This window comes from Eptatretus burgeri, chromosome 4 (genome assembly GCF_056783735.1).
Source record: "Eptatretus burgeri isolate ZD-2024b chromosome 4, Ebu_testis_v1, whole genome shotgun sequence".
In the NCBI taxonomy this organism is placed as follows: Eukaryota; Metazoa; Chordata; class Myxini; order Myxiniformes; family Myxinidae; genus Eptatretus; species Eptatretus burgeri.
The window spans coordinates 58,965,878-59,069,785 of record NC_140964.1 but is presented as its reverse complement, the minus strand read 5'-3'; the positions used below and the strand labels follow the sequence as shown (position 1 = coordinate 59,069,785).

Here is a 103,908-nt window from a genome sequence, read left to right as displayed (position 1 = left end):
AATTGTGACATCAATAGTGATGTCATAGCACCGTGTCCTGTCATTGGTTGGCAAATAAATGGCCGTAACTTGGGAACCACTTGTCCGATTAATATCAAACTTTGAAAAGGCACATCCTCAGGTCCCCAGAAATATTCCTGGTAAGTTTCAATTAGATCGGACCAGGGGTTGTCGAGAAACAGCGGTCGCAGACACGCAGAGATTACTGGAATTATCGATAGCTAACAATTATACAGGCAGCGGCACACACCCAGTAAAATTTCATATCAATCGGACCAACGGTTGCCGAGAAAATGAATTTTTATAATGCAGACTCGCTTACGCCACACATACGCACATGCCTAACCCTACTTTTCGCTTTGTGAGTACAGGGAAATTTTCGGATCCAGATTCGGATCTTCACCAAAATTGAATCGATTCTTCCTTGTCACACACCCAATGTTTCCACCAAGTTTCATCCGAATTTGTCCACCACTTTTTGATATATCGTGCTATATATCATTTTCGGCCCTATCTCTCAATGGTGAAGAATCACTTAAATAATTATAGTCGCAGGATCTGTATCCGGATCTTCACCAAAATCTAAACAGTTTGTTCGTCCTTGTCACACACCCAACCTACCCACCAAATTTCATCCGGATCCATCCATAACTTTTTGAGACGGCACACATACAAACAGACAGAGGGGTGAAAACATAACCCCCTTCACCTTTGATGGTGGAGATAAAAAGTCTCATTTCTCTGATAAATCATGTCAGGAGGAAGTTAGTGTGCACTGTGCAAGAAGCTTATCATGAGGATGCTTTTGAGTTGTATAAGTTACTTGGTTCCATGGTGATGGTTTTACCATCAAGTTTCTCAGAAAGCAATGAGGATCAAACACTTTTGTCATTAGTAATGAGGAAGAATCTTTTGTTGTAGAACAACAAATTGTGGACAGTAGATTATCTAACGATGGACAGCTGGGAATGATTATTCTACTTGAAGGATGATGTAATGACCGAATAAAAATAACACATTGTCATGTCCATGATATTGAAACACTGAAAGAAAATGAACACAAAGTGTTTCGCACGAGTCAAATGCTAATGGACACGAGTGGTATGGTTAACTATAAACACCGTTAAACTTATTTGTTGAGGAGAATTTTTAATTTAAATGTAAGTGGACAAAAGTCATATCTGTGACAATACCTTTGAGGTTATTAATAAAGCATGAATGACTTATTTAGGTGACTAATAGTTATCACTATTTAGGTGATTATTTCATGGCTCATTTGATACAGTAATTGGATACCGTATGTTTCGGCCTACAAGTCGATACTTTTCCCCCCAAAAGTCTATCCTCAATTTATACTCAGAATCGACTTATCTGTTTTATGAAATTGAACTGCATGAATTAATTTTTTTAATTTTTTTTTTCAAAGTGTGATATTTTCTGAAATAATTTGTGTAATTGTTAATTTAAAATACATTACAGCAAGTTTCCACTTAATGCCTTTGATGCGTTCCTGGAAAGTGTGACGTTAAGCAGTCACCCTAACATAACTGGCGAGGTGTGGGTGTGGAGTGTAGGGGTTACAGGGAGGGAGAGGCAGACCTTTGTGTTTTGCTCGAATAATTTGTGGGCTGGGAAGGCAAAGGGGAGGTAAACCTGGAGTGATATGGCATTTCCCCCGCCCTGATCGGGATTTCAGGTGAGTCAAGCGGAAAATCCGAAATCGAGAAATCTGCCATTGAGCTATGAAACGGGCCTTGCATCGAATCCAAATCGGAGAAGTCGTCACCGAGATCCAGCGAGATGGTGCGATCAGGACACCAGGGAAATACGAATACAGTATTTGTACTAAGACAAATCTTGTGTTCAGAAAGCCAAGAGGGCTAATTGCAGCTGCAAAGCGAGGTGGAAAACATTGAGTGCTTGTATTGCAGCGTGTCAGGTGTTCATGTTTATTCAGGAGTAGTGAACTGTGACAAAATGTAATGTACCATGAGCCAGTGCTGATAATGATTCTGTAGTTTGTTTTAAATACTGTGCCTCCATATGATTAACAAACATATTGAAAAACTATTTACATTCCTAATTTATCCAAAATTTATCTGACATTTCACAAAGTAATTCAAATAATATGCACAAAACCACACATTAATATTCATGACCCTGGTTGTACCATAGGCAGCGAGCCTTGTGTCAGGGAGAAATTGACACCTGTTGTTCTAAATGATAGTTTTGCAAATGACCGTCGTTGATCCAGCTTTGCCTTGTACTAAAATATACACTGATTTTTCAATGAAGTTAAGAAAAAAGGAAAAATTTAGCCAATTTGACTTGTAGGCCAAAAAATGTGGACTTTGCCCTGCAAAAACTGTTTTAACCATGTTCATGTGCAGGCAAAAAGTGATTTCCATTTCATATCATGTCCATGATAGTGACGAACATTCCATTTTATCAGCAACAAATGAGTCAAATATTGTCAAACTTATTTTTTATTCTTGTCAATGTCTTCAATTAAAACAATGTAAAGGATAGTTTGGATGTTACTTCCCACATATTTTCCACCCAATCATGTAACTTTGTTAAAAAATTATTCATGGATAGGTGCCCCAATGTTGAAAGTAGCATGTCAATCGCTCAAGTGGTTGTAGAGAAAACAAATTTAAAAGTGAATAAATGTGAAAAGGTGAGGACAAAATAACAAAACAAAAAAATTAAGTGTGGGCCTCAGCTGACATTTCACAACGTGGTCAAGGGTATTTGTGGATGCCCATTATAAATGATTTTGCTGTGCCATTCTGAGGTAAATGTCAACAATGTATGGGATGGATTTACTACCGCCTTCAAGGCCATCAATTTATTACATAATAGTGGCAACATTTTGACTTCAATCTCCTGGGTGCTTCATATATGCCCCTACCCCTCCCAATGTACCTTTCTCTTCAATCCACAAACTTATTTTCTAATATATATATATATATATATATATATACATATATATATATATATATATATATATATATATATATATATATATATACATATATATATATATATATATATATATATATATACATATATATATATATATATACATGTTGTTGTTGTTCGTCTTTCGGTTGCTCCCGTTAGGGGTCGCCACAGCGGATCATCCGTTATGATCCGCATACTGATTTGGCATAGGTTTTACGCCGGATGCCCTTCCTGACGCAACCCTGGTCGCCTCTTACGACACAGGGATAAGGATTGGGTTTCGCCATGATTCCGGGCTGCCCTACACCCTCTCATAGCGCGGCCCAGTGCAGAGCTCCCGTCTTCAAGCGATCCTCCAACCCAAGCCTCCAAGTAGCCGGATTACAGGCGCACGCCACTACGCCCGGTACATACATATATATATATATATATATATATATATATATATATATATATATATATATATATATATATATATATATATACATACATACATACATACATACATACATACATACATACATACATACATACACACACACACACACACACACACACACACACACACACACACACACACACACACACACACACACACGGGAGAACAAGTATTTGATACATTGCCGATTTTGCAGGTTTTCCCACTTACAAAGCACATAGAGGACTGTAATTTTTATCATAGGTACACTTCAACTGTGAAAGACGAAATCTAAAACAAAAATCCTGAAAATCACATTGTATGATTTTTAAATAATTAATTTGCATTTTATTGCATGAAATAAGTATTTGATCACCTACCAACCAGTAAGAATTCTGGCTCTCACAGATCTGTTAATTTTGTCGTTAAGAAGCCCTCCCATTCTCCACTCATTACCTGTATTAACTGCACCTGTTTGAAGTCGTTATCTGCATAAAAGACAGCTGTCCACACTCAATCAATCAGACTCCAACCTCTCCACAATGGGCAAGACCAGAGAGCTGTCTAAGGAGATCAGAGACAAAATTGTAGACTTGCACAAGGCTGGGATGGGCTACAGGACAATAGGCAAGCAGCTTGGTGAGAAGGCAACAACTGTTGGCACAGTTATTAGAAAATGGAAGAAGTTCAAGATAACAGTCAATCTCCCTCGGTCTGGGGCTCCATGCAAGATCTCACCTCGTGGAGCCTCAATGATCATGAGAAAGGTGAGGGATCAGCCCAGAACGACACGGCAGGACCTGGTCACCGACATGAAGCGAGCTGGGACCACAGTATCAAAGAAAACCATAAGTAACACACTACGCTGTCATGGATTAAAATCCTGCAGCGCACGCAAGGTCCCTCTGCTCAAGCCAGCGCATCTCCAGGCCCGTCTGAAGTTTGCCAATGACCATCTGGATGATCCAGAGGAGGAATGGGAGAAGGTCATGTGGTCTGATGAGACCAAAATAGAGCTTTTTGGTTTAAACTCCACTCGCCGTGTTTGGAGGAAGAAGGATGAGTACAACCCCAAGAACACCATCCCAACCGTGAAGAATGGAGGTGGAAACATCATTCTTTGGGGATGCTTTTCTGCAAAGGGGACAGGACGACTGCACCGTATTGAGGGGAGGATGGATGGGGCCATGTATCGCGAGATGTTGGCCAACAACCTCCTTCGCTCAACAAGAGCATTGAAGATGGGGCGTGGCTGGGTCTTCCAGCATGACAACAACCCGAAACACACAGCCAGGGCAACTAAGGAGTGGCTCCGTAAGACGCATCTCAAGGTCATGGAGTGGCCTCGCCAGTCTCCAGACCTGAACCCAATAGAAAATCTTTGGAGGGAGCTAAAAGTCTGTGTTGCCCAGCGACAGCCCCGAAACCTGAAGGATCTGGAGAAGATCTGTGTGGAGGAGTGGGCCAAAATCCCTGCTGCAGTCTGTGCAAACCTGGTTAAGAAATATAGGAAACGTCTGATCTCTGTAATTGCAAACAAAGGTTTCTGTACCAAATATTAAGTTCTGTTTTTCTGATGTATCAAATACTTATTTCATGCAATAAAATGCAAGTTAATTATTTAAAAATCATACAATGTGATTTTCAGGATTTTTGTTTTAGATTCCGTCTTTCACAGTTGATGTGTACCTTTGATAAAAATTACAGACCTCTACGTGCTTTGTAAGTGGGAAAACCTGCAAAATTGGCAGTGTATCAAATACTTGTTCTCCCCACTGTATCTATATATACATATATATATATATATATATGTATACATATATATATGTATATATGTATACATATATATATATATATGTATATATGTATACATATATATATATGTATATATGTATACATATATATATATATATGTATATATGTATACATATATATATATATATATATATATGTATACATATATATATATATATATATATATGTATACATATATATATATATATATGTATATATATGTATACATATATATATGTTTTTTATGTATATATATATATATATATATATATATATATATATATATATATATATATATATATATATATATATGTATATATATGTATATATGTATACATATGTATATATATGTATATATGTATACATATGTATATATATGTATATATGTATACATATGTATATATGTATACATATATATATATATATATATATGTATATATGTATACATATATATATATATATATATATATATATATATATATATATATATATATATATATATATATATGTATATATATATTGTTGCGGGCCGGGTGAGAAGACCACCGGGGGGGGGGGGGGAGAGAGCAGCTATCTCGCGTTCCCACCAGACTCCCAGGAATTGCAGGCCATCACACACGGATAATTCCGCGACGCGCCGATTCACTAAGGCCTATAGGCACAGCAATGAACGGATCATGATCCATAGAGGTTGGACAAAAATGTTATCAAAGCTTTTTTCACCTGAAATGTCTTCATTGGTGGTATGTCTCATCAGAAAAAAACCCCACCCGAATCCGCCCATGAAAAACCTCGTTTTGATCTCAAATCCAAGATGGCCAACATTGTACAGGTGCAAAACTTAAAATGGACCTAATTTTGGAAAGAAACAACATAGAAACACTTTTAAGGTGTCATCTATATATAATTCCAGCTGTGTGTGTGTGTGTGTGTGTGTGTGTGTGTGTGTGTGTGTGTGTGTGTGTGTGTGTGTGTGTGTGTGTGTGTGTGTGTGTGTGTGTGTGTGTCTGTGACCGCTGTTTCTCGACAACCGCTCGTCCGATCTAATTGAAACTTGCCAGGTATATTGCTGGGGACCTGAGGATGTGCCTTTTCAAGGTTTGATATTAATCGGACAAGTGCTTCCCAAGTTATGGCCATTTCTTTACCAACCAATGACAGGAACCGTTGCTGCCGCCATTTTTTATCAACCATGGCAGGAAGCGTTGCTGCGTAGCCGTGGTCGATGGGGAAGAGAAACTCAGCCACGTTCGCCATTACGGGTTTTTTCTCTTCTCTTCTCTTCGTGTTTTTCCTTGCGAAAAGGCAAAATACGTTGGCGCTAATTGAATAATTGGCCATTAAAAGCCTCCGTATTCTTGCCCTGGACGAGGAAACAAAGAAGAAGCACCATTTCCTCAGCGATGTTGTTTATGAAGAGGTGCTAACGAGATAAAGGTGTGTACAATGTACATGGAGACGATTTAAATTATTATTTATTTATTGAAGAAAAATTGTTCCAAAAATAATTTATCAAAAAAAGTGCACAACTTTTTTTTGTTTCCAATTGCCAAAACGCTGTGGCCTTTGGAAGTGTTAAGGAATTCAGCTCTACTCAACATGCTTGCCAACGAAATACATCTCAATTTGGTGGTAAAAACGATTCACAACGATGGGTTTCCTTACTCATTGCTCTGCAGTCTGCATTCATCCCCTTAATTTGTCATCTCATTGACCTCATTTCATCTATCTATAATTCCAGCAGTGTGTGTGTGTGTGTGTGTGTGTGTGTGTGTGTGTGTGTGTGTGTGTGTGTGTGTGTGTGTGTGTGTGTGTGTGTTTCTGTGTGTGTGACCGCTGTTTCCCGACAACCACTGGTCCAATCTAATTGAAACTTGCCAGGTATATTTCTGGGGACCTGAGTATGTGCCTTTTCAAGATTTGATATTAATCGGACAAGTGATTCCCAAGTTATGGCCATTTATTTACCAACCAATGACAGGACACGTGCTGCGTAGGCGTGGCTGATGCGCCATTTAGTTACCAATCACAGGACACGTTGCTGCGTGGGCGTGGCTGCGTAGGCCGGTGCATGGCCGGCCGACGATGACGTCACGTGCCGTGCTGGTTACGATGGGGATCGATCGGTGCCTTAGTTACCGTGAGGTAGGAGTGCCATTGGTAAATGGCTGCGAATGTCATGGCAAGCAAAGACAGGGAGGTAAACTTGATTTTAATTAACTCTGTGTGTAAGTATCACAGCAGTTGTTACTTCAATGCAAGCGATAATTCGTGGAATGATGTGAACATTCCGTACGGGCACGCACTACTTTTGGATAGTGATGACTAACTGTATTGTAATAATTTCTCGACTTCTTATCCGCATTTATAGATAAACACAATGCCCCAATCCAGTCGTCATTTATGAGAGTGAAGGAATGGCCTGTGTGGTTGTTTGAAAGATTTTTTTTTTTTTGCATGTACGGCCACGCATATATGGGTACGCGAGAGCGAAGGAACGGCCTGTGTGGTTGTTGTTTCTGGCACACGGTTTGAAATTTTTTTATTTTATTTTTTTTTTGTATGTATGGGCACGCACGTACAGCCATGCACGTACAGACACGCACGTACGGCCACGCACGTACGGCCACGCGAGAGTGAAGGAACGGCCTGTGTGGTTGTTTCTGGCAAGCAGTTTTAAAGTATATATATATATATATATAATTTTTTTTTTGCACGTACAGCCACGCACGTACGGGCACGTGAAAGCGAAGGAACGGCTTGTGTGGTTGTTGTTTCTGGCACGCGGTTTGAGTTTTTTTGTGGGGGGGGGGGAGGGTTTGCACTTACGGCCACGCATCTACGGGCATGCACTAGTTTTTAACTAATTTGAGGACTCCCGTTCATTTAGTGAAATTTTCGGAACCATTAGAGGTCACAATTATCAACAACATCACCGTTGAGCATGCAGAAGGGGATGCTGACTACAAGATCTGTCTGCTAGCATGTTTGTCTGCGAAGATCAGTCAAACAGCCATTGTCGCAGAAGATTCTGATGTATTTCAGTTGATGATGCATCATGCTGATGCTACAGATAACAGTGACAACCTGTACATGGTGACCTCAAAACAGACGGTGTGCATCACAACGTTGAAGAAGAAACTGGATCCTGCCCTCTCGGAAAGTCTACTCTTCCTGCACGCTTTCAGTGGGTGTGATACCACATCAAGGCCATATGAAATCGGCAAAGTGACTGTTTTTACGAAGTATGCAGCACTGAGCAAGCAAGTCAGCCACCGTTTTTATGTCTCCGTCTTCATCGAAACAGGACATCGAACAGGCAGGAGAAGATGCCATGCTGGAGATATATGGGTGCACTACATCAGTAAGCCTCAATGCAGCAAGGGTGACGAAGTTCCTATTGAAGGTAGCTACTTCTACACAATGTGTATCTCCAGAAAAGCTTCCGCCGACGAGTGACGCAGCCACCTTTCATAGTCATCGGACTATTCACCAAGTGCAGGGATGGCGTGGCAATGATATCGCCTCTGCAGTTTGGGGTTGGAAAGCCACACCCGGTGGTCTTGTGCCTATCAGGATGACTCAGCCAGCAGCACCAGAGCGACTCCTCAAGATAATTCGGTGCAATTGTGGTGGCCAGTGTGACAAAAAAACATGCACCTGCCGCAAGAATGGACTACAGTGCACACCAGCTTGTGGCCAATGCAGGGGAATAACATGCATGAATGTGCCGCATGTGGACAATCAGGATGATGATGACCAGGATGTAGATCTCAATAATAATACAATGGATTGACATTGCAATTTGACTTAAAAAAATTATCACTCATCCAATATCATTTAAGTGATCAGGCATAGTAAACTTTGTTATTAGACACCTTAACACGGGTTTCAAAATAATGTCACTGCAAGGTCACAAAATCTGTTTGGATTCTTACTTATTTGGTTAAATTTGACTATGATTATGATCTCGATGCCAATCTCATAAATAGGTGAATGGACATCTTGAACGAGTCCATTGAAAATGATACATCCAATGTACTTTATTTTGAGTCTATTTGCATTATTTTGATCAAATTCAGGGTCAAATTAGGATCAAATTTGACCTTGATCTTGAATTTATCACATGATCGAGATATCAAATAACCTCAAAGCTATTACTAAATGAATGAGCATCTTAATGGTATATGTGGCAATAACAACCAATATATTTTATCAATAACTATCATTTAGGCATAACTCTTGATACAATTTCGGTCAAATTTAACGTTGCTTCGGTCAAGTTTAACATTGACCTTGACCTTGACATATGACCTTGATATCTAACGATCTTATAAGTATCACTAAACGAATGGGGGTCCTCAAATTAGTTAAAAATGACACCTTAAAAGTGTTTCTTTGTTGTTTCTTTCCAAAATTATGTCCATTTTAAGTTTTGCACCTGTACAATGTCGGCCATCTTGGATTTGAGGTCAGAACGACGTTTCCCATGGGAGGGTTCGGGTGGGGGTTTTTTTCTGATGAGATATCGCCAATGAAGTCATTTCAGGTGAGAAAGTTTTGATAACATTTTTGTCCAACCTAAATCGTTCATTGCTTCGACCACTAAGTCACATTTGCTCTATGGTGAGGATACGGCAGCCGTACGTCCTCTGAATTGACAAACGTGCGGCGGCCGCAGAGTTTCTGAGGTGGCCTCAGGGTGGCCCTACGCCGTATGGCTATATTTTACAGGCCGTAGGGTCGCCGTGGAATTATAACGCGGAGTTGTAACTTTTTTCATTTCTACGTTCGCCGTAGCAATTCGACAAGCCGAAACAAAAGAACTGGTAAAAAGAAAAAAAAGAACCCACTTGTTTACCATCCGTCTGGCCGCACGTTCGCCTTAGGGTCCCCCTGAGGTCGCCTTGCGGGCACCTTGCGTCTGCCTTGAAAATTCTATGGCCGCCGCAGGAACGCCCTAAGGTCACCGTGCGACATCAAATCAAAGACCGTACGGCACCCCCACGTTTTTGGTCTCCACAATTTGTAAATACGCCGTGCGGCTCCCCGAAAAATAAAAACATATGTGATTGCGACATTGTGTGACCGTGGAAATACTGCGGCCGCCGTATAATTGCTAGTGGCCGTAGATTTTGGAGACCACACGGCCGCCATGGCAAATGTGACTTCGGCCTAACCGGCTGTGAATGCCAATAACTCAACCACGTGACCTAGTCCATGAGTTAATCGGGTGACCCAATTAATCACGTGACCTAATTACTGGGGGACACGCCCTCGGTATGCTTTGTCCGAACCGTATCAGATGCAGCCGAACGACACTGCCAAGGACGTACCGGCTAAAAGGAACGGATCGTTGGGAAGACAGTCTTGGCTAGGTTAGGATACGGACCATGCTGAATCAATGAAAGAAAAGACGAAACCGAGCTGGGAACATTTCCACAAAGGATTTATTACAGGTAGGTGAGGAAAGGTATGTGGCACAGTGAATATAGCTTTTATTGTGGTGTGTAAGCAGAGATAGCAAAAAATGTGAAAGGTGCAGCAATATACAAGCAACTTACAAAATCAGACACAGAGCAGTTATCGCCTACCGGCTTGTATGTGTTTGTAATGAGCAGCTCTGGAAGCCAGAGGAATCAACCGATTTTGATGAAACTTGACAGGTAGGTTCATACCAGGATCTAGTTCTATGCTTTTGAGCACCGTTGCTATGGACACCACCATTGCCTAGCAACGGGACTTTGAATTTTTTTTTAAAATCCTAAAAAAATAATTTTTTCGAAAATCAAAAATCGGCTTCCAGGCTTTTATGCGCACTATAATCAACCTCTTTGTCAAAAAAATTTCAGCCCGATCCGTCAAAAACTGTATGACTAGTATGCAATTATGTCGCGACCACCCATGTCGCCTACCGGCTTGTTGGGTGGTTGCGAGTGTACGAGTACAGGCATTATATGACATGACCTCACACAAATTGCAACAGAAACTCTTTCAACTGGTTTATTCTCATAAATATGTCCTGTATAACATATCAAAAGTCCTAAGGAATCCAAGTGGTGGAAACTATTGAAAAGTACTGAAATCGGTGATGGCATTTTTCCCCCTTGCTGCCCATCTTAAAATAATGGATTTGTGCATGTCTGCTTGTCTTATATCCACACAAAGGGTTCAGTACTATCCCCAATCTACCAGAAACTTTGTTTTACATGAGACATGATATTGGGTGCAGTACAGTACATGTTCAAAAGGAAATTCACAACAAATTGAAGAGATTTGCATTGTAAAAACAGTCAAGTTGAAAGTTGCAAAATGTGCAATCGGTGAAATTCATGTGTGGTTATTTTGCACAGTTACTGTACTTTAAAAATGAATGTGCAAGCTCCAGGAGGAACATCCAGATGTCTAGCAAAGATTTGAAGAGGGATTCATGTGGTCAGAAGAAGTGATCGCCTATGGGCTGGCCTGTCTGTAGATCTCATCATTGAACAAGTGCTAATGAGAAGCATGAAGACCAGTGGTGGCTTCACAAAAGGGCGAGGAATGACAGAACAGCAGCGTGTAGCATTGCTCCTCGCCATGCCAGCTTGCACTGAAGTCAACAATGACATGCAAGAGCTAACAGGAGTCAATTACAACACTGGTGAGCAAAAACAAGGACAAAACAGATGCAAGGCAAGCACGTAACCTGAAGGACACATGCAGTTCTGAACTATCTCCATGAAAGAAACCCCTTCTGCCCTGATCCAAGCTTGCACAGTGTCTCGACTAGGGTCCATGCACACACTACTGTGAATGTTGACAAGGCAAAGACTATCGGGAACACCATCTTGGCCAGCATGGATGGACACACCACTGCTGAGTACACATTCATGAAAAGGGATCAGGCAATCACCTTGAGCATGCAATTATCAGTGAAGATTGGTGGTGAAGCAGTGCATGTGGCTCCTCAACTACTTTTCCAGCGACTCACAGTTGCTGCAAAAGCATCACGAGATCTGGCGTCGGTATTCAAGTATGAGCTGTGCAGTCATCCACCAGCACTGTTTGACACCTCCTTAATGCTTCAACAGCCACATAAGCCAGTGCTAGTAGATGCCATCTGGGCCCTACTCACACCTGACCTTCCAGGGATCACAGGCCAGGTTCAGTATGTGCTGGATGGTGGAGCACTTGTTCAGCGCATCCCATGGACATGTGGATCCACATACAATAACATCTGCAGGTTGTACACCAAGTATGTCACAAGAAAGTATGGGGAGGCAATTGTCGTTTTCGATGGTTATGAGGGTACATCCACCAAGGACATGACACACCAGAGACGAGCAGGTAGGAGGACTGGAGCAACCGTGACTTTTGATGAGGGCATGCTTGTTACAATGAAGAAAGACGAGTTCCTCGCAAACAACACAACCAAGCAACAGTTCATCAACATGCTCAGTGGCCAACTGTAGAAGAAGAACTGTCAGACGTATCATGCTTCAGGTGATGCTGATCTCCTCATAGTGCAGAAAGCAGTGGAGTCTTCAACCACAACAAAGACTGTGCTCATCGGTGATGATGCAGATCTGCTCATGCTCCTTATCTACCAGTAGGGTGAATATACTGATTGTGGCTCACTTTTCCCCATGTAAATGAATGGGGGATTTTCAGCGATTCATATTTTTTTCCCTAACAAATAAACCCCCTTTTTATCCCAAGGTATATTTATTTGTCTCCCCCTTTAACCTGGGGATACTTTTTTTTCAAATAACCCATGCAATAAGATAAAGATTTGTTCAAGTAGCAAAGTAGTAAGGTGATTCTAAAGAAATATCTGAAACGTCTAAGCCTCGGGACACTCTTTATCAAATAACCAATGCATATTGTTTAGCTCACTCATTGAACCTATAAAGATTTGTTCATTCTCAAATTCCTTCAATAGTTTAATTTTCTTTGCACAATAATCCCCATCTAAAATATTGAAAAACAAAACATTTGAATCTTTATATTTTTTAAGATACCCCTTTTGTGCCATTACGTGATAAACTTCTCTTAATGCTCTTGTTTGACCACCTCCTGAGCCACATATCATTTTGAGATTATAGTAAATTGTTTTTTCATTGTTCAATTGATAACCATCAAAGTTTTCAGTCCATTCAAGGATATTCATTTTTTTCTTTACATCCTCTAACTTACTAGTTTTTAAATTGATTCGCTTATTTGTTTTATTTGCCTTTGTTTTAGTTATTTTTTCAATAAGACTTATTTGATATTTTTCACATTCATTATGTTTTCCATTTATATACCAAGACAGATTTTCTCCACTCTTTAGTTTGATTAATACTTGGTTTGACCATTTATATATTGCGAAAAAACGCGGCGGTAGCCCTTAAAAAAACCCTAACCCATCTTCCCATCGTTAAAACACAATCTATTTTATATATTCTATCATACAATATCCATATGGAACACAATCTATTCCATTATCTAAAATAAATCTCTTATCATCAAAGGCTCCGAATGCCTTTTTATTTACTTCTTCACTATATATGTTATGTTTATAACTTCTTATTGTATTCATTTTCCTATATTCTTCTTTCTTATTCATCAAACAATTATAATAATTTCTAAAAGTTATTGATTTCTTTATTACATATTTCTTTATTCCCTTTAACCTCTTATCAATCTGATCACCATACTTATAAGCATATGCCTTTGCTCTCAATCCAATAAACTCACTCATTACTTTTCCACCCAACTCATCCTTAAACTTACCAATAACCTTTTCATTCTTTTTGGAAAATAACTCGCTCTTCTTGCTGAAATTACTTGTATCATATACTCCAATATTTTTCTTCATATCTTTATAAACATCATCAGTTTTTATATCTAGGATAAAACTATCAGTGTCCATATACAACAATGAAACATTTTCACCATACTCTTTCTTTAAGTCATTATACAAATAATCATACATCAATATCTTTGATAAATCAAGAACTGCTGTTCCAATATAAATTGGTTTATCCATTACAATACTTTCCTTTTTCATATGAATTGCAGAAAAGTTCTCTGAAAAAACCTCTTCTCTCTCAAAACTTGGTTTATTTATCAATCTCGAAGCTTCTTTCCAAGATGTTGCGAATCTAATGTTTTGCCTGTTTCTAACATTTTCCATAGTCTTTCCAAATACAGCATTATTCATTAATTTATAAAAGTCCCCTTCAAATTTTACTTTTGTATTTGCTCTCATATCTGTATTGAATTGAATATACTTTTTCACCCAAGGACTTTGTTTAAATTTTAAAACTATGAATTTTAGCTACTCTCAATCCTTCTCTAAAAAACTGTTTTAAGCTTCTCTGATGCAAAACATATCCCTCTTTATCATAGAATGTTGTTAATAACTTTTCTGTTGATTTGCCTTTAATATTAAAACTTTTATGATAATCACTGAACCATTCTTTCTTTGGGGTTTCTTTCTCACATGCAAAAGGAAGGTCTTTATGCTTATTATGAAGATCACTCGGGTACCTCAAATCAACTTCAAAATAATAACCTTCTTCTTCGTCATTCAATTCCTCTTGAGAAGAAATAACAATATTCATAAAAGCCTTTTCATAATCCTTTTCTTCCACCCACTCTAATTTACCATAAGGCAGAGATTGAGACATTGCCCATCCATACAAATTATTAGCATCAAAATACATCAAATAATTACTATCTTTTTCACTATCATAATTTGGAAGATATTTATTATTTGCTTTAGCATATCTTTTTGAACATACTTGTGATATTCCACCTCTCTTGGACTTCTCAATCATCAAAAGCATATCAACATCACTGATTAAATCTATATCTTGTTTTGTCATTTTCAACATTGCACTCCAAGCTAAACCAGGAGCTGTGAAATAGTGGGCATGATCTAATCCATAACAATTTTTATTATGACAGAGTGATCTAAAAGCTTCAAACACATCAGCTAACAATAAAACATGTTTTTAGATATAAATCATGATATTCTACAAGGTTCTTTATCTTAAATATTTTCCATATTTCTTGTGCGTGTTTATATTCCTTATCACTTATCTCTTCTTCATAAAGGTTATTATAGAAACTTTCTTTTGAAGGAAGTTGTGTTTCTTTGAATCTCATAAATGAATCCATATAATCATAAGGATAAATTCCCTTACTTGTAAGAATTTTCTCTTTACTTTGAATTTCATTCCTTGTTTGAATTTCCTCTCTCGTGAGAATTCCTTCTTTAATCAGAATTTCATCTTTAATCAGAATTTCCTCTTTAGTTAGAATTTCATTCATTGTTCGAATTTTCTTTATAATTAGAATTTCATCTTCAGTTAGAATTTCCTCATTAATTAGAATTTCCTCTTTACTTTGAATTCTCTCTTTAATCTGAATTTCCTCTTTAGTGAGAATTTCCTCTTTTGGAAAGAATGAATTAAGATTTGGAAAAGAGTCCGTGGTGCTTAGATTTGATGCGAGGTAGGCAAGTCAGGTCAGGTCAGGTATGGGAGCATGTGCCAGAACAGCACGTCACTGCGTCCACTTTCCGCCGGTACTCCAGGGGCCTCCGTCTGGCCATCCCCCAGGCAGATGCCAGGCCCATCCCCATCTCCTTGAGATGATGGTCAACCTGTTGCAACCATGAGGCACGTGGTCGACCCACTGGCCTCCTCCACTCATGAGACTCCCTTGCTGAGAGAATCTGGTGAGCAGGATCAGAGTCAGGAAAACGAGCCACATGTCCATACAGCCGCAACTGACGCTCACGGACTATGCAGGTAACAAATCTCATCCGAGTCTCTCTCAGCAACCGCTCGTTGGACACAAAATCCGACCAGCGATAGCCAAGGATTCTCCGAAGAGACCTGGTACCAAAGGAATTAAGTCTCCGTCTCAGATCCTTGGTCAGAGTCCAAGTCTCGCACCCATAGAGCAAGACTGGAAGTACCAAGGACCTGAAGACTCGGACTTTCGTCCTCCCGCACGGGTACCGGCAGCGCCACACCCCATGATCCAGTGAATCCATGACTCCCCAGGCCCGACCCAGACGTCTATTGACCTCTGACTCGCAGCCAGCAGAGACATGAATATCACTGCCAAGGTAAGTGAATCTCTCCACGACCTCAACATCCTCACCACAAACAGACACAGACAGGACAGCAGCATCCAAGATGTCACCGAAAGCCTGGATCTTAGTTTTGACCCAAGAAACCCGTAATCCCAACGGCTCCGACTCCTCATTCAGCACCTGGAGGGCCCCCAAGAGGATGTCTAAAGTCTCCGCAAAGATGACTGCATCATCTGCAAAGTCAAGGTCCGAGATCTTGACATTCCCAAATGACGCACCGCAACTTGATCTCTCCGACATCCTCCCTAGAATCCAGTCCATACAAGCGCTGAAAAGTGTGGGGGCAAGTACACATCCCTGTCGAACTCCAGTAACAACTGGAAATAAGTCAGAGATGGTACCACCACACTTCACAGCACTTTCAGTACCAGAGTAGAGTTCAGATATCAGATCGATCAGTTTTGGTGGCACCCCACGAAGACCAAGAATCCTCCAGAGGACATCCCGATTCACTGAATCGAACGCTTTACAGAGATCAACATAGGCTGCAAGCAGCCCCTGCCGAAACTCTCGTCTGCGTTCGGTGAGGACACGAAGTGCAAGGATACGGTCAATCGTTGACCTCTTTGGTGTAAAGCCTGACTGCTCTGGACGCTGGTGCTCAAGCAGATGGTGGCGAACCCTATCGAGAATTATCCGAGCAAAGACCTTGCCCGGCACTGAGAGCAGCGTCACCCCTCGGAAATTGTTGCAGTCTTGGCGATCACCCTTCCCTTTCCAGAGAGGGACAACAAGGCCCCTCTTCCAGTCAGTTGGGATGATGCCTGTGTTCCAGGCAGAGCACAAAACTGCATGCAACGACACGAGTGCAGCATTTCCACCAGCCTTGAGAAGTTCAGCATGGATGCCACAGATCCCTGGAGCTTTGCCCCGTTTCAACTGGTTCACTGCAGCCCGTGTTTCCACAAGCGTAGGTGGACCACAGTTGATTCGAGGGTGAGCAACAGGGATTGTAACACCCTTGACGTCCAACTCGACAGTTGGGGGATCAGCCTGGTACAACCGCTCAAAGTAACCGGCCCAGCGGGCCTTCACTTCAGACTCCTCTGTCAAGAGCCTACCACTCTCTGCTCGAACTGTAGTGCTCCGAGGGATGGGCTTGGATGAACGTAATGCGCGAATTCCCCTGTAAGCGGGACGAGAATCACCTGTCCACAGGTGATGCTCTACCCCTCACAGATTCCTCGCACATAGGCCTCCTTGTCCACCCTCAGTGCACGTACAGTTTTACGCCTCAGCTCCCTGAACAGCTCAGCTCTGCCATTCAGCCTGGCCCTGCGACTCTGGTCAATGGTATCCAGTGTCCCTTGAGAGACAAAATTCTTCTTTGCCCTGCGGTGAGCTCCAAGGCATCCACCGGCAACATCAAGGACGGTGGTCTTGAAGGCGCTCCACAACTCTTCAGGACCCCCAAAGCACCCAGACCCCCCAAGTGTCCACTCAGCCTGTTCGCAAACTCCTCAGCTACTCTCTCATCCCTGAGCTTGGCAACATCCAGCCTCGGCTGGGATGGTACCATTCTCCAGGATTTAAGGTGCAGCTTTAGAGTTGCTACAACAAGCCTGTGGTCAGTATTGAGGAACTGAGCACTCCGGTAGACCCTGCAGTTCTGGATCATCCTCCAACGACCGTCAATGAGGACATGGTCAATCTCCTTTGCCACACCGCCAGCGTTGGAATTCCAAGTCCAGCGATGAGCTTGTGGGCGCTGAAACCATGAACCAGCCACCCTAAGTCCATGACTTCTTGCAAAGTCAAGGAACTTAGTGCTATTCTGGTTCATAGTTCCTGACCCATGGGGACCAACACACACCTCATAACCGTCCCTATCAGTTCCAGTCGATGCATTGAAATCCCCCAAGACTAGAAGTGTATCTCGTCTGGGGCACTGATCAACCACAGACTCGAGTGTGGCGTAGAATGCATCCTTCACGGTGAGATCACCCGCCTCAGTCGGAGCATAAACAGAGACCAGGGAAATGACACCTAAGGAGTGACGAATCCTTAATCTCATAATACACTCGTTGACCGGTGTTACCTCAATTATCATTGGGGTCAGCTTATTGGACACAGCTACAGCAACTCCTTGGGTATGGTAACCATCAGAGCGACCAGACCAATAGTAGGTGTAACCACCCACCATTATCTCGCCGCAATCCGGTCTCCGAACCTCAGAGAGAGCTGCAATCCCGATGTCCAAACGCTTGAGCTCAGATGATAACAGAGACAGGTGATCATCCTCTCTTAGGGATAGGACATTCCAGGCACCCACCCGAAGGGACCGCCTCAGGTTAACCCAAGGAGACCGCCGTCTGGTGGACGACACCTCAGCACCACTCCGACACACTCTCCCGCAATCTGACCCAGGGATGTTACCCCGTGGTTTCCCTCCTATCAAAGATTGGGGGTCCCGAAGGCTTTGCCCCAATCCCGTCATCCGGTGAGCTGCCCTGCGAAGGGAAGCTGCACAGGAGGTACTCCCACGGAGTGGGTTTTCAGATTTTTTTGCGTTTTTGCGTTTTGCGGAATGAAGGGTTTTACGGTGGCCGGAGTGCAAATCCTGCCACCAACCTCCTAATAAGAAGTGACCCAACTGCAGGAGGACGTCCGCAGACACAGTTGGGCACTAGATATGGATGGCCGTTGGCTCACAAGGAGCTCCTCCGCCCTTTGTTCCCACAAACTTGTCAGAATCTAGAAACCTAATACGAGTTAAAGGTTTTGTGAATATCATTTTTGTAAATGAAATATACTTTTGACTTGTGTTTGTTATGGCAGAAATATTCCCTGGTGTTTTTGAAAGTTCATTTATAAATAGATGTGTATTATAGTTGGCGCTGTTGTGAAGAAAGACTGGAATAAAAGAAGGTAATTTATAATTAAGATTACAACAGGAATGAGCGGGACCTCTACATTTACCAGTAAGATGACAATGATCCCTAACTTTAGACTCCTTAATTTCCCCCTCACAAATATGACAGATATTGTTCTTTCTAAATTCTAATTTTTCTTCTTTGGTTAATTTCATCGGTTCATTTGTTTCTTTCATTAATTTAGTGAGTCTTATACAATCCTTTTCCAATCGTTTTACAAACTCTTGTGAAGCTTTTTTTTCCACTATAATGTTCAAGTTTGTTATACTTTTCTCCAACAGATGATTTGATATAATAACAGAACCCACAAGGAATATGTTTTTGATATTTATTTGTATATGATTCTTTTGGATTCGGAGAAGCAGTATTTTTCTTTTTAAGGATACACTCAAAATCAGCGTATATCACAAATGGGTGCATGATAGATTTATTATAATCTTCAAAAGAAATCTTTTCACCAGGTTTAGGCATTGTAATTACAGCTGATTTATGATTACTACAATATTTTGAATGTTGTTCTAATCGTTCTTTTGTATGAAATGAATTAAGACATCGCTTACAAGGATATATTTTGTTTGCTGTTCTGAATACCTGAGAAGAGATTAATCTTGATAAATTATTGATGTATGTGTAATGTGAATTATTTCCAACACTAAAATATAAAAGATCAATGTGTGTTTCTTCATTTTTATAGTTGTTTGAAATTTTTAATATTTGAACTTTGTTTGTATCCGTTAATCCATATACATTAACAGAAAGATTATTCTTTTTCTCAAATTTAGGAATATCTGTTAGTGGCATTGGGAATTTAAAATCTTTAATGTCCAAGGTATTCTCATATTTCATATATTGTTTTACTCTTTCTGAATTACATTTTGGCGGAAGAAAGTGAGCAAGAACAGACCAGAGAAAACATTTATTATCATTGTTCTTAATATTAACAACTGCCTTCTTTAGTTTTATTTCTTTTGGTAATTCAGTATAAGAAGAAGCTTTAAGAGGGTTTGATTTTAGAATGCGTATATCTAAAAAGATGATTTTTAAAAATATTGTTGTGGTTACCAAATTCGCAAACCACCATTCAGGTCCCTTCGGTGAGGTATCTCGGTAAGTACATGTGTAGTTAGGTCCAAACCCGTTGTCTAGTGGGAATACATGTCATTTATGCGAGCTGCGACTCTTCAGGATAGCCGTTTTTCTTTTACTATCTTTATTTTGGACCAACCGCCATGATTACCACCACAACCACAACATCAACCACCAACCACAACGCCGCTTCACCACAACCGCCACGACCTTCACGTCACACCTCGCAACCGTAGCATCGCCACCGTTCTTGCCCCGCTGTGGGTACCGGTGTTGGACTCGTGCAGGGGGCGCGTCGAACAGCGTGTACAAAATCACGGATTTTGTGCTTCAAAAACGGATCAAAAACGACACACGCCCACTTTTTGCCGTCCAATCGGTGAGCGAGGGGCGATTTGGCCCCGCCTCCAGAACAATCGATATATGCAAATTTGTGGATCAAAAAGCCTTCACGCCCACTTTTTCTCGGGCCAATGGGGAGCGAGGTGAAAGGTCAAAGGGAGGGGGTCAAAGGCGAAGCTACGGGGGGATAAAAGGACCGTGTTCGTCAGTCAGAGCAGTGTGGAAGTCTGGAGCCCGAAGCCTGCAGTAGCTGGAGAAGCTGAAGAGAGTCGAACGAGGAGAGCCCAAAGAAGAGTCCAGGGTGGAGAGTCCAGAGGCGGCAGCGGCGAAGGCAGACGAGGGGGTGCTCGCGACGGTGCCGGGAGCTGCACGCCCGAGGAAGGCCGGCAGCGCGACCTGGCCGAGGTGGAGACGCACACCAGGGATAATAAAGATCCTCTATACCCCGAGCATCAGCAACCCCCTCCTGTTTCCCCCGCGCTGAGATAGTGCGACCAAGGGGGCCCCTTTCCCACCCCCTGCCAGGCACTGTCCGCGAGGCCCGCGGAGTGAGGCGCCATCGCCGCTCCGCGTCTCATCACCAGACGGGTAGGCGCGACCCGGTCTCGGCCTCAGGCCCGCCTCATTCTTGAGGGTATTCTTTCCTTGGTTTTGGGTATGTGTTGTCGGCGCCGTCTGTGAAGTAGAATTGTATAAGTGTTGCCGTGTGCTCGGTAGTCGGTATTAGCTCTGCACTGTGTTTTCACTTTTATATTTGCTTTTTGTGTAAATGGAATTGTGTTTTCTTTTTTTTGTGTGCTTTTGGTGGAATTGTATTTGTGTGCTTCCCGTGTGCCGCAAATAAATGTGCTTTATTGTTGAACTGTTCTCCCGCTTCGCTTCGTCTTTTTCTCCCATTGAATCCTCATCTTGCTTCACGTAAAGGGTTGGTAGTGGGCTGAATACGCCCGATAATTAATCGAACCGTCGAGGTCGACGATAACACCGCTCGGTTATTCTGATAGTACGGAACGGGTCGCTTAAGTGGCCCGTGTCCGAAGTCAACCTGCGGCGAGGTGCGATCGCCCGGTCTACCCTCCGCGTGGGTACTTAGGTAGGTCGAATTTGGCGAGCAACCCTATCCCACGCGGGGGCTGATTGGCTCGATCGCGGTGAGACCGAAAGGTCCACCCGTGACTGGTTCCCGGCGTTAGTCCGAGAGGGTCACGACTGGATTGTCCGTCCGGTGGGCGACGTGCCGCGATTCGAGTTACGTGGCCGTCAGCACGCCGGCGGGCGCGAATCCGCAACAATATTGAATCCACTTCCTACCACTGTATTATCAACATCCTCCTCTTGTTTTGATAGTTCTTCATAAACCCCACTATTCAAAAAATCTTGAAATGATGTTATAAAATGAAGATCTGTTCTCATATAAGGAGTTTGTTCTTCATCTTGTCTTTTCATATTCATTTTCACTCCCATATAAAACTTTAAAGTTTTCATTTCTTTTAATATCTTTTTAATAACCTTTTCAACATCAGGTTTCACTATTTCAATTGATTCAGCTATTGATGATGGACCAGGTTCTCCAAATTGAAAAATCCTTATTTTTATATGCCCTTTAAATGCCCCATCAGTGTTTTCAATATAATAGTCTCCCTTTACTTTAAACTCATTTTTCTTGTGTTTTTGTGATTGAAGATGTCTATTATAACTTCTCTTCAAAACATCCTTTGAACAGATATCACAATGTTTTCTTTCCAACTCAAGAGGAGGTATTTTATGAAATAGATTAAATGTGTGTTTGTTGGTTCGGAGGTGTTTTCTATAATGTTTATATTTGTGATTACAAACATCGCAGTATGTTGTATTCACCATATTTATATAATAAATCTTTGCTTAAACTAAAATTTTCTTGATGAAAATTTCGTTTATTTTACAGGTGAATCTGTGCTTAAAACCATTTTATCCTCCAACTTTTTCACTTAATAAATACAATGTTTCAAGACACAAAAGACAAGTTTCAATCAATCTCTTCATTTGTTAAAGATACTGAGAAATATGTCAAGGATATAAAATTGAACAAAGATAAATATAACAACTATTGGATAAAAACAATTATGGTGGATATGATGAGTTCGTCAATTTCCTTCAGTGGAAGGGCTTTTAGTATACCTGGTAGAACATCAATTAAAGTATCTCTAACAAAAAAAAAATTTTGGACAGATAATTGTTCTACATTATGTAGTAAAAAGAAATTTGGGGATTACATGAAGCACACGACTGAAAAATATAAATATATTGTTGTGAAACAAGATGAGATATTAAGGGATATATGTTTTGTTTTTTAAACAATTACATATATAAATGACAACTATTATTAAAATCTTGTGGGTAAATCTGCTTCTGGAAAAAAAACTTTCATAAATCAAGGTTCTTGTGTAGTACAAATGAGAATATTGTAAATTTACTTAAAAAACACCCCGTGATACGCATTGTATCAACAACAACTAGAGCAATAAGACCTGGAGAAGTAAAAGGTGAAGATTATCACTATATTTAAGTGGAGGAACATATGCGATTGATGAATGAAGGTCAAATATTTGAGGAGGTTTCTCTTGGTACAACAAAATATTCACATTGTAAGAGTGAGTTAAGGAAACTAAAATCTGGTGGTCTTGGGATATTAGAAACTAATCCAGAAGGAACGAGAAAAAATTATTAAACATCTGAGTGGAGTGAAGATTTTATCATTCGGTTTTGATGTTGATGAAGAAACTCAACGCAAACGTATGAAAAGCAGAGATGCAAGTATTAGTGAAGAAGAAATTACAACTCGCATTAATGTTAATAAAGAATTTGATGAAATATTTAAAGAAAATGATTTATTTGAACACATCTACTTGAATGATGAAGAAAAGGAAAATTTCCCTGTTGATCTTTACAATTCATTAAATGATATTTTCCAATAAATAAATGGATGCAAAAGAAAGAGCAAGAAGATTTAAGGAACATCAAGAGTTGGTTTCAAAAGTTGTAAAACAACAGGAAGACATAAAGAAGAAACGCAGACAGAAACTAACCGGCGAAGAAGCATTTGAAAGAAAACAAGAGAAATTTTTTAAACCACTTTTAAAAACTTCCCAAGAAAAAATGAAAGATGTTTCCACAGTTCCCACAGTAGAATATACTCCTAAAAAACTTCAAATGTTAAAAGATTTTGATCAAATGACGGAGGAAGAATTAGAGCATTTAGGAGAATTAGAATATGAAGATGAAGGTTTATTTCAACAACTGAAAGAGATTAATCGACCCCCTGATTATATTGTGAATGCTCTTCAAAACAATGAATATTCAGCGGATTCAAAAACCAAAGCAGGACTCATTCCAACAGAACAACCAGCAATATTTCATCTTGTTCAAGAAAAGGTATTGATATTTAATGATGAATTAAGGTTCTTGGGTTCTGCTCAACCCCCTGTTAAACTAACTCCGAGATTAATGTTTCTTCTCACAAAAGATGGAAGACAAGGTTCAACTGTGAGGGATGAATCAAAGTATATTGATAAACCATTGGATATGAAAAATAATGATGATAGAGTATATATTGATCTGCTGAACACTCTAAATTATAGGGTTAGTATTTCTAGTAAAAGTAGGAAAAATGAGAAGGAGAAACACATTATTCAGGCTTTAAGTATCCTTGGTTCAGGTATTAGTTTTCTTCCAAATGACCCATCGCAATTAGTTAATAGACTGTTATTGTTGTTAGGTAGTAAGAAGGCTGGAAATAACAATTGTTTTAATGAAGCATCAGCCATTTTAGACCAGTTGATGAACATGAAAATAATTAATAAATCTCAATATAAAGACATTTATCTCATATTAAATAAGATGAGAAGCACAATCCTGAGTTTTAATTTCACAACAAGCGACCACACATCTTCATTCCCATACCCACTACAACTTGACCCAAAAAAAGAATATCAGGCATCTTTATTGTCCATGGAAACTTATAATACCTTATTTAATATAACTGATAAAAATGACAAGTTTAGTTATAATCCCGGAAGTGGATACAAAACGATAAGTCTCACCCGGAGCATATGAGATTTCTCAAATATCTTCCGAAATTGCTCGTCTTATGAAAGAACAGGGTGATGAACCAAAAAATATTGTTATAGACATTCAAAAACATACTTCAAAATCAACGATTAAAGTTAAAAATAACTACAAGGTTGATTTCACAATTGATAATTCATTTAGAGAGTTATTGGGTTTCTCCTCAAAAAAGATTGAAACTAATGGAACGTTTTACAGTGACAATGTCATTCAAATATCCTCAGGAATAAATTCGGTGTTAATTCACTCTGATTTGATTGATGGTGCTTATAATGTTGGAATAAAAACAAATACAATATTTTCATTCAGCGCATACTCAACCCCAATTGGTTATAAATTCAATATGGAACCCAAAAATTTGGTTTATCTCCCTGTGTCAGGAAAAACCATACACAGAGTAAATTTTAGGATAACCGACCAAGATAATCGTATGATTTATTTTAATGGAGAAGTTATATCCATCAGAATTCACCTACGTGAAGTTTTCCAATAAATAAATATGATGGTTATTTTGAGGAAACACGAGTTGGGAAAATATAAAATAATTACAGGGGATGGGATGTTCCTTTCCCCATACTACAAGGGTGAAGGTATGTATCTTGGTAGAGGATACTATAAACCTAAGAGACAAAGGGGTGTTGGACATCAATTTAGAGGAGATGGGATAATTGATACTCTAATGGATATTGGTTAAACTATTCTTAAACATAAAGATCTAATTGGTTCAACTGCTTCTGCTGTGGGAAATGTAGCAGGTGCTGTAAAGAGCATAAAAGATGCCCAGAAGGAATCTCATAAATTACAAGCAATAAAAGAAATTAAGAAAGGCAAAACTCAGTTGTCCCCCCAAGAACGACAGAAAATAATTCGAATACTTGGATCAGGGTTTCAAAAGTTTTAACATCTTTTTTCCTAAATAAATACAAGTATGGAAGCAATTGATAGTATCTATGATTTGGATGATACTATTATTATCTCAAACTCCACTAAAAAAGAAGATTACTTCAAGGTAAATGCAATAACTGGAACAGACTGGAATACGAATGGTACAAAAAGTTTTGAAATAAATAATCAACAAACCTATCTGAATCTATCCGAAAGTTTCTTGTTGTGTAAATTTAAATTCACTAAGGCTGGGAATAACACAAACGCTACACTTGTAAATGATTTCTTCTGGAAAATGTTTAATAGTGTGCGTTTGTATATTGGAACACAAGAAGTTGAAGCGGTTGATTATGTCTCTGCTGTATCTGAAATGATGAAATTTACACTCTATACATTCAGTGATAGAATGGGAAAGGGGTCTGTCGAAGGTTTTATTCCTGATATGTCAACGGGAACAAACACAGACCCTGGATATACTCAAAGGAAAGGAGCGTATAATGATGATACAAAAGCAGTAAATAGTTTTACTGTGGCAGTTCCTATTAAAGGTATATTTGGATTTTGTGATCATGATAAAGTTCTGTATGGTCTTAAAATTAGATTTCAACTACAAAGGAATGATAATGAAAATAGATTGCTTTTTGGTGTTGGTAATGCTTTTGGTGATCAGAATAAATTTGTAATTGAGGAAATGAGTTGGTATATCAGTGAATATACTCCTAATCTTAAAACAGAAGAGATGTTGAATCGAAGACTTAACTCAAAGAAACCACTCAGTGTATCATACCTCAAAAGAAGATGTCAACACGTTAAACTCAACCAAACTACTTACACGTGGAATTTGGGTGTTCTGGAAGGAAAGCCACGATATCTGTGGATCATTTTTAAAAGGCCAGATGGTGATACTGCGACTGATAAGAATAATGCATTGAGTGATAATGCTAAGGTGAAACAACTTCGCGTTTCTCTAGATGGAACATTTTATCCACGAGATAGATTGGAAATTAATTGGGAAAAAATGATTTTGCTGAAGCATACAAGTCTTTCCAAAAGGTGTGTGAAAGTAATGGAAATAAAGAACCTATTTTGGATATGACAGCATTTAAAAGTTTGTATACAATCTATGCGTTTGACCTGAGCGCTCAAAAGGAAACTATAAAGTCTAATCGAGTGGATACTTCCCTATACATTGAAAGAGGAGAGAGTGAAGAAGTTGTTACATATTGTTTGCTTTTGGAAGAAACAGAATTGCAGATTAATACAGATAATGGTGTGATGATTAGTCTCACATAATTTTTTGTTAAATAAATGAGTGGCAAAGTACCAAGTGGGGTATATGTTAATCAAATCAATCTTCATAAACTATCATCTTGTGTTCAAAATCAAAAGCCTTGTACGATTAACGTTAATACAATTCAGAGAAAAGGAGCAGTAAGAATTGATGTTTTGCTCACAAGAGAACAGGTTAAAATCTTGAATGACACTGGCTCACTTAAAATTAAAATGACAAAACCAATGTTGAAAAAATATTCAATAAGAGAGACGAGTGGAGGATTTCTCCCATTTCTAATTCCTTTATTTGCTGGTTTAATTGCGGTTGGAGCATTGACGGGTGGTATTTCAACAGCGGTGAAAACTGCCAACGAAAGGAAGGCTCAACTCCAGGCTCAAAAAGAATTGGAAAGACATCACAAAGAGTTGGAGAAACAAATTAGTGGAAGTGGTGTAATTGTAGATTTTGCTGAAAAACTTGAAGGTCTGCCTGATAAAGCGAGATTGTTAGTTGGAGATATGCTTTCTTCTATAGCACAAGCAGGTGTAAAATTAACGAAAAGAGGTAATGGATTATATCTTTCTAATAAATAAATGAGCATTGATGAGTGGTTTAAAGAATTTGGAAAGAATACAACATCAAATTTACAACTTGTCAAATATTGTAAGAAATTAAAAATTCATAATGTGGTTATTTGTATGAGAGATGAATTAACAAATGTGCTGAAACATACAAAGAATATTATTATGAACTTAGAAGAGAATAATGGGAACGGTTCTCATTGGGTTTGTATTTTTAATAGTCAAGACAAATATTATTTTGATAGTTTTGGTCTTCCACCACCTGTTGAAGTCATAAAATTCTTACAGAATGGTGTTTATCAAACATTTCAAGTCCAAGAATTAAATTCCAAGTGTTGTGGTCAATTATGTCTATATGTGTTATTTCAACTCAACAAAAATAAAATTTTTTATGATATTATTTTTTATCTAATATAAATGACTTATGTTGGTAAAGATGGTTCTATCTTTGGTGTATCCCAAGAACTGAATATTGATTTATCAAATTATTACACAAAGGCACAGGTTGAACGACATAAATATAATATAACCAAAAATATTTACATGAAAAATGCTTATAAATTAAAAAATTATCCAAGCCCGACTGACGCGAATGACTTGGTGAGATTAAGCGATTTATCACAATATATATCCTTAAATAAAACGGCCGTGTATTCCAAAGATACAGAAGTGTTGATATTATCTCCAGGTCATACAGAATTCACAGTTCGAATAAAAATAAATTTTTATAAAGAAGGGCGTATCGTTTGTATGAGAATAGAACAATGAGGGTATGATATGAATGATTTAGGGTATAATTGGTTATTTAAAATTGACCTCGAAGACCTGGAACAATTAAATCAGTCTCGTAAGGAAGAATATTATCCACTTGGTATCGAGAATGAGTTTTGTGGGGCCACGATTAGTAAACAACAAATAAAATAATTTAATAAGGGTAAATATAATAATGGTTTTGCCCTTGTTTATATCATGAAAACAGAAAAAACAGGATTATATATAATAAGTAAGGAAATACAAAATGATTTAACTATGGGAAGATGGGGAGGTGTTTCGTGCCATAATATTATTCTAACATATATTTCTAATACATAAATGACAGCAAGAAGGCTTCAAGAAAATTATCATTTCTGTGTCCAAGCATACCTTCAAGAAAAGGGTATTCGGTATTTTAATAAATATGTTCTACAACATAAGAATGAGGCTGAAATGAAGACGAGAGAAGAACCTTCAGAGTGTAGGCTTTATTCCATTTGATTGGAGCCGCTTCTACGGGCACACCAGGAAATACAGACGCAGCAAGGAGTACATAAGCAGTAAGGTATACACGCGCAACTAATCACCGCAAAATAAATCAGTATTATATATTAATCAGTATTCTCACCATTCAATGAGCACCAAGTGAATCGCCGACATAAAACGACAATGCCCCTGGGACAATCCCCCCGACCGAGCCGAACCTCAGCTTTATCTCTTCTGTGCTCGAGCCGGGCAACATGAGATCACACGTCACGACCTTCAATTCACCACATTCTCCCCATCTTTAAAATGTAACTAGAGGCCCAGCTAACGTACCATGATTACTTCAGCGCTACAGGAGTATACATTTCAAGCAACGCGAACTATCTAAACTACAGAAGCATACATGCCAAGCAGTGAGGATTATTTTGAGTTGTAGGAGCATGGTAATGAGCATCGATATATTATGTAACGAGCATATAGGAGCATGAGCATCGAGGATGCCGATAATCCCCTTTACAGATTGAGTCGGCGAGGGGGTATTATTCGTCGACCTCTCCGGGAGTAGATGGCGGTTTCACTTGAGGAAGGCTTCCGATCCTCTTGGTGAGCCTCGACTCGTGCCGGAGATGACTCCCCGATCGCTCTCGGGTGGAACGCGGTAGCTCCGTCGTCACCCTTCTCGGGTGGAGTCCCTGGGGGGGGACACCTGGGGAGGGGATGTCAGAGGGAGGTGTGCCAGATGGTGGTGTACCTGCGGGAGGAGTACCTGAGGGAGCCAAATGGCGAACCGACACAGTGGTCTCCCTGCCATCCGGGAGCCTGACATGAGCATACTCTGGATTAGTATCGATGAGTTCGACCTCTTCCACCATGGGTTCATACTTGCTTTGTCGTACCGGGCGTTTCATGAACACTGTTCCGGGATGGGTTAGCCAGTTGGGCACCGATTGGCCGTCAACATAACGTCGTTGGTGAGTAAACATTCGTTCGTGAGGAGTTGCATTGGTGGACGTGCAGAGCAAAGAGCGTATGGAATTCAGAGCGTCGGGAAGGGTAACCTCCCACCGCTCGGGGCCCAGTCCTCTCAATTTCAACGCCAGAGTTACAGCTTTCCAAATAACTCCATTATATCGTTCCACCTGCCCGTTACCCTGTGGGTTGTAACCCGTCATTCGACTAGTTGCTATGCCGTGCTCTAATAAGAATTGTTTTAGCCCGGCCGACATGAAACACGGCCCTCTGTCTGAATGTAATGTACGAAGGTTTCCCAAACATAGCGAAGAGGTCAGACAGACATTTCACGACAGTGCCCGAGGTCATATCCGAGCACGGAAATGCGAAAGGGAACCTTGAATACTCATTAACAACAGTGAATATGTATCTGTTGTCTGTCTCGGTCGGCAGGGGCCCTTTGAAGTCAATGTTTAGTCTCTCGAAGGGAGAAGTGGCCTTGATCAATCTGCCAGAAGCCGCACCATAGAATCTGGGTTTTAGTTCAGCACAAACAGGGCATGAAGCATTCATTTGTTTAATATCTTCAATAGAATAGGGAAAGTTCTGTCTGCGCACGAAATGTGCCATTCTGGTTACCCCCGGGTGGCACAGAGACACATGGAGGTCTTGCAAAGCCCGACTGATTGTCGCCGAGCAGTAGACCCGAGAGAAGGTGTCTGCAGCAGGGTTTTCCCTCCCGGGCCGGTAGACTATGTCGTAACTATAGCAAGCTAGGTCTATCCGCCATCTCATAATTTTTTCATTCTTAATTTTCCCGTTATTTTTCCCATCAAACATGAATGCCACGGATCGTTGGTCCGTAACGAGCGTGAAGTGGTTTCCCAGTAAATAATGTCTCCATTTACGCAGCGCTTCGACGATGGCGTACGCCTCCTTCTCTATTGCCGAGTGTCTCTGCTCGCTTCCAGAAAGAGTTCTTGAGAAGAACGCGACGGGTCGCCCAGACTGATTAAGCGTAGCAGCTATCGCGTGATCTGAAGCATCTGTTTCCACCACGAAGGGCACCGAGCTATCGATCGATAATACCACGGAATTACTGATATCGTCTTTGAGGTTGTGGAAAGCTGTTACAACAGCGGCATCTGGTGGAAAGTTTTTGCAATGCACTAGGGGATGTATTTTCTCGGAGTATTGCGAAATCCATCTTGCATAGTAAGCGAACATGCCGATCACCCGGCGCATTGTCTGCAGGTCCTGAGGTGGGGGTAGCTCACGAAGTGGGCGCAATCGTTCAGGATCAGGCTTAATCGTGCCGTCGGCTATTGTGTAGCCGAGAAGATTAACTGACCTTGCCGAGAATACGCATTTCTCGTAGTTGAGAGTCAGATTATATTTTATAGCAATGCTAAAGAATCTGTCCAGATTCATGTCATGTTCCCCCTGATCCCTACCGCACACTGTGACATTGTCCACGTAAACAAAAGTGTCTTTGAGGTTTTCATCTGAGATGATGTCGTCCATAACCCGTTGGAAGCAAGCTGCTCCATTCGTGACGCCGAATGGAATCCTCCTGAATTGGAAGAGGCGCCTACCTGCCTGGAATGCGGTGTAAGGTTTGTCTTCCTCTCGGATGGGAATTTGATGATAGGCGCTTCGCAAATCGATGGTGCTGAATATCTTATAATTGGCCACGCGTTCGACCATCTCGTCTATGCGCGGCAGGGGGTAGGCGTCGAGTTGGGTGAAGCGATTGACCGTTTGGGAATAATCGACAACCATTCGTTTCTTATGGTTCTGGCTGCTGGTCACCAACACCTGTGCGCGCCATGGCGAATCGCTCGGTTCTATAATTCCTTCTTCCAGTAATCGCTTGGTTTCTGAAGTGATGAAATTCATGTCAGCAGTGGTATATCGCCGCGATTTGATCGCGATCGGTTTGCAGACCGGCGACAAGTTAGCGAACAGCTGGGGGGACGTTACCTCCGCGGTGGTCAAAGCATTTAAAATTAGACGAGGTTTGCTTCCTCCAAAGGGTATTTCGACGCTCGTGTGCTGCTGGAGGACATTATGACCCAGAATTACGTCTGCGCATAAATCACGAAGCACCAGTACCCTTACATCCCGATGCGTGTACCCTTTTACGTCCAATTCAACATTGCAGTACCCTCGTACGCGGGACTGTAGTGATGTGGCGGCCATGCATACCGTATTGTCTGTCGGGTGGATTTTCCATTTCCTGCCCTTCACTAGCGAGCTGTTGACGAAACTTTCAGAGCTACCGGTATCAATCAGTGCCTCAGCCATATGCCCGTTAATTCGTACGTTGATGATAGCCTTGGATAGATTCCCCGGGGAGGCTGCAGTTAGTTTCTTTTGCGAGTAAAGAGCCGCAGAAGTGGGTTTATTTCTCCTTAGAGTAGATTTACATACCCTGGCATAATGCCCTTTCTTGTCACAATTCATGCATGTGGCATCTCTGGCGGGGCATTTGTGGCGGGGTGTCTTTTGTACCCACAAAAGAAGCATTTACCAACCGGAGCAGTTGCTGAGGAGTTTGACGTGGTCTGGGTATCCGGCTCCTCGGGTTTTTCTCCATCCCCTGTGTCAGGCTGTGTCTGTGTCTGTGGGGTTCCTTGAGTTTCCAGCGTAGCGGCGTTCATTAGCAGCATCGGTGTCCCAAATGACTCAGATTGCTGCTGAGCCGTATCCATCGCTCGAGCCTGATCGACTACCTTTTCAAGAGTGGGTTGCGCTTTCTCTAGTAAGCGTTGCCGTATGTGGGCTGATCTAAGTCCTTGGATAAATGCCTCCCGGGTCGCTTCATTTCGGTGTTCCTCGGCGTTTACGGCCCGGAAGCTGCCGTCTTTTCCCAGCTGTTTCAGAGCTTGCAGGAACTGATCGATTGTCTCCCCGGCTGCTTGCTTGCGTGTGTTGAGAAGATGTCGTATGTATACCTCGTTCTTGCGCTTCACGTAGAGCGCCTGCAGCACGTCGATCGCTGCTTCGTAGGTGTTACACTCCGAGAAGAGCCTGTATACGCTGGGCGAGACATGATTCACGAGGGCGGCCAATTTGTCAGCTCCCTCTTCGATGATGGTCAGATAGTGTGAGAAGGAACTGAACCAATGCGACCATTTCATTTCTGAGTCAGTCGCGTTTGGGTCTGCGTCGAACCTCTCTGGTTTGTAGATCTTGTCCATCGTTGGTTGAGAGAGCCGAGAAAACCAAATGGAATAAATTGAAATGAAGACGAGAGAAAAACCTTCAGAGTGTAGGCTTTATTCCATTTGATTGGAGCCGCTTCTACGGGCACACCAGGAAATACAGACGCAGCAAGGAGTACCTAAGCAGTAAGGTATACACGCGCAACTAATCACCGCAAAATAAATCAGTATTATATATTAATCAGTATTCTCACCATTCAATGAGCACCAAGTGAATCGCCGACATAAAACGACAATGCCCCTGGGACAATCCCCCCGACCGAGCCGAACCTCAGCTTTATCTCTTCTGTGCTCGAGCCGGGCAACATGAGATCACACGTCACGACCTTCAATTCACCACAGAGGTATTTTCAATAAAAGATTGGCATTATGCTGATGTTGATAAACCGACAACTTTAGATTTAATTAGAATGTTAAATAATGAAAAAATTATAAAGTTAAGAAAAGGTAAGGCTCTTTTAGAAATTCAAAAGAAATTTTATTGGTTTCCTGTTGTAAAAAAAATTATTTTGGATACAGGAATAACAAGAAATCCTGATGAATATATGTATGATATTCTATGGGGTGTAAGCGATTCAAGGATAATAAGGGATGAGGAAGGAGTTGAAGAAGAGAGGGAAGAGGAGGAAAAGGAGAAGAGAGAGAAGGAGGAGAGGGAGAAGAGAGAGAAGGAGGAGAGGGAGAAGAGAGAGAAGGAGAGGGAGGAAAGAGCGAGACTAAATAAATATGAAAATATGAAAACCGATGAGATTAAAAAAAGATTGGGGGTATTACAGAAAATAACTCAACCCACCGAGGAGGAAAACAAAGAATTGACAAGTCTATTTGAAATATTTTCTACAAGACTATTGTCATATTCATTTTATTTCAAGTTTTTCATTTTTTTTCTTAAATAAATGGAGGAGAGAGTGAAGGCATTTCTAAGGATTCTTTATGTTTTAAAAATTAAGATTCAAATGTGCATGTTGGAAACTAAAAAGGTTTTTGCACTCTGCAGGAATTTTTCTCATAAATAAATGAGTTATTGTCTCAAATGTAAAAAGAAAACTAATACTAAAAATATTTCATATATTAAAAGTAAAAATAACAGGGTTATACAAAAAGGTATATGTTCGGTGTGTGGTTCAAAAAAAAATCAATTTATCTCCAAACACAAACTAGGAGGAGATATACAAAAGTTTTTTTTTTATCAGGAAGTAAATTTACAACTACTGGAATACCAAGGGAATTACATCTTCCAGGGTATTCTTTCTGTGGTCCAGTCACAAACTTGGATAAAAGATTAGATGAGGCAGACAATCCTAAATCATGGAGTAAACCCATCAATGGAGTTGATGAAGTGTGCATGAGACACGATATTGATTATGGGAATACCACAACGTTGGAAGAAAAGCATGAAGCCGATAGAGAAATGTTGTATAATTTGTCTCTGATACAAAATCCAACCTTGAGAGAAAAAGTTGATCGGTTCATTGTGAAGAAGATGATCAGTGCTAAATTGAAACTTGGACTTGGAAATTCAAAAAACTTATAGGCTCTAATGATGTCATTAAGACTGAAGAGCAATTAGCTGATGAATTACATAAACCAATATTCACAAAGTTTCGTAGAAGGAAAGTTTATTCCAAGGAAGTTGATTATATCTGGTCCGCTGATTTGATTGAACTCAATAATGATAAGGGGTACAAGTATGCTTTAACCATTATTGATTTGAGGAGTAGATACGCATGGGTTGTCCCTTTAAAAAACAAAACAGGAAATACTCTTATGTTCGCCTTTCAACAGATATTTAATAAAAGTAAGAGAAAACCTAAAAAATTGTGGACTGATGAGGGTAGAGAGTTTTATAACAAGACATTTATGAATTTTCTAAAAAATAACAGTATTACATTATACAGTACCTTTTATGAAGGGAAGGCAGTTGTTGTTGAACGTTTTAATCATACTTTAAAAGAGAGACTATATAAAAAATTCACACAACTCGGTTCACAACAATGGTCATCTTTTATTCAGGATATTGTGGATAAGTATAATGACATTCACACGTCAACAAATATGAAACCATCAGAAACATTTACAAAATTAAAATATGAAAAAGAGATTAATGTCAGAAAACCTAAGTTCAAAGTTGGTGATATCGTAAGAATATATAGGTGGAAATCTCATTTTGAAAAGGGTTATACTAAACGATGGACAAACGAACTTTTTAAAATTGTTGATGTAATAGATACGGTTCCTTGGACTTATAAGATATATGATTTGGAAGGGGAAGAGATTTTAGGTTCATTTTATTCACAGGAATTACAAAAGACAAAACTAAGCAGATAATACCCATGGGAGCAATGGGTTGTCCCTTCACTCCCTCCTACTATACACCATTGTGGACACTCGAGGGCCAAGTCCGAGGTGTATAACAGTATATAATGTGTCAAGGGGTGGATGTTCTTAGATCTGTGAACCCCAAACACAGAATCCTCAACTGAATAGTCAAGGCTTAACTTTGTTTGTTGATGTGTGTGTGTGTGTGTGTGTGTGTGTGTGTGTGTGTGTGTGTGTGTGTGTGTGTGTGTGTGTGTGTGTGTGTGTGTGTGTGTGTGTGTGTGTGTGTGTGTGTGTGTCCCAACCCTCACATTCAAAATCTCAACCCCAACCCTCACATTCAAAATCTCAACCCCAACTCAATCCTCGCCCAACACAATGTCTTTTTCAAAATGAGATTTCCATATATATATATTTTTTACGGTTTTTTTTTTTCTCTTCTTCCAATTCTGTCTTTTAAGGCTTTCAGGTTTGATGACGTAGAAAGGGGGAGTAAGCCTGCACTTTCTTCCCAGAACGAACAATGTATATTTTTTATGTTTTTTTTCTCTTCTTCCAATTCTGTCTTTTAAGGCTTTCAGGTTTGATGACGTAGAAAGAGGGAGTAAGAACTTTCTTGATAGGTTTAGATCCCAAAGAGTGGTAGCATTTCAAGTCTCCAAAATAAACCCAACTTTCCAAGTCTCCAAGGTATAACCACATTCCTGTTGAGTTTCCAAGATATGTATCACATTGTGAGTTATCAAGCCAGAACCCACATTTCAAGTCTCCAAAAATATTACCATCTATCCAAGACTCCAAGGTAGAATCACAATTTCCAGAAATATAGTGGGTTTCAGTGATAGATCTCACATAGTATAACTGTGGATCATCAAGGAAATCTCCATTTTTCCAATTTTTATGGGTTTCGGTGATAGATCTCACATAGTATAACTGTGGATCATCAAGGAAATCTCCATTTTTCCAATTTTTATGGGTTTCAGTGATAGATCTCACATAGTATAACTGTGGATCATCAAGGAAATCTCCATTTTTCCAATTTTGATGGGTTTCGGTGATAGATCTCACATAGTATAACTGTGGATCATCAAGGAAATCTCCATTTTTCCAATTTTTATGGGTTTCAGTGATAGATCTCACATAGTATGACTGTGGATCATCAAGGAAATCTCCATTTTTCCAATTTTGATGGGTTTCAGTGATAGATCTCACATAGTATAACTGTGGATCATCAAGGAAAACTCCATTTTTCAAAATGACTGAAAATTGTGAGTCTCCAAGGTAAAACTTGTATTCTGGCTCATCAAGGTATAACTTGTTCAGGGGGTATTGTCTTGATAACTCACAATGAGTACTATTGTTGCAAAACTTTTTCAGGACTTTGCTGGTCTCCAAGGTATAACTCTTTGGTTGGATGATCAAGGACGAACTCGTTCTGTGGGTCTTGGTCGCTCATAAGGTCTTCAACCAAGCCAACAATTTCGCCCCAAGTTGTAGCAAAAGCAGTATTTTCATTTCGTATTTCAGATACAATTTCCTGTGAGAGAAAATAATAATGTATTAATTAAGTTATTTAATTATTAAACGAGTATGCTTCAATTAAAGTTTGAAAATAGGAAAAGAAAAATCTTACCTCAACAGATAAGAGGTTTGAATCCAGTTCATCAACTTGAAGGTTTAGTTCCATACAAGTCGGAGAGTTCCAGGCAAGCACACAGCACACCATCACCAGCAAAAAAAATGTTTAAAATGGAGCCTGGGCTTGAGGCTTTTATCGGGAAAGACTGGTGGGTGTGGTTTCCTTTGGAAATTCCCTGGGCAAGCCCAGGCAAGCCTTCCTTGGGAAATTTTTCAAAACCATAACATGCTGTAATTTTCTAGTGATTTCTTTGTGAGTCAGAGATGAACTGGAAATGATGTAAGAGTTGGTGGGGCTGAGCAAAGGTGGGCGGGGCTTAGGAAAAGTGGGCGTGGCTTATAAAAACACCTCATAAAAAGTGGGTGGGGCTTAGCAAAAGTGGGCGGGGCTTAAAGAGAAGTGGGTGGGGCTTATAAAAATTCCATTGAAAAGTGGGCGGGGATTTAGAGGAAAGTGGGCGTGGCTTATGAATACCTCGTGAAAAGTGGGCGGGGCTTAAAGAAAAGTGGGCAGGTCTTTAAAAAATTCCATTTGAAAGTGGGCGGGGCTTATGAGAAGTGGGCGGGGCTTAACAAAAAATAACCTGTGGCTCAGGAGGTGGTCAAACAAGAGCATTAAGAGAAGTTTATCATTTTGTAATGGCACAAAAGGGGTATCTTAAAAAATATAAAGATTCAAATGTTTTGTTTTTCAATATTTTAGATGGGGATTATTGTGCAAAGAAAATTAAACTATTGAAGGAATTTGAGAATGAACAAATCTTTATAGGTTCAATGAGTGGGCTAAACAATATGTATTGGTTATTTGATAAAGAGTGTCCCGAGGCTTAGACGTTTCAGATATTTCTTTAGAATCACCATTAACAAATCACATTACCACTTTACTACTTGAACAAATCTTTATCTTATTGCATGGGTTATTTGAAAAAAAAAGTATCCCCAGGTTAAAAGGGGAGACAAATAAATATACCTTGGGATAAAAAGGGGGTTTATTTGTTGGGGAAAAAAATATGAATCGCTGAAAATCCCCCATTCATTTACATGGGGAAAAGTGAGCCAGAATCAGTATATTCACCCCACTTCTACCATACCAAACTCGAGTCACATGACCTCTTCTTCCAACCTGAGCCAAAGAAGAGCACAAAGAACCCACGTGTCTGGAACATCAAGGCTCTCAAGCAGCAACTGGGTCCCAGTGTGTGCACTCACATTCTCTTCATCCACGCGATCCTTGGGTGTGATACTACATCCCGCCTGTATGGCATTGGTAAAGGAGCCGCCCTCAAGAAATTCACAACCAGTGATGACTTCCATGAGCAGGCTACAGTGTTTGACACACCGTCAGCTTCCACAGCAGATGTTGTGGCAGCAGGAGAGAATGCTTTGGTCTGCCTGTACAATGGTAAGCCTGGGGAGGGACTCAACTCACTACGACACAAGCACTTTTGTGAGAAAGTAGCTACTAGAACTTCTTATATACAGCCACAGAGCCTACCACCTACCTCTGCAGCAGCAAAGTACCACAGTCTCCACGTGTACTACCAGGTGCAGCAGTGGAAGGGAACCGTGGATGAACTCCTGCTGCCAGACTGGGGATGGAAAGAAAGTGATGGGGGGCTCATCCCTGTCCAAACTGACTTACCACCAGCTCCCAAGGAACATCAGATGCAGGTCATCAGATGCAGCTGCAAGACAGATTGCAGCAGCCTAAGGTGCACATGCAAGAAGCACGACATTGAGTGCTCTGTTGCATGTAGCAACTGCAAAGGATCAGGGTGTGCAAATTCATTTCAGACTGAATGTGATGATGATGACTATGATGATGATGAAACCAGTGGTTGAGTAACCAACCAGACAACCTAAAATATTATGTTGCCTTATATAGTATAATATTAGTGTTGTTACTTTAAAATAATGTCTTCAGAAGCACATGACTTTTTATCGTTACATATTATTAGTTGTGTTGAACATCAGTGCATGCACTATTAAAGTATACATGCCAGGCCAAAATAAATGGATTTAAATCATTTAGAGGTCTTATCTGAAGGCACGGGTCATCTCAATCTTAAAACCAGACCATCTTCGTATGGAAATATGTGTTTAGTATTACATATATAGTTAGAGCGTTGCTAAATATCCCATTATAAAGTAGCAAAAAGTGGTACCAGAGTACGGGTAATAAACATGTTGGGAAAAATAAATAAATAAAATAAAATTAAAAATAATTTTAATTTATAAAAATACGTTTTCCACCACTTGGATTCATTAGGACTTTTTATATGTTATAGAGGACACATTTATGAGTGATGAACAGTTATCAGATTTTCTGTTGCAATTTGTGTGAGGTTCAGTCCTTATTTGTCATATAATGCCTGGACTATACTCTTATTTTCACTTTTTCCGTCTGTCTGTATGTTTGTATGTCTGTAAGTAATGGACAGCTCTGGATGCCAGTGCAGTCAACCGATTTTGATGAAACTTGACAGGTAGGTTCATACCAGGATCTAGTTCTATGCTTTTGAGCACCGTTGCTATGGACACCACCATTGCCTAGCAACGGGACTTTGAAATTTTAAAAAAATCCTAAAAAATTAATTTTTTCAAAAATCAAAAATCGGCTTCCAGGCTTTTATGCGCACTATAATCAACCTCTTTGTCAAAAATGTTCAGCCCGATCCATCAAAAACTGTATGACTAGTATGCAATTATGTAGCGACCACTCATGTCGCCTCCCGGCTTGTATGTTTGTATGTAATGGACAGCTCTGGAGGCCAGAGGAGTCAACCGATTTTGATGAAACTTGACAGGTAGTTTCATACCAGGATCTAGTATGCTTTTGAACACCATCGCTATGGACACGACCGTTGCCTGGCAACGGGACTTTGAAACTTTTGAAAAATCCCCCAAAAATTATTTTTTCGAAAATCAAAAATCTGCTTCCAGGCTTTTATGCGCACTATAATAAACTTCTTTGTCAAAAAATTTCCGCCCGATCCGATACAAACTGTATGACTAGTATGCAATTATGTAGCGACCACCCATGTCGCCTACCAGCTTGTTGGGTGGTCACTAGAGTTCCCTTATTTTCAGTTTTTCCATCTGTCTGTATGTATGTTTGCGTGTTTGTATGTAATGGACTGCTCTGGAGGCCAGAGGAATCAACCGATTTTGATGAAACTTGACAGGTAGGTTCATACCAGGATCTAGTTCTATGCTTTTGAGCACCGTTGCTATGGACACCACCGTTGCCTAGCAACGGGACTTTAAAATTAAAAAAAAAATCCTAAAAAATTTTTTTTTTCAAAAATCGGCTTCCAGGCTTTTATGCGCACTATAATCAACCTCTTTGTCAAAAATGTTCAGCCCGATCCATCAAAAACTGTATGACTAGTATGCAATTATGTAGCGACCACCCATGTCGCCTACCAGCTTGTATGTTTGTTTGTATGTAATGGACAGCTCTGGAGGCCAGAGGAGTCAACCGATTTTGCTGAAACTTGACAAGTAGGTTCATACCAGGATCTAGTTCTATGCTTTTAAGCACCATTGCCTAGCAACGGAATTTTGAAATGTTTGAAAAAATCCTAAAAAATTAAATTTTTCGAAAATCAAAAATCGGCTTCCAGGCTTTTATGCGTAATATAATCAACCTCTTTGTCAAGCATTTTTAGCCCGATCCGTCAAAAACTGTATGACAAGTATGCAATTGTGTCGCGACCACCCATGTCGCCTCCCGGCTTGTTGGGTGGTCGCGAGAGTACCCTTATTTTCACTTTTTTCCGTCTGTCTGTATGTTTGTTACTTGGAGAAATCTTCGATTTTGTCAAGTATGTTGGTCTGTTCCGTTTGTTGGTTTGTTTGTTTGTCCGGTCGTCTACAACCCAAACGGCTGGACCAGTCGTTCTTAATTTTTTACACCTGATAGGCAATCCACCTGAGACGGCCCGCGTCCAAACCCCGTCTTAATCGGACTAAACGTCACGACGTGATGTCACACAACGTGAAAACACATTTTTGGACATAACTCAGTGACCGGAAGTCATAGCGACTTCCGGTTGACGTCGAATTGAACTTCATTCAAATATCTAAATGATTACTAAATGCATCTTATTACAAATTACGCATAGTTTTCGCAAGCGTATGACGTCAAAGTTTTGCCTATTGACGTCATTTAAAAAAAAATATTTACGCTCGTGTTGCAGCCTAAACTACTGAAGCAATCGTTCTCAAATTTTAACACATGATAGCCAATCTTGCTGAAATAGTCTGGGATCAAATCACTTCATAATCGCACTTAACGTCATGACGTTACATCAAAAAAGGTGAAAATAAGCTTTTGAACATAACTCAGTAACCATAATTCGTAGCGACTTCCTGTTGATGCCAAAACAAACTTCCATGGAATATCTAAATGTTTTAAAATGCATGTTAGTGCAAATTATGCACAGTTTTCGCAAGCGTATGACGTTAAAGTTTTTAGCAATTGGCGTAATTAAAAAAAAATTCTATTCATGCTACAGGTCACAATTGTTAACCGATTTGGATGAAATTTTAACAGCTGATAGAAATCCACAGTGCTAAAAGATATGTTACTTTTGGTGATGTTCAAGATCAGGATCTGGATTCTGCATCACTTTATATTATCGCCCATTATAAACCAATGGGTAATTTTGTGAATTACACATATAGCTATTTCTCAAACAGTTTTGCACTTATTATATTGAAACTTATACTGTCTATTTATGCATGTAATATTAACATGTGTACAAAGTTTGATCGAAATTGGCCCAAGGTCAAGGTCAGGGTCACCCAAAACATGAAAAACACACATATAAAATACATATTTTTGTTTTACAACATATTTCAAACCTGATAACGGGATCATAAAGCTGGTTGAAAAGCAATGCTCCTAGGTATTTTATAGGATCAGAATGAAGGCAACAAGCACCGATGATAAGTTGTTGAATATCACATGGTGGCTTTAAATGAGTTGTGAAAATTTTCAATCTGCTGCCGTTACCATGACAACGTGCGCCTGATAATTGTTATTTGTGACGTCACCTCATTTTATTAATGTACAAACAAATAAACACCACACATTCCATGACATTACAGCTTGGACCACCACACGGAAAGGTCAACTAATTCGCCAAGTGTCGTGCTAAGCACGATTTTTCATTTGTTTGTTTGTTTGTTTGTATGTCTGTATGTAATCGACAGCTCTGGAGGCCAGAGGAGTAAACCGATTTTGATGAAACTTGACAGGTAGGTTCATACCAGGATCTAGTTCTATGCTTGTGAGCACCGTTGCTATGGACACCACCGTTGCTTAGCAACGGGACTTTGAAATTTTTGAAAAATGCTAAAAAAATGTTTTTTTTCGAAAATCAAAAATCGGCTTCCATGCTTTTATGCGCACTATAATCAACCTCTTTGTCAAAAATTTTCAGCCCGATCCGTCAAAAACTGTATGACTAGTATGCAATTATGTAGCGACCACCCATGTCGCCGACCGGCTTGCATGTTTGTTTGTATGTAATGGACAGCTCTGGAGGCCAGAGGAGTCAACCGATTTCGATGAAACTTGACAGGTAGTTTCATACCAGGATCTAGTATGCTTTTGAGCACCGTCGCTATGGACACCACCGTTGCCTAGCAACGGGACCTTTAAATTTTTGAAAAAACCCCCCAAAATTTTTTTTTCGAAAATCAAAAATCTGCTTCAAGGCTTTTATGCGCACTATAATTGGATTCGCTATATATGAGATATCCCTTATTGTCGGGTTTTCCGGCTGTGTGTGTGTGTGTGTGTGTGTGTGTGTGTGTGTGTGTGTGTGTGTGTGTGTGTGTCTGTCTGCAACGCGAGGCTCCACAGCATGAACCAGCGAACCGATTTCGATGAAACTTTGCCAAAAGGTGGAATATATACTGGGAATGTGCGCGTTTGAATTTTGTTGCCGAGCAACCACCCGTTGCTGTACAGCGGCCGAAAAACCGCGTACAGTATTTTCAATACTTGTCCTTCAGTTTTGAATGTAGAGAAACGGACTTTGGAATTAAACACTTTGAGATATTGAGAAAATTTTACTCGAGCCGATTTTTGATTGAGATTTTATTTTTCAAATGGTAGTCCTTCAAAAATCGGGTGTCTATTTACCGTCATTTAAGGTGTGTATACAGTGTTTGTAAGGAACTACACCGTCGTTCCACCTTCGATCTCTCCTCGATCCAAACGTTATTGACCAAAGTGAAAAGGATCCAAAATAAATGGAATCACCGCATTTCTGTCTTTGTGGATTTCTAATAATATGTTTATTTATTTACCGAAAACGATTCCCCACCCACACACCACCTCCAATTATTTATTTACCGAAAACGATTCCACGACCCACACTCCGCCTCCAATTATTTATTTATTTTCCTTAAACGATTCCACGATCCACACACCACCTCCAATTATTTATTTATTTACCGAAAAGGATTCCACGACCCACACACCACCTCCAATTATTTTTTATTTAAAGTGGGAATGGCGGAGGAAAGTGGGCGTGGCTTATGAAAAATATTGTGTGGCTCAGGAGGTGTGGCCAAACAAGAGCATTGAGAGAAGTTTATCGGTGTGTGTGTGTGTGTGTGTGTGTGTGTGTGTGTGTGTGTGTGTGTGTGTGTGTGTGTGTGTGTGTGTGTGTGCGCGCGCAACGCGAGGCTCCACAGCACAAACCAGCAAACCGATTATTTTTCAAATGGTAGTCCTTCAAAAATAGGTTGTCTATTTACCGTCATTTTTTATGAGTGCCAGTTGGCAAAATACGCAATAGGAAAAATCTTGCCAGGCAGAGGAACAATTGTATGTGAACCAATTCGTCTTGGCAATGAATCTTCGTCGGTGGATCGGTGAGAATGAAAAGCATCGTATCCAGCGCTTCGATCCTAGCGAATCCCTCGTCGCCTACCGGCTTGTAAACCTCTTTGTCAAAAAATTTCAGCCCGATCCCTCAAAAACTGTATGACTCGTATGCAATTATGTAGCGACCACGCATGTCGCCTACCGGCTTGTTGGCTGGTCGCTAGAGTACCCTTATTTTCACTTTTTCCATCTGTATGTATGTTGGGTGGTCGCTAGAGTACCCTTATTGGGTGGTCGCGAGAGTACCATTATTTTCACTTTTTCCGTCTGTCTGTCTGCATGTATGTATGTTTGTACGTTTGTATGTAATGGACAGCTCTGGAGGTCAGAGGAGTCAATCGATTTTGATGAAACTTGACAGGGAGTTCATACCATGATCGAGTTCTATTCTTTTGAGCACCGTTGCTGAGGACACCACCGTTGCCGAGAAACGGGACTTTGAATTTTTTGAAAAATCCTAAAAAATTAATTTTTTCAAAAATCAGCTTCCAGGCTTTTATGCGCACGATAATCAACCTCTTTGTCAAAAAATTTCAGCCCGATTCGTCAAAAACTGAATGACTAGTATGCAATTTTGTAGCGACCACCCATGTCGCCTACCAGCTTTTTTGCGTGTTTGTTTGTAATGGACAGCTCTGGAGGCCAGAGGAGTCAACCGATTTTGATGAAACTTGACAGGTAGGTTCATACCAGGATCTAGTTCTATGATTTTGAGCACCGTTGCTATGGACACCACTGTTACCGAGCAACGGAACTTTGAAATTTTTGAAAAATCAAAAAAAAAAATTTTTCCGAAAATCAAAATTCGGCTTCCAAGCTTTTACGCGCACTATAATCAACCTCTTTGTCAAAAAATTTCAGCCCGATCCGTCAAAAACTGTATGACTAGTATGCAATTACGTAGCGACCACCCATGTCGCCTACCGGCTTGTTGGGTGGTCGCAAGAGTACCCTTATTTTCACTTTTTCAGGTCAGGTATGGGAGCATGTGCCGGAACAGCGCGTCACTGCGTCCACTTTCCGCCGGTACTCCAGGGGCCTCCGTCTGGCCTTCCCCCAGGCAGATGCCAGGCCCATCCCCATCTCCTTGAGATGCTGGTCAACCTGCTGCAACCACGAGGCACGTGTTCGGCCCATTGGCCTCCTCCACTCACGAGACTCCCTCGCTGAGAGAATCTGGTGAGCAGGATCAGCATCAGGAAAACGAGCTACATGTCCATACAGCGCAACTGATGCTCACGGACCATGCAGGTAACAAATCTCATCCGAGTCTCTCTCAGCAACCGCTTGTTGGACACAATATCTGACCAGCGATAGCCAAGGATTCTCCGAAGAGACTTGGTACCAAAGGAATTAAGTCTCCGTCTCAGATCCTTGGTCAGAGTCCAAGTCTCGAATCCATAGAGCAAGACTGGAAGCACCAAGGACCTGAAGACTCGGACTTTCGTCCTCCCGCACAGGTACCGGCAGCGCCACACCCCATGATCCAGTGAATCCATGACTCCCCAGGCCCGACCCAGACGTCTATTGACCTCTGACTCACAGCCAGCAGAGACATGAATATCACTGCCAAGGGAAGTGAATCTCTCCACGACCTCAACATCCTCACCACAAACAGACACAGACAGGACAGCAGCATCCAAGATGTCATTGAAAGCCTGGATCTTAGTTTTGGCCCAAGAAACCCCTGATCCCATTGGCTCCGACTCCTCATTCAGCACTTCAATGGCCCCCAAAAGGATATCTAAAGTCTCCGCAAAGATGACTGCATCATCTGCGAAATCAAGGTCCGAGATCTTGACATTCCCAAACGATGCACCGCAGCTTGATCTTTCCGACATCCTCCCCAAAATCCAGTCCATACAAGTGCTGAAAAGTGTGAGGGCCAGTACACACCCCTGACGAACTCCAGTAACAACTGGAAATAAGTCAGAGATGGTACCACCACACTTCACAGCACTCTCAGTACCAGAGTAGAGTTCAGACATCAGATCGATCAGTTTTGGTGGCACCCCACGAAGACCAAGAATCCTCCAGAGGGCATCCCGATTCACTGAATCAAACGCTTTACAGAGATCAACATAGGCTGCAAGACCCTGCCGAAACTCTCGACTGCGTTCGGTGAGGACACGAAGAGCAAGGATACGGTCAATCGTTGACCTCTTTGGTGTAAACCCTGACTGCTCTGGACGCTGGTGCTCAAGCAAATGGTGGGGAACCCTATCAAGAATTATCCGAGCAAAGACCTTCCCGGCACTGAGAGCAGCGTCACCCCTCAGTAGTTGTTGCAGTCTTGGCGATCACCCTTCCTTTTCCAGAGAGGAACAACAAGGCCCCTCTTCCAATCAGTTGGGATGATGCCTGTTTTCCAGGCAGAGCACAAAACTGCATGCAACGACACGAGTGCAGCATTTCCACCAGCCTTGAGAAGTTCAGCATGGATGCCACAGATCCCTGGAGCTTTACCCCGTTTCAACCGGCTCACCGTAGCCCGTGTTTCCACAAGCGAAGGTGGGCGACAGTTGATTGGAGGGTCAGCAACAGGGATTGTAACACCCTTGACGTCCAACTCGACAGCTGGGGGATCAGCCTGGTACAACCGCTCAAAGTAACCGGCCCAGTGGGCCTTCACTTCAGACTCCTCTGTCAAGAGCCTACCACTGTCTGCTCTAACTACAGTGCTCTGAGGGATGGGCTTGGAGGAACGCAATGCGCGAATTCCCCTGTAAGCGGGACGAGAATCACCTGTCCACAGGTGATGCTCTACCCCCTCACAGATTCCTCGCACATAGGCCTCCTTGTCCACCCTTAGTGTACGTACAGTTTTATGCCTCAGCTCCCTGAACAGCTCAGCTCTGCCATTCAGCCTGGCCCTGCGACTCTGGTCAATGGTATCCAGTGTCCCTTGAGAGACAAAATTCTTCTTTGCCCTGCGGTGAGTTCCAAGACATCCACCGGCAACATCAAGGACGGTGGTCTTGAAGGCACTCCACAACTCTTCAGGACCCCCAAAGCACCCAGACACTCCAAATGTCCACTCAGCCTGTTCGCAAACTCCTCAGCTACTTTCTCATCCTTGAGCTTGCCAACATCCAGCCTTGGCTGGGATGGTACCATTCTCCAGGATTTAAGGTGCAGCTTTCGGGTTGCTACAACAAGCCGGTGGTCAGCATTGAGGAACTGAGCACTCCGGTAGACCCTGCTGTTCTGGATCATCCTCCAGCGACCGTCAACGAGGACATGGTCAATCTCCTTTGCCACACCACCAGCGTTGGAATACCAAGTCCAGCGATGAGCTTGTGGGCGCTGAAACCATGAACCAGCCACCCTAAGTCCATGACTTCTTGCAAAGTCAAGGAACAATTCTGGTTCATAGTTCCTGACCCATGGGGACCAACACATGTCTCATAACCATCCCTATCAGTTCCAGTTGATGCATTGAAATCCCCCAAGACTAGAAGTGTATCTCTTCTGGGGCAATGATAAACCACAGACTCTAGCGTGGCGTAGAATGCATCCTTCACGGTGAGGTCACTCGCCTCAGTCGGAGCATAGACAGAGACCAGGGAAATGACACTTAAGGAGTGACGAATCCTTAGTCTCATACGCTCGTTGACCGGTGTTACCTCAATGATCATTGGGGTCAGCTTATTGGACACAGCTACAGCAACTCCTTGAAGATGGTAACCATCAGAGCGACCAGACCAATAGTAGGTGTAACCACCCACCATTATCTCTCCGCAATCCGGTCTCCGAACCTCAGAGAGTGCTGCAATACCGATGTCCATACGCTTGAGCTCAGATGATAACAGAGACAGGTGATCATCCTCCCTTAGGGAAAGGACATTCCAGGCACCCACCCGAAGGGACCGCCTCAGGTTAACCCAAGGATACCGCCGTCTGGTGGACGACACCTCAGCACCACTCCAACACACTCTCCCGCAATCTGACCCAGGGATGTTACCCCGTGGTTTCCCTCCTTTCATCAAAGATTGGGGGTCCCGAAGGCTTTGCCCCAATCCCGTCATCCGTTGAGCTGCCCTGCGAAGGGAAGCTGCACAGGAGGTACTCCCACAGAGTGGGTTTTCAGATTTTTTTGCGGTTTTGTGGAATGAAGGGTTTTACGGTGGCGGGAGTGCAAATCCTGCCACCAACCTCCTTATAAAAAGTAACCCAACTGCAGGAGGACGTCCGCAGACACAGTTGGGCATTAGATACGGATGGCCGTTGGCTCACAAGGAGCTCCTCCGCCCTTTGACTTTTTTCGTCTGTCTGTATGTATGTTTGTATGTTTGTTTGTTTGGTTGTATGTGATGGACAGCTCTGGAGGCCAGAGGAGTCAACAAATTTTGATGAAACTTGACAGGTAGGTTCATACCAGGATCTAGTTCTATGCTTTTGAGCAGCGTTGCTATGGACACCACCGTTGCCTAGCAACGGGACTTTGAATTTTTTGAAAAATCCCCAAAAAATTATTTTTCCGAAAATCAAAAATCAGCTTCCAGGCTTTTATGCGCACTGTAATCAACCTCTCTGTCAAACATTTTCAGCCCGATCCATCAATAACTGTATGACTAGTATGCAATTATGTAGCGACCACCCATGTCGCCTCCCGGCTTGTTGGGTGGTCGCTAGAGTACCCTTATTTTCACTTTTTCCGTCTGTCTGTATGTTTGTCTGTATGTAATTGACAGCTCTGGAGGCCAGAGGAGTCAACCGATTTTGATGAAACTTGACTGGTAGGTTCATACCAGGATCTAGTTCTATGCTTTTGAGCACCGTTGCTATGGACACCACTGTTGCCTAGCAACTAGACTTTGAAATTTTTGAAAAGTCCTAAAAAAATGATTTTTTTTGAAAATTAAAAATCGGCTTCCAGGCTTTTATGTGCACTATAATCAACCTCTGTCAAACATTTTCAGCCCGATCCGTCAAAAACTGTATGACTATTATGCAATTATGTCGCCTACGTGTGTGTGTGTGTGTGTGTGTGTGTGTGTGTGTGTGTGTGTGTGTGTGTGTGTGTGTGTGTGTGTGTGTGTGTGTGTGTGTATATGTATATGTATATGTATATATATATGTGTGTATATATATATATATATATATATATATATATATATATATATATATATATATATATATATATACACACACATATCTGCTCTTCACCCATTGGTTGGACCGTTGACCTGCTGTCGCCCACAGTTGTAACCTGACATACTTAACCTAGAACACCCAAAAGACCCCAAACATCCGAAAGACACCAAAAGACCCAGAATACCCTGAGGACCCAAATGACCCAAAAGACCCCCCTAAAAAACCAACGGGACTATCTGGGACCCATGGAAATTCTCCACAATGTAAAATGTAACTTAAGGTCCTCAAACCCCTCCCAACTCTGTCCTCTCTCTGCCCCCCCCCTTAACACCACACCCAAACTCTGTGTTCCCCTCCCCATTTCTTAAAATCTTCAAACTCACTCCCAACCCAATGTCTTCAACTCCCCCTCCCCCTTTAAAAAGCCTCAAACCCCTCAATCTCAACTCCGTTCCCTCTCTGCCCTCCCCCCCCAAATCCAACTGTCATCCCCTCCCCCTTTCTTCTTTAAGTCCTCAACTGCACCAACCCCCAAGTACTGAACCCCCTTTCTAACCTCAAATCCTCAATCTTCCCCTTGCCTATGTTTGTCTCCCTCTTCCAACTCTATGCACCCCCACTCCCAACCGTCTGTCCTCCCTCCCCATTTCTTCCCGTCTTTAAAATGTTACACAAATATACCCAGGGAACTTCGGCGCATGAGAACGTCATTCGGCCTCTCATGCCTGCATTTATTAAGAACAATGTTAAAAGTAAATAAAGATGGAATGTTAAATTCACAATCACTTCCCCCTTTCTTCTCTTATCCTTCCTATAATTCACGGACCAGTGTGTATGTGTTTGTTGCGCTACTCCTCCTACAATTGTGGGTTTATTACATGCAGACTTGCTACAGAGGATCAGTATGATCCCAATTAGTGTAAAGGGGTGTTTTTATCTTTGCCGGTGGTCTTGGGGTGAGGAGGAGGGGCAGGGAGAGGGGACACGAATTCTCCATGTAAATGTGTATCGTGTTGCGCCACCTTCATGTGGGAGAGGGTATTGCAAGTCTCCTCTATTTCCAATGCAGTATTCCTGTCCCCACGTTTTCCAGTGCAGTGAGGTGTTTTCAATTATAAGCAGAAGGTATGTTTTTGCTTCATGTACGGAACCCAGGTAATTTTTTTCTTGCCTGTACAGACTTGTCAGTTGCATATATACCGCCCAAATAAAGGGTGGTGTATATGCAACTGACAGCTCTGTACAGGCAAAAAAACCCCAAAAACGTCAGAAGAACGTTGCATGTTTGAAACAAGATCGCCCAACGGGCGATCTTGTTGCTTGTTTCTATAATCCTTCCTTCACTTTTGCAATTTTGTTTTTCCTTTTGCTCATTTCCACTGTGTACATAATTAATTGATCCCCCCCCCCCATCCTCCTTAAGGCTTTGCAAAGCTTTTTATGCGAGGATGTAGTTTCATGGGAGAGCTGAATGACAAAGGGCAGCAGGTTCATAAACCTCCAAAGGCTATAGAGGGAGTGGGGTGGTGGGGATAGCTGATGGGTATACAGTACATAAGGAGGAAAGGAAGAATAACACAAAAACGAGTAACAATGGCATGGAGAGGAGCAGAATGGGAAATAATCAGCCCGTGTAGAAGGGATGGTGTATATGCTGTACTGGGGTAGGGTAGAGTGAGGAGAGGGCATTAAGAACAAGGCCATATGTAAGCTTGTGTCAAGTCGAGCACCCACCAACTTTTGTTGATGGCATTGACAGTCCCTGCAATTTTGCACTGACAGTGGGAGAGTGAAAGTTTCGTATTGCGATCCATTGCAGAGAAGAAAAAAAACTTCAATGTTTTGAAAAAAAGAAATCTGCTTTTAATTGAATGTAAATAATAAACTGTCAATTAAGTACCGTTTGGTTTTCACCGTATGTGAAAGGTCATCCTTGCTGATGACCATTTCCGGTAGGAAGCTCCACGATGTCTGATTTCATTAAAGCTCTTACTTTTGCTCTTACACTAATTCACCGTAAATGGTTTCGTAATACTTCACAAAATGTATACCTATCAATTTTTTTTTTAAACCAAACTAAAAAAACATGTCAGATGCACTTTTAAAGAATCGAGGCTTCAAAATAATGTTCAGCTCCTTCAGCTCCTTTTATGGAAACGTTCTTTTCGGGCGTCTCATCAAAATGGAACACCAATGAGAAATCTATCGCCCGAATCCACGACAAATGTTTGCTCTGTCACAGATTTCCATGGCAGGTGATGGTCAACGATTGCTTGCAATACGGATCATTTACAACCTAAAGAAATAAATAAGGAAGCTTCTGGCAAACAAAGACATGAGCACTTCGAATGTACGTCAGCACGATTGCAAGTCCAGCTTATTAATATTAATGAATAAAATGAATATTCAGTGAGCGCAGCGGCACTGTTAACCAATGGGTATTGGTGAAAAGGTCATGGGCTCTGCATACCAGCCAATCCTGAGCATGACGCGGTTATTGCTGTATCCCCCTCCCCACCCCCCAGTGCTGCGGCCCTGCCCAGCGGAGTGGTAGCCATCTTGGTAGAGCAAAGCGAAGGGGGCAGCAGCAGAACAGAGGCGAGACGGCCGGCCGATCAACCGCCAGCCCAGACCACCGGGGGATAACACCATGAGTGAGGCCGAGGCACCACCAGAGAAGCCCAAGGCTCAGGCGGACAAGAAAGTCATCGGTACGTGGCCGTACGTGAGGTGCTTCCATGGTTCTTGACACCTTGGGTCTAAGGCAGCGCACATGGAAGCGGTTAAAAAACTAAAAGCTAAAACGATTCGTTAAATCAAATATTATGATGTTATAGAAACACCTGTATCCTGCCCCTTCTTCTGCCGTGTGATGGATGGATGGATGGATGGATTATATGGATTACCTCGTGTTTGAGGCCTAGACCGCAGTCGACAACGGGACACAGCATGCATAGAGTTTTAATTCTTTGTTTTGACTGCGACATCTCAGTTTATAATTCTCTGCCATGCTCCCAGTCCTTACGTGCCTGCTGTCCCGCTAAACAAAGGCCCCGCTATCACAATGGTCAATGCGCCAACAGCAAACACGTGGTACATGACCGCTTCGAGTCAAGCAGTTCCTGATTTCAATTGCTGTAAATAGGAAATATCTGTACTTTTTTATGTGCAAATGTGTCATATTTTGTCTGTGGGTAGGGACGTTGGGGTGGGAGGTGGGTTGTTTGGGAGTATTTATTGTGTCAAAGGAAATTTGAAAAAATACAAGGTTGATAACATTGTCTCACATGTTGAGATGGTTGCCGACTTTCAAACCTTGTCGGAAAGTTTTGAAATGCCGATATTGGGCGTTGGGGCTGATTTCCCCCACCCCTCACGATCCATTTCATTTTCGTTGTGGCAAAAATACATGTGAGCAGCTGGGCAGTGTGTTCACTGCCAACTATTGTGGCTTTAAGTAATATGGCAATTTGTTGAATCTGCCCTCAAGTTACAGGTTGGATTCTGCCAGGTTTGTTTTGTTCAGTTGTTTGTTGAGGCCGAGTTGATTTCTCCCATTTTAAACATACCTTTCTCTTTGTGGTGCATCTTTCCCACAGCTACAAAAGTACTGGGTACAGTGAAGTGGTTCAACGTAAAGAATGGTTATGGATTCATCAACCGGTATGCAGATGCATGTTGTTTGAGAGAGTGTCAAATCTCTTCTGAGATATCTTTTTGTTGTTGTTGAACAAATTTGCAAAATGATTGAATTCTCTGAATTTTACTTGAAAGTAATTTCATTGATCTTTTTGATGTCATTTGATTGTCATGATTGGTTTGTCTTGAACTCTGAAATGAAATGTTGTTCATCTCTGTCTGAAGGAATGATACGAAGGAAGATGTGTTTGTACATCAGGTGAGAGGAATGAAGTCACCTTTTATCAGTAATCACATTTAACCTATCATTTTTTTGGTTCATACCATTATTATTTTTTGTTGTTGCTTTTCAGATTTGGTGCAAGAATGAAAAAGTTATTTTTTGACCTCGGATTGAATGAATGTTTGGGGGTTTCACTTGTGTATTCATCAATCGTTGATAACTATGAAATATCTAAGAATGACGTGTCTTTACTGCAACGGATTCAAGTCACTATAATGCAAATTTGAAACCGTTTTTTTTTTTCTTTTCTAAAATCGGAAAATATCAAACAAAACTAAAGGTACTGCTCTCCCCTCTGAGCTTGTGCTCCCGCCTCTCACCTTTCTCAGCTTCACGCTGTGGAAACCAAGGCATTTAGGAACATTGGTATCTCCTGCCACGAGGGTGAGTCTTTGGGTCTCTCATTCGCTCACCGCAGGCAGGTCGGTGGTCTTTCTGTCTTCTACCGTCTCCTCTCCGGCCTCGCTCCCCTGCTCTGTCTGAGATATGCCCCCCCCCCATATTTCCCCAGGGTGCTCAAGGTCCGCCAGCCACCCCCTTCTGCTAAAACTACCACTCACCTTCACTCTTTCATTCCTCTTTTTTTTGTGTCTTTGGAACAAACTCCTACACTCTCGTCAATCCCATTCTTCCCTCCACGTCTTCAAAACAGCTGTTCACCACCAACTCTAATCTTCCCCCATCCAAAACTACGATCTTTTCTACCCTCGTTAATCCACCCCAAACCCACCTCCTTCAAATTCCCTGCTTTCCTTCCTGAAAGTCCCTGAAGTGTCCATCTTGTTTACCTTGTGAAACCCACCCCATCTTTCTGTGATTGAAGAACAAGTGGGATATGGAGCTTAATGCAGCGGTTCCAACTGTCACACTTTTACTTGCAACATCTCGCAGGTCTACAAGAGCTTTGTATTGCTGTTGCTTTGTTACAGCAGGGAGGGTGGAAGAGGAGAAGAGGAAAACACACACACACACACACACACACACACACACACACACACACACACACACACACACACACACACACACACACACACACACACACACACACACACCAGATAAAAAGGTAAAGCTCCTGTTCAGAATCTCTGAATATTATCTGTGAAATCTTATTAATTAACATGGCACATGGTTAGTGAGACATTAGAGAATGGTTCATGATTTCAGTGGCCACAGGCTCATCGCTGGACTTAGAAATTAGAGAATGAAATCTGAGTTGTGGGAAATGATTTTGTTTTTATTCTCAGACACAGCTTTCAGCACATAGTCATGTGGGACATGAGCAAGGATGAAGGAGTTGAGTTTACAGAGGAGGCAAAAAAATATATATTTTGTGTCAGTGACCACAGTGCGGTCATTCTTGTTTTAATCCTACCACAGCAGGAACTAGATACGGAGAGGTCGTACTTTTCGAAGCATTAAAAATATATATAAATGTTCACGGAAGGCAGCGATATGCTTAATGGTAAGGGTGGTAGGCTTGGAATCTGAGGATCCTGAGTTCAAATCCCCCTTGACTGTTGAATTAATACCAGGTGGGGTTGACTCTGCCTGTCATCCTTTTGAGGTCGGCAAAATGAGTGCCAGCTTGCTGGTATCCTGTGTCGGAGTGGCGACCTGTCCAGAATTGTGCCCAATAGCCAAGGAGACTGTTTAGGCAGCGCCAACGCTCCACACAGAGTATGGTCCCAATGGATGGAAGGCAGCGATGTCAATACGTCACTTGAGCAAAGTCTCAAGTCTTTGAGGGTAAGTCTCAAGTCGCCATGTGTAGAAGGGATGGTGTATATGCTGTACTGGGGTAGGGTAGAGTGAGGAGAGGGCATTAAGTGAGGAGAGGTATAACTTCAACTTGTGTCAATGAAAAGAGTCACATTTATTTATAAATATTGGAGTACAATCTATCAAATAATAATTAAGGCACAGGGCTTCATTTATTGCAATGTATGTTCTAAAAATCTGTTTAACTCGTTTTTTTGGGGCAACTTCATACAGTGGACATTTTTGGCTTTGTTCCCAGCAAAAATATATTTATGTTAAATTTTCTTCTCATATCGAGCGTACCTACTCAGAGATATTTTATCCAGTGCACGCAAAGTGAAAAGCAGGGTTAAGCAATTGGTTCACATCCGTCCATCCATCCATCTGTCTGTATGTCTGATGAGTTCATGATCGGGGAACAGCTTGTTCAAATTAAATGTTACATTTTGAACAATAAATGGAACGTGAATAGGATGACAAGTTTGCCGTTTTAGTACTTTGTCTCTGAATTCGTTCCAATCGCACATGTGCAGAGAGGAGTCTGCCTGCTGGCAGTCAAACTATTAAAAATCATTCCAAACAGGAAACTTGCATTTTTTTTTTTTATGGACGATAAAGAGGACATAAACAGGTGTCATCCACCAGATGGTGGTCTCTTTGGGTTAACCTGAGGTGGTCCCTTCAGGTGGGTGCCTGGAATGTCCTATCCCTAAGAGAGGATGATCACCTGTCCCTGTTATCATCTGAGCTCAAGCGTCTGAACATCGGTATTGCAGCACTCTGAGGTTCGGAGACCAGATAATGGTGAGATCATAGCGGGTGGTTAGACCTACGATTGGTCTGGTCACTCTAATGGTTACCATGTCCAAGGAGTTGCTATTGCTGTGTCCAATATGCTGACTCCAATGATAATTGAGGTAACACCGGCCAACAAGCGTATTATGAGACGAAGGATTTGTCACTCCTTGGGTGTCATTTCCCTGGTCTCTGTACATGCTCCGACTGAGGCGAGTGATCTCACCATGAAGGATGCATTTTATGTCATGCTCGATTCTGCGGTTGATCAGTACCCCAGGCGAGATACTGTTCTCGTCTTGTGGGATTTCAATGTATTGACTGGAACTGATAGGGATGGTTTTGAGACATGTGTTGGTCCCTATGAGTCTGGAACTGTACACAATAATAGCAGTAAGTTCCTTGACTTTGCAAGAAGTCATGGATTAGGGTGGCTGGTTCATGATTTCAGTGGCCACAGGCTCATCGCTGTACTTGGAATTCCAATGCTGGTGGTGTGGCAAAGGAGACTGATTATGTGCTTGTTGATGATCACTGGAAGATGATCCAGAACTTCAGGGCCTACCGAAGTGTTCAGTTCCTTAATACCGACCACAGGCTTGTTGAAGCAACTCTGAAGTTTCAGCTTAAATTTTGGAGAATGGTACCATCCCAGCCTAGGCTGGATGTTGGCAAGCTCAAGGATGAGAGGGTAGCTGAGGAGTTTGCAAGCAGGCTGAGTGAGGAATTTGGGGGGTGAGGGGGCCTGGGTACTTTGGAGAATCCTGACGAGTTGTGTAGAGCCTTTAAGACCACCATCCTTGATGTTGCCGGTGGATGTCTTGGAACCCAATGTAGGCCGAAGAGGAATTTTGTTTCTCAAGGGACACTGGATACCATTGAACAGTCGCAGTGCCAGGCTTCATAGCAGAGTTGAGCTGTGCAGGGAGTTTAGGCGTAAAACTATGTGCGCTGACGGTGGACCAGGAGGCCTATGTGTGAGGAATCTGTGAGGGGGTAGAGTGTCACCTGTGGTCAAGTGATTCTCATCCTTCTTACAGGGGAATTCGCACATTGCGTTTTTCCAAGCCCGTCTCTTGGTGTACTGCATTTAGAGTGGAGGGCGATGTGCTCTTGACAGAGGAGTCCGTAGTGAAGGCTTGCTGGGCCGGTTACTGTGAGTGGCTGTACCAGACAGATCCACCAGCTGTTGAATTAGATGTCAGGGGTGTTACTGTCCCTATTGCTGACCCTGCAGTCAACTGTGATCCATCTTCATTTGTAGAAACACAGGCTGTGGTGAACCGATTGAAATGGGGTTAAGCTCATGGGAGCTGTGGAGTCCATGCTGAACTTCTCAATGCTGGTGGAAATGTTGTTCTCATGTCATTGCATACTCTGCTCTGCCAAGAACACAGGCATCATCCCAACTGACTGGAAGAGGGTCCTTGTTATCCCTCTGTTGAAAGGGAATGGTGATCACCAGGACTGCAACAACTACCGGGGGGTGACGCTGCGCTCAGTGTCGGGCAAGGTCTTTGCTCGGATAATTCTTGAGAGGGTTCGCTACCATCTGCTTCAGCACCAACACCCAGAGCAGTCAGCCTTTACACCAAAGAGGTGAACGATTGACCTCACCCTTGCTCTTTGTGTCCTCACCGAACGCAGACGTGAGTTTCGGCATGGGTTGCTTACAGCCTACGTTCATCTCTCCAAAGCGTTTGATTCAGTGAATCTGTATGCCCTCTGGAGGATTCTTGGTCTTTGTGGGGTGCCACCAAAACTGATCGTTCCGATGGCTGAACTGCACTCCAGTATTGAGTGCTATAAGATGTGGTGATACCATCTCTGACTTGTTTCCAGTTGTTACTGGAGTTTGTCAGCGATGTGTACTGGCCCCCCACACTTTTCAGTGCTTGTATGGACTGGATTCTGGGGAGGATGTTGGAGAGATCAAGCTGCGGTGCATCGTTTGGGAATGTCAAGATCTCTGACCTTGATTTTCCAGATGATGCAGTCATCTTTGCACAGACTCTGGATATCCTTTTGGGAGCCCTCGAAGTGCTGAATCAGGAGTTGGAGCCACTGGGATTATGGCTTTCCTGGGTCACAACTTAGATCCAGACTTTCATGAACATCTTGAATGCTGCTATCTTGTCTGTACCTGTTTGTGGTGAGAATGTTGAGGTCCCGGAGAGATTCACTTATGTTGCCAGTGATATTCATGTCTGCTGGCTGTGAGTCAGAGGTCAGTAGACGTCTAGGTGGGGCCTGCAGAGTCATTGAGCATGTGGTGTGGTGCTGTCAGTACCTGTGCAGGATAACAAAAGTCCGAGTCTTCACGTCCTTGGTGCTTCCAGTCTTGCTCTCCGGTTGTGAGACTTGTACTCTGACCAGGGATCTGAGACTGAGACTTAATTCCTTTGGTACCAGGTCTCTTCAGAGAATCCTTGGCTCTCGCTTGTCAGACTGTGTGTCCAACGAGCGGTTGCTGAGAAAGACTCAAGATTCAAATGAGATTTGTTACCTGCATAGTCCGTGAGCATCAGCTGCGTCTGTGTGGACATGTGGCTCATTTTCCCTATGCTGATCCTGCTCACCAGATTCTCTCAGCGAAGGAGCCTCGTGAGTGGAGGAGGCCAATGGGCCGACCATGTGCTTCGTGGTTGCATCAGGTTGATCAGCATCTCGAGGAGATGAGGATGGGCCAGGCATATGCCTGGGGGTGGCCAGACCCATTTTCCCCTGGAGTACTGGTGGAAAGTGGACGCAGCAACGCGCTGCTCTGACGCATGCTCTTGTTCCTGACCTGACCTGAAACAACAGGCACAAAGAACTAATGTATCGTTTTAGATATGGTGATGTAATCGACACTGGGTAAAATGGTGGAAAAACCCAAGTATATGCAGTGCTTACAGAAAGCCTACACCCCCCTTTCAAAATTTTCCCCTTTTGTTGCCTTATAGCCATGACATATGGATAACATCAGTGCCATGCTCATCAAATCATTAGGCGACCACACGTGCTCTGTTGATGGGGGCATCGTCATCCTTGAAGACACCCTCCCGACAGGAAAGAAATGCTGCAACAGGGGTTGATGATCACTCAGTACTATTAAGTATCAATTGGCATTGACCTTGCCTTCTAAAGAATGACTGTACCCACACCATGCCAGGAAAATACACCATACAACATTACAGAACCACCAGAAGGCTTCACTGTTGGAACCAAGCACTCAGTCTGGTGGAGTTACTTTGGTTGGCGCATCATGTGCACTTGTCCATTTGTCCAGAACATGGTGAAGGATGATTCATCTGACCATATCACATTTCTCCACTGCTCGGAAGTTCATTGTCTGTGCTCTTTGCACCACTGGACTCGCAAACGTGCATTGCCAGGTGTGATGAACAAACAGTTTGTGCACTGCAACCTGACAATGGTATCTCGCTCTGGAGTTATCAGCGGACCGATTTTGATGAAATTGGCTGCTCACGTCCCAGGTTGAAATTTATAGTCAATTGATCTGTACTTAAAATTAATGCATGGATATCACAATCCTGGAGTATCCACTTCTGCCCATTGTTGCCCTTTGCTGATGATGTATTTCTGTCAGAGTTCTTTGCCGACATCACCTTGGACACCGTTGCTCGTGAAACATCAGCAAGTTCAGTTGTCTTTGTCACTGAAGCTTCTGCCAAATGCGTCTCAACAATCACCCCTCTTTCAAAGTAAATGAGGTCTCCTCTTGTAGCCATGCTAGCCATAATTATAGGCAATTTGGCCTGTTCAGCATTTTTATGCATGACCAAAAGCATGCTGGGATGTTACTTGCTTAATTAACACCTGTGTGGTAGCCGTTGTTTTCAATATGCTTGGTGTCCCTCATTTACCCAGGTGTTTCCTTTTTTTTCTTCTTTTTTTTTGTCCACTACCTGTATGTGCGGTTTGTCCCATTCTTTTTATGAACTACACTATTGTGATTGATATGGCAAATTTAGGTTGCAGAATTATCCTCAACTCCACATTTCCTTTGTCCTGACTTCAGGACTCCATGATTGCTGCATGGTATTTGGTATATTATTTTAACTGAACAGCCTCACTGCTAGTCAGGTTATTGTGATTTTGGACTTCGGTCATGGTCCTAGAAAAATCAGTAAGCACATATTGATGCTCATTGATAACACGCCTCACCTCCTTGCTTTGTGTACAAGTGAAATGGTGACCAAACATATGTCATTGTTGCCTTGGGCTTGCAGGTGTCCATCTCCAACAGATTTTCTTCTTCAACTGCATCCTCCAGGGTCGTTTAACTTGGCCCCACAACTGCAGTGTTCACTACATCTAAGTCGGTAGTCTACGCAGCTTGGGATACATCTCCCTCCTCAAGACCTTCCGGCAGCAACTTTAGCTTGTCACGACTCCCAATTGGTTTTCTAGATTGCGGTAACACAAGTGGATCCAGCCAACTTTCTTTGCCTGGATCATGACTGGTCACCACACAATCCTCTGTCCATTCTGGGTCCTCTTCCGGTGCCCCAGCTCCTGGTGGTACATTACAAAATATAAAGTCATAGATTGAATCTGGCATGCACGATCCTTTAACTCCACCCATCAAATGAGTATCTACTTAATTCTTCACAATCAGCATCCTCTGTACCAGGTTGTCCATCAACAGCATGTGCTATAGCTGAACCTCTCAAGATCCTGGTCCTCCTCCAAGATGACTCTGCTGCAGCCTGTGCTCCTCAAGTCCTTCATGCAAGAGCTCCTGAACTTTTCCTATCACAACTGGCATTTACTGTCTGGTTCCAGTTAGGGTTTGGATTCAGACACTGCTCACCAGTGGAAGTCTTTCTCCATGCACACAACAAATGTTCCACTCCAATGCACGATTCTAACTCCAGCTGACATTTCTTACTTGGGGACGTGAGTTTTCACCAGGGCAGCCACCACTCATCTCATGATTTTTGCAGTTCCGAGAATAATTTTTTGTTCGCTCCTTTTTTCTTCTTCTGCAGGACCCTTCTTGTACTGCTACAGCCAGCAAGCAACCCTTTCCAACCATCTATTGGCACCTTTAGGAGATTGCCTTCAATTCCTTGCTCCATGCTCTGTACGATTGCATATTTATCAACACACATCGGAGCTTACCCTTCTCCTAACTTTGCCCTTGCAGTCCACGGGTTTATAGCCATACCATTTCCATACTATCTTGGAATAATCCACTGCCTTCTTTTTCCAACACACCAAGTCCATTATCTTCCTTGAAACTAGCATTGACATGCTGAACAGTTGCCAAATGCTTATCATGCACAATCAGAAAAGGATTAAGCCTGGTTTTCCTGATTAATCAGGAAAATACAAAGCTTAATGGTGAAGGTGGCTGTCTTAGGGTCTTGAGTTTGTGCCCCTTTGCTCCTGTTGAATTAACACCAGGTGGGTTGATTGAGCCTGTCATTCCTCCGAGGTCGGCAAAATGAGTACCAGCTTACTGGTAACGGGGCATTGCATCAGTAGCACAGCCGTGCTCCCAGAAAATTATGCAGCCAAGGGGCCACAGGCTACTTACGAATAAATAAATAAGGAAAAGACTCGTAATCACAGATAACTTTAACATTCTCTGGTGCCCCCTCATGCAGATGAGCAGATAAAGCTTTCAGACACGTACAAATAAGTTGTCCCTTCATGAACAAGTCATGCAGGTTCTTATGCTAACTTTGCATTTCTTGCATCTCTCGTATCCACATTATACAAAATAACCTGGTCGTTTTTAAAAGTCCAACTAGCACCGTGAATAACTTTATTGGTGAAACTTTGCTTGACGGAAGCCATCCTTGCTGCATCGGTGCTCTGTGAAACAGTGCAATTATGTTCCATGTTTTAATTTGTTTTGCGATTGACATTCTGTTGTTCGGCTATCTGGTAGCATGCATAAACAAACTAGAAAGCATCACAAAATGTGAAGCCCGTCGTGTCCTCTTTCTACTGAAACTAAACTGGACGAAAATGACAGTTAAAAATATATTGTACATTTTATTAAGGCCAAGGTCACATTTGCCACGGTGGCCGTGGGGTCTCCAAAATCTGCGGGCACTAGCAATTCTACGGCGGCCGCAGTATTTCCACGGTCACACAATGTAGCAGTCACATATGTTTTTATTTTTCGGGGAGCCACACGGCGTATCTGTCTGTCTTCCTAAGTCTGTGGTGCAGCCACTTGCATCCGTTTCTCTTAAGTGACAGCTCACAGCAATCTCTTCTAATTCCCGATGACGATACGTTATTTATTGTATTTGTTTGCCACCCCTGTATAGGCTTGATCTCATCTTCCTCTCTGTCATGGTGTAATTCCTCTTTCCTCTTCTATGAGCCTTGAGGTCTTCAAAAAAAATAAAAAAAATTGAATTGTAAAATTTCAAAAATACTCGAGTGGAGTATTTTTGTGATTTCCTCCAAAAAGTTACAGGTTTTAATTAATATAAAGTAAATCTAAAATAAAAGATACTTTGATTGAATAACCCTACTTTATTACATCTTTCCTGACCATGTGCTTGTCAAAGTGGACATCTCCCTGGCTGTTATCAGAGAACCACCTCAGTGCCGTCGAGTCTGGCATTTCACTCAGGCTGACTGGCAGGTTCTCAAAGCAGACATCAAACTTCTAGACTGGTCTCCCATCGCTACTTTCTCCAACATCAACTCATCCTGAGAATTCTTTCAAAGAAACTTGCTCTCCCTCATGCACACATATATCCCCTCTCATCTTCAGTTGTCCTACCCTTCTCCCACCCATGGTTCACTGAAGCTTGTGGTGAGACAGTTGTCCTGAAACAACTTACCTTTGCCTCATTGAAAGCATACCCAACTGAGGGTAATCTCAGTTCCTTCCATAAAGCTCGGAACAAGTGTGTATCTACCCTCAGGAGAGCCAGAAAACATCTTTCCAATCTCAAGTCTGAACTCTCAAACCTCTCTCCCTTCTCGAAATCCTGGTGGCGTCTAATCAAATCTGTTTCTGATCTATGTTCCTCCTCAATCCCCTCCATTACGTCAAATGGCCGCACTGCTGATACCGCACGTGAAAAGGCTGAATGCCTAAACTCGGTGTTTGCATCGAAATCTTGTGACCGAATCCCATCGCTTTCTGTACCCACATTACCCAGTCGCACCCAACTGTCCCTGGACTCTGTGTCCTTTTCTCCTGACAAGGTGGAGAGCTTGCTGCAAAACCTCAACTCGGATTCTGCAACCAGTCCAGACGCCATCAGCCCACGTTTCCTAAAAAACCTGCTTCTCTGCTCTTGCTCACCCTCCCTCTCTTCTATTCACCCTCATTTGCTCAAGATTGTCTGCCATCTGCTTGGAAATCAGCAAACATTATCACCCTGCATAGAAAGGTGCAAAAACAGATCCCTGCAACTACAGACCAATCAGCCTTCTCCCAATCATCAGCAAGGTTATGGAATCCATCATCACTTCAGATATTAAATCCTTCCTCTTCTCCAATGTCTTGATTTCTGATCAATTTGGTTTCAGACCAGGTCACTCCAACCTGGATATGCTGCTTCTGCTCTCCCAATGATGGATGGAGGTACTCGATGCCAGACATGAAATCAGAGCCATATCCCTAGACATATCGTGTGCTTTTGATATGGTCTGGCACCCTGCCCTGCTCACCGAAACTCTCTTCCCATGGTATTCAAGGCCATCTCCACTCATGGCTCGCAGACTTCCTCTCCTGTCGCAGTCAACGTGTGGCCCTAAATGGAGTTCTCTCATCCCCTCTTCCTGTCCAGGCTGGAGTTCCTCAAGGTAGCATTCTGGGCCCTGTTATTTTTCTGGTTTTCATCAATGATCTCTCCGACTCTCTGGAAAATCCTCTTTATCTCTTTGTTGATGACTCCACCCTCTGCCGTACCATCTGTCACCCCTCAGACCGGCAACAGCAACTTCTTCGCTCTCTGCAGATCTGGGTAAAATCATAAACTGGGACCAACACGTGGAACATGTCTTTCAATCCTGACAAATCTCACACTCTCACTATGTCTTTCCGAAAGGACCGTTTGGAACCCCCCCCCCCCCAAATACTTTCTTAAAAAAAAACGCTGGAAGAAGCCCTTTCATTCAAGCTTCTGGGTCTCACTGTCTGCAATGATCTTTCCTGGACATTTCCAACCTGGCCTCCAAAGTCAGTCTCCGACTGGGAATCCTCCGTCGTGCAAAGTCCTTCCTCGGCCCACCTGAGCTCTTGACCACATACAATGCTTTTATCTGCAGCCTGATGGAGTACTACTCTCCCCTCTGGGCTGGTGCTCCTGCCTCTCACCTTCCTCGGCTTCACGCTGTGGAAACCCAGGCATTTCGGATCATTGGTATCTCCCGTGGTGAGGCTGAGTCTATGGGCCTCTCACTCCCTCATCACAGGCAGGTCGAAGATCTTTCTGTCTTCTTCCGTCTCCTCTCCGGTGTCGCTCCCCCCCCCCCCGCTCTGTGATATGTCCACCCCCCATATTTCCGCAGGCCACTCAAGGTCTGCCAACAACCCCTTCTGGTAAAACTACCAAAATCACGAATCACTACTCGCCTTCACTCTTTTATACCTCTTTTTTTTCCCCGCATTTGGAATAAACTCCCACACTCTCGTCAATCCCATTCTTCCCCCCCAGGCCTTCAAAACAGCCGTTCACCACCACCTCTTATCTTCCCCCATCCAAAACCTCAATCTTTTCTACCCCCGTTAATCCACCCCAAACCCACCTCCTTCAAATTCCCTGCTTTCCTTCTTGAAAGTCCCTGTAATATCCATCTTGTATACCCTGTGTTCCCCGCCCCATCCCTCTTCCTTCCACCGATCTCCTAGTGTCTGTTCCTCACTGTTTTTATCCTTCACTCTCCTGCCCCTCTTCTCTCATGCCCCCCCTTCTGTGTGTTGTGTTAGCTCTCATACGAGCCTTGACAATGTATACAAAAAATGAAATAAAATCTGCCCTCGAAAGGTAATACAAGGAAATCTAACACAGGTGGAGGCAATTTCAGCCCATGATTCCTGCTCGAACACCATACTAATTTATCAACACAAGATCCAAGGAAGAAAATGCAAAAAAATAGTTTTAAAGTAATTAATTTTTGTTTTTTGTACTTTTTTTTTCTTCCACTCAGCAGAGGGGGCATGGGCTTGGTTAAAAGAACATACATCAACCACACAACACCCCTTGACAAGACCCTCACCAACCACTCCATACACATGCACACAATCACCCATCAATGCTCAACTACCTCTCGATACCTCTTTATCTCCATAACTTCCAGGTACTTTTCTAATTTAAACTTATCTACTTTTTCTGCTGTCACTACTTTTCCAGGGAGGCCATTCCATGCATTAATAACTCTCTGAGTAAAAGTTCCATGCCTTGCTTCCGTCTTAACTCTCCTCTTCTTTACTCTCAGGCTATCGCTCCTGCTCCTATCACTGTACCCTGTTGAATAATTAATCTGCACTTATTTTATCTGTGCCTTTCATTGTCTTAAACATCTCTATCATATTGCCTCGTAACCACCTCATTTCTAGTGCAGAACGCCCTGTCTCCTTCAGCCGCTCCTCATAGCTGAGTCTAGCTAGGCTCGGAATCGATCTAGTAGCCCTGCGCTGGAACCCTCTCTATGGCATCTTTGTCCTTCCGGAACTGTGTTGACCAAAACTGCACAGAATATTCTAGGTGTGGCATCACCAAATTCCTGTACAATGTTGACACCACCTCTTTTGATTTATAAATGATCCCCCTCCGAATAAAACCTAAAACCCTATTTGCTTTACTTTTCGCTACCTGGTACTGTGCTGCCTGCTTACCTCCCATATCTATTACCACCCCCAGATCCTTCTCCTGTGTGACACACTCCAAAATTACCCCTTGCATCCTGTAATCTCCGTTTTCATTATTCTTCCCCATCCCCAACACCTTACACTTGTTCAGGTTAAATTCCATCTGCCAATGTTTTGCCCAATCTATACAAGTATCAATACTTTCCTGAATCTGATCACCACCCCTTCTGCTATCCACTTTACCTCCAAGCTTTGGGTCATCTGCAAATTTGGAAAACCTACTCTTCACCCCACCATTCAAATAATTGATGTAAATAATGAATAGTAATGGTCCGAGTACTGATCCCTGAGGTACCCCGCCACTTACAACCTCCCAGCAAGACATCCTCCCACTCACAGCCACGCTTTGCTTCCTATCACTAAGCCAGTTTGCAATTCAATTAGCTACCTGACCAGCCACTCCACAAGCCCTCACTTTGGCTAACAACCTCATTATGTTTTTGGAGGTTATGGTGATGTGACGGAGGTTATGTTTTCACCCCTGTCTGTCTGTCTGTTTGTGTGCAGGATATCTCATAAAGTTGTTGACGGATTCGGATGAAATTTGGTGTGCCGGCTGGCATATGACAAGGATGAATTGATTTCATTTTAGTGAAGTTCCAGATATTATTTTTTAAATGATTCCTCACCATTGAGTGATAGGGTTAAAACATACTGTATATAGCACGATATCTCAAAACGTTATGGACACACTCAAACGAAACTTGGTGGATGAGTTGGTTAGGCGACAATAACAAGCCGATTAAATTTTGGTTCGGGTCCTCATCCAGTTCCGGCCTATCTGTGGGATACAAAACATAAACTAATCAGTCTTGCGGAGGTGCGTCCTCCACAGAGTGCCATTCCAGTTTTTGCTTGTCTGTGTATGCATGTGGAGGTATTGGGTATGGTATTAATTTTTGTGCAATGCATTTCTTTGTTTAGAGTGCTATCAAAAAGAACAACCCACGGAAGTATTTAAGGAGTGTGGGTGATGGTGAAACTGTAGAATTTGATGTTGTGGAGGGAGAAAAGGTGAGTTGCATATTTTGTGTTTTTGTTGACATTTTTCTAAAGTCCTCAGATGTCATCTTTGCATTTTTGAGACGTGTTCATTTTATGTGCTGGAGTTGCAATCAATAATACTTGGTTTAATTGTGAGAACAATTCTATGGCAGCATTATGAGGCTAACAAGATGTATTATTGTGACAGAAAAAGGAGGAAGAGTTGCAATCTGAGTAAAAATGAAGTAATGTATTCTTAGACAGGGACAATATTGTCACTTTGGTGGAGGATTTGGTATGATTGAGGTTAGGGACAGTAAGGACACTAATGTACTCAGATTCTGCTTCAAATCCTGAAGTGAGGGAAGAGCTCTATTGATAAATGCTGAGACTAAATGAGAAAGGTATCGGGAAAGAGTAATGATTGTGGGGAATTTTAATTTTCCAGGGACAGGAAATTGGCAGTGCAGAGAGGGAATTTCTCCAACTGTCCAGGATTGTTACTTAAACTAGTTTACAGAAATCGATAGGTTTTGTTTACTGAAAATTTACACAGGAGTGTTAACCACCATTTGTTCTGTTTTTATTTATTTATTTTGTGTGTGATTATCCATATATGGTGAGCACCTTGGGACTAGTGACCATATGTGATATTAGTGTGGGCAAGGCTTTTGTTAAGAGTTGGAGGATGGAAGAGTGCAGTGAAAAAAATTGGCTTTGGAAGTGCACATTTTTACTATGAGGAGAGAAGTGCTGTATATTTGGTGAGGCCAACATAAGGGCAATCTTCATCGGAGAAAAGACCAAGGGAATTGAACATTGAGGTGACCAGAAATACATTTCATTAAAAAAGTAACTTTACTAGAGGCAGATTGGCATAGATATGTGAGTAATCTGAGAATAATCAAGAAATAAACTAGACAAGCCAAAAGATGATACGAGAAAGATGTGGCAAGGTTTACTAAACATAATCAAAAGACCTTTAAATACATGAGGGGAAAAGAGCAAGCACATTGACACGAGATTAAAAAATATTGTTGCGAATTCGCGCCCGCCGGCGTGCGAGCGGCCACGTAACTCGAATCGCAGCACGTCGCCCACCGGACGGACAATTCCGTCGTGACCCTCTCGGACTAACGCCGGGAACTAGTCACGGGTGGGCCTTTCGGCCTCACCACGATCGTGCCAATCGGCCTCCCGCGTGGGATAGGGTTGCTCGCCAAATTCGACCTACCTAAGTACCCACACGGAGGGTAGACCGGGCGATCGCACCTCGCCGCAGGTCGACTTCGGACACGGGCCACTTTAAGCGACCTGTTCCGTACTATCGGGATAACCGAGCGGTGTTATCGTCAACCTCGACGGTTCCGATTAATTATTGGGCGTATTTAGCCCACGACCAAGCCTTTACATGAAGTAAGATGGAGATTCAATTAAAGAAAAGACGAAGCGAAACGGGAAAAACGGTTCAACATAATTCACATTTATTCCACGGAAAACGGAAAGCACACATATACAATTACAACAATTATGCACCAAAAGCAAATGTAAAAGAAACACAACAATTATGCACCAAAAGCAATTGCAACAAAAGAAACACAATGCAGATCTACTACCGACTACGCAAGCACATGGCAACACTTACACAGTTTTACTTTACAGACGGCGCCGACAACACACATACTCAAAATCAAAAGAAAAAGGGGCCACCCTCTACGACAAGGGGGCAGACGTGGTCTGTGGGCGCGAGACCGGCAGAGCCTACCCGTCTTGTGATGAGCCGCAAAATGGCGGCGGCGCCCCGACTCCGCGCTCCTCCGCGGGCCTCGCTGGCACTGCCTGGAATGGGGTGGGAACAGGGCCCCCTTTTCGCACTATCTCAGCGCGGGGGAGGGGGGAAACAGGGGGGGGGGTTGTTGATGCTCTGGGGAAAGAGGATAGCTGGCTTGCTTGGGTCCCGCGACGAGCGACTCCACTGCGCCCTCGACCGCGTTCCCGGCTTCTCCTCTCTGCAGCTCCCCGACAGACTCCGAACCCCGACAGACCGACTCTCCTCCAGACCCGTCTTGACTGCTGCTGCCACACTTCGCCGCCGCCACAACTCGCCCGAGCCCGAAACAGAAAACCCTCCACTTACTCAATTCGCCCCGCGCTCGGCGCTTTATAGTGCAGCAGGATTAACCATATGCAGATTTTCGGATCAGGATGGGCTCGGGGGCGGAGCCACGCTCGCCCATTGGACGGAGGAAAAGTGGGCGTGAATCATTCCTGATCCGCGAATTAGCATATATCGATTCTACTCCGACGCGCCTGGAGGCGGGGCCGAATCGCCCCGCGCTTAATGATTGGAGGGATCGGAAGTGGGCGTGAATCATTCCTGATCCGACTTCCCCTTGGGAAGGCCGCTTTTTGCACCCGCTGCTCGGCGCGCGCCCCGCACGAGGCCAGGACAGCCTGACGCTCGGCGTTCACAAGCGGTGCGGGAATGGCCGCAGAAGGAGAGGCGAAGGTGGTGGAGGGTTTATTGTGGCGGTGATGCGATGGTTGCGAGAGCGAGCCGTGAAGGTAAAGGTCGTGGCTGTTGGCGTTGTTGTTGTTGTGAAGCGGCGTTGCGGTTCGTGGTTGTTGTGTGATGGCGGTTGAGACGTGGTTGGTTAAAAATAAAGATAGAATAGAAAAACGGCTATCTTAAAGGGTCGCAGCCCGAATGAATGACATTTATTCCCTCTAAACAACGGGTTTGGGGCTAACTACACATGTACTCGCAGAGATATCTCACCTACGGGACCTGAATGGTGGTTTGCGAATTTCCTCAACCACAACAATATATATAATTCTGCTTTGAGACTTTAATCAGGAGGGGGGGGTGGTTATTGGGAGAATCCTTGTCATGGAGATCCCGTGAAGTCTCAAAGAGGTGAAAACAAAGGGAGTTGGATTGGAGGAGAAGTCGTGAAAATCACAGGCCACTAACCAGTCTGCGGTGTGATTGCAATGGTCATTGTGCTTGTGCTTCATTGCAGGGAATACCAATAATGTTGAGAGCTTCACACTCCACAGAATTCAGGAGAGACATGTGATGCTGGGGCCCACCCAATAGGAGAGAGTACTGATTAATTGAGCTATGGACAAAGTCCTTTTATCCATAACTTAATGAAGTAGTACTCTTGAGTAGTTATAATTTTTCAAGGAATCACTTAGAGTGACAGAGTCTGCTGTGATTAGGGTCAGCCCAGAAGGCCTCATGGCTCATGTCGTGGGGCAACTTAGCATAGCAATTGTGCATTTTGTGAGGAAAGCACCAAATTTGGCACACTAGTAGCCTATCATATTATGAACAGATTTGGATATTGGGCCATCTAAGTTGTTGCCCTACTAATGGTGAGGCTTCGAAGTTTCACCATGACTTTGATGAAGGAAAGTGGTTGGAAAAGTTCATCCTTGAAATTAGCAACATGGTCTTCCTCAGGATGGAAATGCAGTTGTTACAAGCCTGACAGAGTGAACTGAAGTTGCCCTCATTCGGGTTGAGAAAGAAAGCTGCTCAACTGCAACCACCTCCCTCCAGGATTTGGTGTACTGGGTCTAAGAGGATATGAAAGAGAGCTGCAAATGGGATGGGATAAACTGTTGTATGAGAGATAGTAGGCTTTTGGGAAAGTATTTCTCGGTGGAATTCTTATGAGATGTTTGGATAAGACAGCCAAACCTTTTATGAGAGGGTGGAGTTCAGTCTCTGACAGTTTTCTTGTTTGCAAGGGAGTATTATTTTAGATTTACTTTATATTACTCACAACAACCAAATTGCCAGGGAGAAATGTGATTTGGAGACCCCCTATGAGAGGAACATTTTTGTTAAACATAGTGTCTGGAGCTGCAGCATCAATTTGGATGCAGAGATTGGTCAAATAGGGAATGATGACCTCAAATATTAGTCGTCCTTACTTTTCGGTAGTGGGGATGAAGAGCATCGAGGGAGGTTGCAGATGATTGGTGGGGATGAAAATGAAAATTTTCATCGGCTGTGCATCTAAATCACAGCCGATGAAAGTGGAGGTGTTAACAGTTGTGAACCTACACTTGCTGCAAACCGACTTTCTTTCTGGATCCCAAGTTTGGACTAAGGAAGACAGACCTCACCATGGTGGAGGGAAGATTAATTAAAAAGCATCAATTAAAGCGACGCTGTTGGACAAGACCTGGGCTGCAGGTTTTGCGAGTGCTAAGGCAGAAGAAGAAGCTGAATGAGACTTTTCAAATTGCCAGGGAGAGTTCCACCATGACTTTTATGAAGGAGTAGGACAGATGAGATTACAAGAAAGAACATGTTTGACTTCAGACACATGAACATGAGGACCAGAGAAACAAGCCAAAGATCGATAGACTTGGACCAAGTATGTATGTGGAAGAAGACACAAACAGATTTGTGATATGATTAAAAGTACAGGGAACAAATGATAACAGATAAAGATGACTGATCCCATGCAGTAAACTTTGTTTTTACAGCTGGTCTCAGCTCAGTAACCTGTGCACTTGAGAGGAAACCATGACCACAAATTCATGGGAATCAAATGTTTATTTAGGAATCAAATGAGGAACCATTCTTCTTGCTGAAAGATAGTCGTCGTGGGTTTCTTAAAGGGAAATGGTGTTTGACAACCTTTTTGGAATTAAACGAGAGGGTAAACGATTCTGTAGATAAAGGGAGTGCAGTTGATGTCATAATACCTAGATCTCCAGAAGGGATTTGATAAGGGACCACACCAAGGGCTGTTGGTTAATGTTGGCCCTTGTGAAGTTGTTGGTCAAGTAGCAAACTAGCTAGCTTGGTGAAAGAGGAAGCAAATGGTACTTCGACTGGGAGGAAGTTGTAAGTTGTGGAGTACCTCAGGGATACGTACCAGGACAATTGATGTTTGTAATTTTTATGAATGATTTTAACATTGGGGCTTCTTGCGGTATCTGTGTGTCTTTGTGGCCAGACTTGGTTTTTCTCTGTTCTGAGAGAATATTGTTGCAGGCCGGTGGGGTCGGGTGAGAAGACCACTAGGTGGGGGAAGCTACGTCGATTCCCACCAGACTCCCGGGAATTGTAGGCCGTCGCTCACGGATAATTCCGTGACGCGGCGGGTCGCTTTACTGACCTTGGTTGCCAATAACTCAACTGCGTGATCTCGGATCCTCCCGCCTATGGAATCGGGTTACCTAATTAACCACGCAGTTTAACCACTGGGGAACCACGCCCTCGGTACGCCTTGCCCGAACTGGATCACTCTACCCGGATCGGATGCAGCCGAGCGGCACTGCCAAGGGTGTACCGGCTAAAAGGAACGGACCATTGGGAATAAAAACCCGGCTAAACCTGGATTCGAACCATGCTGGACCAATGAGGGAAAAGACAAAAGCGAGCTGGGAACATTTCTACAACAATTATTTATTTACAGCAAGTGAGGAAAAGCATGTGGCACAACAAAGGTTTATTGGGTAGGTAACGCAGGGAAAGAGGAGAGGGGTGTGGGGGGTGCGACAATTATACAAGCAACTTACCAAAGCAGACACAGTGCAGACTTGACGTGAGATTATTCACAGTAACAACAACAAAAGATCTTCTACAGGCTTATTTGACAGACAGGTGCCAACACACTCAGACACACACTCGGACAAAGAAAACCCAATGAAAAGAAAAGGACTTTTGCAGCCAGGGAGGAAGGGGGTTGAGGTTATAGTTCTTCGGTACCTGAGCGTTTCCGGGGAAGGGATGCTCTGTGGTGCGGTACCCGACAATGGTTGTGTAGTTTGGGCCACAGCCACACGTGTCGAGATTGTGTCTGCAGGAGGAGCTTGAGTGGAGAAGGGCGGAGTCCAGAGGGCGAGGGTGGAGCAATAAGGAGGACGCTTGGTCGACGTCATGTGGTCGGAGACAAGTCGCAGGAACACACACTTCACTCCTCCTTCAATTCCACAATTCCTTCAATTCTCCTCAATTCACGGATGACCATGAGAGGAGGACCTCAATTCACGGAGGTCTTTATAGAGCCTGGAGCTCGGGGAGGAGCCATGCCAAAACCGACGTTATCGTCCGAGCTGGGCATTCCGACTGGCTCCGACCCTTCACGTGGTCCGCCTTCCTGGGCTGGGTTTCGGCCAGATACCGGTATAGCCCACCCACCTGGGTGCAAAACGTACGTGACACGTCGCGCATGTCTGGCCTTGGGCAGATGGATGGTGGTGCAGCTTGAAGCCTTTGTCCAGCCGAACGTGCGCATCAGGATTTTTCCTCAGAAAACGAGACTCCGGGTCGACGGTGGTACGCTGTGGTAAGCGAGACGAGGGTAGCAAGCGAGGCAAATTTACCTCAGAAAATAAAAGGAGGGAATAAAATAAAAGGGAAAAATGATTTAATAACCTAACTAATAGCCCATCACAACACACTCCCTTGTCTTACCACGAGACAAAAGGTAGGGACCTAAGTACACATATTAATGGGATAACTGACTTGGGACAACTATCTGTTGTATGCTTGCGGTTCCGAGAACCGCAACGATTAGATCTCCAGAAGGGATTTGATAAGGGACCACACCAAGGACTGTTGGTTAATGTTGGCCCTTGTGAAGTTGTTGGTCAAGTACCAAACTAGCTAGCTTGGTGAAAGATGAAGCAAATGGTACTTAGACTGGGAGGAAGTTGTAAGTTGTGGAGTACCTCAGGGAACAGTACCAGGACAATTGATGTTTGTAATTTTTATGAATGATTTTAACATTGGGGCTTCTTGCAGTATACCTGTGCCTTCGTGGCCAGACTTGGTTTTCTCTGTTCTGAGAGAATATTGTTGACATTCGGGAATTATCGTTCAACAGGTTTTGTTGATTGTTGGTGTTAATTTGTCTATTTCATGTATTTGTACATCTTGTGTGGCTCTACATGTATTTTTGTTTTAGGTTTGTCTGTTCCCCCCCTCCCTCCTTTCCCCCCCTTGGCTATTCTTGTGGTCCTTATTGGGTCTACGTTGCTGTCCTTCCTCCTCTTCCTTTTTGTTCATTTCCGTATTTGTTTTCCCACTGCCCCACGTTTGTGCTTTCTGTCCCCCCCCCCCCCTTTAGCTCATAGAAATTGTAACATCATGCACAAGTGGCAGTTTTGGAGTTGTAGATTTCTAGGCTTAAGTAGCTACTGCAGCATCAACAAGTAATAGGTGAAGCAAATATGATTTTGGATTTCTTTCACAGCTGGAGAGATTGTTGGTTGAAGGAGGTATGTGGTGTTAACATTGTACAGCATTTTGGTGAGGTTTCACTTAAGATTCTGGTCTCTGTATTTGAGTTTGGGTCTCCTGTATCTAGAGATTTTCATCTCCATATTTGAGGAGGAGATGAGTGGAGGAAGGTAGCTGCTGTCTGTACATTGAGGGGAAGCTCTGCTCAGTGAGGTATAACAATTTTTCTCTGGTGGCGATTTGATAGTTTCCTCAAGATTACAGAGATAACTTCTGGTAATAGGATTTTCAAAATGAGAGGATGGTGACACTTGGAGTAAAAAATATTCTTAGTTAATATTTCTTTATTTTCTTTTTGCAATCAAGCGATACATTCTACTGTGTTGTATTTATTATCTTGCCAAAACAAAGTTTTTGCAAGATATGTTAGTCAGCTTGTATGTTTTTTTTTTTGTTTGTTTGTCTGTAATCATGTATAAAAAATTCTGCAGAGCACAGTTATCATTGGAAATTTTTGTAACTTCGCATATCAGAGGCCTATAGAGTTCCCTTTCAGTGCACAAAATTTTGAAGGTCAAGGTCACTTTGTCGCAAATCAGGGGAGTCGACGAAACCCTTATTTTTTTAGTAATTTTGATCGGATCGTCTTCAAACTTCATGGGAATATAGTTCATGGTCTGGCGCTCAGATGATTAATTTTTGGTGGCGATTGGCCTTGACCTTCATGGTTAGCGCCTGAGGTCAAACATATTTGACCCCAAGGTCAAATTTTCAAGTTTTAGGAACCATATCGTGTCGTACCTCAAATTGAACACTTCGATGAGTGCTTTCTAGATATGTCAAGCTTGAGACATTATGACGTCATTTGGTGACGTTATGAGGAAAACGCATATTTTTCATAGTTACTCTGTAGAACAATTCTCATTAGAATCTCTCGTAGGCAGATATTCCTCAAGGAGTCGCTCCTGGTGGATAGTCGCTCTGTTCACCTCAGTGTGACCTTAAAGAAGTCACACGTGGTCACCTTTTGGCAAGATGTTTTTATTGGTCTGTTGCTTTGTAGTAATGAGTTATTTTGCTTTCACTAGGGAGCAGAAGCAGCCAATGTCACGGGACCAGGTGGTGTAGCAGTTCAAGGAAGCCGCTATGCCGCAGACCGACGTTTCCGTCGATACTACCCACGAGGTCGCCGTGGAGCACCAAGCTACAATGTGAGTTTTTGAGTCAAAGAGAGAAAAGTAAATGTATCAAATACAATCGAGTCTTGTTTCGAGGAAGTCTTTCAGACAGATTCTCGGACATAATAACAAACTAAACTTTATAATACATATACTGTCGGACGCCACTGTTTGCAGGGGATACGTTCCTGAAAAATGCTTTGAATGTCGAATTCGCAAATTGTCGGGGCTGTGGGGGGGAGTGGCGGGGGGGTTGTTCACATTGTTCAATTATTATTTATTTATTTTTTAACGTGGTCTTGGTTCTTGGAAGAGCGATTACATAACAAAAAGGACACAACATAGAGGGAATAGCACAAGAAAGGGGGGACTAACAACAGCAGGGCAGAAGGAGAAAGCAGTTGGAGATGGACAAACGAGGGATGCAGGTAACTATGAGGGTTAAGGGAGAATGCAAGGGGTGGACCATCTGGATACATAAGCAAAATTGGGTTCTGAGATTTTTGGCAAGGTCTGAGGAGAGGGAAGAGGCTGCTGCATGTCTGTCAGAAGGATGAGAGATGTCACGGCAGAGAGTGGAGTCATCAGAAAAGAGATAAAAAGGATTTTCCAGAGTCATTGAGATCATTGATGAAGATTAGGAATAATATGGGGCCAAGAACACTGCCTTGGGGTACTCCAGCCTTGACAGGGAGAGGAGATTAATGGGTTCTGTTGAGAGCCACACGGTGACTGAGAGAGTGAAGTCAGTAATCCAAGAGTGGAGTTGGCCTTGGATTCCATCGGCAGACAGTTTGGAGAGCAGGCAGGATGCCAGACTGTATCAAAAGCTCGAGATATGTCCAGAGACAGCCCTGATCTCATGTCTGATATTGAGGACCTCTCCCATTGTTGGCCGAGTAGAAACAGCATGTCCAAGGTTGAGTGACCAGGTCTGAATCTGAATTGATGATCTGAAATGAGGCTGTTGGAGCAAAATAATGATTTTATGTCAACTGTGATTGATTCCATGACCTTGCTGATGATTGGAAGTACAGTAATCTAATTGGGCTGTAGTTAAGGTGATCCGTTTTTGCACTTTTTTATGTAATGCTGTGATGTTGGCTGATTTCCAATTTCTCAGGTGGATATAGAAAACCAGTCCTGAAGTGTAAATAAATAAATAAATAAATAAGATGAAAATATGCGAAGTGCGAATGTCGAAGCAGGTCACACTTTATGACTTGTGAATACATGGGGTCTGCAAATAGCAAATCAGTGAATAGTGGGGTCTGACTACTGTATTTGCTATTATTTCAACGATACTGTTCTGAAATACTTTCTCATTATGAAATCTTGTGGTATAGTTTTTTTTTTTGTACTTTTTCGTCATTGTTCTCTTTTTAAATTTTTTTATTTCAATTTATTTTTTAATGATTTGTATTTATTGTGACTATCTATTCCAACCCTTTGTGGTATTTAACTTTGATGGACACCCCATGCAATTATGCAGGAGCAGCGGGATGGAGAAGGTGTGCGCAATGGTGAAGCAGTTACGAGCTCAGAGGGTGAGGGCCAGGCCAACTTTTCGGGTCCACGGGGTCCGCCACCTAACCGTCGGCGATATCCCCAAGGCTCGGCATACTACCCACGCCGGCGCTATTACCGCCCGCGTGATCCCAACCGCCAGGTTGATGGGGGTCAGGTATGTGGAGAGATGTTGGGAAGTGTTTGGTAATTTGGTGACATGGGATTTAGGGGGTGGTTATGATTAATCAGTTAATTATTGTTTCAAATTTAATAATTAATTATTCAAAAATATTTTTCGAAAATGACATGATTACTTTTTCCCACAGTTTCAGTGGGTTGTTTTCACCTCTTGTTTGTTTGTTTGTCTGTCTGGCTGGCCGAGCAGTATATCTCAAAAAGTTATGAACAGATTCAGATGAAACTATTGGACAGGTTTTGTGTGTGACACAGACAAATTGATTCGATTTTGGTGAGGATCCGAATCCAGATCCGAGAATTGTACAAGTGATTCTTCACCATTGTTGAGATGCAGGGCCAAATATATATATATATATATATATATATATATATATATATATATATATATATATATATATATATATATAAAATATATATATATATATATATATATATATAATTGAAGGGTTGTAAAGACAAAAATGGCCGATTTTGAAAGCACCAAGGAATAGAGAAGGTATTCAAGGCTTTGAAGGTTATACCTCCAACTTCTGTGCTGGCAGAGATAGATTTCCATGCAGTAGTTTGCCTCTTTGTTATAAAATTGCACATGTCTTTGAATGATGACACTATTGACAAGCTTTGTTTTCTACGGTCTTATCTCATGCAACAAATAATAAAGCTCTTTCTTACCCTTTTCAGAAATATTGTTTTAATCAGTTGATCATTGAGCAATTATATAATGTAATCATTCATCACTTTTCCCCAAAAATGATTAATTAGCCATGCTCAAATGGAATTGGTTTTATTAAATTTGCACATGTAAATTTTCAATATGAAATTGTTTTTTTAAGACACTTGAAATGGTTGGTCCTCCATAAAAAGTTGTTGCATCATTCTTCATGGCTTCTCCCTCTGACCCTCTCCTCCTCCCCTCCCCATGTAAGAAATTACTGAGATGAAATGAAGAAAAAAAATTCTCTGAATCTAAGATTTTTTTTTTCTTGAATACAGCATAATTGAATTCAAAATATTCAGTGCATCATTTGAGGAGGAAGAAGAATAATTTGCAGGAGAGTGAAGAAGTTGAGGTAAAAAAAAAAGCAGGGGGGGGGAGAAGAAGGAGGAGGAGGAGGAGGAAAAAGGTGTAGCAAGAAGGGTTGGAGGTGGAGGTGGAAGAGGGAAGTAGAAGTAGAAAGAAGTGAAGGAGTAAGGAGTAAGAAGCAAGAAGAAGAATAAGTGGAGGAAGAGGGTGGTGGTGAAGGTAGAAAGGGTTGAGATGGAGTTGGAAGAGGGTGGAGGTGGAAGGGAAGGGAACACTTTCAGTTATGCACATTGCTGTTGCCATCCCCTACATTATTGAGTTATTGTTAACGATACTTTGTTATATGAATGTTTTTTTGATGTATATGGTTGTAATCTTTATTTTAACAGGATGTTTTTCTTCTGCTTTGTTTTAACTTGGCTCTTATTGTTCGTGCACTTCTTTTCAGGAGGAAGTCGGACTTGATGCTGTGGAGGGTAATGATCAGAGCACACGTCCACCACCTCGCCGCTACAATCAGGGATATCGTAGGTCAGTTTGCAGATCATGTATGGGTTAGTTTTTAGATTCAACCGAATTTTGTTAGAAATGTGCATCGCTCAGATACGTTTGTTTTCTTTTTTTTAATGAAATCACTGCCAGTTGTTCACCCTTGTAGCCTCCATTTATTTGGATTTCCTGTTTTTCAAAGCAAAGCAACTTGAGATTAGCCAGTGTTGGGATGTTTACATCGGAGTTCTGAAAGCGAAGTGTCGTATTGATCACACCAAACAAAGGCTCCCATTTTCTTGTGATGTCAATTTTTTTTCTCCCTTTAAATGACATTTTCACAATCCCAATTGTAGCTTCCTCGTCCATGCTTCCTGAGATGAGAAGTCTCTGTACTTTTTGGCTTTTGTGTGATCTTTGCAATTTCAGAAGGTCACATCTTGGGTTCTATTGCCATAGAGAGCTGTTTTTGGATTATAATTTAACCTCTTTTGAAAAGGATCCTCTTTTGTGTTCTGGGCAAAAAGCGCTGAATTCTTCAAAAAAGGAATGAGTCACTTATTGTTAGCTTTTATCTTTGCCCCACATGGACAGCGAAGGACACTCGGTCATGAAACTCACCATCTTGAAGGTCCCTTAAATATCCACTGTGAACACAAAAAAGTAAGAAAGTGATCACAGGTAGTTTGGGTAGTGTACAGTACATGTCGGAAGTAGACCAGCACAGTTAGGTTGGTGTCTGCGTGTGCTTTCAGTTTAAGGCAGTTGGGATTATCCATTGTTCAAAAAAGGTCATCGGCAACCAAAAGATCATGCTACGCACTACTTTACAGATTTCAAATCAAAAGGGATAAAGAGCAGGCTCGACCTCGGGCGACATTTTCTTTGTATCGGTGAACCTACGACTGAGGACATTCGTGGATCACGTATGAAATGTCGCCTGAAGTTGTCTGCCCTTTCCTGTACGATTTCAAATTGATAGAACAATGCTTAATATGATTTGTTCATCTCACTTCTCTTTCTGGAGGTAGGAGCTAGAGGATCACTATTTCCGATTGCTATTCCTTCTCAATTTTTGTTTTGTTTTGTTTGCAAAACTGAGTCTTTGGAAGTCACAATTTCGGCTGTGGCAACCTTTCATGGAAGGAACAAAACCACAAAGTCTCAATAAAATCAGATTTTGATGTCAGATCCGACCTTGGAGTGTGATGATTTGGTATGGAATGAAAGTGAACTTTTAGTTGGTGATGCCCACAGACTTGTGTATTTGGCATTCTCGAAATTGGCAGTCATCCGAAGTAATCGATCATCGATTGCTGTATGAGGTATATCGATCATCGATTGCTGTATATCGATTGCTGTATGCCCATGTCCTGGAATTGGCACATTGCAGGAAATTCTTGAAAAGCTTTCTGCTAACAAAAGATTGATCAAGTGGAATGCATGCAGTAAACCAAGACAAATTGCTCAACTCTGAGGATCGGTGAACCAATATTTTGACACCTTTTTTTTGGAAATCTGAGAATAGGTTGTCCGACATTATATCATTGCAAAACACCAGATACATTTTCTTGCTGGAAAAAGGGATTTCTCGGGAGATGGTGAATTTTTGTCGCAGACATATTGGAGAATGACAGTTTTCATCGGCAGGACGAGGCAGTCGTTCCATTGAAACAACCTTGGTGATGGAGATTGTGATATTGATCATCTGGATTTGTGCACTCTGGCAATTTCTTTCAAAATGTCTTATTTGTTTCCTCAAAGAAAAATGGGGAAAGCTGAAAAAGACCCTTTACTTTTAAAATGGATGCGCAGCCCAGGATAAAAATCACATTTTTTACAAACCTTACTGCCTGAGTGGAACTTTTCTTTGATGCGAAGTTGCGTGGAAAGACAATGCAACGGCATTTCCAGCACTTTGAAGTTTCTTTCCGCAAAGGCAAGCACTCATAGGCAGTATGACAAGCGAATCATAATGCTTCGCTCGCCCATATTTCGAATGTAACTACTAACCTTCCAGATTTTGAATTGATGCCCCAACCATAATTCCACTGAGTCTGGTGGTTTTTAATTTGCCTTTTCTAAATGTATCCCTTCCCACTTTTCTACCTGAAGACAGTTGTTTGATACATTGCATGCATTGATATAGGTTTGTCTCTTTTTGTTTATTTATTGGCCCATATGATTCCCGTTGACCACTTGAATCACTTCTCCAACGATTCCTCACCTAGGGGCCCTTTCCGACCACGACCTCAACAGGTAGCCTCTTCAGAAGGAGAAGATGATAAGGAGAACCAGAGCCGAGGTAGTGGTGACCTGACCGGAGGGCAAGGACGTGGCGGTTACCGTCGCCCGTACTACCAGCGCCGTCCGCAGGGCCCACGCCGCCAAACCCAGGCTCAAGAGAGTTCTGGCAAAGATGGAAGCCAGGTAAGGAAAGGCTAGTTCAGTCATAGCTGTGTAAAAGGCTGGTTCAGCCCAGTTTATAGCAAAAGGTTAATGGAACCCAGTTTACGGTTATTTTTAAAGGCTGGTGCAGCCTGTTTTTATGGTAACTGAGGTTTAGCCCCGTTTGTAGTTACGGTTGTGAGTTCATCCGGTTTTATGGTTATGTTGGATTTGCGGTTATGGTAAGACCAGTTCAACCATGTTTGTGGTTATGCTTGAGCCAGTTCAGCTGGGTCTTTGTTTATGGTTAGGCTGGTACAGCCACATTTGTGATTTGGGGAAGGCCGGTTCAGCCACGTTTGCAGAGTTATGGAGAGGCTGGTTCAGCCAGGATTGTGGTTGTGCTTTGGCTAGTTGTCAGGTTTGCTGTAATGATCTGGCTGGTTCAGTTGTGTCTGGCACCCAGTCTACTTCCCCCCTCACCTAATCACCCTTTAGACACACTTGTGTTGCCTTTCTTGTTCCTTCTGGCTTCTTTTTAGCTCGCCTGTTCGAAGAACAGAGAGCTATAGCGATACCCCCGGCGTGAGCGTCAGCATGAGCGTGAAAATTTAAAATTTTTTGTATTAAGGAAAAACTCGACGGATTTCGACGAAACTTGGTGGGGGGTTAGGTATGGTCCAAGGATCATGCCATTCGATTTTGGACTTGGCCCCCCCCCCCAAAAAAAAATTGTTGGAGAATTTTTTTTTTTTGCATTTCTACATGTTTTAAGTGATTTCCAACCCCCCCCCCGAAAAAAATTGTTAGAGAAAAAAAAATTTTTTTTTTGCATTTCTACATGTTTTAAGTGATTTCCAACCCCCCCCAAAAAAAAATTGTTAGAGAAAAAAACAATTTTTGCAATTTTTTTTCAACAAAATTTTGATTTCTTTTTTTTGCATTTCTACATGTTTCAAGTGATTTAATGAATAAGATATAAGGTTCACTTGAGTGACCCAGCAGTATTGGCGGCGGAGGTTTTGCACTCTACCGAGTGCTCCCCCTCTAGTTTACTTTCTCATGTTTTTATCCACCACACTTTTATATATATATATATATATATATATATATATATATTTATATATATATATATATATATATTTATATATATATATATATATATATATATATTTATTTATATATATATATATATATATATATATATATATATATATATATATATATATATATATATATATATATATATATATATATATATATATATATATATATATATATATATATATATATATATATATATATATATATATATATATATATATATATATATATCGGGGCGTATTATGTGATACCAGTTGTCCGTCCATCCATCTGTCTGTCTGTCCATTCCTGTCCGCACAGTAACTCCCAAAGTTTTGAACTTTCACGTTTCATATTTGGTACATAGGTACACATTGTGGAGACGGTGTGTCGCGACATACGATCGTCATCTAAAGTGGTTGTCATGGCAACCGGGATGCTGTTTTCCATCCGTTCCTGTCCACACTCCAACTCCCAAAGTTTTCAACTTTCACGTTTCATATTTGGTACATAGGTACAGACTGTGGAGACGGTGTGTCATGACATACGTTTGTCATCGAAAGTGGTTGCCATGGCAACCAGGATGCTGTTTTCCATCAGTTGCTGTCCGCACTCTAACTCCCAAAGTTTTCAACTTTCACTTTTCATATTTGGTACATAGGTACAGACTGTGGAGACGGTGTGTAGCGACATACGTTCGTCATCGAAAGTGGTTGCCATGGCAACCAGGATGCTGTTTTCCATGTAGTAGCACAATTCTGTATATACCTTCTTGTTAGGGCGTATATTGTGCTCACTTGCGCTCTTGTTACTGATTACAATATGCAAATACATATATTGCTTTATAATTATACTTCACTGCAATGCTTTATAAAAAAAATATTAATTATTAGACTCCTTTTAAAAACGATAAATGTATAAACAGGCGAGCATTGGGTGGCTTTGACACCAACTCTGGTTTAAAGTTAGTCTGGTGAAAATCTCTGTGCTGATTGGATAGAGCAATGGTCAGTGTGATGCGGGAAGGTGGTTGTCGGTATGGTGTGGTGGATGGATTTCCCTGCTGCCATGTCCATTCAACTTTAACGCTTCCTTCATAATGGTTCAGCTCCAGCAAAAGAACACAAAAAAGTACACACCAAATATAGCTGTTTGAATCGCAAAACATAATATTTTAAAGGATTATGCTCCGGACCCTCCTGGGATTTACCTGGATAGCACTTGGATTTCATACTACATTTGGATATTGGCAGAAAATATCAAAGCGATCATGCAGTGGTTTTAGGGTTTTCAAAACAGCTGAGTATGTAATAAGCTCATCACTCCAACCCACTAGCTATCGCTAGATTCGCGAGCTCTCATCCCCTCCTTGTGCTGCTCTCAGGGAGATTCTCCGGCTGTAGCTTTGTCTGCTCCTAACACCGAGCCAAGCACTGTGGAATGATGGGAGATGCCATCGGATCAAACCCCATTTTATCTGGTTCGGGAATTTTTTTTATCATCATTGGCAAAATGCATTGCTTTGCTGTTTAATCTGAGCTGTTTGTGTGCCAATATTTTGGGTTTGGTTTTAGTTGATATTCTACGAGCTATTTTACAAAAGATAGCTGCATGGCTTGCTGCATCCCTCTTACTGTGTGACCCAGCTTGCCTCCCTCTTGATTGTTTCTTTCTCCACCCCCCCACCCCCTCCACTGTTTCGCAGATCTCACCAAGAAAGCTTATCAGCAATACACCTTGAGCTGCCTCTCGAGGAAAAAGCCTGCACACGTTTGACCCCAGAAGCGACAAATTTTTATGGAATTCTCCTTTGGTTTTTGCCAGCTTAGTTTTAGGCATACTGTGGCAAATTTATACCAAGGACCTGTTTTTAAAAGCAATCTTGCATTTTGATAGACAATGGAATTTTTAATAATTTTGGGGTTAACTCGACGTTTCACTTTCGGCGAATCGAATTTGGTCATGTTTCGTCAATGTGTGCAATAAAGAGGCAAAAAGTGAATTTGTACGTCTCTTGTTTTGCTCTTGATGTGTTTTTATGAAGGGACCAAAGCATTCTGACTGGTATGGTATCGATTTTGTTTATTGTATTTGGCAATTTCATGCCAAATACACTATTATTACAGGAATTCTTTATTATTATTATTCTTTATTTTCGTCACATATCCATTGCCCAAAAACTCCTCTGAGGGATTTTGTCAAGGAGCAGGAACAGTTATGTCTTTGAAATGGGCTGCATTGAAGGAAGTGCAGTGTCAACTTTTGACCTTGAAATTCTCAAGGTTAAGGTCAAAAACACATTTTGCCCCATATCTTTGCCCCACGGAAAGATACAGGTTAGCCGTTGACATTTTCTGAAAGGTCGCAACAGGGGCTACAAAAAAGCTCACTACAAAAAAGTTGTGTGACCTATATCTTCTGAGATCGATAGGGGTCAAAGTTCATGACTTGGTCAAAAACACATTTTGCCCCATATCTTCGCCCCATGGAAAGATACAGGTTAGCCGCTGACGTTTTCTGATAGGTCACTACAGGGCCTACAAAAAAATCTTATTTGGTCAAAGTTGTGACCTATATCTTCTGAGATCGGTAGGGGTCAAAGTTCAACAAAAACACATTTTGCCCCATATGAAGATACAGGTTAGCCGCTGACATTTTCTGATAGGTCACAACAGGGCCTACAAAATATCTTATTTGACCAAAGTTGTGTGACCTGTATCTTCCGAGATCGTAGGCGTCAAAGTTCATGACGTTGCCAAATACGTATTCGCTGCAAGCGAATTCAGCCCTCGAGTTGGATTTGGCAATTCCATGCCAAATACACTATTACAGGAATTCTTTATTATTATTATTCTTTATTTTCGTCACACATCCATTGCCCTAAAACTCCTCCTAGGACTTTTGTCTAGGAGCACTAACAGTAATTTCTTTGAAATGGGCTGCATTCAAGGAAGTGCAGTGTCAACTTTTGACCTTGAAATTCTCAAGGTTAAGGTCAAGGTCACACAAAAGGTCAAAAACACATTTTGCCCCAGACCTTCGCCCCGCAGAAAGAGACATGTTAGCCGCTGACATTTTCTGATAGGGCAAAACAGGGCCGACAAAAAAAAAACTTTGATCAAGTTGTGTGACCTATATCTTCTGAAATCGGTAGGGGTCAAAGTTCATGAGTTTGGTCAAAAACATTTTACCCCATATCTTTGCCCCACGGAAATATACAGGTTAGGCGCTAACACTTTCTAATAGGTCACAACAGGGCCGACAAAAAAATCTTATTTGACCAAAGTTGTGTGACCTATATCTTCTGAGATCGGTAGGGGTCAAAGTTCAACAAAAACACATTTTGCCCCATATCTTCGCTCCACGGAAAGATACAGGTTAGCCGCTGACATTTTCTGATAGGTCACAACAGGACCTACAAAAAATCTTATTTCAGCAAAGTTGTGTGACCTATATCTTCTGAGATCGGTAGGCGTCAAAGTTCATGACGTTGCCAAATATATATTCGCTGCAAGCGAATGCAGCCCTCCAGTTATTCTTTATTTTCGTCACACATCCATTGCCCTAAAACTCCTCCTCGGGCTTTTGTTGAGGAGCACTAACAATTATGTCTTTGAAATGGGCTGCTTTCAAGGAAGTGCAGTATCAATTTTTGACCTTGAAATTCTCAAGGTTAACATCAAGGTCACCCAAAAGATCAAAAACACATTTTTCCCCATATCTTCGCCCCACGGAAAGATAAAGGTTAGCCGCTGACATTTTTTGATAGGTCACAACGGGGCCTACAAAAAACCTCACGACAAAAAAGTTGTGTGACCTATATCTTCTGAGATCGGTAGGGGTCAAAGTTCATGACGTTGACAAATATGTATTCCCTGCAAGCGAATGCAGCCCTCGAGTTGTATTTGGCAATTCCATGCCAAATACACTATTATTACAGGAATTCTTGATGATTATTATTCTTTATTTTTGTCACACATCCATTGCCCTAAAACTCCTCTGAGGGCTTTTGTCTAGGAGCAGTAACAATTGTGTCTTTGAAATGGGCTGCGTTCAAGGAAGTGCAATGTCAACGTTTGACCTTGAAATTCTCAAGGTTAAGGTCAAGGTCACACAAAACGTCAAAAACACATTTTGCCCCATATCTTCGCCCCACGGAAAGATACAGGTTAGCCGCAGACATTTTCTGAAAGGTCATAACAGGGCCGACAAAAAATCTCATTTGATCAAAATTGTGTGACCTATATATTCTGAGATCTGTAGGGGTCAAAGTTCATGACGGTCAAAAACACATTTTGCACCATATCTTCGCCCCACGGAAAGATACATGTGAGCCGCTGAAACTTTTTGATAGGTCACAACAGGGCTGACAAAATATCTTCTTTGATCAAAGTTGTGTGACCTATATATTCTGAGATCGGTAGGGGTCAAAGTTTTTGACGTTGGTCAAAAACAGATTTTACCCCATATCTTGGCCCCACGGAAAGATACAGGTGAACGCTGACACTTTCTGATAGGTCACAGCAGGGGCTACAAAAATTCTTGTTTGAGCAAAGTTGTGTGACCTATATCTTCTGAGATCGGGAGGGTTCAAAGTTCACGACGTTGCCAAATACATATTCGCTGCAAGCGAATGCAGCCCTCCAGTTATTCTTTATTTTCGTCACACATCCATTGCCCTAAAACTCCTCCTCGGGATTTTGTCGAGGAGCACTAACAATTATATCTTTGAAATGGGCTGCGTTCAAGGAAGTGCAGTGTCAACTTTTGACCTTGAAATTATCAAGGTTAAGATCAAGGTCACACAAAACGTCAAAAACACAATTTGCCCCATATCTTCACCCCACGGAAAGATACAGGTTAGCCGCTGACGTTTTCTGATAGGTCACTAAAGGGCCTACAAAAAAATCTTATTTCACCAAATTTGTGTGACCTATATTTTCTGAGAACGGAAGGGGTCAAAGTTCATGACTTTGGTCAAAAACACATTTTACCCCACATCTTCGCCCCACGGAAAGATACAGGTTTGTCGCTGACATTTTCTGATAGAGCACAACAGGGTCTCCAAAAAATCTTATTTGACCAAAGTTGTGTGACCTATATCTTCTGAGATCGGGAGGGGTCAAATTTCAACAAAACACATTTTGCCCCATATCTTCACCCCACGGAAAGATACAGGAGAGCCGCTGACATTTTCTGAAAGGTCGCAAGAGGGTCGACAAAAGCATTCACTCAAAAAAAGTTGTGTGACCTATATCTTCTGAGATCGGTCGGGGTCAAAGTTCATGGCGTTGTTCAAAAACACATTTTACCCCATATATTCGCCCCACAGAAAGATACAGGTTAGCCGCTGACGTTTTCTGATAGGTCACTCCAGGGCCTACAAAAACATCTTATTTGATCAAAATTGTATGACCTATATATTCCGCGATCGTAGGCGTCAAAGTTCATGACGTTGACAAATACGTATTCGCTGCAAGCAAATGCAGCCCTCGAGTTGTATTTGGCAATTCCATGCCAAATACACTATTATTACAAGAATTCTTGATTATTATTCTTTATTTTTGTCACACATCCATTGCCCTAAAACTCCTCTGAGGGCTTTTGTCTCGGAGCACTAACAATTGTGTCTTTGAAATGGGATGCGTTCAAGGAAGTGCAATGCCAACGTTTGACCTTGAAATTCTCAACGTTAAGGTCAAGGTCACACAAAACGTCAAAAACACATTTTGCCCCATATCATCGCCCCACAGAAAGATACAGGTTAGCCGCTGACATTTTCTGATAGGTGACCACAGGGCCTACAAAAAACCTCACTACAAAAAGTTGTGTGACCTACATCTTCTGAGATCGGTCGGGGTCAAAGTTCATGACGGTCAAAAACACATTTTGCCCCATATCTTTGCCCCACGGAAAGATACAGGTTAGCCGCTGACATTTCCTGATAGGTCAAAACAGGGGCTACAAAAAAATCTTATTTGACCAAAGTTGTGTGAGCCATATCTTCTGAGATGGGTGGGAGTCAAAGTTCATGACGTTGGTGAAAAACACATTTTACCCCATATCTTCGCCCCACGGAAAGAAACAGGTGAGACGCTGACATTTTCTGATAGGGCACAACAGGGCCTACAAAAAACCTCACTACAAAAAAGTTGTGTGACCCATATCTTCTGAGATCGGTCGGGGTCAAAGTTCATGACTTTGGTCAAAAACACATTTTACCCCATATCTTCGCGCCACGGAAAGATACAGGTTATCCGCTGACGTTTTCTGATAGGTCACAACAGGGCCTACAAAAAATCTTATTTGACCAAAGTTGTGTGACCTATATCTTCTGAGATCGGGAGGGGTCAAATTTCAACAAAACACATTTTGCCCCATATCTTCGCCCCACGGAAAGATACAGGTTAGCCGCTGACATTTTCTGAAAGGACGCAACAGGGCCGACAAAAAAACCTCACTACAAAAAAGTGGTGTGACCTATATCTTCTGAGATCGGTTGGGGTCAAAGTTCATGACGAAGGTCAAAAACACATGTTACCCCATATGTTCGCCCCACGGAAAGATACAGGTGAGCCGCTGACATTTTCTGATCGGATACAACAGGGGCTACAAAAAAATCTTATTTGACCAAAGTTGTGTGACCTATATCTTCTGAGATCGGTAGGGGTGAAAATTCATGGCATTGGTGAAAAACACATTTTACCCCATATGTTCGCCCCACGGAAAGAAACAGGTGAGCCGCTGACATTTTCTGATAGGGCACAACAGGGCCTACAAAAAACCGCACTACAAAAAGGTTGTGTGACCTATATCGTCTGAGATCGGTCGGGGTCAAAAACACATTTTGCCCCATATCTTCGCCCCACGGAAAGATACAGGTTCGCCGCTGATATTTTCTGATAGAGCACAACAGGGTCTACAAAAAAATCTTATTTGATCAAAGTTGTGTGACCCATATCTTCTGAGATCGGTCAGGGTCAAAGTTCATGACTTTGGTCAAAAACACATTTTACTCCATATCTTCGCCCCACGGAGAGATACAGGTTAGCCGCTGACATTTTCTGATAGGGCACAACAGGAAAAACAAAAAACCTCACTACAAAAAGATTGTTTGACTTTTATCTTCTGAGATCGGTCGGGGTCAAAGTTCATGACGGTGATCAAAAACACATTTTGCCCCATATCTTCTCCCCATGGAAAGATATAGATTAGCCACTGACATTTTCTGATAGGTCACAACAGGGGCTCACAAAAAAACTTATTTGACCAAATTTGTGTGACATATCTTCTGAGATCGGTCGGGGTCAAAGTTCAACAAAAACACATTTTGCCCCATATCTTCGCCCCACGGAAAGATAGAGGTTAGCCGCTGACATTTTCTGAAAGGACGCAACAGGGCCGACAAAAAACCTCACTACAAAAAAGTTGTGTGACCTATATCTTCTGAGATCGGTTGGGGTCAAAGTTCATGACGAAGGTCAAAAACACATTTTGCCCCATATCTTCGCCCCACGGAAAGATACAGGTTTGCCGCTGACGTTTTGTGATAGGTCACTACAGGGCCTACAAAAAAAAATCTTATTTGACCAAATTTGTGTGACCTATATCTTCTGAGATCGGAAGGGGTCAAAGTTCATGACGTTGGTCAAAAACACATTTTGCCCCATATCTTCGCCCCAGGGAAAGATACAGATTCGCCGCTGACATTTTCTGATAGGTTACAACAGGGCAGACAAAAAAATCTTATTTGACCAAAGTTGTGTGACCTACATCTTCTGCGATCGAAGGCGTCAAAGTTCATGACGTTGACAAATATGTATTCGCTGCAAGCGAATGCAGCCCTCGAGTTATATTTGGCAATTCCATGCCAAATACACTATTATTGCAAGAATTCTTGATGATTATTATTCTTTATTTTCGTCACATCCATTGTTCTAAAACTCCTCCGAGGGCTTTTGTGTCGGAGCACAAACAATTATGTCTTTGAAATGGGCTGCGTTCAAGGAAGTGCATTGTCAACATTTGACCTTGAAATTCTCAAGGTTCAGGTCAAGATCACATAAAATGTCAAAAACACATTTTGCCCCATATGTTCGCCCCACGGAAAGAAACAGGTGAGCCGCTGACATTTTCTGAAAGGAAGCAACAGGGCCTACAAAAAAACCTCACGACAAAAAAGTTGTGTGACCTATATCTTCTGAGATCGGTAGGGTTCAAAGTTCACGACATTGCCAAATACATATTCGCTGCAAGCGAATGCAGCCCTCCAGTTATTCTTTATTTTTGTCACATCCATTGCCCGAAAACTCTTGCTCGGAATTTTGTCGAGGAGCACGAACAATTATGTCTTTGAAATGGGCTGCTTTCAAGGAAGTGTAGTGTCAACTTTTGACCTTTAAATTCTCAAGGTTAAGGTCAAGGTCACACAAAACGTCAAAAACACATTTTACCCCATATGTTCGCCCCACGGAAAGAAACAGGTGAGCCGCTGACATTTTCTGATAGGGCACAACAGGGCCTACAAAAAACCTCACCACAAAAAGGTTGTGTGACCTATATCTTCTGAGATCGGTCGGGGTCAAAGTTCACGACGTTGGTCAAAAACACATTTTGCCCCAGGGAAAGATACAGATTCGACGCTGATATTTTCTGATAGAGCACAACAGGGTCTACAAAAAAATCTTATTTGATCAAAGTTGTGTGACCCATATCTTCTGAGATCGGTTAGGGTCAAAGTTCATGACTTTGGTCAAAAACACATTTTACCCCATATCTTCGCCCTACGGAGAGATACAGGTTCGCCGCTGACATTTTCTGATAGGTTACAACAGGGGCTACAAAAAAAATCTTATTTGACCAAAGTGGTATGACCTATATCTTCTGAGATCGGTGGGGGTCAAAGTTCAACAAAACACATTTTACCCCATATCTTCGCCCCACGGAAAGATACAGGTAATCCGCTGCCATTTTCTGATAGGGGACAACAGGACAAACAAAAAACCTCACCACAAAAAGATTGTTTGACTTTTATCTTCTGAGATCGGTCGGGGTCAAAGTTCATGACGGTGATCAAAAACACATTTTGCCCCATATCTTCGCCCCACGGAAAGATATAGATTAGCCACTTACATTTTCTGATAGGTCACAACAGGGCCTACCAAAAAAATCTTATTTGACCAAATTTGTGTGACCTATATCTTCTGAGATCAGAAGGGGTCAAAGTTCATGACGTTGGTCAAAAACACATTTTGCCCCATATCTTTGCCCCAGGGAAAGATATAGATTAGCCACTGACATTTTCTGATAGGTCACAACAGGGCCTACAAAAAAAAATCTTATTTGACCAAAGTTGTGTGACCTATATCTTCTGAGATCGGGAGGGGTCAAATTTCAACAAAACACATTTTGCCCCATAACTTCGCCCCACGGAAAGATACAGGTTAGCCGCTGGCATTTTCTGAAAGGACGCAGCAGGGCCGACAAAAAACCTCACTACAAAAAAAGTTGTGTGACCTATATCTTCTGAGATCGGTTGGGGTCAAAGTTCATGACGAAGGTCAAAAACACATTTTACCCCATATGTTCGCCCCACGGAAAGATACAGGTGAGCCGCTGACATTTTCTGATCGGATACAAGAGGGGCTACAAAAAAATCTTATTTGACCAAAGTTGTGTGACCTATATCTTCTGAGATCGGTAGGGGTGAAAATTCATGGCGTTGGTGAAAAACACATTTTACCCCATATGTTCGCCCCACGGAAAGAAACAGGTGAGCCGCTGACATTTTCTGATAGGGCACAACAGGGCCTACAAAAAACCTCACTACAAAAAGGTTGTGTGACCTATATCTTCTGAGATCGGTCGGGGTCAAAGTTCACGACGTTGGTCAAAAACACATTTTGCCCCATATCTTCGCCCCACGGAAAGATACAGGTTCGCCGCTGATATTTTCTGATAGAGCACAACAGGGTCTACAAAAAAATCTTATTTGACCAAAGTTGTGTGACCTGTATCTTCTGAGATCAGTCGGGGTCAAAGTTCAACAAAAACACATTTTGCCCCATATCTTCGCCCCATGGAAAGATACAGGTTAGCCGCTGACATTTTCTGATAGGGCACAACAGGGCCTACAAAAAACCTCACTACAAAAACATTGTGTGACCTATATCTTCTTAGATCGGTAGGGGAAAAGTTCAGGACGTTGGTCAAAAACACATTTTACCCCATATCTTCGCCCCACGGAAAGATACAGGTAATCCGCTGACATTTTCTGATAGGGGACAACAGGGCCTACAAAAAAAAATCTTATTTGACCAAATTTGTGTGACATATCTTCTGAGATCGGAAGGGGTCAAAGTTCATGACGAAGGTCAAAAACACATTTTGCCCCATATCTTCGCCCCACGGAAAGATACAGGTTTGCCGCTGACGTTTTCTGATAGGTCACAACAGGGGCTCACAAAAAAACTTATTTGACCAAATTTGTGTGACATATCTTCTGAGATCGGAAGGGGTCAAAGTTCATGACGTTGGTCAAAAACACATTTTGCCCCATATCTTTGCCCCAGGGAAAGATATAGATTAGCCACTGACATTTTCTGATAGGTCACAACAGGGCCTACAAAAAAAAAAATCTTATTTGACCAAAGTTGTGTGACCTATATCTTCTGAGATCGGGAGGGGTCAAATTTCAACAAAACACATTTTGCCCCATAACTTCGCCCCACGGAAAGATACAGGTTAGCCGCTGGCATTTTCTGAAAGGACGCAGCAGGGCCGACAAAAAACCTCACTACAAAAAAAGTTGTGTGACCTATATCTTCTGAGATCGGTTGGGGTCAAAGTTCATGACGAAGGTCAAAAACACATTTTACCCCATATGTTCGCCCCACGGAAAGATACAGGTGAGCCGCTGACATTTTCTGATCGGATACAAGAGGGGCTACAAAAAAATCTTATTTGACCAAAGTTGTGTGACCTATATCTTCTGAGATCGGTAGGGGTGAAAATTCATGGCGTTGGTGAAAAACACATTTTACCCCATATGTTCGCCCCACGGAAAGAAACAGGTGAGCCGCTGACATTTTCTGATAGGGCACAACAGGGCCTACAAAAAACCTCACTACAAAAAGGTTGTGTGACCTATATCTTCTGAGATCGGTCGGGGTCAAAGTTCACGACGTTGGTCAAAAACACATTTTGCCCCATATCTTCGCCCCACGGAAAGATACAGGTTCGCTGCTGATATTTTCTGATAGAGCACAACAGGGTCTACAAAAAAATCTTATTTGACCAAAGTTGTGTGACCTGTATCTTCTGAGATCAGTCGGGGTCAAAGTTCAACAAAAACACATTTTGCCCCATATCTTCGCCCCACGGAAAGATAGAGGTTAGCGACTGACATTTTCTGAAAGGACGCAACAGGGCCGACAAAAAAAACCTCACTACAAAAAAGTTGTGTGACCTATATCTTCTGAGATCGGTTGGGGTCAAAGTTCATGACGAAGGTCAAAAACACATTTTGCCCCATATCTTCGCCCCACGGAAAGATACAGGTTTGCCGCTGACGTTTTCTGATAGGTCACTACAGGGCCTACAAAAAAAAATCTTATTTGACCAAATTTGTGTGACCTATATCTTCTGAGATCGGAAGGGGTCAAAGTTCATGACGTCGGTCAAAAACACATTTTGCCCCAAATCTTCGCCCCACGGAAAGATACAGGTTTGCCGCTGACGTTTTCTGATAGGTCACTACAGGGCCTACAAAAAAAAAAATCTTATTTGAGCAAATTTGTGTGACCTATATCTTCTGAGATCGGAAGGGGTCAAAGTTCATGACGTTGGTCAAAAACACATTTTGCCCCATATCTTCGCCCCAGGGAAAGATACAGATTCGCCGCTGACATTTTCTGATAGGTTACAACAGGGCCGACAAAAAAATCTTATTTGACCAAAGTTGTGTGACCTACATCTTCTGCGATCGAAGGCGTCAAAGTTCATGACGTTGACAAATATGTATTCGCTGCAAGCGAATGCAGCCCTCGAGTTATATTTGGCAATTCCATGCCAAATACACTATTATTGCAAGAATTCTTGATGATTATTATTCTTTATTTTCGTCACATATCCATTGTTCTAAAACTCCTCCGAGGGCTTTTGTCTCGGAGCACAAACAATTATGTCTTTGAAATGGGCTGCGTTCAAGGAAGTGCATTGTCAACGTTTGACCTTGAAATTCTCAAGGTTCAGGTCAAGATCACATAAAATGTCAAAAACACATTTTGCCCCATATTATCGCCCCACAGAAAGATACACGTTAGCCGCTGACATTTTCTGAAAGGAAGCAACAGGGCCTACAAAAAAACCTCACGACAAAAAAGTTGTGTGACCTATATCTTCTGAGATCGGTAGGGTTCAAAGTTCACGACATTGCCAAATACATATTCGCTGCAAGCGAATGCAGCCCTCCAGTTATTCTTTATTTTCGTCACACATCCATTGCCCGAAAACTCTTGCTCGGAATTTTGTCGAGGAGCACGAACAATTATGTCTTTGAAATGGGCTGCTTTCAAGGAAGTGTAGTGTCAACTTTTGACCTTTAAATTCTCAAGGTTAAGGTCAAGGTCACACAAAACGTCAAAAACACATTTTGCCCCATATCTTCACCCTACAGAAAGATACACGTTAGCCGCTGACATTTTCTGAAAGGAAGCAACAGGGCCTACAAAAATTTTTATTTGACCAAAGTTGTCTGACCTATATCTTCTGAGATCGGTTGGGGTCAAAGTTCATGACGTTGGTCAAAAACACATTTTACCCCATATGTTCGCCCCACGGAAAGATACAGGCGAGCCGCTGACATTTTCTGATAGGTTACAACAGGGCCTACAAAAATTCTTATTTGACCAAAGTTGTCTGACCTATATCTTCTGAGATCGGTTGGGGTCAAAGTTCAACAAAAACACATTTTGCCCCATATCTTCGCCCCACGGAAAGATACAGGTTAGCCGCTGACATTTTCTGAAAGGTCGCCAAAGGGCCGACAAAAAACCTCACTACAAAAAAGTTGTGTGACCTATATCTTCTGAGATCGGTTGGGGTCAAAGTTCATGACGAAGGTCAAAAACACATTTTGCCCCATATCTTCGCCCCACGGAAAGATACAGGTTAGCCGCTGACATTTTCTGAAAGGTCATAACAGGACCTACAACAAATCTTGTTTGGTCAAAGTTGTGCGACCTATATCTTCTGATATCGGTTGGGGTCAAAGTTCATGACGTTGGTCAAAAACACATTTTGCCCCATATCTTCGCCCCAAGGAAAGATACAGGTTAGCCGCTGACATTTTCTGAAAGGTCATAACAGGGCCTACAACAAATCTTACTTGGTCAAAGTTGTGCGACCTATATCTTCTGATATCGGTTGGGGTCAAAGTTCATGACATTGGTCAAAAACACATTTTGCCCCATATCTTCGCCCCACGGAAAGATACAGCTTAGCCGCTGACATTTTCTGAAAGGCCATAACAGGGACTACAAAAAAAATCTTATTTGACCAAAGTTGTGTGACCTATATATTCTGAGATCGTTCGGGGTCAAAGTTCATGACTTTGGTCAAAAATACATTTTGCCCTTTTCTTCGCCCCATGGAAAGATACAGGTTAGCCGCTGACATTTTCTGATAGGGCACAACAGGGCCTACAAAAAATCTTGTTTGACCAAAGTTGTGTGACCTATCTCTTCCGAGATCGGTAGGGATCAAAGTTCACGACGTTGCCAAATACGTATTCGCTTCAAGCGAATGCAGCCCTCTAGTTATTATTATTATTATTATTATTATTATGAGCTGACCAAAACATCGTTCTGGGGAGCTTATGTGATTGGCACCGTCGTCAGTCCGTCCGTCCATCCATAAACACTTGCAAGTTCTTCTCTGAAACTACACACACAATTTCGATGAAACTTGACAACAACCTTCATCACCCAGTTTGTACCAAAGTTTGTTCACTGTATTAAAATGAGAAATCAATGTCTGAGGGAGTCTCCGGAGGGAGTTTATGGGGGGTTGTCCCCGCAAAAGAGTTATTTGCTTTCTTCTCAGAAACTACACATGCATTTCCGATGAAACTTGACCACAACCTTCATCACCTGTGATGTCCCAAAGTTTGTTCACTGCATTAAAAAAAGAATCCAAAGCTATTTACTATCTTCTCCATTAAATATTTTGTGGGTCATCGACGCCTACCAGTGGTTGCCTGGTTTTCTTATCCAGCCGCTTCCAGGTGGGTGCCCAGGGGTATTGCCCCTATTTTTGTATATCATACTTCCCCCACGTTTTGGACGTTTATTTGCTTTTAAATTCATTTTCTCTGCAACTGCTTGTGTGATTGACACAAGTCAACATTTTCAAGATACTGGTGCATGCCCGTACGTGCAAACAAACAAAAACAACAACTTCCAAACCGCGTGTCAGAAACAACAACCACACAGGCCGTTCCTTCGCTCTCACGTGGCCGTACGTGCAAAAAAAAAAACAAAAAAAAAACATCAAACCGCGAGCCAGAAACGACAACCACACAGGCCGTTCCTATGTTCTCGCGACAACCACACTTCCACACACAGAGTTAATTAAAATCAAATTTACCTCCCTGTCTGTGCTTGCCACGACATTCGCTGCCATGTAACCGGCACGGCCCGTGCCGCCATCGTCGGTCGGTCGGCCGCCGTTCCTTCGCTCTCGTAAACGACGACTGGATTGAGGCATTGTGTTTATCTATAAATGCGCATAAGAAATCGAGAAATTATTAGAATACACGAAGTCAATTAAATTTTGTCTCCTACTTGCTTATTTTCGATCGTAGGTTATCGCGTGTTTAAAATTTACTTCCTGGTTCAGAGCATACCAGTTCACTCTGATGTTACCGAAATTTATACACCGTCTAATATGAAAACGATCATAACTTGGGCCATTGTATTTATCTATAAATGCGCATAAGAAATCGAGAAATTATTAGAATACACTAAGTCATCACTATTCAGAAGCCCATACGTTGTAACCCGTAATGGGGAACGTGGCTGAGGTTCCCTTCCCTCATCGGCCACGCCTACGCAGCAACGTGTCTTGTCATTGGTTGGTAAATAAATGGCCATAACTTGGGAAGCACTTGTCCGATTAATATCAAACCTTGAAAAGGCACATCCTTAGGTCCCAGCAATGTTGTTGGCAAGTTTCAATTAGATCGGACCAGTAGTTGTCGAGAAATACACAGACACACACACACACACACACACACACACACACACACACACACACACACACACACACACACACACACACACACACACACACATACACACACACACACACTGATACACACACACACACACTGACACACACACACACACACACACACACACACACACACACACAGAGACACACAGACACCCACATACACACACACACACACAGACACACACACACACACACACACACACACAGACACACACACATACACACAGACACACACATACACACATACTCACATACACTGACACACACACACACACACACACACACACACACACACACACACACACACACACACACACAGATTGCTGGAATTATAGATAGATGAGTGACTCCCCAAAGACATTTTTTTTGATAACTATGACATCATCGGTCATGTTGTTTGGCAGCCATGTTGGAAAAAAGTAAAGACTTCGGGCATTGATCTTTATGAAAAAATTGAAACTTGGCCCATGTCAAGTACCACCCATGGGGAATCAATGTTGATAACAATGTTGTCGGTGAAGTGGTATGCCAGCCATAATTGGATGTCAAAATCCATATTTGAGGATGATCGATGAAGAAATTGATCAAAATAATTAAATTGATGACCTCATCATTCATGTGGTCTGGCAGCCATATTTTTTTGAAGAATAAACCTAAAAATGTTATCTTCTCCAAAATGGCTTGCGAGATCAATGCGAAACTTCATACACATGATGAACTAGCCTTGAGGAATATACTTTGATAATTTAAACATCATTGGTCACATGGTCTGGCTACCATTTTTTATTTTATTTTGTGGAATCTGGCAGCCGGCTACCCATTCTGGATTCAATTTTCTAAAGGACGTCATGGGTCACATGCCCAATCAAAGCGGGACGGCTTGGGCCCTGGCCAAAACTGCCCGCAGTTATAAAGTGTGCGTCGTTCTTATTCTTGATATTTCATTTCCCAATGTACCCACGACAATCATTTGCATCATTCAGGTGATGACGTTGCATGTAGTTGGACCAAGAAGAGCATCACGTTATGACGTTTTTTGAGTGATTTTTGTGAGACTTGTCATTGAGAAAATCGGACATTTCTTAATGATCATGCTTACCATATTCAAACAAAGAATGTGGAGTCGACGTTGAGGAGCATAAAAAGGGAAATGAAGTATGACCCACAAGTTAGCATGTACATTTTCATCTTGGCACTTCATTCACGATGCTGTGCCCATACGTTTAATTCTCACTCGGAAAGAACCTGTGCCCACGGACTGGTTAATTCTCCCGCTTTTGATTTATGACTTGCAATATAGGCTTCCACCAGCTGGTGCTTTATGATGTACATTTTTATGGAGATAAAATTATGGTCCTCAAGTCCCAACCATCAGTTTTCATCGTGTTCTGTCTGGTGGTTCAGGAGTGCATAGACTGATAGAAGCAAACCAAACAAGTATGATGATAAATTCCCCACTTACATGACGTCTAATGTTTTAATGCAGAGAAATGGGGTATTTTATTACCTCTGCCACCAAAAGTGGATTGAGGTTGTTTTCACTCCTGTCTGTTTGTCTGTGAACAGAATATCTCAAAAAGTTTTGGATGGATTTGGAAAAAAACTTGATGGAGCGGTTGGGTGTGGGACAAGGATGAAATGATTAGATTTTGGTGAAGATCGGATCCGTATGCAGATCCATGAATTTTTTAAGATGATTTTTTCACTATTGAGAGATCGGGCCAAAAATGATATATCAGATGATATCTCAAAGTTGTGGACATATTTGAACAGGTTGGGTGTGTGATGATGAAGAATTGATTCAATTTGGTTGAAGATTTGAATCAGGATTTGAGAATTTTTAATGTTATTTTTCACCATTGAGTGATAAGGTTAAAAAACGATATATAGCATGATATCTCAAAAACGTTGTTAATCGATTTGGATGAAACTTGCTGGACAGGTTCAGTGTGTGACGGGAACAAATTGATTCGATTTTGATTAAGATCCGAATCTGGATCCAGATGCGATAAAAACATTTTTTAGTGATTCTTCCTCATTGAGAGATGGGCCAAAACCAATACACTTTAGCATGATATCTGAAAAAGTTGTGGACGAGTTATGACAAAACAATATGGATGAGTTGGTTAGGTGACAAAAACAAGCGGATTGGATTTTGTTCAGTTCCGTATCTAGATCCGGCCTATCAGTGGGATACAGAACAAACTTTATCCTGGTGGAAGTATGCGCTCCACCGTGTGCCGTTGTAGTTTTGACTTGTACAGTAATAGCCCCTCATACTGAGAGTGGTGCTATATGGTATACATTAAATCGAGAGTTGGTGTCTTCCCCACCACCAGCCTGCACCCTTGGGGCGCTGGAAATTTTTTATCACCTAAAACCTTCCCATGTACACCTTGAGTACCACCAGTTTTCAACTCATTCTGTCATGCAGTAGTTTAGAAAAGTCATGCCCACAAACATACACTTCTCGAATTGTATGTGGTATCATGTACTGGATTTGTCAAGCAACTGACTTTTCTGAAGCAACTCGCTGAAAAGCCCCTCGAAATTACAGGCGACCTTTCCGTATGTTTTTTTTTAATATATATACACAGTCTCGGCTCATGGAAGAGCTTGTAATAGTACATTGAACGGATCAGGACACAATAAGACTACTTCTTGCATATGGCAGCTTGGCTGCCGGGTAGTTGTAATTTTGTTGTGGCGCGACTATGCCGCTGATGCTGTACCCCTATACGAGTACACTGGTACTCATTTCGCCAACTATGGAAGGAAGACAGGCTGAGTCAACCCCACCTGGTATTAATTCAGCATCCAACAGGGCTCAAACTCAGCACCCGAAGATCCCAAGCCAGCCACCCTAACCACGAAGACAACACCAGGCTTGTAACACGATGAAAGGAAGAGTAGAGAGAGGTGGGGGGGGGCGAGGGGTGAAACGCCAAACAACAGAGCCGAAGGTGAAGACAGAGGGAGATTGACAAACAATCGGTGGAGAGGAATGGGGTGGTGGTGGGGGTTGGACAAGACAAGACTGATAGATACAGAAGGAAACTCTTTGGAGGAAAACTGGAAATTTGGAAGAAGGAAGGATTGGGTTTGTTGGGCGGGTTAACGAGGGGAGAAAAGATCATGGTTTTTGGATTGTAGCAATGTTAGATGGTGGTGAAGAGTTGAATAGTGAGGTTAAAGAGGATGTGGATGTTGGTTCCACAGGTGTGAAAAAGAGGTCTTGAGCCTTGAAAATTCACACTATTTTGCTTTGAGAATTTTCACACAATTCAGCCTTGAAATGTCAGGCTACAATCGTAATTATCCACATAAACCTTAATGCACTTGGCTCTTGTATACCGAGTGCCATTGTAGTTTTTGAGTGTCAGGTCAGGCCAGATTAGATCTGTCACTTGCTACAGGTACCATGTAAACCTGTATTAACCTGTTTCATGGTCGGGTTGGCGGTGACTAAATCATCACCACGTTTCCTTGAGGAGGGTGTATGGATATGGACACCGAGCAGGAGTAAAAACAAAACCTGTCAAAAGGTAGAGGAGCTCCTTGTGAACCAATAGTTTTCCATATCTAGTGCCCATCTGTGTTTACGGACGTTGTCCTGCAGTTGGGTTACCTTTTTCTCGGAGGTTGGTGGCAGGATTTGCACTCCGGCCACTGGAAAACACTTCATTCCGCAAAACCCACAAATGTAAGGAAATCTGCAAACCAACTCCGTGGGAGTACATCCTGTGCTGCTGCCCTTCGTAGGGCAGCTCACTAGGTGATGGGATCGGGGCAAAGCCTTTGGGACTTACATTATTTGATAATAAGAGGAAAAGCATGGGTTAAACTTCCTGAGTCAGATTGCGGTCGTGTGTGGCAGAGTGGTGCTGTGGTGCCGTCCACCAGACAGCAGTCTCCTTGGGTTAACCTAAGGCGGTCCCTTTGGGTGGGTGCCTGGAATGTCCTATTCCACAAAGAGCATAATCACCTGTTTCTGTTATCAACTGAGTTCCAGCATTTGAACATCAGTGTTGCAGCACTCTCTGAGGCTCAGAGACTGGACAGTGGAGAGATCATGGTGGGTAGTTACACTACTCTTGGTCTGGTCGCTCTAATGGTTACCATGCTCAAGGAGTTTCTGTAGCTGTGTCCAATAAGCTGACTCCCATGATAATTGAGGTAACACCGGTCAATGAGCGAATCATGAGAGAAAGGATTCCCGTCATTCAGGTGTTGTTTCCCTGGTCTCTGTTTATGCTCCAACTGAGACGAGTGATCTCATCGTGAAGGATGCATTCCATGCCACGCTCGAATCTGCGGTTGATCAATGCCCAAGGCGAGATATTCTTCGACTCTTGGGGGATTTCAATGCATCAACTGGCACTGATAGGGATAGTTATGAGACGTGTTGGGTCCCATGGGTCTGGAACTGTGAACCAGAATAGCACTTAGTTCCTTTACTTTTAAGAAGTTGTCGACTTAGGGTGGCTGATTCATGGTATCAGCACCCACAGGCTCATCGCTGGACTTGGTATTCCATCGCTGGTGATGTGGCAAAGGAGATTGACCATGTGCTCATTGATGGTCGCTGGAGGATGATCCAAACTGCAAGGTCGACTGGAGTGCTCAGTTCCTCAATACCGACCACAGACTTGTTATAGAAACTCTCAAGTTTCAGCTTAAATCTGGGAGAATGGTACCACCCCAGCCTAGGCTAGATGTTGGCAAGCTCAAGGATGAGAGGGTAGCTGAGTCGTTTGTGAACTGGCTGAGTGAAGATTTGGGGGATCTGGGTGCAATGGGTGAAGGAGGTCACAGTGGTGAAGGAGGCCGATGTGTGAGGAATCTGTGAGGGGGTGGAGTATCACCTGTGGTCAAGTGATTCTCGTCCTGCCTACAGGGGAATTTGTGCATTGTGCTCCTCCAAGCCCATCCCTCGGTGTACTGCAGTTATAGCGAAGGGGGTTGGGCTCTTCAAAATTTTCATACTGATCAGATGTGGCGTTCTACATATGCAATTATGACGTCATAACGAAGGCACCCATACTTCCGTTTTGATTGTTTGGGTTATATTTTCTGCAGCTTTTAAAACTTTTCTTTCATTTTAATTGAATCATATATTTTGAACACGAGAACACAAATCAGAGTGTTGCCACTTCCAAAAATCTCCAGCTGAGCATAACTTCTCAAGTTGGCAAGATTGCACACCATCTCAACCAATCAAATTTGATGCTCGCACGGCTCCACTCCTTCAACGTTTTAGTACGGAGACTAACAGAGCTACCTCCAGCAGATCAATAGTGCTCTCGTGAGAGGATGGAATAGCAAAGAGAAGGAAGCAATTGCCTTCCACATTAGATGGTGGAAGAGTGCTGTAATTCCCATGAAGAATGGTATGTTTGTCAAGCTGTATCAAGTTTTCCACATTGCACTCTTCCCATTCAGTTTTTCTCAAGACTGCACATGGTAAAGTGTCCTATGATCTCTCGAGTTACAGTTGCTTCTGTTGTCGTGGGTGTGGTTGTTGTTGGTGTGTTCCTCCCATGTACTTTTATATATTTTTCTCTTGCTTCTGAGATGTATTACTATTAAAACAAGCTCAAATGAGCTAAGATCCTCATCCTCTCAATGATGACGTCATAAAAACGAATATGACGTCATTGTGATGTATCATATGTGCGGTAATTCATCTCTGCTAATGCCCTGTTCGATTCCCGCAAACAGAATTCAAAAAGCTTGCCTAGTTTCGAAGATAATTTTTTAGGCGATTTCCATTAGCGGAGATATTTTGACGTCATAACTTTTTTTTTCTCCAGGAGGAATTTTCAAAATCGGAGATGGTTATTGTCTGCGCAGGGGATTTTTACATATATATGCCAAGTTTCAGGAAGTTTCGATGAAAACTGTAGGCTGTGAAACAAAAAAGTCCACAAGAAGAAGATGAAGAACAACAACGTGAGTAAGACTTTGAGATCCTCCACGAGGATCTAAAAATTTGAGTGCTCCTTCTCATCCCTGATAACAAACGCTTCCAACTGTTGCAGAATCATAAGTTACCATTGCAACCGTTGCATTAAGCTCCAATCCCGTTTCGTCCTCTTCAATCCCGAAAATACCGGCTTTAAAAAAGGCAACCTTGTGATTAAACAGACAAATTTTGTTGCGAGCGAATCGATTATTAGCTTTCCAACCAGAAATGAGATTGTTAGCTTTCCAACAACACCATTTTTTTTCATTGTTCTACGACAGCAGGAACCGGTACATTGAAGCTCGAGGTCCTTCTTCCCATGACAGAGGGGCATGTCTGCTTTGAGTAATAGTAATACCGTTCCCTTCGGGAGTGAGCAAAAAGGTGTCAATACCCTTTCCCTCTCGCAGGATCAGTGGTTAGTTAAACCACTTGTACTATTGTTCGTACACAGGCGAAAATCACAATTTGTCTCCCCATTCTTGCTAGGGTTGGGGTGGGGGTGGGGGGAGTTATGGGGGAATTATATTGTGTCCAGGACCTGATGACCTAACCCTGGGTTATGCTGATCACGTCTGGAAAATTTGGTGGGGATTGTTGCAGCCATTTTCAATTATACAATTATTAGACAGAGAATTGCCATATTATATAAAAGTAGAATTATGAAAGACTGTTCACTTTTTGTTGAGATACATAGAGACAAAAATAAGGCAAAAGGGTTTTTTTGAATTTTTTTTTTATTTACAAACCTCTTTTTAATATGTGATCAAAGTTCAACTCATGGACCAGAACAGAAAATCTTGCTTTCCCAATTAATGACCCCTCTGTTTGTTTTATCCCTTACGCATTAAGACTCAGGTGGAGAAAAATAACTCACACATTAGCAGATTGTATCGCTCCCAGTTGCTCCACTTGGTAAAGAGATTTTGCTCAGTTTTGCCAACTTTGTCCTGCTGTGGGCAAAAGTCGAGGTAACATCTTTTTCTGAACAATTATTACAACCAATGACCGATATGCCCGTCACACAAACATCTCAATATGTACAACCAGAAAAAGCCGTGTTCACACACTTGACCACAACCAATTTACAATATGTACATGAACACAAGCAGAACCAGCACGACTATCTGCAGTGACAGCACAGACGGCGATAAATGACTGCACTTAGCTACAGCATGGTGCTGCAACTTGGGAACTGCATGATGCTGGTGGGGATCTGAGGGGAGGAAGGAAGGACCATTGGTCAACGGTTCGCTGGTACAAGGTGGCAATTGACCTGTGAAGTGCAGGAATGCAATTTGTATCCAGGTTCAAAATTAGTGTTTCAACCAAATGGCGGTGCCATAAATTAGAATTGGTATTCATCTCGTATTAGAGAACAAAAGGAATGCTTTTATTATGATCTGTTAATTTA

The 103,908-nt window shown here is 42.2% G+C and overlaps 1 protein-coding gene and 2 pseudogenes across 2 annotated transcripts; 2 read left to right on the top strand and 1 right to left on the bottom strand.

Moving 5' to 3' along the window:
* Positions 1-3,234: 3,234 nt before the first annotated feature.
* Positions 3,235-3,375, bottom strand: LOC147028139 (signal recognition particle RNA; annotated as a pseudogene).
* An 8,289-nt stretch (positions 3,376-11,664) lies between these two features.
* LOC147028138 (uncharacterized) lies at positions 11,665-48,698 on the top strand (annotated as a pseudogene).
* Positions 48,699-51,360: 2,662 nt separating this feature from the next.
* LOC147028137 (Y-box-binding protein 3-like) lies at positions 51,361-83,237 on the top strand. 2 transcript variants are annotated; one of them, XM_085878266.1, is made up of 10 exons: positions 51,361-51,546; positions 52,435-52,498; positions 52,700-52,733; positions 66,094-66,183; positions 74,455-74,577; positions 76,037-76,228; positions 77,724-77,806; positions 79,996-80,194; positions 82,620-82,715; positions 82,941-83,237. In XM_085878266.1, the coding sequence occupies exons 1-9, from the start codon at positions 51,486-51,488 to the stop codon at positions 82,677-82,679; spliced, it is 906 nt and encodes a 301-aa protein (XP_085734392.1). In that variant the 5' UTR covers positions 51,361-51,485; the 3' UTR covers positions 82,680-82,715; positions 82,941-83,237. The 2 variants fall into 2 exon arrangements, with proteins under 2 accessions (XP_085734392.1, XP_085734393.1); XM_085878267.1 differs by lacking the exon at positions 82,620-82,715.
* The last annotated feature ends 20,671 nt before the right edge of the window (positions 83,238-103,908 follow it).

Bases quoted from the DNA above. Each gene is read 5' to 3' on its own strand.
- LOC147028137 (XM_085878266.1), top strand. From the start codon at position 51,486: ATGAGTGAGGCCGAGGCACCACCAGAGAAGCCCAAGGCTCAGGCGGAC. The intron at 52,734-66,093 runs GTGAGAGGAATG...TTCTTTGTTTAG, and splicing joins AAGATGTGTTTGTACATCAG to AGTGCTATCAAAAAGAACAA. The intron at 76,229-77,723 runs GTATGTGGAGAG...ACTTCTTTTCAG, and splicing joins GCCAGGTTGATGGGGGTCAG to GAGGAAGTCGGACTTGATGC.